At 39.7% G+C, this 144,179-nt stretch overlaps 2 protein-coding genes and 1 long non-coding RNA gene across 8 annotated transcripts in view; 2 read left to right on the top strand and 1 right to left on the bottom strand.

The window, feature by feature from the left end:
• LOC124269740 (glutamate--cysteine ligase regulatory subunit-like) overlaps nt 1-16,568 on the top strand; it is a 22,284-nt gene extending 5,716 nt beyond the window's left edge. For 2 of the 3 annotated variants that reach the window (XM_046704766.1, XM_046704769.1), the window contains 5 exons: nt 58-139; nt 3,721-3,780; nt 9,173-9,372; nt 13,418-13,532; nt 15,846-16,568. In XM_046704766.1, the coding sequence (XP_046560722.1) occupies nt 58-139; nt 3,721-3,780; nt 9,173-9,372; nt 13,418-13,532; nt 15,846-16,027 (639 nt within the window). In that variant the 3' untranslated portion in view covers nt 16,028-16,568. The remainder of the gene's footprint in view (nt 1-57; nt 140-3,720; nt 3,781-9,172; nt 9,373-13,417; nt 13,533-15,845) is intronic. The other variant, XM_046704767.1, reaches the window with a different exon arrangement.
• Nucleotides 16,569-40,596: 24,028 nt separating this feature from the next.
• Nucleotides 40,597-143,775, top strand: LOC124269736 (signal transducer and activator of transcription 5B-like). 4 transcript variants are annotated; one of them, XM_046704763.1, is made up of 21 exons: nt 40,597-40,727; nt 89,434-89,589; nt 95,435-95,579; nt 97,050-97,136; nt 101,454-101,546; nt 102,197-102,269; nt 105,483-105,631; nt 109,268-109,416; nt 110,166-110,366; nt 110,850-110,942; nt 112,103-112,403; nt 116,540-116,635; nt 118,813-118,951; nt 124,061-124,125; nt 131,799-131,908; nt 134,202-134,353; nt 134,607-134,777; nt 136,693-136,768; nt 137,774-138,095; nt 141,038-141,169; nt 141,715-143,775. In XM_046704763.1, the coding sequence occupies exons 1-21, from the start codon at nt 40,675-40,677 to the stop codon at nt 141,937-141,939; spliced, it is 2,988 nt and encodes a 995-aa protein (XP_046560719.1). In that variant the 5' UTR covers nt 40,597-40,674; the 3' UTR covers nt 141,940-143,775. The 4 variants fall into 4 exon arrangements, with proteins under 4 accessions (XP_046560719.1, XP_046560718.1, XP_046560721.1 ...); XM_046704762.1 differs by having other exon boundaries at nt 124,061-124,137; XM_046704765.1 differs by lacking the exon at nt 40,597-40,727 and adding an exon at nt 55,209-55,358 and having other exon boundaries at nt 124,061-124,137.
• Nucleotides 72,792-88,811, bottom strand: LOC124269739. Its single transcript, XR_006896596.1, has 3 exons — nt 88,699-88,811; nt 79,161-79,164; nt 72,792-72,802 (listed from the first exon to the last, which is right to left on the bottom strand). It is a non-coding gene; the product is annotated as an uncharacterized LOC124269739 (long non-coding RNA).
• Nucleotides 143,776-144,179: the final 404 nt, after the last annotated feature.

Genomic DNA, 144,179 nt, shown 5'->3' with positions numbered 1-144,179 from the left:
GTTAACTAGACTAAGGCTGAGATAACATTTGATTGAAATAACATTGTTCTCTTGCAGTACACTAATGACCTACTGTGTGTCAACTGCTCCCAGAAGGAGCAGACTGGTTCTGAAGAGAGACCAGACCTCAAGATCACTGGTATGTCATCCTTCTGTCTAGTTGACCCGTGAAGATCTGGGTTAGAATTGGTCTTCAGGAACCCATGCTTGTCGTAATAATCACTAACATATTCAGGAGCCTAGGGCAGTCCTTGTGATTTACATGCACATGTGTGTGTTTGTGTGTATCTGGGGCTTCTTATAGTAGTTCGGACGTTCGCCAGATTATTAGAGCTAGTTTGTCACAGTTTGACATGATTCTCATTGGGCTCAACTGAAGGATTATATATATTTCATAAAGATTTAAGTACAATTTGAAGTCTAGTTAAGAAGGGTCAATGCACTTTCCCAGTACATTGACCCTTCTTAACTGACTTCAAATTTTACTTAAATCTTTATGAAATATATATAATGTTTTCAATTTTTAAATATCCTGGTTATATAGAACTTGCACTGGAACTTGAAACTGTGAATGCTACTTTCATCCAGTGCATGTTATTATTTTGCTGATCAAAGAAATTGAAGACAGGATGATGAGGAGCTGGCTTGGAGCAGTGACTGATGACTACACGGACAGTGACTGTGACTGTTACTGATCATGAACTTTTATGAAGTAAGATAAAATTATCTTTTAGACCCAGAATAATGTAATGTTCTAAATCAGAGGCCCAGATAAGCTGAGTATCCGGGTAAAATACACATAGAAAATTCCCATTTACGCATTGAAAAATAATTGTTGCGTACCAATTACGCATTTAAAATGTTAGATACGCAAAAAGTTTAAAACAAATGCGTACGGAATATATTTATAAAAATCGCTTGCGTAATGAAAATGACATCGATTGCTATCAGTATAGGGCAAGTGTTGTACTGTCAGTATAGGATGAGTGATTTCCATTATATTTAAGTTGGTTTTGATTAGGTATGACATAAGGCAGAACATACCTGCTTAGTAAACTTACTCAATGACATAATACTTAAGTGAGTAAAATGACTGAAATACGCACATATTTGAAAGCAGTGGGTAACGGAAATTGAAATACCCACTCAACATTTATAATACCCACTCCATAAAAATACAGTGGGTACAGTACCCACATGAGCTAAATCTTATCTGGAGCTCTGCTAAATCATCAATGCTAAAAGAGAAGCATTAAGTATTATTTTACATTGAGCAGCAATTGTCTGTTTTTGTCTGTTGTAACAGGTGCAAATATGTTCATTTCCTTAAATTGAACCCTGTTGTGCAGTGTGCAAAATTTACGCTGGTCCTGTGGTCCCTGGCTAGTAAAAATTCACCAGGACCACTAAATGATAAGTTTGCAGTGGTCCTGGTGGCCAGTGAATGTTGTATTGATATTTAGTAAATCTACGAATGTTATTTTGGACCAGTGAAGTACAGACAGGACCACTAATTATTGTCCACTCACTGGTCCTGTGGTCTAGTGGGAAATTTTGAAAGGTTTCCTTCCCTGGTAGGGCTTCCACGGTACTCGAGTACTCGAGGACAAGTCGGGTTCAGCTGGACTCTAGTCCATTTTCAAGGACTCGAGGACTCGAAAAGGGGAGATAACTCGAATTATTTGACGTTGACAGATTGTCTGCCATGTGCTAAGCACGAGCGGCAGTAACGTCTAATATTAAGATAAGATATAACTTCATTATCCCGGAGGAAATTCTTATACATCCAAACTGTCTCAAAATGAATATATACACAGTTCACAAAAATATACACAATAATTGCATGCTCAAAACGAATGCTATTTACAAATAAATCTGACATGATGTAATTCAATTAACCTCATAGGTAAAGAGGCTGAATAATTCTAGTTCTAATCACATGATGGTGTGATTCAAAATAGTTGTTGCATTCACGAATACTTGATGGTATGAAAGACTGTCGAGCTCTGTTTGTTTTGAGGGAAGGTAATCGACAGCAGCGTCCAGAAGGAAGTAGTTCGAAATGGTGAGATCAAATATATCAACTATCAAATCGAATTTTAGCTGCCTTTTTGACAATCTCGCCCTCATAGATAAAGGGAATATACTGGAAAGACACTCCAGAAATTTTGCAAGCAGTATTAACAATTTTGAAAAGTTTGTTTTTGTTGCGATGAGACAGATCCCCATACCAACATAGAAAATTGTAGGTCAACACACTTTTTGAATAAAGGTTTGATAAAAAACTGTCATTACGGTTTTGTCAATGCCTTTACGATAATAATGTTCAGAATCAGAAATTAGGCCAGTAACAGTGGCGTCATCTGCAAATTTCACAGTAAGCAAGTCATATATTGACAAGTAACAGTCATTGGTATACAAAACGAAGAGTACGGATGAAGGAACACAGCTATGTGGATCTCCAGTAGAGGTTGAGAGAAAAGAAGATTGATAGCCATTGACACTGACATACTGAGTTCTATCCACCCTGAATTCTTTAACCCATCTGATAATGTTTTTATTAACACCTAGATTAAATAGTTTACTCCTCACACGGTGTGGCTGTATGGTATTAGTTGTTACAAGTCTGCAGATGAGAGTAAATATTATACATCGTTTGAGATTCACTTCTTAAAATGATTAGGTAACTATCTTGACAAGTGATAGACATGGAGAAAGATACAAAAATCGAATGTATGGGCGTATCTTGATCTGGATAGTGAAAAGAGCAAAATAACCAAATGCCACCTGTGCGGTATATCACTGCGTTTTGAAGTACAAGAAGTACGAAGAAAAAAACATTTGTCAAGTAAACATCCAAATACTGATTCTGACCAATAGGAAATGTTAGTCACATGACGATATGAAGTCGGAAAGAAGTAAGTGTTCACTTGTGTGATCGGAACACGTCATGCAATTTACGCTATCATTTGCTTGAAAGGTATGAATTTCAAGTACTCGGGTCCGAGTCGAGTCTCATCCCTCGAGTACTCGAGTCTAGAAAAATGGACTCGTTGAAGCCCTATTCCCTGGTTGTGCATTCAGGCACAGTACACTCACTTTAAACTGACAATCCCCTTGATACAAATCATCAGGCAGAGCAACAACAAGTTCAGTCTTTTAACATTATTTGATGTCCTGGGTCCTGGGGATGAAACTACCACCTCCTCACCGTGTAGCCACTCTATGAAATATTAATGTTCAAAATGTAACTAAATTTACGCAATAATGCTGCGAAAATAAGTATCTTGATACGTATCGAATCATGACATGGGTATCATGATACGTATCGATTCATGAAACTTATGTATCGTGACATACGTAGTTATTACACATTGTGTGATGCCTCTTTTTTGACACCATATCATTAACTTGTTTAATAAAAATGGTATTACACGGAAAGTCGTCTGTGTACATACCATTTCTGGTGTCCCCCGCCGTGATATTGCTGGAATATTGCTAAAAGTGGCGTAAAACTAAACTCGTTCAGTCAGTCACTCAGTGTACACTCATCAGTATAATGCAGGCATATTGGTTAAGTAAGTTGTTTTCTCACAAAGATGTTTAACCTGTATTTTTCCCACTGATCAACTAAACTTTCTGGACCATTTCAGGCACATTTTGACAGGAGCAGTCTGCTATAGTTATGCGTCTAATGGACTGACACATTTTATTTTTCAGGGAAGTTGTTTTTATCAACTCAACAGTCACCGGAAGTCATCAGAGAAACAGTTGAGAAGTGTGAGTACTCGTGTACTGAATAACACAGCTACTGATAACTTTTTGGGTCATTGAGTTATGTACTCACTTGTGTTCATCTCAATTGGGTACTAGTATCCCAATTTTTCTTTGAGTAACCAAATAAATTGTACTCACCTCACTCAAACTCAATTGGGTATTTTGCCATTTTCCATTAAATTTGAAAATATAGTGAAGTTTAAAAGTTAATGTTTGTTACATATATTTGATCTGTAATATGAGAAACGAAAAGAAAGACTGCAAGTTGTCAAGTTCATGTCCTGAAATAGCTCTCAGTATACTTCAGTAATTTTATGTATCCACCGGTACGCAAGCTAAGATTTGACATTTTTGTGTGTACGCATGTAAAATCGCATTTATTGAATATTTAAAAAAATTCAAGCCTTCTTGTACGCAATAGACTGAATAGAAATTGAGTTTTCACATAAATATTTGCGTAATTTACGCAGATACGCAGCTTAGCTGTACCTCTGGAATAACATGAATAAGCAACAGTCTGGTGAACAAGGATGCATCCTTAGTTTACTGTGTTCCATGTAGCTGCCTGTAGGGGTAAAACGGTACGCTGTTACCACGGTACAGTACGTATTGCGGCACAAGGCCTTCGGTTCGGTCCGTCTCGGTTCGGTATATGAGATATGATCATAATGCAGAAAATTGACAAGAGCCAAACCTTACATTGTTTAATAACTTGGGGGGAAAATAACCTTAATCTTTGTTATTTTTAATGAATAAAACTGTCATTTCATGACAAGATAGAAAGTATCACTGAAACCTTGGAGCTCACGGCTGTGTGACAAAATAGCAAGTAGCCAAATATGATTAAAAGTCACTAACATCACATCAGTATTTGCTGCAGTGAAATCACCACATCCCAGGAATGTTAATGGGTTTTTTAAAAAAAAACAATAGACAGATCAGATCTTGTCGAATGTGACTCTGTTGATGACATATCATAGATAAATAAATTAAACAAATTAACACAGCACAGTTGTCACAAGACAGTAACAGTCTGTGTGACAGATCATTGTCCTTCCTATAAATCATTGTCTATCTCTCGTTTCAGTCGGTTAAAAATTTAGAGACTTTCCACAGACCTTGGGAAGTACTGCTACACAATCTTGGTACATTCCAGAATTTTGTTTTATTCAGTTTTCAGATTCATTCAAAATATCTTTTAAAGTTCACTCAAAAATGTATTTCTCCTTTCTGATACAAATATGTTTAGCATGAGAATGCTGCTTTCTCTTTTCATTGGTCGTTAAATGTTCATTGTTCTGATATAGCTTGTAATGAGATGGTAGCAACAACAAACAAACATATTACTTAAGAACTGTGATAGGAAAGCCACCAGATCCATACCCATAAGTGGTTGCGCGTGGTCCTCAGGTCACAAATTGTTGAAGTTAAGCAGCGTCGAGCTCGGAGAGTCCTTGGATGGGTGACCGTGTTTGGCAGCTTGACTCCTGAGAGTTTCTAGGACTTGAGTCCTGCCCCATAACGAAGCACATCTGACACATGTGGTCTCACCTTAGGCAAGTGAGTTTGTTCAAAATTGTCTCTGTTCACCCAGCAGGAAACTGGGTACCCGGTGGAAAAAAGTCATATGACTATTACCTTCTAGCGCCTAACAGGCAGCTTGGGTTATCCGGGGTAATAATGTGCTGTGCCTTGATTGTTAGCGCTATGAGCATACCTAGTGTGGAGTTTGGCGCTATATAAATGGACACATTATTATTATTATTATTATTAATATAATAATTGCCGTCATCCCTCGCTATAACGCCGGTCTTGGGGTCCATGCATGACCCCCCATGTTATGAGACACCCACGTTATACATAACCTGGAATAAAGGCCAAGTAAAATTGTATTTTCCATGGACATAACAGAACTGCTATTTCGTGTATTGTGCCCAGTCAAAACTATATCATATTGTCGGAGGTGAAAAACTTTTAAAATTAAAATATATATGTGTCTAGGTAACCTGCAATCAAATTAAACATCACTAGACATGATAATTCAGTTTTCCTTCCTGTTATGCTACCTTATTCAACTAAGCCGGAAATAACAATCAGCTGTGTACAAAGATAATATACAAAGCTATGGTATTAGTATTATGCATGTTTTCTACTTACATATTTAACATTATTATTTACATAGGTTCAGCACTTTGGGTTACGTGGCTGGATACATTTTACGTAGAAGACAGTTTGACAAGTCAACGTTGACTTCCCGCGGTACCTGCCACTTTGATTGTAAAAACAAAATGTTGGCAATTAATTGTGAAATATGACTTCAATGAGTCAATAGCGCTGGCAGTAATCAGTTCGTGATTGCTGGGAATAATGGGAAATTGATGCTAAAGCGGTAGGCGTGAAAAGCGGAACCTTATGAACAAGGTAAGCGGAAGTGGTACGAGTATAGAATGAGGTGATGCATTTCACACACGTTTTCTCCTATGTAAATGTAAACAGTTTTAATCAATGAAAATGGGATTAAATTTAATCAAATATAATGAAATCATGGAAAATCGTTTTATAATGAGTTTCCCGACATCATACGTTTTCCGATGGTGCAGCGGTATTGACTCGCGGTGTGTTGCACCATAGCAAACATCGTAAGTACTCGGCTGATGGCGTGTCTTTATGGTAAAGTTGTCTTTTATGAGGTATTACTATGTTCCGCTGTTCATCTGATTTGAAATAACTGAAAAAGAAACAGAACCCGGCTACTGATCTGGTATCTGCAGTTGCTATCTTGCTGATTTTGTAAGTAGACGACTTGAGGTGATCTCGAACTTACTTCCAGGAAATAACAGCTGTCAAGCAAAGAAATGCATAGATTTTTACCAAATAATTCGATTTCTAGACGTTTTCGAAAAGTTTAAAATGATTAATAAAATGACGGTACGAAAACCGAATTGTTGCATTGCATTAAGGTATCGAACCGAACACAAAATACCGCGGTTCTACTAATACCGCGGAAAACCGTTTCACCCCTAGCTGCCTGTCCTCTCGCTGAATGCCAATGTCAATTAAATTGGGCTGGTAACCTCGATAATCTCCAGGGTATACGTTACGATAAATCTCCACTATACCCTGGATGCATCTGCGGCTCGGCCCCATGATTTATTACCTCCCTTGGCTGGCTCTGAATTCTCACTTAGCCAATCAGCTAAGCCGCCGTTACAACCGAGCTTGCCAGTGTCAAAAAAGATAGCGGTCGAAGACGCGAAGGTTTGTTTGCAGTGTGACTCAGATTTGGGGGGAAATCATACAGACAAATTGACAGGTCTGAAACTCTTTCAGAGTACCCCTGCATCAGGTGCGTTGCCAAGTTTAATCGGTTAGATAATTTAAGAAGCGAAAGCGAGTTGTGATTGGTACGCTCAACTTCCCAGAGTAGTTCAGTGGATAAAAAGCCAGCCAAGGGAGGTAATAAAATCATGGGGCCGTAGATGCATCCAGGGTATAGTGGAGATTTATTGCAAAGTGTAACCTGGAGATTATCGAGGTTGGTAACCATGGTAATATCTGTAAAGCTTGCTGCACTGTTAAGTAAAAGAATCTAGTCCACATGCACAAATTAGGGCTGGCTAGATAAATAGATAATCAGAAATATCATTGATAAGAAGAGTTCTCAATGATTATGGATATGAAAATGTCATCAATAATGTTTTACATAAATTCTTGAGAGCAATTGTTTTAATTTACATACATAGTAAGCTGTCATGTTTGTATTTATAGACCATTTCTAAATTATGTTCAGAATGCCGTTATTGATAGTTATTCATGCAAAAATGGGTCACCACTCACTAGTGACATGAAATATGCTGATGTTTTGGGGATTTATTTTACAGATTCTTGCTCAAAGTAGCTTTTCCAACATTTATTAATGATGATTGTTTTAGTTAATGATTATCAAGCTCTATGATTTTATCAACAGCAAGCGGTACTACCAGTATTTGTTTCAGTGAATCATTCAATCTGATAAGGACTGCCTCCGTGGTGTAGTGGTTAGAGCGTTCCGCGGGTTTGATCCCCGACCGCGTCATACCAAAAAGACGTTAAAATATGGTACTTGTTGGTCCCTGCCTGGCGCTCGGCATTAATGGGTACAACAAGGACTGGTCGGCTCGGAGTCAGTATAATGTGTCTGAGTGGGGTATTCATGCTTCACTGCGGCGTGGTATCTCAGTGGGCTAGCACTATAAAACCAGCTTAAGTCTGGGCCAGTACAAGCAGCCGCACCTACACATACACACGCATGCACGTCGTCATATGAGCGAAATATTCTCAAGCACGACGTAAAACCCAATTTCACCTCAACTCATTCTGATAAGGAATGATTAAAATGGTGCAGTCTGTTTTCATTTTGTAGCCCAGTAGTTGTAAACTGTTTTGCTGTTTACTGATGATGACTGAAATACTTGCACATGGATTATTTAGATAGGTGTGAAAGTAAGAACCCCTACAAACACTAGACAAATGTTTTATACAAAACAGCCAAGCAGTATTGGCTTCGTTTAGCATAATGAGCTTTGAACAAAATAGACCGCCTTTGTGGTGTAGTGGTTAGAGCGTCCATCTGGAGAGCGGAAGGTCGCGGGTTCGATCCCCGACCGCGTCATACCAAAAGACGTTAAAATATGGTACTTGTTGGTCCCTGCCTGGCCCTCGGCATTAATGGGTACAACAAGGACTGGTCAGCTCGGAGTCTGTAAAATGTGTCTGAGTGGGGTATTCATGCTTCACTGCGGCATGGTATCTCAGTGGGCTAGCACTATAAAACCAGCTTAAGTCTGGGCTAGTACAAGCAGCTGCACCTACATCTACACATTCACACGCATGCATGTCGTCATATGAGCAAAATATGAGCGACGTTAAACCCAATTTCACCTCACCTCACTTCACCTTTGAACAAAATACATTTATGTCAACATGAAATATTTTAGTCATGAAATATGATGAGATCTTGCAACTCTTTTTTGTTCACACGCCCTCTTGACCAGTTTATGCATGTATCCCTGTGTTTGATCAGTAAATAAATACCAGTTTCAAAACCTGGTAAAGCAATGGTGGGTAATTAGGCCAAGTCCTGCTATTTTTTGGTTGTTAAAAAATAATTCAAAAAGTCTTTGCAATCTAATTTAATTATACCGACCTCAAGATATGATGGGTGATTAGGATCTGATTTTTGTTTTTTAGATGTACAGCCTAACTCTATTTCTGTGTTTTTGCATGCTGGTTAAGTGGTACTGGTATGTATTGGAGTAACTGGTCTGTGATCACATTGATTGCTGTATGTATTACAAGAAGATCCTGCAGCTTGCTTTATAGAGCACTTTCACTTATGGACATTTCCATGCTGCAGTGTTCCGAGAACTACAGAATGTGACGTATATGGAGACGTTGATGCTGTCCCTGCCGGAGCTGGATGAGGAGATAACAGTGGAGCAGATCAAGCCCTACTGGGAGGTCATGGAGGAACTGGTGGAAGATGAGACAGTTCTCTCCCTTGGCATATGTGACCTTGACAAGGCACGGCTGGAAGAGTTGTTTATCTGGGCTAAGGTGGGTTGTCTCCCTTGGTGTATATGACCTTGATATGGGTGAATGAAAATGGTTATGAAAAGGGGCGAAGATAGTTTGTCGCCTTTATTATTTGGGACCTTGACTGTGAATGAAAGAAATATAACTGGGTGAAGATAAGTGGTCTTCCTTGGTATTGGGATGTTGCCATGGGTGAGTGAAGGAGTTCAAAAAGTGGTTATAAAACTAGTTGAGGGCAAGTTGTCTCCCTTGGCATTGAACCGCTTACATGGGTGTGTGAAGGAATTACGAAACAAGGTGAAAATAAGATGTCTCCCTTGGTTTCGGAAGTGGACATGGGTGATCGAAGGAGTTGTCACTGGGTGGAGTAGGTTGTCTCCCTTGGTATGGGACGTTAACATGGGTGAGGGAAGGTATTGTATAACTGGGTGAAGGTAGGTTGTCTCCCTTGGTATAGGACGTTGACATGGGTGTGTGAAGGAATTATGTAACTGGGTGAAGGTAGGTTGTCTCCCTTGGTATGGGACGTTCACATGGGTGTGTGAAGGAATTATGTAACTGGGTGAAGGTAGGTTGTCTCCCTTGGTATAGGATGTTGACATGGGTGTGTGAAGGAATTATGTAACTGGGTGAAGGTAGGTTGTCTCCCTTAGTTTTGGGATGTTGACATGGGTGAGGGAAGGTATTGTATAACTGGGTGAAGGTAGGTTGTCTCCCTTGGTATTGGGATGTTGACATGGGTGTGTGAAGGAATTATGTAACTGGGTGAAGGTAGGTTATCTCCCTTGGTATTGGGATGTTGACATGGGTGTGTGAAGGAATTATGTAACTGGGTGAAGGTAGGTTGTCTCCCTTGGTATGGGACGTTGACAGTGGTGTGTGAAGGACTTATGTAACTGTGTGAAGGTAGGTTATCTCCCTTGGTATAGGACGTTGACATGGGTGTGTGAAGGACTTATGTAACTGGGTGAAGGTAGGTTGTCTCCCTTGGTATTGGGATGTTGACATGGATGTGTGAAGGAATTATGTAACTGGGTGAAGGTAGGTTGTCTCCCTTGGTATTGGGAGGGGCGGTGGGGTAGCCTAATGGTTAAAGCGTTGGCTCGTCACGCCGAACACCCGAGTTCGAATCCCCACATGGGCACAATGTGTGAAGCCCATTTCTGGTGTCCCCCGCCGTGATGTTGCTGGAATATTGCTAAAAGCGGCGTAAAACCAAACTCAGTCAGTCAGTGGTATTGGGATGTTGACATGGGTGTGTGAAGGAATTATGTAACTGGGTGAAGGTAGATTGTCTCCCTTGGTATGGGATGCTGACGTGGGTGAGGGAAGGTATTGTATAACTGGGTGAGGGTAGGTTGTGTCCCTTGGTATTGGGATGTTTACATGGGTGTGTGAAGGAATTATGTAACTGGGTGAAGGTAGGTTGTCTCCCTTGGTATGGGATGCTGACGTGGGTGAGGGAAGGTATTGTATAACTGGGTGAGGGTAGGTTGTGTCCCTTGGTATTGGGATGTTTACATGGGTGTGTGAAGGAATTATGTAACTGGGTGAAGGTAGGTTGTCTCCCTTGGTATTGGGATGTTGACATGGGTGTGTGAAGGAATTATGTAACTGGGTGAAGGTAGATTGTCTCCCTTGGTATGGGATGCTGACGTGGGTGAGGGAAGGTATTGTATAACTGGGTGAGGGTAGGTTGTGTCCCTTGGTATTGGGATGTTTACATGGGTGTGTGAAGGAATTATGTAACTGGGTGAAGGTAGGTTGTCTCCCTTGGTATGGGATGCTGGCGATGTGGGTGAGGGAAGGTATTGTATAACTGGGTGAGGGTAGGTTGTGTCCCTTGGTATTGGGATGTTTACATGGGTGTGTGAAGGAATTATGTAACTGGGTGAAGGTAGGTTGTCTCCCTTGGTATGGGATGCTGACGTGGGTGAGGGAAGGTATTGTATAACTGGGTGAAGGTAGGTTGTCTCCCTTGGTATAGGATCTTTACATGGGTGTGTGAAGGACTTATGTAACTGTGTGAAGGTAGGTTGTCTCCCTTGGTATTGGGATGTTGACGTGGGTGAGGGAAGGTATTGTATAACTGGGTGAAGGTAGGTTGTCTCCCTTGGTATGGGATGCTGATGTGGGTGTGTGAAGGACTTATGTAACTGTGTGAAGGTAGGTTGTCTCCCTTGGTATTGGGATGTTGACATGGGTGAGGGAAGGTATTGTATAACTGGGTGAAGGTAGGTTGTCTCCCTTGGTATGGGATGCTGATGTGGGTGTGTGAAGGACTTATGTAACTGGGTGAAGGTAGGTTGTCTCCCTTGGTATTGGGATGTTGACGTGGGTGAGGGAAGGTATTGTATAACTGGGTGAAGGTAGGTTGTCTCCCTTGGTATAGACGTTGACATGGGTGTGTGAAGGACTTATGTAACTGGGTGAAGGTAGGTTGTCTCCCTTGGTATTGGGATGTTGACGTGGGTGAGGGAAGGTATTGTATAACTGGGTGAAGGTAGGTTGTCTCCCTTGGTATAGACGTTGACATGGGTGTGTGAAGGAATTATGTAACTGGGTGAAGGTAGGTTGTCTCCCTTGGTATTGGGATGTTGACACGGGTGAGGGAAGGTATTGTATAACTGGGTGAAGTTAGGTTGTCTCCCTTGGTATTGGGATGTTGACATGGGTGTGTGAAGGAATTATGTAACTGGGTGAAGGTAGGTTGTCTCCATTGGTATTGGGATGTTGACACGGGTGAGGGAAGGTATTGTATAACTGGGTGAAGGTAGGTTGTCTCCCTTGGTATGGGATGTTGACATGGGTGTGTGAAGGACTTATGTAACTGGGTGAAGGTAGGTTGTCTCCCTTGGTATTGGGATGTTGACATGGGTGTGTGAAGGAATTATGTAACTGGGTGAAGGTAGGTTGTCTCCCTTGGTATTGGGATGTTGACATGGGTGTGTGAAGGAATTATGTAACTGGGTGAAGGTAGGTTATCTCCCTTGGTATTGGGATGTTGACATGGGTGAGGGAAGGTATTGTATAACTGGGTGAAGGTAGGTTGTCTCCCTTGGTATGGGATGTTGACATGGGTGTGTGAAGGACTTATGTAACTGGGTGAAGGTAGGTTGTCTCCCTTGGTATTGGGATGTTGACATGGGTGTGTGAAGGAATTATGTAACTGGGTGAAGGTAGGTTGTCTCCCTTGGTATTGGGATGTTGACATGGGTGTGTGAAGGAATTATGTAACTGTGTGAAGGTAGGTTATCTCCCTTGGTATTGGGATGTTGACATGGGTGATGGGAGGTATTGTATAACTGGGTGAAGGTAGGTTGTCTCCCTTGGTATTTGGATGTTGACATGGGTGAGGGAAGGTATTGTATAACTGGGTGAAGGTAGGTTGTCTCCCTTGGTATGGGATGCTGACGTGGGTGTGTGAAGGTATTGTATAACTGGGTGAAGGTAGGTTGTCTCCCTTGGTATTGGGACGTCGACATGGGTGAGCGAGGGTGTTGTATAACTGGGTGAAGGTAGGATGTCTCCCTTTGTATTGGGACGTCGACATGGGTGTGAAAAAAATATATAACTGGGTGAAGGTAGGTGGTCGTCCTTGGTATCTGAAACATATATTTCTTTGAAATTACAACTGGTTGTCCACCATCAAGTCCACCTGAGAAGATATCTCCTTTTTTCAATCCTTGGTATTAGAAATGACATGAATAGCTTAAAAATGCAGACCCAGTTCATATATCATCAGAACCTGCAGTGAATTTGAAATTGCTCTTTGGACACAACTGCCATAAAAACAACACTAAATGATTTTATGGCATTAAATGATACTTTTAACCTTTCACCTATTTTAATAATGTCTACAAAATGTATCGAAAGATTTGTCAGAATTAAGTTGTCTCCCTTTAAGTAATACCAACTTCATTGAGAGTTATTTTCGCTTTTGACAAATTCTCTAGTCTGTGCTGCCATGACACTTATTCATACATAGGAAAAAACTGCTGCTTTAAACAGTTTAGATTTTTATCATTTAGAATGAAATGTGAGTTGCACATATTGGTGGTTGCAGGTGAAGCCATGTGTGAACCAGGTGAATCTGGCATCATGCTGCGTGATGCCTGCTGATCTGACAGAGTACGCAAAACAGAATGACATCCAACTCCTCACACACAGTGATGAAACAGGTGGATATATATAGAGGATACTAAACGTCCTTCCGTGTAATACCATTTTTAATAGACCCGTGAAGATCCGGGTTAGAATATTGATCTTCAGTAACCCATGCTTGTCTTAAGAGGCAAATATCGGGATCGGTGGTCAGGCTTGCTGACTTGGTTGACACATGTCATTGGTTCCCAATTCTGCAGATCGATGCTCATGCTGTTGATCATTGGATTGTCTGGTCCAGACTCGATTATTTACAGAGCGCCGCCTTATAGCTGGAATATTGTTGAGTGTTGCTTAAAACGAAACTCACTCATTCACACTCACCATTTTTATTAAATGAGTTAATGATTTGGTATAGAACGATCGAAAGCGAGTTTAATACTAAATCTTTCACGAGTTTAATAAAAATGGTAGTTAGCGGAAGAAAAATGTTGTATTCTGTTTATTACTCTCCAACATAAATTGATAGGAACTGCCTACATTGTAATGACTCTCAGCTTTCCCTGAGTCAAGTAGGTCTAATACCATTGTGACAGAGGTATTAGCATTGTTACATCATAACATTGTAGATTTATTAAACAGTGATATCTTCAACAAGTGAGTAATAAAGTTGTCTGTGTCAGGCCAGTGATATAGCCATGTGATCTCTTAGGTGTGGCACCTTCATTATCCTTTCGACATCATCACTGCCAACCCGTGAAGATTAGGGTTAGAATTGACCTTCAGTAACCCATGCTTGTCATAAGAGGCGACTGGCATGTCATCGTATCCCCATTGCGGAAATTGATGCTCATGATGCTGATCACTGGATTGTCTGGTCTAGATTCGATTATTTACGGACCGCCGCCTTATAGCAGGGATATTGCTGAGTGCAATGTTAAACAACAAACCAACCAACCAAATCATTACTGCCACCAGTGTGCAAGCTGTCTTTTCGGGAGTCTTGAAAATTTCCCCTGTAAAACTAAAAGTGATCTAGTATTGACAGGGACAAGTTCTTTCATGTGTTTGGGAATTCCCTTCGAAGATAATTTTACAAAAGTTTTAATTACATGACAAGCAATTATCCAAGAAACAGAGACAGCTATGGACAATGAAAGATAACTCACTAAACTGCATTACCTACAAGGGGTGGAAATAACTTTAAAAGACTACTGTACTCGTTTACAGTGGCATGTATATCACTTGCCCTGTACATTTTTGAATATATTTCATTTTTCTTGGGATTTGTCATAAACAACATAATTTTAAAATAACGGATAATGTAATCACAGAATTACTACCAACACATCTTGAATAGCTGGACTCTTTTCGGGGTCTTGGGTTATTTCCCCTGTAAAACTATAAAAGATCTAGTATTGACAGTCTGACTGTGTATGAGTTTGGGAATTCCATTCTAGGAATATTCCAGCTACAAAAGGAACACCAGACATGGACTTACACATTTACCCAGATGAATTTTATAGACTGGGGACAATGAACTTGAGCTTTCTCTTTAACCACTCAGGCTACCTACCGCCCCTCCTGGGTTAGAACTGGTCTTCAGCAACCTATGATTGTCATAAGAGGCAACTAACGGGATCGGATGGTCAGGATCGCTGACTTGGTTGACATGTGTTTGTCGTAAGGGGTGACCAACAGGAACGAGTGGTTAGGCTCACTGACTTATATAGATTGGGGACTTAGTCTTTTGGGTGTCATCATACCCAAACAGCTTTTGTCATTGTTCACTGGATTGTCTGGTCTGGACTCATTTAGCTGGAATATTACTGACTGCTGCATTAAAAGATGGATGTTAGGGTCTGGACTTATTGGATGTTTTGGTTGTGTTTGTTTGTTGCAGAACCTAGGAGGTTCAGTGTTGATTATCGTTTCAGAGGTACAGATAAGCCGCGTATCTGCGTAAATTACGTAATATATTTATGTGAAAACTCAATTCCTATGACGTCTATTGCGTAGATGTACGCTTGAATTTTTGTAAATACTCAATATGTTTGATCTTACATGCGTACACACAAAAATGTTAAGGTATATTGAGAGGTTCTATTTCAGCATATGAACTTGGAAACTTGCAGTCTTTCTTATCGTTTCTCATATGACAGATCAAATATAGATACTTGACTTTCGTAAAACCAACATTTAAACTTTATTATATTTTTACAATGAATGGAAAATAGCAAAATACCCAATTGAGTTTGTGTGAGGTGGGTACAATTTATTTGGTTACTCAAAAAATAATTAGGATACCCAATTGAGATGAACACAATAGAGTACATAACTCAATGACCCAAAAAGGTATCTGTAGCTCTGTCGTTTGTGTTTGTTTGCAGAGATCATGCCAGTGAAGACTCTTCAAGACTCCATCAAGGTCTGCGCGACGGAGAAAGACAGTGAACTCTGGGAGCCTGCATGGACCCTGCGATACTCTGTCATTGTCAAATGTCGAGGAATTGTCAAAACGAAAGGCTACATTTTCAAGGCAAACCGAGTCGCAAAAAAGAAGTTGACTTAAGATCTGTGTCACCTTTGGACATTATTTATGATTTTGCACTTAGTGATTTATGTGAGCTGACACAAAAATGAAAAGTATATAATACGCACACTTTTATTTTCATGTACAAAGACATGTCAGTATATATGTTCAGCATACAATCATGATAATCAGTATGGTTAGACAAGACCGCTAGTCTTTTTGTCTGAGACTAGTAAAATTCTAGAGGGACCAGTTGTTTTCTAACCAAATCTAATTATTTTACATCAACAACTGCAGATTACTGGTAGTTGAATGTGACTAATAGTGGACTCCAATAAAGTAGGCTTCATAGTTGAATAGGTGCTATTTCAGTGTTTACAAACGTGGCATTGTTTTTGTGTAATGGCAGTTGAGTCAGAAGCGACCACCAAGGTTCTAGACATATAACCATCGTGGTTAATATAGTAAGGGCAGCAGTTTTGTTTTCTGTTTCCCATCGACCGACTGACCCTTCTAATTTTATTGCCGACCCCCCACGCCCAAACTTTTTTTTTTCATACCAACACTGCCGATTGGAACCTAATACCTACCGCCTTGTCATATAAAATGTTTATCTTCTAATCAGTCGCTGCCACAAGTACAAAGAATGCGAGAATTGTAATAAGAATTACAATAAATAAGAATCAAGAACATTATTCAGATAATTTTGTCTTTATTAATTTTTTATTTTTTTCGACCCATGTTCCTAATTTGGTGGCTACATGAAACACATAAAAAATGATGCCGTAATAGTAACTTATTAAGGACACTCTCAGGATCGGTTTCATTACCTGTGCTTGTAAACGTCTGCTGGTTAGAGCCTCTCAAATTTGAAACAGTTGCATATCACAGGAATGTGCTTGAAATGTTACCTTGCTTTATTCTGTCGCTGTCTGGACTTCTGACTGCTTTTTTATGATGTTAGGTTAGGCCTGGTAGATGTGTGATGTCTGATCAACAAAATCTGTTCGCCTTTAATAAAGGTTGAGGGGTGGTGGGGTTGCCTAGTGGTTAAAGCGTTGACTCGTACAATGTGTGAAGCCCATTTCTGGCGTACCCGACTGTGATATTGCTGGAATATTGCTAAAGGTAGCGTAAAACTATACTAAATCACTCACTGATAAAGAGTGTTGAATCAAGCTGACAGACTTATCGATTACAAAAGATGATCACTGACAAAGTTGAAGAAATATTTGTAGGCAGCTGTCTCTTTCATCTAAATTCTAGTGAAGCCGAAACAAGTTTCAGTTTGGAGGGGCATGTTGTCTCTGTCTCACATACTCATCCCCCCACCTTGTCACGTAATATGTACATGATGATGATGATGGTGATGATGATGATGATAGTCTCATATATACATGTGTGAACATTCCAGAAACACTGGTAATGTTCAGGGGGGTTGTGAGAGAGTATTCGTAATACTAGATATTTACATCCCAACATTCTTGCATTATAACACCCATGTGCTGATTTATATTGAAGTGATTTTCATAATGGCACAGGGCTCCAGATAACTTTTGGGGGTGCGAGTGTACTTACACATCATATTGCAAGTGGAGGTGTACTGAGAATTTTGAAGGAGTACTGACATGTTTTGTGTGAGCGAGTTGGTGATGTGGTTTGTCTGGACCATTCATCGATCACTATTTCCAACCATGTATTTGTATTTGAAGACGCGTGAGAAATAACTGAGCGACCGTGTGATGCGCGAAATGTCAGGTCCGACTGGATATAAATAGGAAGTGTGGTTTTTAGCCAATCGATAAATAGTGACGCATATCATTGCATGGCAACGCATGTGATTCCTACTGTCGGGGTTTCCTCATGTGTCAAATCGTGTTTCGCAAAAGAAACTTGACAAGTATTTATCCGAAATAGATTTCCATTTGCACGATACGCACTGGAAATTAAATGTTAGACGTACAAGGTATTTATGTGCGTACACGATACGCTTGAAATCTTATATTATGTCGTACTTAATTGATTTTGAGGCGTACATTACGCCTGTACGCCCCTTATCTGGAGCCCTGATGGCAAATTATGGAATTTTCATCAGTGCTTGCAAAGTGGGGATTGCAATAGCAGTGTGCGAAATAGTTTCCAAATTTTGCTAGCCAGTCGGGCTAGCTATACCTGAAAGTTATTTTCCCACAAAATAGTTCACTTGTCTGAAATTTGAATATAGACACAGGTTTCATCATTAATCTGCTAATATGATGAACATTTTTATCAGGCCATCATCTTGCATGATTTTAAAGTGTGTTTTAACTTAACAAGTAGGAGAGAGTGATATATTTACAAGATGACCCCATGAAAATTCACTAGCCAGTCAGTGACTGGAGATTTACTGGACCGACTGGATTTTTACTAGCCACAGGCTAGCAGGCCAGTGGCTATTTCGCACACTGAATAGAAGTGATTTTGCATGCTTGGAAGGGTTTTAGCATTTCTGTATGTTTATATTACACTTAATCTCAATGATTGAAGGATCTCAAGGACAAAGCTTCTGCATGGCATCTGTCAGCTCTCTCTCAACATTTTTCAAACCAGCTGAAGCTCGTTGTTAGCTTTAAACATTAGTATGATATATGGGACAATTGTTGTAAATTTGTTGTAGAAAAACATTTTGCTAAATAAAAATATAATGTTTAAAAATTGACATACTATTCTACATTAGTGAAAAAAATTAAGATCATCTTTTCAGTAATTTGCCTTGGATAATCCAAACTAAGGGTTTCTGGAAGGCAGCCAGTAAAAAATGTTCCTTTGTTCAAATTTGGATTTAAAAAACCCATTTCCCTAAAGTCACAGGAATTTTAACATTGAATTTTAACATTGCAATCATGCCATGTCCATATGTGAGAATCATGTTCCTTGTGTTAGAGCGGTGGGGTAGCCTAGTGGTTAAAGTGTTGGCTCGTCATGCCGAAGACCCGGGTTCGATTCCCCAGATGGGCACAATGTGTGAAGCCCATTTCTGGTGTCCCCTGCCGTGATATTGCTGGAATATTGCTAAAAGCGGCGTAAAACTAAACTCCCCATCCTTATTTGTGAACTCCTATCCTTACATTCAAACCCGATCCTAACAGAACCTGTCACTATGCTTATGTGAGGACCATCCTTATGAAATGCCATTTTCTTATATGGGAATCCCTATCCTTCTGCGAGAATCCCAATTCTTATGTGAGAACCCATATCATTATGTTTGAACCACTGTGAACTTCACCGCTGTCTTGCCAAAATGGGACCAGGGAAGTCTTGAGTACAATGTTTCACATCATGCAATTCAAAATGATCCACCTGTGAGACTGCTTGTTGTTAATGAGATAACTGAATCTGACTTCCAATGCATGTGGACCCGTGAAGTAGGTCTTCAGCAACCCATGCTTGCCACAAAAGCGACTGTGCTTGTCGTAAGAGGCGACTAACGGGATCGGGTGGTCAGGCTCGCTGACTTTGTTGACACATGTAATCGGTTCCCCATTGCGCAGATCGATGCTCATGCTGTTGATCACTGGATTGTGTGGTCCAGTCTTGATTATTTACAGACCGCCGCCATATAGCTGGAATATTGCTGAGTGAGGCATAAAACTAAACTCACTCACTCACTCTAATGCATGTGAGTATCAATGAACTTCCTTGTTACCTGGGGTACGGTGGGGTGCCTAGTGGTTAAATCGTTCGCTTTTCATGCCAAAGACCTGGGTTCATTTCACCTTATGGGTACAATGTGTGAGACCCATTTCTGGTGTCTCCCGCTGTGATATTGTTGAAATATTGCGAAAAACGGCATAAAACTACACTCACTCCCACACCTCACCTCAATGCGTAGCCTTTTCAATGAGTACAAGTCTCAAAATCATGGGTAGTCTTAGCACGATTTATAAACCATCTCAGTCCAGCTGTTCTGTTGCATATCAACCCCATGTATTTTCTTGATTAATTAAATTTCCTTTGACTTTGTATAATATTAATTTGTGATGGTGTAAATATGATTTGGGAAACAAGATATCAAGAGTTCAGATTACATGAAAATCATGGAGGTTCTGTGGTGGTGCGTTGTCCGTCAGAGGTTTGCCTTTTCAACATCTCTGAAACTAAAAGGCTTTGATGCTGAATTTTCTCAGCTCTATTGTGTGTAAAACCTGTTAAAGTTTCAATTTTATTTTAAACATCCATTTAGAAATCCATCATTGCCTGTCAGACAGAATGATCAGCCGATCACACATCTGTTTTAAAGTATTGAAATTTTGCAGTGATGTAGTGGTGAAATGGTAAATAATCTTGTCTAGTGATGTTTAATTGCAAATTTGATGTCTTCACTGACAAAGTCATTTTCTCTTGTTTATTCACATGAAACGATACGATGTCATTTCCTTACTGGTCACCAGAAAAAAAAGTTGGACGAAAGTATTACCTGTAGATAAGCCGACCCCCTTCTACAGGCTGCTATTTTTTGTCATCAAAATTCGTCTTATCTATAGTAATATACGGCACCAGTTGGATCTAACATTTACTTTCCCTTCTCTTTGCATTAATACATTGAGCTTGCTGTGATGGACCATGAATATCAAAGTAGGTGCAAAACTGGAAAAACATGTCCGAGATCCATTGCAAAGTAGCTTGTGACCAACTTCCTCACATTATCTACATACATGGGAGCAATGGCACTGAAGTAGGTTCTTACAGATGGTTCAAGCAAAATTGGAAGATGTATCTTTACCTCATTATAGACGCTTTGCCAAAATGTCTGTGGAGGTGCTGTGAACTGGTAACCTTTTTAATCAGGTGAGCTACAGAGCCTTGTAACTGTTGTTTTTGTTGATTTTGTTCCCTTTAGTCATGACAACTTGACAGGGTAGAATATGTTTGTCTTGCTCAAACAAAAGGCAGCATGTGTGGCTATCGACATGTCACAATTGTCCCCACCCTCTAAGATTACTACAATGAAACTGTTTTCATGCCCTTAACATACTGCTTCTTTAGTATTATTTTATTATAGGATATTTATATAGCGCACATTTCCACGCACTAGTGCATGCTCAAGGCGCTTCTTTCCCTTTCATTGGTGGATGATGTAGATCTTTTATATTTTCTCTTATTCTTTAGAGTTTTATAGAAAACGAATATATACGCTACATGTAATCTGGTATTAATAGCAAGCTTTTGTCAAAACCAAAGCATTATCTTTCATGGAGTTCAGGCCCCGATTTCTCGAAACAAACTTAAGTTTTTACTCAAATTTCAAACTGAGTTTGACTATTTGAAACAGCTGAATTTTAACTCAGCTGCATTTTTAAAATACAAAAAGCACAAACAACTTCAGTATTCTATTTACCAAACTTAACTTATCTATTATGTTTCAATTAAATATCGATTTCAGCTCATTCTGGGAAATGCGATTTTCTCAAATTTGAGTAAAAACTCTAACTTAAGTCAAAACTCAGACTTAAGTTTGTTTCGAGAAATCGGGGCCAGATCTCTCAATGACAGGTAATCTGAGTATGATTACTCATTGGCTGTTTGTGATTATGTATACTGATTACTGATTTAATGTATAATGACAAACACGTATGTGCAACTAAATTGTCTCAGACTTGTGGATAAGCAGGTGGAAATAATATTAGATTTTTGTCGATTTTTAATTGATTATGTATTAATGGTAAGGTTTATATACATCGCTTCTTGCTGACCAGTTTGTGCATATATATATAGTAATTTTTTAAAAGTAGCTTTGATATAAAGCATGTACAGCTATTCATGTGTTTATAATGTGGAATAAAAATCCCTGGACCAGTATTTTTACTGTTTTGTATTGTATCATGTTTAAACCAGTGAGTGAGAGAGAGTGAGTGAGTGAGTATGGTCTTTAGCAATATTCCAGTAATATCAAGGCAGGGGACACCAGAAATGGGCTTCACACATTGTACCCATGTGAGGTGTTGAACCGGGGTCTTCAGCGTGATGAGCCAATAAACCTATGAAATGGAACGATTGAATATGCCATTTTGAACAGTATTCCTGGTATATCTGACAGGTGTCAGCTTACTGTGGGAGGAAAATGCAAAGTGATTCAGGTATTAACTGTGTACCACTTTGCTGATGAGTTAGGATTCAGTAGCCCATGCTTGTAAGAAGTGATTTACGGATCAGGTGGTCAGACCAGTGTGGGAAATAGCCACTGGCCCTCTTGATTTCTAGTAAAAATCCAATCCGGCCAGTAAATCTCCACAGTCACTGGCCCGACTGGCTAGTGAATTTTCATGGGGTCATTTTTGAAATATATCACTCTCTCTGACTTGTTAAGTCATATTTTTTAAATACACTTTTAAATCATAAATAAATTTTGGGCTCGTGAATTATTTTATGGGCTAGTAACTTTCAAGCATAGCTAGCCCGAATGGCAAGCAAAATTTGGAAACTAGTTTGGCACACTGGGTCAGGCTCGCTGACTTCATTGGCACATGTCATCGTATCCCAATTGCGTAGATAAATAAATACTCATGCTGTTGATCACTGGATTGTCCGGTCCAGACTCGATTATTTATAGACTGACGCTATTAACCTGGAATATTGCTGTATGAGTTAGACAACAAACTTTGCTGAAACCCACCAGGAGTGTAAGGTGCAGACAAACCCACAAGTACAATCTCGGTAAACCGGGATTCGAACCCACAGGTTTTGTGTCCTCAAGGGCTGTAGGTCACCGTCTACGAACCAGGCTAGCTATTCTCAAAACGTTCGTAGCCCTACGAACTTCTAAATCCCATTCTTAACACATTGGCTACGATTTAGCTGGGACAATGTGATTTTCTCAGATAAAAGTTCTGTGTGGCTGTTTCCTAATACACTGAAATTCTATACCAAACAAACTGAAAACCTTTGTATCAGCGCCCAAAGTACAGTCCGAAAGTTAACGTGTGGGATAGCCTATCTGTGTTAGGGGCAACGCCCCTCTGTGTATTTGAAGGGAATATGAACAGTGAGCGGTACACAGATATTTACTTCCATCTGCTCACGTGTTCTATGGAGATGTTTGGATTTTCCAGCAGGACAACGACCCAAAACATCGTTCAAAGCATTCACAGGCCTGGTTTCGGACCCAAAATATGACATTATTAGATTGGCCAAGCTATAGCCCTGACCTAAATCCAATAGAAAATGTTTGGGGACTTATGAAGGAAAGTGTCAATAAGAAAAATCTGACAAATATTGCTGAAATGAAAGAAGAGGTGGTCCGATATAGGGACAGCATGGACCACGACTTTCTAACTTCCTTGATCAGTAGTATGCCCCGCCGCATTGTTGCCTGCCCATGGTGACTTGACAAAATACTAACTGTTCACCTGTCCTTGAATCTGGAGTTATGTTCTGCTAATATTCACATTTAATACGTGAGTAATGAGTGAAAAAAAATAAAAAATTACAATCTTAAATTCTCAATAATTTCTGGTTGTACTGTAACTCGGTACTACAGATCAAGCTGTACCCTCTACTAATGTGTGTCAGTGTCATTCATTAGGCCGCTAGTGCTGAAAAAAACAATCTATTGTAACCACGAATAAAATTTCTCTAAAACCAGTAGAATCGGATGAATAATAGTTTATTACATGGTTTCTGCACTAATCAAAAATTAATTTGAATGCAAGCATTTTAAGAGCTGTATTGACAGCCCTGGAATAAAAATAATGCATTGATACTGAAAAGATTGATTTGATGGCAAATGGAAGGGCTTCCCTAGTCAATGACAAAACAATACTTTATTATGCAATTCGTCCTCATTTTCATCTGAATACGTGCAGTTTCAATATCGCACAGATTAACATCCGGGACAGTTAGCAGTACAGATCCGGGTTCAAGGAGTGCCGTGTGCAGCAAACTGAACACGTTTGGGTTTTTAAAAAAAACAAAAAAAACAAAGCAATAGTGCTTCATCATGTTGCACAGAAACATGACTGTCTGCAATAAGAATAAACAAAACCTAAATACAAACAAAACACATTTTTATAATTAGTTTGTTTTGAGGGGGTATTTTTTCGTGACAAAAAAAATAAATATAGAGTCTCGTAGCGAATGAGATATCTGTTTCTCGCCGATGTAGCTGACTCAATATCTAGTTTCCATACCACGTGCCCCGCTTCCACCCCAACCCGAAGAACACCAATGTGCCCAAGAGTGAGTGAGTTTACTTCTAGCATTATTCTAGCAACATCACGACGGGGAACACCAGAAATGGGCTTCACATGTTGTATCCATGTGGGGAATCAAACCCGGGTGTTCGTGACGAGCGAACGCTTTAACCACTAGGCTACTCCCACCGCCCCCTCCAGAAAGTGTTTGGTAAAACCACAGAGGGCTATTAAAGCCACTTGGTCAGAGTAAAATGTCAGTATCGGGTGTGACCACCATGAGCATCGATAACAGCTTGGCAGCGGTGACCCATAGAAGAAAGGAGATACCGAATGCTGTCTTGAGGAATGTTTGGATACACGTGCTGATGATGATGATTATAAGCTTTTCGTCGGCTTCTGGCTGTAGCCAATGTCGCCGACGGGGTAGGTGGGAGCTAGTATAATAAGGAATATGGTTTAATGAGGATAAACCACCATACCCCAAAAAATATAAATGATGTGGCGTTAACCTAGATGAAATTTGAAATAAGAAACATAAAAGGAAAATAAATGAAAAGCCGCTGTTATGAGGTGAGGTGAGGTGAAATTGGGTTTAACGTCGTGCTTGAGAATATTTCGCTCATATGACGACGTGCATGCGTGTGTATGTGTATGTGCGGCTGCTTGTACTAGCCCAGACTTAAGCTGGTTTTATAGTGCTAGCCCACTGAGATACCATGCCGCAGTGAAGCATGAATACTCCACTCAGACACATTATACTGACTCCGAGCAGACCAGTCCTTTTTGTACCCATTAATACTGAGCGCCAGGCAGGGACCAACAAGTACCATAGTTTAACGTCTTTTGGTATGACGTGGTCAGGGATCGAACCCGCGACCTTCCGCTCTCCGGGCGGACGCTCTAACCACTACACCACGGAGGCGGTCCGCCGATGTTATGAAGGGAAAGGAGAAATTGCTTAATTGCTGTGTGCAGTTCTTGTAGTGTCTGAGGTGACGGATGACGCTGGCCCAAGCGCCGATTAAGAGTATCCCATAGATGTTCAATGGGGGACAAATCCGATGATCGAGAAGGCCAAGGTAACAACTGAACATTGTTTTGCTGGAGGAAGACCTGTCAAACACGTGCAACGTGAGGTCGAGTATTGTCATGCTCCAAAGATCACGTTGATGTAGGGAACGACGTGACGTTGAACTGGTCTTCTGGCAAACAGTTTGGCTTTCCACAGCCAATTGCGCACTGTCTGGTCGGAGATTCGGAGCAGTCCAGGGATTTGGATTGTTGTAGATGATGCGGCCGTGGTATTTGAACGAAAATGTCTCAACCGGATGTAGCGATCCAGGGCGGCGGTGTTATCTCTAGGTCGACCTGACCTGGGTCTGTCATTAACACTCCCAGTATTTCTTGTATCGGGTCCATAGGCATGAGATGGTCTGTCTGGACACGCTGTAGTTGCCTTGCCACATCATGCTGCGATGTCAGTCCTTGTAAACGGCCGATGGCGTTGTGTCGTTGAGCTTCTGCCAGTCTTTCGTTTCTTGTCTATAGTGGCTTAAAGCAATGCATGTGGAGTACCAGTGACGTGGTTTTAAAGCCTACAGTCATAGACTTCAGCTCAGGGTGATACACAATTTCATGATGCTCGTGCATTTCATGCTGGGTGCGTTTTAGCGATTCACTACAGACGTGAGTGTAACGTCACGTTTTTGTTAAACGTTTCTTTTTGTCAAACGTTTTGTCGTCGGCAACCATTCCCCCACATGCTTGGATTCAGCATGAATTGTTTTATGTCAAATATTTTCCTAAAATTCAAATTCAGTCTATGTCAAGTTTCTTTTTTTCTAAGAGTATATTTACAAAATGGCTAGCTTGGCAGCCATATTGAAATTGTTATGTTTCTGTCATTACTCAGGCGTTTTGGTCTATATCTTGTGTTGCCTGGAATATTGCATAGCATTATTTGTGGGAATATCAGGGGATGAGCTGTAGCAGGGGCGGATCCAGAGGGGATGGGGTTGGATATATTCATCATATGTTTACGTTGTTTTGAGAATCGATTGTAAATATATACATATACAGTAGAATACTTTTATAACGAACACGGATATAACGAACTGACGGCTATAGCGAACTGTTTTAGATGTCCCGAATAAACCTTATATTATCATATAAAAAAGTCGTGAATAACGAATTCTCTATAACGAACTTAATGGCTATGGCGAACTGATTAGCAATCCCGGGAGTCCCAGTTAACACTAATTAACGGTGTGAATAACGAACTGAGCGAACTCAATCGGTGTCACTGCCAATTAGTGGTGCTCACTTTGAAATCAGTGTATAGCGAACTGATTAGCAGTCCCCAGACATCTGAGTTAACATTAATTAACGGTGTGAATAACGAACCAAGCAAACTCAATCAGTGTTAATTAGCGGTGCTCACTTTGAAATCTGGACCCGGTTGTATCAAACTTTAATAAAGCTTTAATCGTTAATTAAACTATGATTAGTTAATCATTGATTATCTTCAGTTGCATGAAACCCTTAATAAAGGAATCCCTTCATTAATCCATCATTAAGCTAATGAAGGTTTGGGGGTAGCATTAACTCGTCATTAGCTGTATCAACATGGCATGGATCTCTACACTTTGCGCTTCTGAAAATAGATAGGATTTTTGGTTGTTTTTTAAATTAGATTTAAAATATGCCACCCTTCCACAAAGTCATTGAAAATAAAATAAAAATGACAAATGCAAATACGGACCCGAGCCAAAAATATTTGCCACTTAACTTAATTTCAATAGACTTACATGTGAATTTAGTGTAGAAAACACAATTTTTATTTAATTAATTCTGGTGGAATCGGAAAATTCTGTCGAAATTATGTGGGTGTAGCTGAGATGATTACTGTGCTCACTTTAATTTAAATGTCAATGGTGGGATGCAACACTTGCCTTTTATGAAAATAATCCAGGCGAGTTGCGAGGTATCATTGCTAAATGATTACACGGTTAAAGTTCAGTGATTGGTTAACTTCTCAGCTGCCTGGTTACCTCGAAAACATGACATGACATGAACAGTGATGAATCAGACCAGGCCCGCGTTTCACAAAAGGCTCCTAAATTTAGGAGGTCGTAGACCCTACGACCTTGTTTACGACATTCTTCCGACCTCCTTTACGACCGTTTCACAAAGACGTCATATCCATGTCGTACGACGCGGTCCTAAATCCATGTCGTACATTGTATAAGAGGTACTTTGTTGCATAGCAACGCATAAAGCGAGACCGAACGGGCACCTGCTTATCTTGTTATTCCCAAAGTATTTCAAAATAGAAATACAGTTTGAATAACAATGCAAATGTTATGTTTTTAATTCAACGTACAGGTTATCGTATGGTAAAAAAATATCAATAAATGAATTATTTTGGATTCTCTCACTAAATTTCATTGAAAATTACAAGATAAAATGTATAAATCATTTCCATTAATATTATCAGTTTTACTTATAAGGTTTGAATTAAATCGCTGTCCATTAACTTGTTCATATGAAACTGCAATATTAGTCCCTATGTATTGAATATTGCACACTATAGGACCTAAAGTCAATGTTGCAGTTATGGCTACGCTAGATCTACTAACACTTGTGTAAAGGTTTAAAATGTGGTGTGATACTCTAAATGTGTCAATGACTTTTATTCAAACAATCAAAAACTTTCAAAGAATAAAAACGTATACCCTATATCCACGTATGATATGATATTGAACAAGGCTAAATGTAGGTAGAATCTACTGAAATCGGTTTCATGAAAAATAATATCTGAATGATACGCAAAATATACATCATAGTACTGACAGTGTAATCAGAAGGATAGGACGATTGTGTTTCCTTTTTTTTCATCCGACCTTCACCTTAAAGATATTGCCTAATATGTAGTACTACAACAATGTTGACGTGTGACATCACAACCGATGACCGATTTCTTACAAAATGGCGGCTTCGCTGACAAGGGTATACGGGATTTTGCGAGGACTCTTCCCTTGCTTAAGGGATCGTTTGTACATAAATATGAAATGTAAGTAATCAGAGTGACTCTGACTATCTGTGTATTGTTATATGTTTTCTTTGTAAGTAAGAGAAGAAGCCAGAAATGCTGATAATTACCGTTGTCGTTCTGCGTGATTTTGCGTCTGTTATGGCGTCACGCTGCACGGAAACTTTGACAATTTCTTATGAAGTATCAAATCTACGGAAGTGCTGAAGGGACCTCATGAAATAAAAATTATCTTGAGCGCAGAAGTTAATATCTAGAGCGCTCAAGTTACTTATCTTGAGCGCACAAGTTAATATCTTGAGCGCTCAAGTTAATATCTTGAGCACACAAGTTACTTATCTTGAGCGCTCAAGTTAATATCTTGAGCTCACAAGTTACTTATCTTGAGCGCACAAGTTAGTTATCTTGAGCGCACAAGTTAATATCAAGTTAGTTATCTTGAGCGCACAAGTTAGTATCTTGAGCGCTTAAGTTAACATCTTGAGCGCACAAGTTAATATCTTGAGCGCTCAACTTCGTGTTTAGCATCTAATGGCATTAATGGTACGCACATTTGCTTGACTGCTGGCTAAAATGTACAAACTTATATCCTTTTTGGAAGATTTCAAACGATGCAAAGTCGGAGTTAACTATAGGTGTTTATTATGAGACTATGTAAAAGTATGCAAATTTATCATGAACATGTAAACGTTCATCGTCTTTATGCTTGTCAATACTATTCTTTGTGTCTGATTTACCACTTTTTGCTTTATTACATAAAGCAGGCCTAGGTATGTGTAATGTCATGATAAGAATTAAAACATAAACATGAGTAGGAGTTTATTGCAGGGATGAATAGTGGTTTTACTTACTTCTTATATTGGTACATAGTATTATGAACACTAGCGTAAAGCTTGGATAACTTGTTTTGTGCTACGGCTTTATTATGTATATATAGTATTACATGACCATGAAATATGTAAACATTGAGTGTTATACTTAGTTATCTTAATTATAAAACTAATATCTGATGTATTGGAAGTATAGTCGACCGCTTTCAGGGAACTATAGTCTATAGTCTTGGTTTGCATGTATCAGTAATGTTTCCTAACGTGGGTACAATGGCAGTTTAACTATATGTACAGTTTGTACAATATCATATAAATATGACGTATAGCATATATACCGACTTTATTTCTTACTAAAATACCGTGTTCCCCGTTTCACTTCCACCGTTTCAATAATCCCTTATGTATACGTATGTGTGTTGTAGTTTATTTAACATGTTTTAACAACACAGGAAGTTGAAGAATAAACACGTCGATGAAGACAGTGTCCTGAGCGAAATTCAACACCATCCGGGTCCAACAACGACCGTACAGTATCCTGTTTCACGATTAAACCGCATTAGATACATTTTTGATGCATCAACGATAACCATGGCTTTGTTCAGATGGTCGAAGTTTTCCGCAATAAAGTATGTAACAGCGGGGCGGTGGGGTAGCCTCGTGGTTAAAGCGTCCGCTCGTCACGCCTGGGTTCGATTCACTACATGGGTACAATGTGTGCAGCCCATTTCTCGTGTTCCCCACCGTGATATTGTTGGAATATTGCTAAAAGTGGTGTAAACCGTACTCACTCACTTACTGTAACATCAGCAAATCTGGTATCATGTGCCAAAGAGGGACATACACCTAGAATACGCTTCGAGTGGCGTACTATACTATACGATGATTTTTGACAAGAAGATGTGTTATGTGTTTGTATTGGAACCTAAGACTGAAATAAGCATGAATCAGCTCGCGTTTCCACTCCTCCTTGCTTCCACATGCACTGCTTATGGAGCAGTGTATCTCAATATACTAAGTTGAGCGCTCAACATACTAACGTGTGCGCTCAACATACTAACGTGTGCGCTCAAGATACTAACTTGTGCGCTCAAGATACTAACTTGTGCGCTCAAGATATTAACGTGTGCGCTCAAGATATTAACTTGTGCGCTCAAGATACTAACTTGTGCGCTCAATATACTAACTTGTGCGCTCAAGATAAATTATATTTCATCAGGTCCCTTCAGCGCTTCCGTACTACAAATCAAATCATTGCATTGTATCTATTTTTAATTTCCTCTTTCTTGCTATGATACTCTTTCCATACATATTCTAAAGGTATTGAGCCATTGCAAGCAATGAATAGCCGGCTGCTACGCAGTATAAATCGAATCTTTTCTTTGTTTACATTTCAAACTACAGTAGCGCAGTCTTCCGAGCACAGCGTTTGTTTTCACACCCAATATCCAGTTGGTATTGGTAACAAATGATTTGATTTTAAAATGTATGGGGAATTCATTGATGCATTTGTCACAGCTGACTATGAAATATACGTGATGTTATAGGCGTCTCAATACCGGCCTTTGCGAGACGTGATTTTGTAAACACTATCAAAAAGGCGTAAGTATATTTTCGAAAACATCCAAACCGATTCTAGGTTCATCGGCAGCGTTTCAGATTATCATTAGTGACATCATGAAAAACTGATTTCAGTTATCATTAATATGTTATTTTTGAAATTCATTACTCCCAGTAATTATCCGATTTTCACATTTGAAAACATTCTGTCTACACTATACAGCAAATAATGCTGTGAATCGTGATTTCGTATTCAGTATAAAATGGCGACATTTACGATGAAGCCTATTTTGAAAGGTTATTAAGCACTTTAGCTTTGTCTTTTAGCTTTGTCAAAACTGTGAAGTATATTTGTGTGCGTGATATATTTAGAATTTTATTGGACTTCAAAGTGAGGGTTGAAGAGGAAGGACATATGTCCCTGTGGAACCCAGGGGTTTTAATCAAGTCCAGATACACGGCCAGAGCACTAGCGGTGTCGCGGAGTATTCTTAACACACTAGCTCGGGATACTCCATGGAGATCCCCGATTTCACTGAGGAAAATCCCTTTTGCCAAATACCTCTGTGTACACAACACTTGCAGGGAGGTCGGAAAAGCATGTGAACGCCTTGTTCAGTTGAGGCTCTAACTTTCTGCACAGTTAGAAAACAACATGAGTGTCGAGCACGTTCGACCTGTCTCAAAATTTCTCAGGTCTTCTTTGTTAGCGCGTTTTAATCACTTGCAGTGCCATAATCGTTGACGCCATCTTTGTAGTGTTTACGACCTCCTAAAGCATTTACGACAGGTCAATCGGGGTACTAAATTTTGGGCTGTTTACGACACAGTGTAAATATACGAGGTCTTTGTGAAACAGGGTAAAAAAGTAAGAGGTGGTCTACGACCTGCTTTACGAGGTCGTACCGGTAAGAGGACTTTGTGAAACGGGCCCCTGCCCCTCCTTCGTTTGCTGATGCCAATATGGCGCTTCAAACATTGAAGAACTTGCTAGTTTCGCAGAAGACAACTGATATGTCTTCATTTGATTCACTTGCCGATTTGAATGAGGCTGTAGCACGTATGCAGTCGGACAAGCGTGGACAAAGTAGGATCACAGACTTTGTGGTGAAACGAATGTAACTGTCCCATGAATGAATGAATAAACTGAGTAGGCATGTATCGTACTGTACAGTATGTCTTTATTGTTCTTTCAATGGAATTTCGTGAATAGCGAACTACGGATATAACGAACTAATTTCAGTGGTCCCTTGGAGTTCGTTATAAAGGTATTTTACTGTATACACTAAACGCCAAAAGAAACGTTACCCTCCTTCCCTAATGACTGAGGTATCTTCAGCTGGCGTTGTGATGCGTGGACGTCCACTTCTTGTTCTGTCTACGGTGACCCCAGTCTGTCTGTAGCCCTGATTAAGTCTTATAACCGTGATACGGTGGCATCCGAAGGCGTTGGCAACAGCATCGTATGTCGACCCTATCTGCGCCATTACAATGGCTCTTTCTCTCTCTTCAGCTGTTAAACGTGGCATATTTCTCGTACTTGTGTTTCATATCATGCATTCTAGGCTCTCTTTATACCCTATAGAATCATTCTACACGTGAAATGGATTCAAATACTTCTTGAATATTGCTGGGTTTTGGCGACTGATATTGCTATGTGTAAACAGAAAATGGAAAAATGTTACTTTGCAAGAAAAAATGTTAACAAAGATAATTTTAGATGTTCCTAAACACTTTTTCACAATATCAAAGACACGTTTTACTTGTTTTCACTAATGCAAATCAGCAGAAAATGTTTTCAAAGACTGAAATCATAGGAATGATTATTTTACAATTTTGCACACTCTACAACAGTTGTTTCTTGTTTTAATACTTGAAAATGGTGACTTTAAATGGTTTATCTTTGTCCCAAAGCAAATTTTATTTCAACCTTTCTTTTGGACATCTAAATCACGGTTATTGGTTTATTTCGGCATGGACGAAAATAGGACAATTTAACTCTTCTGAAGAAGATGCATTTCACCTAACTATGAATGCATTTGAGATTATTTTTCGTGATTTGCATAAAATGTATTGTTAAGCTTTCTTGTAAACTAATACCTTCTTACATATCTGTGATAGTTTTTAAGTAAATTATAAAGGGTAGGAGGGTAACGTTTCTTTTGGCTTTTAGTGTATATATGTATTTCTCATGAATGTTATGTTCATCATTTTAACATAATATGCTATTTGTGTGAAAATATTTTTCATGAAGAATATATTAGATTTTCTATTCTTCATGGAGGGTACATTCAACATATAATTACGTCATGATATTTATATGAAGATACGTTTCATGAGAATAGTTCAATAAATTTATTTTTCGTGAAGTTTATTCATCCTTTTATATGTTATGTAGGTTGGGTGGAGATTGTCAGTGATGAACTCTCAACCTCCATTCACCAAGAACACACCTTTGCCGCTTTTAGCAATATTCCAGCAATATCAGGGCGGGGGACACCAGCAATGGTTTCACACATCGTACTCATGTGGGGAATCGAACCCGGGCCTTTTTCGTGACGAGCGAACGCTTTAGCCACTAGGCTACTCCACCGTCCCTGTCCGTATTAGAGCGGTAATAGCTGACATACAACAGAAGCTGCACGTTAAGTCGCTGTTGCTTGACTAAAGGCATTATTTTCTTAATATGTTTCGCGTGGCCACCAAATTCCGAACATGGATCGGTCGTTTGGGAAAAAAACACCTCAAAAAAACCCAAAACACACACAAAAAACAAACCTTATCTGAATAATGTTCTTGATTCTCATTTATTTTAATTCTTATTACAATTTCTCGCGTTCTTTGGAATTCTGGCAGCGACTGATTAGATGATATACACTTTATATTATAAGACGAGGCGGTACGTTTTAGGTTCGAGTCGGCGGTGTTGGCAATAAAATTAGAAGGGTCGGTCGGGCGATGAGAAACACAGAAAATATAACAGCTGCCCTAATTGTCTTTCGAAGCAAGACGAACACCAAGTCAACATTTCGCAGGCAGCGACTGGTTGTGGCCTGATGTGCCGTATCGGCGTTGTGTTAAATTTGAATTGTGTATGTCATGTCGGCATTACGTGAATTTAGAACTTGCAGCATCAGGTGGATTATAATGGATCTATGGAGTACTGGATCCATCTTGCTGGGACACGGGAGAATATTTCAGAAAAGATGTAAGACTTTTTAATTATATTCGCTGCTATACTTGCTCATTATTGTTGTGGTTCATGGGATGCAAGGGGAATCTCAGAATCAAGTTGTTCTAAGATTGTTGCATGATCGCCGTGATGTATTGGAGACTCATGGTTCCACTCAAGACGCAATGTTAAATCTACCCCCCACCAACGCAAAAAATCTTCCTTTCCCCGAGGGGAAGAGGCTCAGTAAAGCTCGTCACCCTGAAGGCCCTGGTTCGATTCCTCACAAGGGCATAATGTATGAAGCCCATTTTTGGTATTGCTGGCAAATACCTAAGAGCGGTAAGACCATAATCTACGTCTTAAAGTCATTACATTGGCCCCGAATCCATCGAGAGAGTTGGTTTTAAGACCCAAACTATAGTACTATTGTCCACCAGTCTCTCCGTAATATTGGCCCTGTCTATGCCTCTATGGTCAAGTGATGAACAGCCCTACCAGAAATATTCAATTTAATTTGCATTTTTTACTGTCAAAATACAACCTGAACACCTTTGGTGCTGGCCAGCGCCTCACAGTTAGTCTTTCTCACAGCCCCTGTACCACATAATTTTCCCTTTTGCCCATTTTCTATCCACTGCTAAATTCCTAATGAAACAAATCTACATTTCCTCCTTTTCAATTGTAAGGAATTAATTTTTTCTATCACAATTACATATATTCGACACAACTACAAAATAACTAAATAAAGACTACTGCGAGACCAAACTTTCACTTCGAGATAGTGAAAGTTCGACACATCAATGTTCGGCAAAACGGTGAATATGAAACTTTAAATAGTGAGTGAGTGAGTTTAGTTTTACGCTGCTTTTAGCAATATTCCAGCAACATCATGGCGGGAGAAATGGGCTTCACACATTGTACCCATGTTGGGAATCGAACCCGGGTCTTCGCCGTGATGAGTGAACGCTTTAACCACTAGGCTACCCCACTGCCCCGCAACCAAAGTCAAAGCATTGATTACACAACAGTCTCGTTTCCTGTTGACTGAGTTCCGTCCTATTGCGCAACTTAGTACAATAACCAGTCCACAATTTTGAGACCACTTCATTCAACTGGATACATAAATATTAATCAGTATTATTTGATACATCTAAGCACTTGTATATTGCAACACTACGCTCCTTCTAATCCTTGCAAACACCTCGTGTAGCGTGATCAGTCGTACAGCGTGCTCTGACAAACGGAAATCTGGAAATCGTGGAAATCTCAAAACGAGGCTCTGCCGCTAGAAAGGTTTGGCGGTCTGGTACGGACTTGATAATATATCAATCATATTGTGCCTAACAGAACTATACTGAATAAGCGTGTAAAAACATATAACAGGTGTAACCAGTGAGCCAGATGCATTGTGAATCATTTTACGACCTCATCAAACTTGGGCAGTCTGTGACGTCTTAGTTAAGGTCATGCTGCCCACACCTCGCCATAAAATATAGAAATACGTTGTTATTAAAGTTTAAAATTAAAATTAACTTGTAAATACCATTTTCTGATGAAACAAGCAATTGAAATTCAGTGTAACCATAATTGTTCGTGGTGTTTCTTTTCACTTTCACACGAGAAAATTCGGATCGGCTGAAAGTAGGTCATTATCTGAATAGGTTAATGAGACTCATGTTTCGGTTTGTGGGTAATGAAGTTGGCATCTGGCCTATGTTACTAACAAAGGCGTTTGATAAGGCAATGCTGATAAGAGATATGACTATATTAGAAACATTAGTCACATTTCAAAATCCAAGTTACCTTCAACCTGACGCAGAAGGGTTTAACATAGAATATCTTTCCGAGAATCTTTCAATCTGAGAGACGGACGCTTCGTTCAGTCCCTAATCAGTTACCCGCCGCTGGCTATCCTGGAAAGTCTGTCTTGTCATCTAAGCCCAGTATACATTTCTCAGGTATCTGAAGAATAGATAGTTTGGTCAAGGTAAATGCCATTGTATTGATACGACCATCAATTTAGGGATCGACCTGTACATAAAAAAATAAATCTTTCAAACACTGTCCTGTCCAAATTCGTCGAATGGATGGAGTGGCTTTAGACTGCGCGCACACACGCGCACGCGCACGCATGGATCACCTCCGTCATGTGTCCCTTATGTAACATGTTATATTTGGGATTACCCTTTTTTAGAAAAGTTCAGGTTCTAGTACTGTTGTTGGGTTGAGTCCCATCCGAGATTCGAATCCACACCCTCAGAGTCAGGCACCTAATCGCCAGCACACAAAGTCAGCCGCCTACCCCACTCAGCCATCGCGGCTTCCACGAAATGGAAGTCGGACAACAATAATCTAGACTGTGGACTTTGTGTACCCCTCTGATAAGTGTATATTGGCACGGCTCCCACGGACGAAAGCTATGAATACACAATGCCATTTAGAAAGTGGTCAAATGTAACATGTGTTATATTTGACCACTCTCTTAATGGCATTGTGTATTCGTGTCCCGTACGGTACTGGTCATGCCACAGTATAGCACTGTTACTGACAGTATAGCAGTGTAACGAATAATACTGAGGATAAGTTTACTTAGACTGCTAACACGCCGTTCATAGCTGAAAAGAAAATGTGGTTTGTCTTCAAGCTTCTGTAAACCATAGTTTCGGCACCGTCACTGAGAGAAAGAAAGTTGCGAACCTTCTTTTCGAATTATTAGTTCCAACAGGTTAACTCTGTGGATCTGTTGGTTGGGTTTTTGTTTTCACCACACTCAGCAATATTCTTGCCATATGTCGGTGGTCTGTAAATAATCGAGTCTGGACCAAACAATCCTGTGATCAACATCATGAGCTACGCAATTGGGATACGATGACGATTGTCAACCAAGTCAGCGAGCCTGACCACCCGATCCCGTCAGTCGCCTCTTCCGACAAGAATGGGTTGCTAACACCAATTCTAACCCGGATCTTCACGGGTTTGTGGCTTTGTTAACACCGGTGGTGTCAGGTGACGTTTATCAGAGCAGCATATTGGATTTCTGCATCTCTGAAACGAACATTAACGACCATATTCGAATGGAAAATAATGAAAACGCGTCATACTCGTGCGGATATGTTATACACACCCTGTGGTTTTTACCTCAGAACTGCAAGGACTTCCGGGAGTATTTTTGTGTTCTGTGTATTCAGACATCAAACTTTCATCATCATTAACTGTATTCAAAAAGTCACGACGCACCTATTTTCAGGCTATTATTCATAGACTTTAATTAACAGACATTATCTCCTGCCATTATCTACTTCAGGCTATTATTCATAGGTTTTATTTCATACTATTATTTCATTACGTGTACTGGATACAACGGTTTATAAATGCTCATTACTATTATTTTGTCTTTTTAAGCAAGAACTTGTACCGATAAATTTTGTTGGAGGCATGTTGTTTTTTTCTTCGTTCAGGGCATACATGTTTTCTCCGTAATATCAACCAAACGAGTTTATTTTGTCCCGTAATATTATTTTTCAGCATATCTAACACTAACAATTCTTTGCAATAGTTTGTACAACACGAGAACAATGTTTTCGAGTATACTGAGGCACAGTTCATACTTTGGTTTCTAAAAAATCCACGCCTCTATGTTATTCTTAGATGTTACTGGGATTATGTTTAAACGTTATCAACGTACGCACAGCGTGAATGTTCATGAGACATAATTGAACCCATCAATAAGTAGTTTAGATTACATCACGCCGTAAACCAGGTCGGGTGCAGCGGCCTAGGTCACCGTGACCCGGGTGCAAACAATGAAGGACCCGCCCACCTGTCAATCAAAGCTCTCTCGGAGAAAGCCAGCCTTGGGTGTGCAGCTCGCGCTGCCGTGCCGACATTTCCGAGGAGAGATCGCTTGTTACCGTAGATATAGAGACAGACTACCGTAGATAATACCGAGTCATGTAATTGTTCTGTTCACAAGCTCAAACCGGAGTTTACCCTTCTCTGGGAAGTCGGTGTCATCCCTGGGATTTGTTGTGCAATACCGAGCAAGGAAGTTGTTGTCGTTTTGACCGAGAATTGTGTCAACGGTTCATGGCCCAACGCTGCATCCCGGCAGAGGACCCGTGTTCATTCAACGGTTTGATAGTGAATCATGAAAATTATTAATGGCCCTACACGCACGTAGCTCCTGATATTTCTACACCGGACAGAGGATTTGTGTGGATGTGAATCTTCATCCTCAGCTCTGTTGGGAGTATTGCACCTCATGGAATCATCTAAGGGGCGGGGTAGCCGAGTGGTTAAGGCGTTGGCTCGTCACACCGAAGACCCGGGTTCGATTCCCCACATGGGTTCTATGAGTGAAACCCATTTCTGGTGTCCCCCGCTGTGATATTGACACATTACTAACAAGGCATTTTTGAAAGAAAAGCTTGTGGCGTTGTGTAAAGCAAATCAGAAACCTTAAGGCGACAGCTGAACATTTTATTAATGTTATATTACAATTTTGTTGGTACAAATTGTTATAATTATTTACGTGTTTGTGTTGGATAACTATTATATAAATATATATACTCATGCCAATAATGGTTGTCACCCCCTTCAATTTTTTTAATTGGAGAGGGGGTGTGGGGTGGGAGGGGGTGACAACCATTATTGGCATGAGTATATTATATTTTGTTCACTTGTTTGTTCCACGCCTTATTCCGCAATTTTCCAAGGTTCAATCTAACCCGACCTTTACGGGTTTTACGTGACAGGGATGAACTAAGTGTATATATTCCCATACGTAATGGTGCTTAACATAATGTATACATTCCCATGCGTAATAGGGATGAACTAAGTGTATATATTCCCTTACATGACTGGGAATGAACCAAGTGTATATATTCCCATACGCAATGGTGCTTAACATAGTGTATATATTCCCATGCGTAAAAGTGATGAACTAAGTGTATATGTTCACAGGCGTAATAGGGATGAACTAAGTGTATATATTCCCATACGTAATGGTGCTGGACATAGTGTATATATTCCCATGCGTAATAGGGATAAACTAAGTATATATATTCCCATACGTAATGGTGGTGAACATAGTGTATATATTCCCATGCGTAATAGGGATGAACTAAGTGTATATATTCCCATATGTAACAGGGATGAACTAAGTGTATATATTCCCATACGTAATAGGGATGAACTAAGTGTATATATTCCCATACGTAATAGGGATGAATTAAATGTATATATCCCCATACGTAATAGGGATGAACTAAGTGTATATATTCCCATACGTAATGGTGCTGGACATAGTGTATATATTCCCATGCGTAATAGGGATAAACTAAGTATATATATTCCCATACGTAATGGTGGTGAACATAGTGTATATATTCCCATGCGTAATAGGGATGAACTAAGTGTATATATTCACATATGTAACAGGGATGAACTAAGTGTATATATTCCCATACGTAATAGGGATGAACTAAGTGTATATATTCCCATACGTAATAGGGATGAATTAAATGTATATATCCCCATACGTAATAGGGATGAACTAAGTGTATATATTCCCATACGATAATGGTGCTGGACATAGTGTATATATTCCCATGCGTAATAGGGATAAACTAAGTATATATATTCCCATACGTAATGGTGATGAACTAAGTGTATATATTCCCATGCGTAATAGGGATGAACTAAGTGTATATATTCCATATGTAACATACGTATATAATACGGGATGAACTAAGTGTATATATTCCCATACGTAATAGGGATGAACTAAATGTATATATCCCCATACGTAATAGGGATGAACTAAGTGTATATATTCCAATACGTAATAGGGATGAACTAAGTGTATATATTCCCATACGTAATAGGGATGAACTAAGTGTATATATTCCCATACGTAATAGGGATGAACTAAGAGTATATATTCCCATACTTAGAGTATAGACAGCCACATGGGACTGGGTATTAATGAAGTGTATACATTGCCACTCGCAGCTGATCCATAACGTACCATACAGTTTAAATAATACGAAGTTACAATATGTTTTCAATTGTTGTGTTTTCTCTGGTAGACAGTATGCGAGTCATCAGTTGCTACATGTGATACAGTACGTGTCTGTGTAAATGTACCGAAAGAGAAGCAAACTCAAGCAGCCATTCCGTTTAATGATCAAAATGTCCGTACAAGGAAGTAAGCTGATCTGAAGCATTTTTAATTGCATTTAAGTTATTTCAGCTGGATAGTTAACTATTTAAGTTACACACGATGTGACGCACACCGCAGCCGTTCTTCACGGACTACAACTGTGTGTAACTGAGATTCGAACCCATACTATCCGGATCCTGTCATACATATTCCCGAATCTTTTGTTGTTGTTGTTGTTGTTGTTGTTGTTGTTGTTGTTGAACGCCGCACTCAGCAATAGTCCAGCTATTTGGCGGCGGTTTGTAAATAATGAAATCTGGACCAGACAATCCAGTGATCAACAGTGAGCATCGATCTACGCAACTGGGATACGATGGCATGTGTCAATCAAGTCAGCGAGCCTGACCACCCGATCCCGTTAGTCGCCTCTTACGACAAGCATGGGTTACTGAAGACCAATACTAACCCGGATCTTCACGGGAACATATTCCCGAAATAATAACAACTCTATCCATATACTATCCAAATAATCTATAGAAATATATATGAATATTAACAAACGCATATTTACACATGTAAACGATACACGAGATCCGCGTGCATTTACAGTATCTAGCGCTATTTATAACATAACTACGGTAATACGCAGACAGTCATCGACTGGCCATCGCGCTGGAGACACCACCAGTTTGACAGGCACTTTGGCTTCCACTTAACATATCTCGATCGCCCTCTTGACATGGAGGCTGTGGACAGTAAACCAACGGTGATGCGATCTCCTAATGTCAACAGGTAACTTGTTTTGATAGTTTCATATCGTCGGATGCTGTGGTTTGAACGTTGCCCTTTACGCAAATGAATTCAGTGAACAACGCGCGTGTTCTTAAATACATGTATTTACTTACAGTACTACTTTCGAGGGCGTTAACAAGTATTTGTTTAACATTGTAATTTTAAATTTGCAAAATGAAAGTGTAGTTTAATTAAAATGCTTTACGTTCTCCACATACATATTTGGGAATACATGTAGAAGAAAACAATGCATTTTTGTACAACTTCATTTGTTGAATGTAACTTTCAAATCACAGTATCCCAGGATATGTATATTTCTATCAGAAGATTATGTGAGTTGTGAACTTTGTCTAAGTGAAACTTGTTCAGTATCTATTATAAAATACTTGGGTAAGGTCATTTTTAATCTGAGAATATTTTATGAGATTTATGTATTGATATAACTTTAAAATAAATGACAGGTTGACTGAAAAATAATTCTTACAGAGAAAGCTTGAATTAACTATATTATATTTTTAAATCCCCGTTAAGCGACACATCTTGATGTCGAGTTGAACCCCCTTTTCACGTTTAAGGTGAACTGCGTCCATTGGTTAAAAAATGTAGGTTGTAGCTTAAATCAGCTTAACATTTTAGTTATTATTTTTAGGTTTATCGATTGAAGTTTGAAATAAGGATGTAAGGAAATAAAAGTAAGATAAGAGTGAGTCGATATATGTAGTACATTGTGAATGTAGATTTATTGACTTTCGTAGTGACTGTGGTCAACCCGTGAGATCAGGGCCTAGATTTTCGAAGCTCTCTTAGCGCTACGATAGTCGTAAGTGCCATACATTAACATTAACTTACGACTATCTTAGCGCTAAGAGAGCTTCGAAAATCTAGGCCCTGCCATATAATATCCCTTGATAATATGTAGTATCTATAATATTCTATGTAGGAAGGCAGTTGATATTATCTAGTAATGTGGGAGTATGAGTCATTTTGATTCTTTCTTACAGTCTATTGATTGTAGTCATTGCTTTGGTAGCTGAGGATGACCTCAGTCTTTTTCCAGAATTTGTTGTGCTATATGGTTTTAACTTGAATGATTTAAATACAGCTTTTGTACATGGGTTTTATACAGCTCTTATACGTGGATTTTGAGCAAAATGCTATACTAAGGTTTCATGAACCCCCACCCAGAACCTCCGTCTATATCCCTCAGCCTATGAACGACAGGCAGAACCTCCGTCTATATCCCTCAGCCTATGAACGACAGACAGAACCTCCGTCTATATCCCTCAGCCTATGAACGACAGGCAGAACCTCCGTCTATATCCCTCAGCCTATGAACGACAGACAGAACCTCCGTCTATATCCCTCAGCCTATGAACGGCACAGAACCTCCGTCTATATCCCTCAGCCTATGAACGACAGGCAGAACCTCCGTCTATATCCCTCAGCCTATGAACGACAGACAGAACCTCCGTCTATATCCCTCAGCTTATGAACGACAGGCAGAACCTCCGTCTATATCCCTCAGCCTATGAACGACAGACAGAACCTCCGTCTATATCCCTCAGCCTACGAACGACAGGCAGAACCTCCGTCTATATCCCTCAGCCTATGAACGACAGGCAGAACCTCCGTCTATATCCCTCAGCCTATGAACGACAGGCAGAACCTCCGTCTATATCCCTCAGCCTATGAACGGCACAGAACCTCCGTCTATATCCCTCAGCCTATGAACGACAGGCAGAACCTCCCGTCTATATCCCTCAGCCTATGAACGACAGGCAGAACCTCCGTCTATATCCCTCAGCCTATGAACGACAGACAGAACCTCCGTCTATATCCCTCAGCCTATGAACGAGAGACAGAACCTCCGTCTATATCCCTCAGCCTATGAACGACAGGCAGAACCCCCGTCTATATCCCTCAGCCTACGAACGAGAGGCAGAACCTCCGTCTATATCCCTCAGCCTATGAACGAGAGACAGAACCTCCGTCTATATCCCTCAGCCTATGAACGAGAGACAGAACCTCCGTCTATATCCCTCAGCCTATGAACGAGAGACAGAACCTCCGTCTATATCCCTCAGACTATGAACGACAGGCAGAACCTCCTTCTATATCCCCGGACTATGAACCCCAGGCAGAACCTCCTTCTATATTCCCCGGACTATGAACCCCAGACAGAACCTCCGTCTATATCCCCTGACTATGAACCCCATGCACAACCTCCTTCTATATTCCCCTGACTATGAACCCCAGGCAGAACCTCCTTCTATATTCCCTGACTATGAACCCCAGACACTGGACTATGAACCTCCTTCTATATTCCCTGACTATGAACCCCAGGCAGAACCTCCTCCTATATATTCCCTGACTATGAACCCCATGCACAACCTCCTTCTATATTCCCCTGACTATGAACCCCAGGCAGAACCTCCTTCTATATTCCCCTGACTATGAACCCCATGCAGAACCTCCTTCTATATTCCCCTGACTATGAACCCCAGGCAGAACCTCCTTCTATAACCCCCCTGACTCCTGAACCCCAGGCCCAACAGAACCTCCTTCTATATTCCCCGGACTATGAACCCCAGACAGAACCTCCTTCTATATTCCCCGGACTATGAACCCCAGACAGAACCTCCTTCTATATTCCCCTGACTATGAACCCCAGGCAGAACCTCCTTCTATATTCCCCTGACTATGAACCCCAGACAGAACCTCCTTCTATATTCCCCGGACTATGAACCCCAGACAGAACCTCCTTCTATATTCCCCTGACTATGAACCCCAGACAGAACCTCCTTCTATATTCCCCTGACCATGTACCCCAGGCAGAACCTCCTTCTATATTCCTCTGACTATGAACCCAACCCAGTAACCAAATCCGGGGGTGGTGCCCTAGTGGGTAAAGCGTTTGCTTGTAAAGCTGAAAACCCGGGTTCGATTCTCCACATGGGTACAATATTTGAAGCCCATTTCTAGTGTGTTCCGCCGTGATATTGCTGGAATATTGCTTAAACCATGCCTGTACACTGTAATCAAACCGGTCTAGACCAGACAATCATGTGATGGACCAGCCAACCCGGTGATACGAGAGCGCGTTAACTGCATTTGTGGGAACTAAGAAGCGTCATCATGACAACCTGTTGCGCATCAAAGCGCTAGCAGGCATATTGATCAACACCTCTACCGTCCTACAATGTATATTTCATGCATGACGATGACAGCCAACACGTCCGGCAAGACCTATATTTAGATAATAAATTTTAATGTTAATATGGCTGTCGATATTGTTGTTGACGGGGCACTGTTCAAAAAAGTATTCATAGTTAAACTGGTCGATTATATGATATCGGCAAATGGACATATGCGCTACGTTGTATTTATAAACTAAAGGCAAACTGCTCTATCAATCTCAGTTGATTGTGTCAAATGTTTATTTTTCAACTGAAAATATCTTAAGTTAGCGATACTAGATAAAACTACACACATTGGTACTTAGTCAGCACTCAGCTAATAATTCAACCTTATTATATTATATTTTAAATTTGATTTACTAGTAATTCTTTTAAAAACTAAATTTTCTTTTGCATTATACACAACTGTTGCTCGATATCTTAACTTCTTATCTTGAAATCAATAAATTTGTTGTTTTTTTGTACAACATTTGAAACGTGGTAGCAGTTACATTGTGCTTGTGTGCGTGTTTGTGTATGTCTGCGCCTGAGTGTGTGTGTGTGTGTGTGTGTGAGTGTGTGTGAGAGTGTGTGTGTGTGTGTGTGTGTGAAATAAAGTCAAGATATTCGTGCTTATTTAAACTCCTTATGTACACGTTTTGACAAGTGTGTGAAGACACACAAATTTTTTAAATACATGTATTCCGAAAATAGTCATGATCCAGGTCTTTTTGTGTGTGTGTGTGTGAGAGAGAGAGAGAGTGTGTGTGTGTGTGTGTGTGTGTGTGAGTGTGTGTGTGTGTGTGTGTGTGTGTGTGTGTGTGTGATGAGAGAGAGAGAGAGAGAGAGAGAGAGAGAGAGAGAGTGTGTGTGAGAGAGAGAGTGAGAGTGTGTGTGTGTGTGTGTGTGTGTGTGTGTGTGTGTGTGTGCTTTTTGTAAAAATTAAACATATTACTTTGTTTGTCTGTCTTTGGCGTACAGTTTTTGTTGTAGTGTTATGACATGTATCTTTTTGAAACTATGAGACCAAAGCCTGATCAGTCAACTTTGGTTCAAGACAAAAGACTGTACCTCAAAACTTGTGAAATGAAAATAGGCTGTTGCAATATTTCTCTACACAGAAGGGAATTTATGACTGGAATTTGGATTAAAAAATGGCTCTTTCCAATACAATGGTTCTTAATGTGACTTGTAGGCAGTAAACTGTAAAGTGTACACCATGTTTAATGGTTGCTTGAAACAAGACAAAGAAGAAATGGTAATTCCATGGTGATTCAGTTGATCTGGTTATTATAGTTGTACAGTACAACCAGAAATTATTCAGAATTTAAAGATTGTAATTTTTTTTTTCACTCATTACTCACGTATTAATGTGAATATTAGCAGAACATAACTCCAGATTCAAAGACAGGTGAACAGTTAGTATCTTGTCAAGTCACCATGGGCAGCAATGCAGGCTTCAATGCGGCGGGGCATACTACTGATCAAAGAAGTTAGAAAGTCGTGGTCCATGCTGTCCCAATATCGGACCACCTCTTCTTTCATTTCAGCAATATTTGTCTGATTTTTCTTATTGACACTTTCCTTCATAAGTCCCCAAACATTTTCTATTGGATTTAGGTCAGGGCTATAGCTTGGCCAATCTAATAATGTCATATTTTGGGTCCGAAACCAGGCCTGTGAATGCTTTGAACGATGTTTTGGGTCGTTGTCCTGCTGGAAAATCCAAACATTTCATAGAACACGTGAGCAGATGGAAGTAAATGTCCCTCGAGAATATCTGTGTACCGCTCACTGTTCATATTCCCTTCAAATACACAGAGGGGCGTTGTCCCTAATACATATATGCCACCCCACACGTTAAATTTCGGACTGTACTTTGGGCGCTGATACAAAGGTTTTTCAATTTGTTTGGTCCAGAATTTCAGTGTATTAGGAAACAGCCACACAGAACTTTCATCTGCGAAAATCACATTGTCCCAGTTAAAATTTCTATGCTGTAAGCACCAGTTCAACCTTCGCTCCTTTTGTTCAGGTTTCATGATCGGTGATGGAATTCCTCGAATTCTTAGAAACAAGAATACCAAGCTGCCTCCTGTCACCGACAGTCAATTTTCTGGGCCTACCTGCGCCTCCCTGGTGCTCAATGCCATATCCGTTTGCAATATTTTTTAAAACACGATAAACAGTGGACAAAGGGATGCCTGTTCTACTTGAAATCACTTTAGCTAATCTGATGTCCTTGTTATAATACTCTAAAATCAACTTCCTCTTCTCTAAATCATCCATACTGAGGACCACTGAAAATGTCGTCTGCTAGCAAGTAAACAAAGGGGGATAACTCTTCACAAACTAATGAAAAAGGATTAACGGAGTTGTCTCTCTTGAATGAAACCAAGCACTTGATAGCTGATCAACGTTGTTTATACTAGAAATCCAATTAAACATATTCCTAAAATTATCAATAATTTCTGGTCATACTATTTTATAGACCTTACATTATTCAATGACTGTTTTTAGCCTAGTAACGTTTTGACAATGAGTGTAATATTTTGGCGAAATCCAGTATCCAAGTGTACTCTTACTTCGGCACGGCAGTTTTTACCATTTAAATATGACGAGTATATTGACCTAACGATACTATATCACATATGTAAACTTAAATCCGTGTTTGATATATTGCTTGATTTTTGTTTGTTTTTGTTGTTGTTGTTTTGTTGTTGTTTTTGTTGTTGGTTTTTTGGGGGATTTTTTTTGGGGGTGTGTGTTGGTTTTTGTTTTGTTTGTTGGTTTTTTGGGGGAGATGTATGTATGTGGATGGGTTGGTTAGGGGGGTTGTCTTGTGTGTGGTTTTTTTCAATCCGCTGTGCCTGCCTCACGTGGCAAAACGGTGTTTTTATGTTCATTGAACTGTTCATTGAGTTTCGCACTTTCTTCGTACGGGATTTGGAATAGCATTAGAATGTCTTTTGTGTATGGAGGCCGCGAGGGAACGTCATGTGATCGTCTTTAATTACAGCCGAAAGAAAGCCTGATTGAGACCGGGAGGGTAAACGCAATATCTTTTCCTCGTCTGCTGATATGGTATTCTCGTCTCCTGTTATCGTTTTACTCCCTTCTAAAAACCCACGTTTATTTGTTGTTTAACGCCGCACTCAGCAATATTCCAGCTATATGGCGGCGGTCTGTAAATAATCGAGTCTGGACCAGACAATCCAGTGATCAACAGCATGAGCATTGATTTACGCTATTGGGATACGATGACATGTGTCAACCAAGTCAGCGAGCCTGATCCCGTTAGTCGCCTTTCTCGACAAGCATGGGTTGCTGAAGATCATTTTTTCTAACCCGGATCTTCATGGGTGAGAGTGACGAGAATGGGATGGTATTAAACGTAAATATTTGTTGTCAATACCCTAATGTTCAACAATATCTGTCATTATTGTCTTACAAACCTGTACCTGTAAAACTATAACCGTTTATCAAATATGGATTACATATACGTCACTAATGTACACGTTCTACCTGGCTCTTGCGTCGCAGGGCCCAGTGGTTAAAACGTTCGTTCGCTCGTCACGCCGAAGACCTGGGTTCGATTCCCCACATGGGTACATTTGTGTGAAGCCCATTTCTGGTGTCCCCCGCCGTGATATTGCTGGAATATTGCAAAAAACTCACTCACTCACTTTATGTCAATCAGTCAATCTTATTTCAGTACTGAGGAGGCCACAGGCCTATAGTACATTTCATATATACAATTTTCTAATCAACATGGCTTGATAAATGAAAACAGCAACATTTTGAATTACAAATTCATTTGAACAATTCAATGGAGACGAAAATTTATCATTTGAAGGATGGACAAGAAAATAGAGTTCTTTAATATATTTTTTACGTATAGTATTATATACTCATGCCAATAATGGTTGCCACCCCCTCCCCACCCCAACCCCACCACACCTCACACCCCCACCCCACCCCTCCAACCCCTATATCAAAAAAATTGAAGGGGTGACAACCATTATTGGCATGAGTATATGCGGGGCATAGTAGAAGGAAATGATATTCGTCATTTATAACAGTATTATTAAAACATCTACATATTCTATCTTCTCTGTTGATATTCATAAACCTACCTTTTCAATGAATCATAAGATGACCAACGGAACGAGCTAAAGCTATTCTATATTTCTTAACATTAACACATGATAAATAGCGTTCAGTATAAATGTGTGTTTTACAGATTGAGTAATAATTACATTGTGTAGTTACTGAAATTGTTTCCAAACACTTTTGCTGGTAAATACCTTTTAATCTTTGCGTGATTGTAATTAGATTCAGTGATGAACATTCAACTTCTTGTTCATACCATAAATGATTAAATCCAGTTGAAAAAAGTAGGTTGTTTAACATCTGTTATCCAATTCTTTTTACCTTCTTTGTCATATCATAACATCATATCATAGTGTTTTGCGTTAAACGGTAAAAGGTAGGATGGCATACTTAATAACCTTATCCAATATTTAATCGCCCTGATTTGTGAAGATATACTCATGCCAATAATGGTTGTCAAAACCCCCACCCCACCCCTGTCCAATTAAAAAATTGAAGGGGTGACAACCATTATTGGCATGAGTATATGATGAGCGGGTATTTGCCACATTCCCCATATACCGTAACATTTGATGAGCTCATCTTTACCCCGAACAATGTCTTGTAGGCATGACACTCTGTCATATCATACATGTGATTCGCGTGAATAAACTTCTGAATCGAAACAGTGATGAGATGTTAATTTGCTAAAAGCGGCGTAAAACCAAACTCAGTCAGTCTGAATAAAATGATCAGTTGTTAATTTCTCACTGTAAAATACTCAGTTGTTATAAGCATATGTAGTTGAAGTAAACGTCCTCAACACTAATGTGATATGATGTGAATATCGTTGTGGTCGAAAAATGACAAATAACAGAATAAATAAATAACATACAAATAACAGAAATAAATTCTTTAAAAAACTGTCCTTTTCTCCTTCAACTACTTCAACAAGAAGAGTCCACTTTTAGATCACGGGGGTGCCACTAGTTTATCATTGCGTAATCAACAGTCAACAGACCATGAAATGTTGCTTTAAGACTGTAGGCGAATTGGGATGTTGGTGAACTGAGAACATGCCCATGTTTCACGGTCGTAATTGAAGGCGATAAGGCAATGTTCCCTCTGGGCCAAATTACTTTTGTATTGCGGAGGGGGCGCACGGGATTACCCAACTTCTAGCGCCAACAAGGAAGAAGCTAATTTCGCGAGATAGGAAATAAAGCATTAGCTATTTCTCGGGGAGCGTATGTTAAGTCGATTGTGGGTCAGAGGAGCTATTTATTGCATGGTGACGTGACCTTTCTTGTTTTCTGTCACTAGTTTAGCTGGTCCACACTTGGGGTACAAAGTATTTAGAAGCCGCCGTGAAATTACTTTGTGACTGCTGCATTAAAAATGACTCACTCACATCATTCATTTATATCATCGGGGCGGCGGGGTAGCCTAGTGGGCAAAGCGTTCGCTCGTCACGCCGAAGACCTGGGTTCGATTCCCCACACGGGTACAATGTGTGAAGCCCATTTCTGGTGTCCCCTACTGTGATATTGGTGGAATATTGCTAAAAGCGGTATAAAACTTCACTCACTCACTCACTCATCTTTGTTGTACAGCAAGTGCAAATGTTGCCCGAGACGATTGAAACTGGTAACTGCACGGGGATTCATCATGCCCCGACAGATTCTCATAATATCAACCACCGGTCTATTTTACATTTAGTCAAATCCATTCCCATTATTTTCTCCGTGACGCCCAGAGGATTTTTCTCGATGGATGACCGAGACTGACCGAGATGCAGGGAACGTCGCATCTGGAGGCATATGTGTGGCTTCAGGCAACACGTACCCAATGTTTTGTGACTTGTAAGTCACAATGAAAACACTGGAAAATAATCCCCAAAACACCAGATGTGTACTTTCTTTTATACGTCAGTATATTTTTAGTACGCCTTGATAAAGCCGGGGGCGTTGGGGTAGCCTAGTGACTAAAGCGTTCACTCGTCACGCAGAAGACCCGGGTTCGATTCCCCATATGGTAGCAATGTGTGAATCCTATTTCTGGTGTCCCTCGTCGTGATATTGCTATAATATTGCTAAAAGCGGCGTAAAACAATATTCACTCACTGATAAAGCAACATACATATATATATATATATATATATTGTCGTAAACTGTATTCTGAAACCGAGTTATAAAAATAGATAATACCGACAATAGCCCCTGTTGTTCAGAATGAAATGTTTCCGATTCAAAGTTCCGAAAATCAGGTGATACACATATTTCCGCATGACACTAATCCGGCCTATATATACTGAGAGAAACAAATAATGGAACACAGGAAAATTCAAACGTTCCTCAACAGTTTCCACTTTTCATCACCAGCTTTGAACAGCGCTGTTGGAGGAAATCTGAGAATAAATAAAGGAACACTGCCATGAAGTGGTGTTCCCTTATTTGTTTCCCTCAGTATATATACGGAACACTGACATAACAGAGCTGTCTCATTCTCAGCGATTTCATACGGTTTTGAGCATACCAATGTAGGTAAAAGCGACAAAATCCAAAATCCATTTCTCAAGTCATTGGAATTCATTTTCGTTCTCCATAGTACAATAGCGCCTATATCATAACTAAATTGATGTGTTTATTAGGGCTGGCTAAAAATGATCGATAATCGAAAATATCGTCGATATGAAAAAATATTAACGATTATAGATATGAAAATTGTGTTGTCGATAATATTGTACAGTAACTTTTCAGACTAAACTATAATCAGGGCGCTGTTTTGTTGGTAAACCATGCAAAAACATGTCACCAGTAACATTTTTGCTCAAAGTTACGTCTCCGATATTTACCGATAATCGGTCGATATTTAGTTAACTGTCGGTACACCCTTGTCACAAATCGTGATATAGCTAATGAAAACAATGATGGTTTGTTAAACAACTTTTGTAGACAAAAAGTATGACAAAATTCAGCAGAGGTGTGTTTTTCCTATTTAGTTTGGTGTTGGTCTGAGTCATTTATGATTATATGTTTTTGAGTTTGAGGGCAATTCATTGGGGGGAGATTTGACTCAAACGGACTAAACACACACGCACGATGAGCAGAGCCCTGCCAAATTGTTATTATCAGATGTTAACAGGTCAAGCCAGAGCGTGTCCAAAACTACGGAGCAGGGTCCCGATCCGTAAAGCGTTCGTAACGTTACGACCAGTCGTAACTCAATAGTTTATAATAGACATACGAAAGTCCTAGCGCTAAGAATGTTTTGTGGATCAGGGCCCCGTTCCACAAAGCGATAAGGTGACCGTAACTCCCACACCCTAACATAGACTTACGACAGTCGTAGCGCTACGATCGCTTTGTGAAACGGGGCCCAGATCCACAAAACGTTCTTAGCGCTACGACATTCATCATGCATGGCACTTACGACTATCTTAGCACTAAGAGAGCTTCGAAAATCTAGGCCCTAGGCTCAGATTTTCGAAGCTCTCTTAGCGCTAAGATAATCGTAAGTTAATGTCATTGTATGGCTCTGGTCCTAGATTTTCGAAACGTTCGTAGCCCTACGGACTTCTTAAGCCCATTCCTAACATATTGGCTACGATCAAAGTTAACAATTCTTAGGGCTACGAACGTTTCGAAACTCTAGGCCCTGGGTTACAATGATGCTATAGAGAATTGAAGTGCATCCTTTACATTGTGACGCTTTAGAGCTACACGTTTACTGCATGGTTGAAATGCTGACAAATTGCGTCTGAGTGTGCCGGGGGCGGTGGGGTAGCCTAGTGGTTAAAGCGTTCGCTCGTCACTCCGAAGACCCGGGTTCGATTTCCAACATGGGTGCAAGACAGACAGACAGACAGACAGACAAATGTTATATTTTAGTCTCACCTCAATACATAAATTACATTGCATTAAAAGCTATATATACAAAAATGCCTTAAGCCACTCCTTTTGGAGTTATGAGAGACTTATGTGAAACAAAGTTGGTAATTAAAATATATATAAATACAATTAAGAGCAATTTTTATATAAAATACTTTTACGTTTATCTAAATTAAGTGTGCCAGCTTTGGCACCAAAACAGCACAATCAGTGTTTGAAAGGATAAACCCCACTTATCACAGTCCGCTGTATTATTAAAGTCTTACCATAAAGAATTTATGCTGTAGCTCGTCTGTGAGATCTCGCCATGGGTCTACGGTTGAATTGTTCAGTCTCATATGACTCCTTGGAAGTACCATAAACTCGTAGTTTGTTCCCGCCATTCCTGGGGCGGTGGGGTAGCCTAGTGGTTAAAGCGTTCGCTCGTCACGCGTCACATCGAAGGCCCGGGTTCGATTCCCTACATGGGTACAATGTGAGAAGCCCATTTCTGGTGTCCCCGCCGTGATATTGCTGGTGCTAAAAGCGGCGTAAAACTAAATTCTCCTCCCGCCATTCCTCTCTTCCTGTTAGGGCGCTGCACAGCTGACGATGTCTGAAGCCCATTTCTGGTGTCCCCCGTCGTGATATTGCTGGAATATTGCTAAAAGCGACCTAAAACTTAAGTCACTTCCTGAGTATTCTATTTGTACTTGAAATGAGAAGTCCTCTCATGATGTGTGCTTGTCTCTCTTAACTGGCAATAATCTTTTACAATTTGACATTCAAAGATTATCAGCTCTTTCGTTTATTTTTATTTTCATTTGTTAAAAGTTTCCTTGTTACTTCATCTGTGTAAATTGTATTGTATGGAGTATGCGATACTGAAACCAGATCTTTTATCAACCGACATGTTTGTTTTGTAATAAGATGAAAGGGCAGCACGTGTAATAGATCTGTTCAATTAGGTTTTATTTGTGTTGAGGCTTAAGCCGTATCGCCGTCAGTTATACACAACAACCTTTCCTGTTGTGTTATAAAGACGTCCTACTCCTTAAATCAGAAACTGTGATATTTAATACAATATTTGAGAATTTTAGTTAAAAACTATACACTTGAAAAGTGGATTTGATCAAAACATTACTGACGGGATCGGGTGGTCAGGTGGTCTTGGTTGACACACATCGTGTCCCATTGCATAGATAGGTGATCACTAGATTGTCTGGTCCAGAGTTGATTATTTACAGACCGTTGCTATATAGCTGGAATATTGCTGAGTGCAGCGTTAAACGACAACCACTGACTGAGTTTGGTTTTACGCCGCTTTGAGCAATATTCCAGCAACATCACGGCGGGGGGACACCAGAAATGGGCTTCACACATTGTACCCATGTGGGGATTCGAACCCGGGTCTTCGGCGTGATAAACGACAACCAACCAACAAACGATATGAAAATGTTATTGAGCTGAAAACAGTCGTCGAACCACGGCAAACGTACCTTCACAAAACCCGACTGTGTTACCCGTATCAGACATATTGCCATCGAAAAGACCGCCTCCGTGGTATAGTGGTTAGAGCGGCCGCCCGGAGAGCGGAAGGTCGCGGGTTCGATCCCCGACCGCGTCATACCAAAAGACGTTAAAATATGGTACTTGTTGGTCCCTGCCTGGCGCTCGGCATTAATGGGTACAACAAGGACTGGTCGGCTCGGAGTCAGTATAATGTGTCAGAGTGGGGTATTCATGCTTCACTGCGGCGTGGTATCTCAGTGGGCAAGCACTATAAAACCAGCTTAAGTCTGGGCTAGTACAAGCAGCCGCACATACACATACACACGCATGCACGTCGTCATATGAGCGAGATATTCTCAAGAACGACGTTAAACCCAATTTCACCTCACCTCACTTTTACCACCATCAAACTTAGGTGCAGACATTATTAGGCTAAAATAGTCACCGAAACGAAGCAAACGTATGGTCTAAACCAGAACAACACGAATAATCATCACTTGTTCTTTATTTGTAGTCACCATCAAACATGGTTCTAGACCTTAGTAGACTGAAAGGTGTCGCCAAAACCCGTTTTATAGCTTATTCTACACGTCATTTGCTCGATCAGTCTGTCAATAGATAGATCTAATCGCCATTAGCTCGATTTACCTGTCAATAGCTCCATCTACCCGTCAATAGCTTTTTCTACCCGTCAATATAGTGAACTGCCCGTTACACCATCCTCGTGTCAATAGCTCGATCTACCCGTCAATAGCTCGATCTACTCGTCATTAGCCGTTTTTACCCGTCAATAAATCGCTCTACCCGTCAATAGCTCGATCTAGACGTCAATAGCTCAATCGAACCGGCAATAGCTCATTCTAACAATCAATAGCTCGATCTACCCGTCAATAGCTCGATCTACTTCTCAATAGCTCGATCTACTCGTCAATAGCTCAATCTACCCGTCAATAGCTCGATCTTCCTGTCAATAGCTCCATCTACCCGTCAATAGCTTTTTCTACCCGTCAATATAGTGAACTGCCCGTTACACCATCCTCGTGTCAATAGCTCGATCTACCCGTCAATAGCTCGATCTACTCGTCATTAGCCGTTTTTACCCGTCAATAAATCGCTCTACCCGTCAATAGCTCGATCTAGACGTCAATAGCTCAATCGAACCGGCAATAGCTCATTCTAACAATCAATAGCTCGATCTACCCGTCAATAGCTCGATCTACTTCTCAATAGCTCGATCTACTCGTCAATAGCTCAATCTACCCGTCAATAGCTCAATCTACCCGTCAATAGCTCGATCTACCTGTCAATAGCTCGATCTACCCGTCAATAGCTCGATCTACTCGTCAATAGCTCAATCTACCCGTCAATAGCTCGATCTACCTGTCAATAGCTCGATCTACCCGTCAATAGCTCGATCTACTCGTCAATAGCTCGATCTACGCCTAACTACACCTATATTTTTTTCAAAACACCGATTAAATCATCTAGCGTAACCATACCTAAATTCACACTCGTCTTTGATTACTGCACTGTCGTTTCTCAGCTAAACATTTCATACGTTTGAACACATGTCGCTGGAATTAAACCTTTGTTTTCCCCGTAATAAGATTCACACTGACAAAGAATAGAAGGAGAACGCAGTTCTTAGTTTACCACGAAATCTTGACGGTGAATGTATGGATAAAAATATCAGGTGGCTAGATTCTTTTCAATATTCATGAGCGACAGCTGTATAAAAACATTCAAAAACCGCTTTCAATACAAGCTGGCACAAACAGCTGTTAGGTTCGCATACCCAGCGTTTGTCCTTGGAGCCGTAGTCTCTCGTGGTTGCCCTCAGTTACTGAAACCGAAATACCCAACGTTAGCCAGGAAGTGAGAGCAAGGAAGTGGGACGTTGTAAACAATCCACATTTACAAACTAACATATCATCACCAAGAGGTGGATTTTGCCTTCAGGAAAGCGACCTCGAGAGCTTGGCGTGAGTTGTTTTTAATTTAATCCGCGAACACATGTGTTGTATTGCTGTGCTGTATAGGTGTGTTGTATTGCTGCGTTGTATTGTGTCAAAGGTTGTATAAAGCTTACACCGTAGAGGTTTGATTTGAAACACTCGGAGCTAACATACAAGCCAGCAGGCAGCCAGTCATCATAGTAGCCTGTCTCCCAGTCCCAGAACCACATTATTTTCCCTAAAACACACACACACACACACACACACACACACACTCTCTCTCTCTCTCTCTCTCTCTCTCTCTCTCTCTCTCTCTCTCTCTCTCTCTCTCTCACTCTCACTCACACACACACACTCACTCACACACACACACACACACACACACACACACACACACACACACACACACACACACCAATGCTAGAGCCCTAAATGAAGCAAGTCTAGATACCCACAGGTTCTGAATTTCCCATCTGACTGGGGCTCCTTTTCAATTTAAATGGGCTTGTTTGTTACTATCAAAATTATATATATTCAGAGGCTAAGTGTTAGTCTACAACTCACAGCTAAACACGGATATTTGTATAATGATAACAGCGTAAGTTTAAATAGGACCGTTTATGGTGGTATGTACATTATTGCCATTAATTGTTTCAGGATCATGCAAAATATTTTTATGGCATGTACTTGTGGGCAATTTGGTTTTGAATAGGACTACTGATTTAAACATATTTTATTCACAAATGTGAAAAGGATTGGGGACAAGTAATCCAACTTAAAATACCCTCTCCCTAATATTTACATGCATACCTTTTCAATTATATACATATTAGGAAAGAATAGAGAGAAGAGATAGGAAAGTTAAGTAGAGGAAGGGATACAACTCATGTGATCACACAAAACGTTTTGATTGATGAATAAAAGTTTGCACACCTTTAAAAACGTATTCATTCTGTTGAATTGTCATATCAGGACTTCCAAATAACATCAATGACAATGTGATTGGAGAGTCTCGATTTACAATACTTTTTAAATTTAACATTAATATTTCCCTTTGAATGTTGTACAGTTTACATTCTAATAGGAAGTGATGTACATTTTCACAAGTATTGCCACAGTAACAAGAAGCAGAATCTTTCATGTTGAAACGATACAGATCATAATTTAGCTGACTAGTCATATATCTCAACTTTGTGTGTATAATATTTAATTTTCTAATTCCAAACGAGTAATATGATGGAGCTACAGGTTGCTCGCACTTTAAGTACGACTTGAAACTTTGTAATGAAGGTCGATTTCTTTCGGTATCAGAAAATTTTATTTCACATTCTTACAGTTGATGGAAAAAAGGAATCATATGAAAGTCTTAACCTTGCAGAAGGTAGAATAATATTGTTAGCATTCCTAAGGTTATAATTAGATCTTGATCCAACACTATCTGGAGTAATATCTTTTAAGTATACAGGGGCTAAATCATTTTGAATTTTGTAGAATAGACCAAGTTTTCTTCTTTTTCTTCGTTCATCCAGCCTTTCCCAGCCTGTCTCATAATATAGAATTTGACGTGAAGTATATCTAGGTAGACCCGTAACTATTCTGGCAGCTTCTAACTGAAGTTTCTCTAAGTTTTCTTTCTGTTGTACAGTACAGCCATCCCATAATTCACAAGCATATTCAAAGTGTGGTCTGATAAATATCTTATAAATAGTATTGATTGTATTTCTGTTTAGTAAGTATTTCAATTTCCGCATTGATGATATCATTTTGGAGCACGACTTGATAATTTGATTAGTATGACAAGACCATTTGCATTTTGCTTCAAATGTTATTCCGAGATGTTTATGATTGTTTACCAAATTGATTTGCTTTCCGTCAAAAAATAATTTCAATTCTTCAGTTTCATCAATCATGGAAAACAACACTGCTTCTGTTTTCTCAGGATTATATGAGACCAGCCAGTTTTTGCTCCAGCTATATAATATGTCTAAATTGGTATTAAGAGAAGTTTCGATTTCTTTAGTATTTTTCGATGATTTTCCAAGCGAGGTATCATCAGCAAAAAATCGTGTTACACAATCTAATTTATCAGCAATATCGTTAACATAGACCACGAACATAATGGGTCCCAATACTGATCCCTGGGGGACGCCAGCTGTTAAGTACCTGGGCTTGGATATAGCTCCGTTTACAAAGACGTGTTGACTGCGATCACTTATGTAACTCGATATCAATTGCAAAAGCTGGCCTCTAATACCATACATCCCCAATTTAAGTACAAGCCCTTTGTGCCACACACGATCAAAGCTTTGGATACATCGCAAAATATCATACAATATTTTTCTTTGTTGTCGAGAGATGTACAAATATGATTGTAAAGTTCAATTAATTGATGGACAGTTGAATGACCTGCTTGAAAGCCTGATTGGTACTTATATAAATGTATGTTAACAAGGAAATAGTTATACAAGTGTTTGTATACCACTCTTTCAAACAGTTTTCCTATGCAACTTATAAGAGAAATAGGTCTATAATTGGAAACAATAGAGTGATCACCTTTCTTAAACAGAGGCATGACATATGCACTTTTCCACATATTTGGATACACACTATATTGCAATGATAAGTTGAACAGTAAACACAGGGGCTTGGATATGGAATAAACGGTATTCTTTAATAATTTATGACCTTATTCTATCCGGCCCTGAAGCTTTGTTTAGCTGTAAACATTTTATAACATCAGATACTTCCTTCTCAGAAATTACTATTTTATCTAACTGCATATAGGACTATTCCAACCTATGCTCGCTAAATACGTCATCCCAAAGGAACCTATGCTGGCACTCAGAGGTGACTCAAATGGACTTTGTGGATCCCAATAACCTCAGTGACTCAGTGAATGTTGTTGTCCCCATAAACCTATGCTGGCTGTAAGAGGTGACTCAGTGAATGTTGTTGTCCCCAGAAACCTATGCTGGCTGTAAGAGGTGACTCAGTGAATGTTGTTGTCAACAGAAACCTATGCTGGCTGTAAGACGTGTCTCAGTGAATGTTGTGTTCCCAGAAACCTATGCTGGCTGTAAGAGGTGTCTCAGTGAATGTTGATGTCCCAGAAACCTATGCTGGCTGTAAGAGGTGACTCAGTGAATGTTGTGTTTCCAGAAACCTATGCTGGCTGTAAGAGGTGTCTCAGTGAATGTTGTTGTCCCAGAAACCTATGCTGGCTGTAAGAGGTGTCTCAGTGAATGTTGTTGTCCCCAGAAACCTATGCTGGCTGTAAGAGGTGACTCAGTGAATGTTGTTGTCAACAGAAACCTATGCTGGCTGTAAGAGGTGACTCAGTGAATGTTGTTGTCCCAGAAACCTATGCTGGCTGTAAGAGGTGTCTCAGTGAATGATGTTGTCAACAGAAACCTATGCTGGCTGTAAGAGGTGTCTCAGTGAATGTTGTTGTCCCAGAAACCTATGCTGGCTGTAAGAGGTGTCTCAGTGAATGTTGTGTCCCCAGAAACCTATGCTGGCTGTAAGAGGTGACTCAGTGTGTGTTGTTGTCCCAGAAACCTATGCTGGCTGTAAGAGGTGTCTCAGTGTGTGTTGTTGTCCCCAGAAACCTATGCTGGCTGTAAGAGGTGTCTCAGTGAATGTTGTGTTCCCAGAAACCTATGCTGGCTGTAAGAGGTGACTCAGTGAATGTTGTTGTCCCTAGAAACCAATGCTGGCTGTAAGGGGTGACTCAGTGAATGATGTTGTCCCCAGAAACCTATGCTGGCTGTAAGAGGTGACTCAGTGAATGTTGTTGTCCCCAGAAACCTATGCTGGCTGTAAGGGGTGACTCAGTGAATGATGTTGTCCCCAGAAACCTATGCTGGCTGTAAGAGGTGACTCAGTGAATGTTGTGTTCCCAGAAACCTATGCTGGCTGTAAGAGAGGTGTCTCAGTGAATGTTGTTGTCCCAGAAACCTGTGCTGGCTGGCTGTAGAGAGGTGTCTCAGTGAATGTTGTTGTCCCCAGAAACCAATGCTGGCTGTAAGAGGTGACTCAGTGAATGTTGTTGTCAACAGAAACCTATGCTGGCTGTAAGAGGTGACTCAGTGAATGTTGTTGTCCCCAGAAACCTATGCTGGCTGTAAGAGGTGACTCAGTGAATGTTGTTGTCCCCAGAAACCTATGCTGGCTGTAAGAGGTGACTCAGTGAATGTTGTTGTCCCCAGAAACCTATGCTGGCTGTAAGAGGTGACTCAGTGAATGTTGTTGTCCCCAGAAACCTATGCTGGCTGTAAGAGGTGTCTCAGTGAATGTTGTTGTCAACAGAAACCTATGCTGGCTGTAAGAGGTGTCTCAGTGAATGTTGTTGTCCCAGAAACCTGTGCTGGCTGTAAGAGGTGTCTCAGTGAATGTTGTTGTCCCCAGAAACCAATGCTGGCTGTAAGAGGTGACTCAGTGAATGTTGTTGTCCCAGAAACCTATGCTGGCTGTAAGAGGTGACTCAGTGTGTGTTGTTGTCCCCAGAAACCTATGCTGGCTGTAAGAGGTGACTCAGTGAATGTTGTTGTCCCCAGAAACCTATGCTGGCTGTAAGAGGTGACTCAGTGAATGATGTTGTCCCCAGAAACCTATGCTGGCTGTAAGAGGTGACTCAGTGAATGTTGTGTTCCCAGAAACCTATGCTGGCTGTAAGAGGTGTCTCAGTGAATGTTGTTGTCCCAGAAACCTGTGCTGGCTGTAAGAGGTGACTCAGTGAATGTTGTGTTCCCAGAAACCTATGCTGGCTGTAAGAGGTGTCTCAGTGAATGTTGTTGTCCCAGAAACCTGTGCTGGCTGTAAGAGGTGTCTCAGTGAATGTTGTTGTCCCCAGAAACCAATGCTGGCTGTAAGAGGTGACTCAGTGAATGTTGTTGTCAACAGAAACCTATGCTGGCTGTAAGAGGTGACTCAGTGTGTGTTGTTGTCCCCAGAAACCTATGCTGGCTGTAAGAGGTGTCTCAGTGAATGTTGTTGTCCCCAGAAACCTATGCTGGCTGTAAGAGGTGACTCAGTGAATGTTGTTGTCCCCAGAAACCTATGCTGGCTGTAAGGGGTGACTCAGTGAATGATGTTGTCCCCAGAAACCTATGCTGGCTGTAAGAGGTGACTCAGTGAATGTTGTGTTCCCAGAAACCTATGCTGGCTGTAAGAGGTGTCTCAGTGAATGTTGTTGTCCCCAGAAACCTATGCTGGCTGTAAGAGGTGTCTCAGTGAATGTTGTTGTCCCCAGAAACCTATGCTGGCTGTAAGAGGTGACTCAGTGAATGTTGTTGTCAACAGAAACCTATGCTGGCTGTAAGAGGTGACTCAGTGAATGTTGTTGTCCCCAGAAACCTATGCTGGCTGTAAGAGGTGACTCAGTGAATGTTGTTGTCCCCAGAAACCTATGCTGGCTGTAAGAGGTGACTCAGTGAATGTTGTTGTCCCCAGAAGTGAGGTGACTCAGTGAATGTTGTGTTCCCAGAAACCTATGCTGGCTGTAAGAGGTGTCTCAGTGAATGTTGTTGTCCCAGAAACCTATGCTGGCTGTAAGAGGTGACTCAGTGAATGTTGTTGTCCCAGAAACCTATGCTGGCTGTAAGAGGTGTCTCAGTGAATGTTGTTGTCCCAGAAACCTATGCTGGCTGTAAGAGGTGTCTCAGTGAATGTTGTTGTCAACAGAAACCTATGCTGGCTGTAAGAGGTGACTCAGTGTGTGTTGTTGTCCCCAGAAACCAATGCTGGCTGTAAGAGGTGTCTCAGTGAATGTTGTTGTCAACAGAAACCTATGCTGGCTGTAAGAGGTGTCTCAGTGAATGATGTTGTCCCCAGAAACCTATGCTGGCTGTAAGAGGTGACTCAGTGAATGTTGTTGTCCCCAGAAACCTATGCTGGCTGTAAGGGTGACTCAGTGAATGTTGTTGTCCCTAGAAACCTATGCTGGCTGTAAGGGGTGACTCAGTGAATGATGTTGTCCCCAGAAACCTATGCTGGCTGTAAGAGGTGACTCAGTGAATGTTGTTGTCCCCAGAAACCTATGCTGGCTGTAAGAGGTGTCTCAGTGAATGTTGTTGTCCCAGAAACCTATGCTGGCTGTAAGAGGTGACTCAGTGAATGTTGTTGTCCCAGAAACCTATGCTGGCTGTAAGAGGTGACTCAGTGAATGTTGTTGTCCCCAGAAACCTATGCTGGCTGTAAGAGGTGACTCAGTGAATGTTGTTGTCCCCAGAAACCTATGCTGGCTGTAAGAGGTGTCTCAGTGAATGTTGTTGTCTACAGAAACCTATGCTGGCTGTAAGAGGTGACTCAGTGAATGTTGTTGTCCCAGAAACCTGTGCTGGCTGTAAGAGGTGTCTCAGTGAATGTTGTTGTCCCCAGAAACTTATGCTGGCTGTAAGAGGTGTCTCAGTGAATGTTGTTGTCAACAGAAACCTATGCTGGCTGTAAGAGGTGTCTCAGTGAATGTTGTTGTCCCCAGAAACCTATGCTGGCTGTAAGAGGTGTCTCAGTGAATGTTGTTGTCAACAGAAACCTATGCTGGCTGTAAGAGGTGTCTCAGTGAATGTTGTGTCCCCAGAAACCTATGCTGGCTGTAAGAGGTGTCTCAGTGAATGTTGCTGTCCCAGAAACCTATGCTGGCTGTAAGAGGTGTCTCAGTGAATGTTGTTGTCAACAGAAACCTATGCTGGCTGTAAGAGGTGACTCAGTGAATGTTGTTGTCCCCAGAAACCTATGCTGGCTGTAAGAGGTGACTCAGTGAATGTTGTTGTCCCAGAAACCTATGCTGGCTGTAAGAGGTGTCTCCGTGAATGTTGTTGTCCCCAGAAACCTATGCTGGCTGTAAGAGGTGTCTCAGTGAATGATGTTGTCCCCAGAAACCTATGCTGGCTGTAAGAGGTGACTCAGTGAATGTTGTTGTCCCCAGAAACCTATGCTGGCTGTAAGAGGTGACTCAGTGAATGATGTTGTCCCCAGAAACCTATGCTGGCTGTAAGAGGTGACTCAGTGAATGTTGTGTTCCCAGAAACCTATGCTGGCTGTAAGAGGTGACTCAGTGAATGTTGTTGTCCCAGAAACCCCATGCTGGCTGTAAGAGGTGTCTCAGTGAATGTTGTTGTCCCCAGAAACCTATGCTGGCTGTAAGAGGTGACTCAGTGAATGTTGTTGTCAACAGAAACCTATGCTGGCTGTAAGAGGTGACTCAGTGTGAATGTTGTTGTCCCCAGAAACCTATGCTGGCTGTAAGAGGTGACTCAGTGAATGTTGTTGTCCCCAGAAACCTATGCTGGCTGTAAGAGGTGACTCAGTGAATGTTGTTGTCCCCAGAAACCTATGCTGGCTGTAAGAGGTGACAGTGTGAATGTTGTTGTTCCCAGAAACCTATGCTGGCTGTAAGAGGTGTCTCAGTGAATGTTGTTGTCCCAGAAACCCATGCTGGCTGTAAGAGGTGACTCAGTGAATGTTGTGTTCCCAGAAACCTATGCTGGCTGTAAGAGGTGTCTCAGTGAATGTTGTTGTCCCAGAAACCTATGCTGGCTGTAAGAGGTGTCTCAGTGAATGTTGTTGTCCCCAGAAACCAATGCTGGCTGTAAGAGGTGACTCAGTGAATGTTGTTGTCAACAGAAACCTATGCTGGCTGTAAGAGGTGACTCAGTGTGTGTTGTTGTCCCCAGAAACCTATGCTGGCTGTAAGAGGTGTCTCCAGTGAATGTTGTTGTCCCCAGAAACCTATGCTGGCTGTAAGAGGTGACTCAGTGAATGTTGTTGTCCCAGAAACCTATGCTGGCTGTAAGAGGTGACTCAGTGAATGTTGTTGTCCCAGAAACCTATGCTGGCTGAGGTGACTCAGTGAATGTTTTGTCCCCTGTAAGAGGTGTCTCAGTGAATGTTGTTGTCCCAGAAACCTATGCTGGCTGTAAGAGGTGACTCAGTGAATGTTGTTGTCCCAGAAACCCTATGCTGGCTGTAAGAGGTGTCTCAGTGAATGTTGTTGTCCCCAGAAACCTATGCTGGCTGTAAGAGGTGTCTCAGTGAATGTTGTTGTCAACAGAAACCTATGCTGGCTGTAAGAGGTGTCTCAGTGAATGTTGTTGTCCCCAGAAACCTATGCTGGCTGTAAGAGGTGTCTCAGTGAATGTTGTTGTCAACAGAAACCTATGCTGGCTGTAAGAGGTGTCTCAGTGAATGTTGTGTTCCCAGAAACCTATGCTGGCTGTAAGAGGTGTCTCAGTGAATGTTGCTGTCCCAGAAACCTATGCTGGCTGTAAGAGGTGACTCAGTGAATGATGTTGTCAACAGAAACCTATGCTGGCTGTAAGAGGTGACTCAGTGAATGTTGTTGTCCCAGAAACCTATGCTGGCTGTAAGAGGTGTCTCAGTGAATGTTGTTGTCCCAGAAACCTATGCTGGCTGTAAGAGGTGTCTCCGTGAATGTTGTTGTCCCCAGAAACCTATGCTGGCTGTAAGAGGTGTCTCAGTGAATGATGTTGTCCCCAGAAACCTGTGCTGGCTGTAAGAGGTGACTCAGTGTGTGTTGTTGTCCCCAGAAACCTATGCTGGCTGTAAGAGGTGACTCAGTGAATGATGTTGTCCCCAGAAACCTATGCTGGCTGTAAGAGGTGACTCAGTGAATGTTGTTGTCCCAGAAACCTATGCTGGCTGTAAGAGGTGACTCAGTGAATGTTGTTGTCCCAGAAACCTATGCTGGCTGTAAGAGGTGTCTCAGTGAATGTTGTTGTCCCCAGAAACCTATGCTGGCTGTAAGAGGTGACTCAGTGAATGTTGTTGTCCCCAGAAACCTATGCTGGCTGTAAGAGGTGACTCAGTGAATGTTGTTGTCCCCAGAAACCTATGCTGGCTGTAAGAGGTGACTCAGTGAATGTTGTTGTCCCCAGAAACCTATGCTGGCTGTAAGAGGTGACTCAGTGAATGTTGTTGTCCCAGAAACCTATGCTGGCTGTAAGAGGTGACTCAGTGAATGTTGTTGTCCCAGAAACCTATGCTGGCTGTAAGAGGTGTCTCAGTGAATGTTGTTGTCCCCAGAAACCTATGCTGGCTGTAAGAGGTGACTCAGTGAATGTTGTGTTCCCAGAAACCTATGCTGGCTGTAAGAGGTGTCTCAGTGAATGTTGTTGTCCCCAGAAACCTATGCTGGCTGTAAGAGGTGTCTCAGTGAATGTTGTTGTCCCAGAAACCTATGCTGGCTGTAAGAGGTGACTCAGTGAATGTTGTTGTCCCCAGAAACCTATGCTGGCTGTAAGAGGTGACTCAGTGAATGTTGTTGTCCCCAGAAACCTATGCTGGCTGTAAGAGGTGACTCAGTGAATGTTGTTGTTCCCAGAAACCTATGCTGGCTGTAAGAGGTGTCTCAGTGAATGTTGTTGTCCCAGAAACCTATGCTGGCTGTAAGAGGTGTCTCAGTGAATGTTGTTGTCCCCAGAAACCAATGCTGGCTGTAAGAGGTGACTCAGTGAATGTTGTTGTCCCAGAAACCTATGCTGGCTGTAAGAGGTGACTCAGTGAATGTTGTTGTCCCCAGAAACCTATGCTGGCTGTAAGAGGTGACTCAGTGAATGTTGTTGTCCCCAGAAACCTATGCTGGCTGTAAGAGGTGACTCAGTGAATGTTGTTGTCCCCAGAAACCTATGCTGGCTGTAAGAGGTGACTCAGTGAATGTTGTTGTCCCCAGAAACCTATGCTGGCTGTAAGAGGTGACTCAGTGAATGTTGTTGTCCCCAGAAACCTATGCTGGCTGTAAGAGGTGACTCAGTGAATGTTGTTGTCCCCAGAAACCTATGCTGGCTGTAAGAGGTGTCTCAGTGAATGTTGTTGTCCCCAGAAACCTATGCTGGCTGTAAGAGGTGTCTCAGTGAATGTTGTTGTCCCCAGAAACCTATGCTGGCTGTAAGAGGTGACTCAGTGAATGTTGTTGTCCCCAGAAACCTATGCTGGCTGTAAGAGGTGACTCAGTGAATGTTGTTGTCCCCAGAAACCTATGCTGGCTGTAAGAGGTGTCTCAGTGAATGTTGTTGTCCAGAGAAACCTATGCTGGCTGTAAGAGGTGACTCAGTGAATGTTGTTGTCCCAGAAACCTATGCTGGCTGTAAGAGGTGACTCAGTGAATGTTGTTGTCCCCAGAAACCTATGCTGGCTGTAAGCAGGTGACTCAGTGAATGTTGTTGTCCCAGAAACCTATGCTGGCTGTGACTCAGGGTGACTCAGTGAATGTTGTTGTCCCCAGAAACCTATGCTGGCTGTAAGAGGTGACTCAGTGAATGTTGTTGTCCCCAGAAACCTATGCTGGCTGTAAGAGGTGACTCAGTGAATGTTGTTGTCCCCAGAAACCTATGCTGGCTGTAAGAGGTGACTCAGTGAATGTTATGTTCCCAGAAACCTATGCTGGCTGTAAGAAGTGACTCAGTGAATGTTGTTGTCCCCAGAAACCTATGCTGGCTGTAAGAGGTGACTCAGTGAATGTTTTTGTCCCCAGAAACCTATGCTGGCTGTAAGAGGTGTCTCAGTGAATGTTGTTGTCTACAGAAACCTATGCTGGCTGTAAGAGGTGTCTCAGTGAATGTTGTTGTCCCAGAAACCTGTGCTGGCTGTAAGAGGTGTCTCAGTGAATGTTGTTGTCCCCAGAAACTTATGCTGGCTGTAAGAGGTGTCTCAGTGTGTCTTGTTGTCAACAGAAATCTGTGCTGGCTGTAAGAGGTGTCTCAGTGAATGTTGTTGTCCCCAGAAACCTATGCTGGCTGTAAGAGGTGTCTCAGTGAATGTTGTTGTCCCAGAAACCTATGCTGGCTGTAAGAGGTGTCTCAGTGAATGTTGTGTTCCCAGAAACCTATGCTGGCTGTAAGAGGTGTCTCAGTGAATGTTGCTGTCCCAGAAACCTATGCTGGCTGTAAGAGGTGACTCAGTGAATGTTGTGTTTCCAGAAACCTGTGCTTGCTGTAAGAGGTGTCTCAGTGAATGATGTTGTCAACAGAAACCTATGCTGGCTGTAAGAGGTGACTCAGTGAATGTTGTTGTCCCAGAAACCTATGCTGGCTGTAAGAGGTGACTCAGTGAATGTTGTTGTCCCAGAAACCTATGCTGGCTGTAAGAGGTGTCTCAGTGAATGTTGTTGTCCCAGAAACCTATGCTGGCTGTAAGAGGTGTCTCAGTGAATGTTGTTGTCCCCAGAAACCTATGCTGGCTGTAAGAGGTGACTCAGTGAATGTTGTTGTCCCCAGAAACCTGTGCTGGCTGTAAGAGGTGACTCAGTGAATGTTGTTGTCCCCAGAAACCTATGCTGGCTGTAAGAGGTGACTCAGTGAATGTTGTTGTCCTTTAAATCTGTGCTGACTGTAAGAGGCGAATAGATAAACGATATGTAGTATACACATGCAGCCGGTTTATTGAATGCTTCGCTAAACAAGGACACTAACTATCAAACAACTCAAATGGTCATTTTCTCATAATATTTTGTTTTTTTGTCTTTTAACGAGTAAATGCAATTTTATACGTCTGATGTGTTTATCTAATCTATTATACCTTTAGATTGCCATTGTTAAAGCTTGTTTTCAACCCGGGTTATCTCACGCATACATGTTAGTCACACTTTTCCGGTGACCTAATTCCCGCACTGCCGTAATCTCAGATACACTTCGGATTCAGGTGTTTCACTGTTGACGGTGATTGCTTGGCCAATCAAGCACATACCCCTATATATAATCAACCTTCCACAGCTTCACCTGCTGACTGAACAAATCTTTATGTGCATTCAGAACAGTTTTTGTGTTCTTCGTGTCCTGAAAATCTAGTTTCATTTCCCTAAGAAAACATATTCCAAGGCAACAGTAAGTATGAACAACACAACAGTTTAACACTGTTGAGTCGAATGCTTATGTGTTAATTCTTTGGTTGTGTCGAACCCTTTGTTCGATCGGTTAATCTTAGCAGTTGATTATATCTATTGATTTTCATGGCAACAGTATCGTCCGGGTTAACAGGGTATGAAGGGGGTATGGCTGTAAAAAAAGGAAATTTTACTACTTTTTCAAAATGAAATTACTCATTATTAAAAAAACCAATTCATTGTTTTCGAAAATTCGAGGGTTTTATTTCTCTTTACCTTTCGTACTTTCTCGTTTTAAGTTAAGTTTAAAGACTCGAAATTTCAAATGTTTTCTTGAATTACGTTTTTTTTCAGGCACCCTGAATTTCGCATCTTTTCTCGTTTGTTCCATTCTTTTCTCGTTAAATCGAGTATTTTCTCGTCACTTCGTATATTACACACATTAATCCCTTCTCTATATCTCCCAAACTCGAAATTTTCGAATATCTTGTCGTTACTTGAAATACTTTTAGTTTTAAGTAACGGTATAAATTAGGTGTTTTTCTCGTTAGTTCAAATATTTTCTCCTTAGTTCGATTATTTTCTAGCTATTTCAAGTTATTTAAAAAATCGAAATTGCGAATTTTCTTTCGGTGCTTCGATTTATTTTGTCACTTTTTCAGATCTTTTCCCAAATTTTCGTTGATTCGTTTCGAAATTCATAGGACAGTGTCGTGACCAAGGACCCTGATTTCGGTCAAGTTTCTTTTCTTATGCTCCTGGCACACGAAATCATCACAATTGTTATTTCAGAAGGCTGTCGTTAGCCTGTGTTAGTCTTCGGATGTGAATCATGTCGTATTTGTCGTCGGATCACATATGCTGAAGAATATTAAGTGTAAATTTGTATCAGGGATACATACGGCCACCCGTTTTCATCTTCATCCTTAATCAGCAAAATCGCGTGCAGTGGAAATAAATACATATTTATCTTAATTTAGAACGCTTGAAAATTATCTTTACATTAATCTGTGGTCAACTTTGCTTCTTAAATATATGTTTAAAAGAAATATCAATATTAACCTATTTGGTTAAGGACAGAGTGAGTTGAGTTTTACGCCGCACTCAGCAATATTCCAGCTATATGGCGGCGGTCTGTAAATAATCGAGCAAGGACAGAGACAAAAAATTTAATTAAGCGGCGGGGAACACCGAAATAAAAAGGCGGCCCTGTACAACCCCAATATGTAAAATCAAGACAATATGTAAAAACTAACGCAATATGTAAAAACTTACCGCAAAACGTAAAAAATAACGCAATATGTAAAATATTAACGCAATATGTAAAAGATGTCTTTAACGCAAAAAGTACAACACCTAACGCAAAATGTAAAAACACTTTTTAACTTAATATGTAAAAAATTAACGCAAAATGTAAAATCCAGTTTTAGGTGTGAATATTAGGGGTGGCAATCGAAATCCATTTTAGTCACAAATTTGGCAAAAATTGACTTTATTTACAAAAACTAAGATATCGCAATGTTTCTTACAAAATAAACTTCATATTACATTTTTATGCAAAATTTTACCTCGTTCAGTATACATGTAAGCAGAGTCGATAAACATATAATTTCCTTGTATATAGATATATTTTAATCGATCTTATAGTCTATTTTCGAAAGTTTTAAAGGAATAATTATATTCTTCAAACTTGTTTTCATAAATTGTATTTTTGATTATATTAATTATGTCTTATTCAAGAAGGATGGACCTTTCCTTGAAACTGTCCATTCCGTTGTTGATAATCTGTGATTACCGAATTTGGGTTTTAAAGAAAACCACTTATTGATCCTTCTTAATTTGGTTTGAAATAACATGCATGTTGTAGTAATGTTTCCAATTTTAATTCATTGTGTATGGGGGTTGGAATTAATTGCAATTGGTACTTGGCATCGAGATGGTAGCTCTGACCATTGGACTTCGGACCTAGCAACTGATCTAGGAGAGAGCGCCAAAAGTTATGATTTGACTATGTACATGAAACAACGATGGGCGGTTAAAGGGAATACTAGAATAGTACCTAGATGTCATAGCTTCATTTGCGGGTTGGAAACAACTTCAAGTAAACCAATGTGTACATTTATTAAATGACTCTCTCTCTCTTTGCCCATTGTACCTGTTACACTCTTAATTTGATCAGGTGGATTTAGGGTCATGTAGTGTTTCCCTTCATTTTCATGAAAGTAGCCAAGATATATAACTGGACTCTGTCCGGGTAGAATCTCTTTTGGATGAACTTGTGTCACTGTTCCGTTTACATCAAAGATTCTGACCTCTATCATAAGATTCCTGATACAACCGTGAGAACCAGGTGATCACCATATGTCCCGTGAGTGAGTGAGTGAGTAAATATGGTTAAACACCCCTTCAGCAATTTTTCAGATATTGAAGACGTTAATTACACAGAGATGTCTCCATTTAGTAAGCAATAGAATAACTGGTTCCATTTATACTAATGTTTGGTACTACGTCAAATAATCACATGAATGTCACAGAATACACAGCGAATGGCAATCTATGTGATTAAATGGTGAATTACGATTATAATTTCTTAGGCGTGGTTTGTGATTTTGCAATTCTATTCAGGTATCATTGATCTTGGCATTGGCATGTTTGATGGATTGAACAAGTCATGTTACCCGTTTACATCAATATTACATATTACTTAAATTGCATCAAATACAATAACTTTATTTCATTAAATTTGAGCGATCAACATCGGGATCCAATCTCAAATGTCTCTGGTATTACTCGATTTCATTGGCAGCAATATTACCTGTGACTTGATTGAAGGAAATCAGATGTGATTGGAATGCAAATACCCGAATCACTGCGATGCATCTTGCATGTCCATTATACCTAAAACTGCAAGATGGATTTACCATTTCCAAATCAAAGATATTTGTGTACAGCGACACATTTATACTTAAACAGAAATTTTCACGTTTTGGAGTAATATACTACATGTAAATACATCATGATAAATATGACATTTTCTCTAAAATCAGGGGATAGCCTAATGGTTAAAGCGTTGGCTCGTCACGCCGAAGACCCGGGTTCGAATCCCCACATTGGTACAATGTGTGAAGCCCATTTCTGGTGTCCCCCGCCGTGATGTTGCTGGAATATTGCTAAAAGCGGCGTAAAACCAAAACTCAGTCAGTCAGTCTCTAAAATCAAGTAATCCCTATGGGATGTCTCAAACATTTTATCATGATTTGTTGCATTTAATCAATACAATTTGAGGCGAGATTAAAAAACACACTATTTGTCTGCCTACCACAAAAGTAACAGACAGACAGACAGATTTATTTGTATAAGTGTAAAATAATATGTGTAAAATAAAAACAGTGCATTTATGCGCAACATGTAAATACGCGATTTATAGGAACATCAATAAATCCATAAACACCCATTCACAATTTACATTTTCTCTCTCAATATAAGTATGTGGTACAACACAATGGCTACCTTAAACAACAAGTCAATATTTTCTGTGGGAAGTAGCATACAGAATTTATCGTGCCGCTTGGACTTTGAAGTTGTGAGCGTTACATCTAAATTTAGTAAGCGTACGCTTAAGTTGTGGTGCAAAAAGTAACTGATACATAAATTCCAAAAAAGGTGAGGTGAGGTGAAATTGGGTTTTACGTCGTGCTTGAGAATAGTTCGCTCATATGACGACGTGCATGCGTGTATATGTGTATGTGCGGCTGCTTGTACTAGCTCAGATTTAAGCTGGTTTTATAGTGCTAGCCCACTGAGATACCATGCCGCAGTGAAGCATGAATACCCCACTCAGACACATTATACTGACTCCGAGCCGACCAGTCCTTGTTGTACCCATTAATGCCGAGCGCCAGGCAGGGACCAACAAGTACCATATTTTAAAGTCTTTTGGCATGACGCGGTCGGTGATCGAACCCGCGACCTTCCGCTCTCCGGGCGGACGCTCTAACCAATACACCACGGAGGCGGTCTCCAAAAAAGGAAAATAATTTGCTATTAATTCCCCACTAAAAAAGACAAGCCTGAACAAACTGGTCTCTCAACAAAAACAACGAAAAGAAAAAGAATACAAAAAACTGATGTATGCAGAATTTCAAGTGGAACCTTTGTTACAGTGCCAAATATCATTAAACATTGATTAACCACTTCTTGAGATATCGCCCAAACCAGTTCTTTGAACGGACAGACTGACTGATGGAAGGTATTTTTTTATCCCCAACTTAAAGCTAAATGCGAGTTGTGGGATAACAAAAGGCCAAAAGGTAAAACCTTGAATGGGACATGATGAATAATACAACCCATCTGACCATTTATATAAAAAATAACTATGAAGAATACTATGATTTCTTTTGATACTGTCGAATATAGAATATGATATAAAGTATCTCTATATCATACAATTATCGGCTTTACCTGACCATATAGATCAGATTTCAGTTAAATTAGAAATGAGGTTAATTTTGACAGAAATATTGCAATATCTTAGCTATTTTGAAAGACAATAAAGTGAAGTTACGAAAAAAGTTTCAGTCACCAAGACATAAAAACAACAAAAAAGCTGTATTTTACAGATTCCGTTAATCTTTTACAAATTGCGTTAAAAATTGGTTTTACATTTTGCGTTAGGTGTTTACGTATTGCGTTAAAGACATTTTTTACATTTGGCGTTAATTTTTTACCTATTGCGTTAGTTTTTACGTTTTGCGTTAAGCTTTTACATATTGCGGTAGTTTTTACATATTGTCTTGATTTTACATATTGGGGAAACATGGGGAAAATTTGGGGAAAGCCTTACGATAGCTCTGATCACCCGATCCCGTCTTAACAAAAATGATCGTATCTTATGTCAAACATAGGATGCTGCAAATTAACTCTAACCCGGACGTAACCTTATGTTCACGGAGGCTGTTCGATGTTAATCCATGGGTACATACTAAAATATATAATTGTTCGTCAAACAATGTAGCATTTAAAACGAATTATGAAATAAATATAATCAGCATTTATATTCCAATTTAATATGTCAGTTGGGACAATATATAACGTTGTGTCGTGTCCATGTAAACTGTTGCTGTTAGTCAAGTATCCATGTCCTGCATTTCGAGTCATCGATTTTTGCATGCATCGATAGTTCGATGAGTCCATTCCATCCCCCATGAAATACGTCTATGCACATGTGTTTTGGTGATATACAACAGAAAATCTGAAGACAGATTCCAGATTAATGCCATCTATCAGTTCCAAAATCGGGGCGGTGGGGGCTAATGGTTAAAGCGTTCGCTCGTCACGCCAAAGACCCGGGTTCGATTCCCCACATGGGTACAATGTGTGAAGCCCATTTCTGGTGTCCCCCACCGTGATATTGCTGGAATGTTGCCAAAGCGGCATAAAACTAAACTCACTCACTTACTCAGTCCCCAAATCAAAACCACGACAGGGTGATGAAGTTTTTGTCAATGCTCCTAAGTTGTGTACACTGTGGAATGCTGTTTTGATCAAACTTAGTACGCCAAAGGTCAACAACTTTCTGAAGACAGTTGAAAACATACCTCTTCTTAGAAGCAATCCCCGTGTATATTCAACAATGCTCAGCTTTAAGTAAATTAAATCTCAATGCTTACAAAATGCAAGTGCTGAACAGCTAATAGTTAAATATGATTAAAATTATTATCATTCGTCAGAAGATTAATTATAGGTGTCATTACCTTCAGATTCACCAACATCATCATCATCAACATCATCATGTTTATCTCATGGCCTGAACCCGTGAAGGTCCTGGTTAGAATTAACCTTCAGTAACCCATATATGCTTGTCGTATAAGAGGCGACTAACGGGATCGGGTGGTCAGGCTCGCTGACTTGGTTGGCACATGTCATCGGTTCCCAATAGATCGATGCTCACTCACTCACTCACTGTGTAACGTGTTAAAGTCTTCTGTAAAAAGTCGATACAAGAGTGCCACATTGATCGAAAGTAGACATGAATGGAGAGCAGTAATAGTGAGTAAAACATAGTTCCGTCAGCGTGGATTATATTTCTGACAATGTATTTCATGAATAATGTATTTATGCAGAGTAAGCAATATTTCCGACAGCGAGTGCGTTATTCATCTATTCATTTAGGAAATATCCCGAGAACTCGTTAATAAATTAACCCCCAGTATCTGAATGGAAATATCTTTCAACAATGACTGAGTAAGTGAGTTCAGTTTTATGCCGCTTTTAGCAATATTTCAATATCACGGCGGGGGACAACAGATATGGGCTTCACACATTGTAACCATGTGGGGAATCGAACCCGTGTCTTCGACGTGACGAGCGAACGCTTTAACTACTAGGCTACCCTACCGCCTTTTTCAACAATGAGCAAAGGAGCATAGCAGATTATATACTATATAGTGTGTAACTGTGTAACTGGGGGTTACTGGTAAGAGACAAACGAGACAGTTTATCAGGATCCTTGACTTTTTATGCATATAAAAGTATCGCGGAGACGATCGATGCTCTTGATGCCGATCACTGAATTGTCTGGAACATATTAGGCCACATAAAAAAATATTCTTGTTTCTCATCTCTTTTTAAAAAAAAGTATGGCTCGGGCGGGCGAATTATATTTTTACTTTTTATTTTATGTCCACTAAACCCTGGATTTCTGTGTAAATTTACAGCTTTTCTCCTATAGAAAATCAAAACTTAGAAGTGTGAAAATTTCATGCACATTTTGAGAGTCAAAGTTTCTCCAGTGTAAAATTTATTTTTAAATCAGAGGGTCGGGTCGAATTTTGGGTCGGGCGGTAATGAGAAACAAGAATATTGTTATATATGGCCTTAATCAAATATCGCGGCGTTTTACAAACACACAATAACCAAAAACGTTTCCTTTACTCATTAATCAATTAACTCACAGTATCTTAATCGAAAAGTAATTCACTATGAAATAACGATATGCACTGTATCGAAATGTGTATACTAAATATTGTGTAACTGTGACCTTTGTTAAGACAAAGGGTGTGTATGTGTGTGAGTGAGTTTAGTTTTACGCCGCACTCAACAATATTCCAGCTATATGGCGGTGGTCTGTAAATAATCAAATCTGGACCAGACAATCCAGTGGTCAACAGCATGAGCATCAATCTGCGCAATTGGGAACCGATGACATGTGTCAACCAAGACAGCGAGCGTGACCACCCGATCCCGTTAGTCGCCTCTTACGACAAGCATGGGTTACTGAAGGTTCATTCTAACCCGTACCTTCACGGGTCAAGACAAAGGGATTGAATGAACAATGAACTTAAGCCATAGCGTCCCTGCTGACGCATTACCGCGTCACACCGACGGATATATAATATAAGTCATCCTTCCTATCGCATCTTCAAGTGATTTCCCGCTACAGCACGTTCCCGTTGCAGGCAGTACGCAGTTTTTGAGAAAACAAGGCGAGTTTGGGAGTATTCCCTAGAGAGGAGGGCTACAGTGGTCCCCCATGAAGATCCGAATCAAATTAGGTGTTCATGATCTGTGCGTATCAAGAGGCTACTAAGTGGCTCGGATGGTCAAGCTTCCTGACTTCGTTGTCATGACATCCTATCCTAGTCGCGATGGTCACTATATCAATCACTGGATTGTCTGGTCTTTTTAAATAGAATTTTTCCACTGCTTCGTTAAACAACAAACAAACAAAACAGTACAGGAAAACGTTTTAGGTCAGATCCCGTTAATTCGGAAATCCCCTTCCGACACGTTATTGATGTTAAAGTATATACGGAATGGACGCCAAATGTATAGGTCAGACATAATAATAATAATACTGAAAATTTATATAGCGCTAAATCCAACCACTACGTGGGTGCTTATAGCGCTACAAAATAATAATAATACAGACCTGATAATATTGTCAATGAGTGAGTGAGTTTAGTTTTACGCCGCACTCAGCAATATTCAAGCTATATGGGGGCAGTCTGTGAGTGTGAGTGAGTGAGTTTAGTTTTACGCCACACTCAGCAATATTCCAGCTATATAGCGGCGGTTTGTAAATAATCAAATCTGGACCAGACAACCCATTGATCAACAGCATGAGCATCGATCTACGCAATTGGGAATGACATGTGTCAACCAAGTCAGCGAGCCTGACCACCCGATCTCGTTAGTCGCCTCTTATACGACAAGCATGGGTTACTGAAGGCCAATTCTAAAACGGATCTTCGCGGGTTACTTTGTCAGTGGCACGTCATAGGATCCCGACGGCGTTGCTCGTTCCTCAAATATCAGTCAATTAGTTGAGAGACTATTCATACATGTGTTTGGCTGGAAATTGAGTGCTGCGTAAAACAAATTACACTCTGCTTTATCCGGACGTTTCTTCAATCCAACGATTTCGCTTTAAAGCGACTAACGGATTAAAGGGATATTCAAGTACTGTGTATTTACAACAACAAAATTGAAAAAACAAAACAACTAATCTATTTTGTTCACTGGGCAGTGTGCGAAATAGCCACTGACCCGCTAGCCCGTGGCTAGTAAAAAATCCAGTCGGGCCAGTAAATCTCCAGTCACTGGCTAGTGAATTCTCAGGGGTCATTTTATAAATACATCACTCTCTCCGACTTGTTAAGTTATAATACACTTTTAAATCATGCAAGATTATGGTCTGATAAAAATGTTCATCATATTAGCAGCTTAATGACGAAACCCGTGTCTACATTCAAATTTCGGACTAGTGAATTATTTTGTTGGCTAGTAACTTTCAGGCATAGCTAAGCCGACTTGCACACTCTCACTGGGTGTGTCTTTCACTTAGTTTCCCTCTTATGAGTATGGATGATACAAGATATATTTTTCTCACAGGTTTTTTTAAATAGAATTTTATTTTGGCGAACGTGTCTGAATTTTATGTCTCGATAGAGATCACAATACAATTGGTTAAAACAGTGACCATATAATAGAAATATTGAATTTCCTTTCGGGATCGTTACAAGGGATCTGTTTTTTTAATCATGAGGGACGGTGGGGTAGCCTAGTGGTTAAGCGTTCGCCCATCACGCTGAAGACCCGGGTTCGATTCCCCACATGGGTACAATGTGTGAAGCCAATTTCTGGTGTCCCCCGCCGCGATATTTCTAAAGCGGCGTAAAACCATACTCGTTCACACACTTTAAAATCATGATTCAAGACGTTTTTGAAATCCCTTCGCGTCCTGCATTTGAAACAGTCATATTGTGTTACACATCGACGATGTTGCCAGATTCGTTTTACTTTTTCATTGAAAGATTTAACAGAGGCAACCTGATGTGTCTTTTGATATCTTGAAGATGAGTTTAAGACGAGTATTGACTAGTTTTGATGTATTTCATGTCAAACGACATGAAGGTAAGATTATATTCATCATTCAAAATCAAAATCAATTTTGAAACTGTTGCAGTATGTAAACAGTATTCGGCAATAAACAGTATATATTTAGTGTCAAAAGAAAACCAGATTTCAGTGGTTGCGAAATTAGTGACGTCATTGTATTATGACGCCATACTAGCCGATGACGTCACAATGTTCTGCGACGCATTATAATTGCAATTTTATAAGGACTGTTATATCCCGTGGAAGCCCGTTTGGGGAAATGATATAAGGGTAATGCTATTTTTGAGGGCATTATCATTTGCAGAAGCCCGCGGTCTTCCATTAACTGCCCGACGAAGGAGGGCAGTTGAAAAAGACCGAGGGCTTCTGCAAATGATAATGCCATCAAAAATAGCAGTACCGTTATTATTGCTAAAATACATGGAATTGGTGTTGAAAAGAAAAAGGAAACAATGAAGGAATTTGACTGTAAGTTTACTCAAAACCAACTTCTGACGGGGTTGACTGCCCGAATGCAATTACGTCATCGAACAATTCAAGTGACGATATTCGACCTTGGCCTTTGACAAGACCATAGTCTGCAACATGTCAAACTATGTCAGTGTTCGGTTTTGGTCCAACAACAACGTTAATAGTGCAATTGTTAAGGTTAGCACCAGCAAGAAAGCCAATATTTAAGCTATTTAAAGCGGGAATTCGGGTTGCTTTGACTTGTTGACCCAGTATATCTGCCACTCCAAAGCCAATGTCGAAAGAACCGACGCACCCACTATGACGTCACTTGACAACAGAACTGATAGTGGCCCGTCGTTAAGGTTGAGCGGTCCAATACCTTTTTCAGCGGCCCTCAAATTTCTGATAAAAGGAGGGCGGTTTCATGATAAGTCCATGTGTTTTAGCTATAATTATTGTTATTGAGTCTAGTTATTGAATCAGCATGAGGTCTCATGCTGATTTTACCAAACGGGTATTAGAACTCTTGCTTTCGTTAGTCTGATCAGGGAGACTAAATAAGGTCTGAACCCAGGGCAAACTGTAGCGCAAATAGGGTTGCGCAGCAGACAGAAATGTGCTACAGTTTGCCTGTGGTCTGATACAGTTGTTCATTCGTTTCATAATATTGGTATTAGTACTCTTTTACAATTCTGTATTTATTGGTGCCTTAAAGATTCCAAGGAACTGTCATGATTGTTCGTATTTCGCATGGAAAATATGTGATTGAACCCTGGTACTGTAATCAGTATAATGCGAAAATCATAATCATGTGATGTGAAATTGGGTTTAACGTCGTGCTTGAGAATATTTCGCTCATATGACGACGTGCATGCGTGTATGTGCGGCTGCTTGTACTAGCCCAGACTTAAGCTGGTTTTATAGTGCTAGCCCACTGAGATACCACGTCGCAGTGAAGCATGAATACCCCACTCAGACACATTATACTGACTCCGAGCAGACCAGTCCTTGTTGTACCCAATAATGCCGAGCGCCAGGCAGGGACCAACAAGTACCATATTTTAACGTCTTTTGGTATGACGCGGTCGGGGATCGAACCCGCGACCTTCCGCTCTCCGGGCGGATGCTCTAACCACTACACCACGGACGCGGTCCATAATCATGTGAGTGATTCATAATTAATAATAATAAGAAGCATTTCTTCATTAGACAGAACTCGCAAAATAAAGCGGAAGGCACAAAATCTCCATAAAATCATTATTACAAATGTGCCTTAGAATGTTTGTGGTTTTTTTGTGTGACTCTTTCATATTGAGCCACAAAACAAAAACACGATCACGACTCGATATTTCGGATGGAAATAACATTATGAGAAGAGTAAAACACGCCATATAAACGTGTATTTATTTATTTATTTTTTATTTTATTGTTTAGATAAAAAAAAACTACAACAATAATTTCCTAATTTGCCCCATCCAAAGTAATTCATCTAAACTTGTGCAAAATTTAAACCCCGCAGTCCCGCATTAATATAGCCTTGACATTTAACCTTTCCCATGGGGCAATTCTCTTTGGTATGGGTTTTTCTAATCCCGACTCTGCGCTGTCATCTTTCAAATGTATATACATAGACGGTATCCCAGTATTCCCCAGGAATCGAAAGTCGGGGAATCCCCCGGTTCTTGTAACTCGGTCCCAGATACCAGGAAACCGTTAATGGTTTGTTTCGGAGAACCTCAAATCGACATTTCGGTGTAGGAGGCAGAAATATTCAGACATAGTGTGACTCGAACGGCGATATCTCTAAGATATACTTGAGTTGGTTCAACAAAACAAATACAGTGAGCTGCTGGTGAACTGGGAGTCTATGCTGCGTTCGTGTTGGCTGTAACAGCAGCGTCCTCGCCAGGTAATAGTGAACAGTTATTGACTTGTGACGCAATTACCAGGATACAGGAATACATTCATGGTATAAGCACTGTCACGTGTTCTTTCAAGTAGTATGAAGCGTTTTTTGTCGTTAATTGATTGGTTTTGATGTGTGTCATTGTGATATGTGTGATTTATTGAATGTTGTTAAATACCGATATTCAGTCAAAATATGGTCAGTTTTACAATAGGAACTGATTTTGAAATGCTACGATACTGTAGCGGGTAGGTTTCTCAGACCGATAGAGCTATCAGATACATAACGTATCGATTGAGATCATTTACGAATAAATATGCAAATATGAGAGGTCACGTAGGCGCATTGTTTACCAACAAATATACCATGCTTGCCTGCCATTGGTTGTATTGATAATTTGGGGCCTGGACAATTTGCTTGGATAATTGTTATTGATTATTAGATACCAAAGTTAGTGAGTTTTGTAATGTGAATAAATAAAGGAAATTGTGTTATTGTACAATATTAGCCATGACATTTTTAAATTTTTATACAGTTGGTATTTTGAATAATGAAAAAGGGAACATTTGTTGTCTTTAGTAGGACTGGCTAAAAGATTGATAATTGGAAATATCATCACTGAAATCATTATTAATGATTATTGATATGAAAATTGTGTAGTCTATGATATCATACATGAATTGTTGTGATGAAATACACACACAATACATTGGTCTTATTCATTGGCTGCTCCTACAGTATGTTTTGTTGGTACATATGTTGCCACTCACTACTGATGTGACCGCCTTCGTGGTGTAGTGGTTAGAGGTCCGCCCGGAGTGCGGAAGGTCGCGGGTTTGATCCCCGACTGCGTCATACCAAAAGACGTTAAAATGTGGTACTTGTTGGTCCCTGCCTCGCGCTCGGCATTAATGGGTACATCAAGGACTGGTCTGCTCGGGAGTCAGTATAATGTGTCTGAGTGGGGTATTCATGCTTCACTGTGGCATGGTATCTCAGTGGGCTAGCACTATAAAACCAGCTTAAGTCTGGGCTAGTACAAGCAGCCGCACATACACATACACACGCATGCACTTTGTCATATGAGCGAAATATTCTCAAGCACGACGTAAAACCCAATTTCACCACCACTACCACCACTACTGATGTGAAATATGTTGATTTCTTTCAGATTATATAGTCAGTTTTGCTTAAAGTTACTTCTCTGATATATGATCGATAATCAATCGATATTCATTTAACGATAATCGTTCTCTATGATCTTTATCGATAGCTAGCCCTAGTCACTAGCATCATCTGGGTTCAAATGTCAGCTTCTCAGCAGGTCAACCTAAATTCCTGTTGCTATACTGATAGAAAGAAAATGAAAATAGGTACAGGTTTTGCAGTAATCTGGACTTGCTATATATGATTGCTTGTATGGACTGTACATAGAACCTGTATATATGTTATGCGCAGAGCATGTCCCTGAGTGATGTAGATGAGGCACTATAAAAGTACTCTTATTATTTATTATTATTATTGGGGGCGGTGGGGTAGCCTAATGGTTAAAGCGTTGGCTCGTCACGCCGAGGACCCGGGTTCGATTCCCCACATGGTGGTGTCCCCAGCCGTGATGTTGCTGGAATATTGCTAAAAGCGGCGTAAAACCAAACTCAGTCAGTCAGTGTTATTATTATTGGATGTATTTGTTTCAGTGTCTGCAGGACTAAGTCCCCAAAATAACATGATTGTCCATGTTTCTTTGAGCATATTTCACATTTCTTAATTTATACAAAGGGGAATACATGATACGTTTTATGTATAACAACTTCTTTTGTATTCTTTACACAATGTTTCCATCCAGGATTTGAACCCACACTGTCAGAATCAGGCACCTAATTTCCAGCACACAAAGTCAGACCCCTTGAGGAAGCTGTGGTAGCTTTGTGGGTTAGGCATCTGACTTTCTGTGCTTCATATGATGCCTGACTCTGAGGGTGTGGGTTTGAATCCCAACAAAAGTACTAGAATCTGTACTTTACTGAGCAAGTGAATCCCAAATATATCGTATGTTACAACAGTTTTTACCCAGTGTTTCCATTACAGCTTGCATACCTCAATGTCTGTAAAAAACAATCACGATGATGATGATGATGATGATGATGATGCCAACAGAAACAATTATGGCAATAATAATGACAATAATAAAATGGCATATATGGCTCCAGCTTCCAATCACCAGGTATATATGCATGGTCAATGGAGCAGTATGCTCTCAGTTTTCATTCTAAGAGACCCAGGGAGTATACAACTGAAATAGCCTTGTCTGGTGCTAGAAGGTTCAGAGTATATCAGGGCTCCAGATAAGGGCCGTATCGGCGTATGTACGGATAAAAATATGCACGATACGGTAGGAAATAATTTAGAAAACGTAGCAGATACCACAGCAATGGTGTACGGTCTTAGAATCATTTACAGACGTATTTATCTGAAACATTATTGATTAATTGTTTATTGACCTGTTTACACAAGAGTAGTAATGTTGTGGTGCATATATGAAACGAAACACACGATTACTGATACTCCATTAAATTCCATTCAGTAATCTAAATGTACTCTTAAGGTTTTCCAATACTGATTGAAAAAATAAGGAGTACGTACTCCTGATGTTGAAAAATTATCTGGAGCCCTGTATATCAAATAAAGTGAAATTAAGATTGCGAATCCTCACAATTTTACCTTGCCAATTGAACATTTAAATCTCAGAATTTTATTCAACTTAGGATAACATTGTTTAACAAACAATCATAGATTTAAATCGCTATTATTGGTTTGTATTACAAGAGGATAAGCGCAGTAGTTGGAACAGTGAAACAAATGCACATGCAGTACGTGATGAGCGTTAACTTAGACCAACCTGACTTGTCCTCGGTGTTTCATTTAATGCTGCAAAACTATCAACACCAAAATCGTCCACAAGGACAAAACTTTGGACACCAAAAACAACAGCGAGGACAAAACTCTCAGCACCAAACTTGACCACTAGGACAAAACTGTGGACACCCAAAACAACCACAAGGGCAAAATGATCAACACCAAATCGATCAGTAGGACAAAACTCGCAGCACCCAAATCGATCAGTAGGACAAAACTTTGGACACCAAATCCAACAGCAACGACAAAACTCGCATCACCCAAATCGATCAGTAGGACAAAACTTTGGACACCAAAACTGACCACTGACGAAACTGTGGACACCAAAACTGACCACTGACAAAACTGTGGACACCAAAACTGACCACTGACAAAACTGTGGACACCAAAACTGACCACTGACAAAACTGTGGACACCAAAACTGACCACTGACAAAACTGTGGACACCAAAACTGACCACTGACGAAACTGTGGACACCAAAACTGACCACTGACAAAACTGTGGACACCAAAACTGACCACTGACGAAACTGTGGACACCAAAACTGACCACTGACTAAACTGAACTGACCACTGACAAAACTGTGGACACCAAAACTGACCACTGATCTAAACTGTGGACACCAAACTGACCACTGATCTAAACTGTGGACACCAAAACTGACCACTGATCTAAACTGTGGACACCAAAACTGACCACTGACAAACTGTGGACACCAAACTGACCACTGACAAAACTGTGGACACCAAAACTGACCACTGACAAAACTGTGGACACCAAACTGACCACTGACAAAACTGTGGACACCAAAACTGACCCACTGATCTAAACTGTGGACACCAAAATGACCACTGACTGAAACTGTGGACACCAAAAACTGACCACTGATCAAACAGTAGACACCAAAACTGACCACTGATCTAAACTGTGGACACCAAAACTGACACCAAAACTGTGGACCAAAACTGACCACTAACGAAACTGTGGACACCAAAACTGACCACTGACGAAACTGTGGACACCAAAACTGACCACTGACGAAACTGTGGACACCAAAACTGACCACTGACAAAACTGTGGACACCAAAACTGACCACTGACGAAACTGTGGACACCCTAAATGATAACATATGAGGAATACTCAGTGACTGAATAATATCTGAAGCATTGTTGATAGCAGCATATAAAATGCCAAGATATTGTTAAACCAGCTGTGGAAAACATTATGTTGTAACTCAAGCTTCTTGCTATGGAAACCCTTTGTGCATCTCCAGCTGACTGTGAGCTGGATTCATTGGGACCCTAAATTGATAGTGCTGTTAAACTATATGTCATGAATGGATTAATGTTGCATTGATATTCGTGGAACAATAACTCCATTCTATGACGAGGAAATAAAAGTCTTCAATTTTACATAAAATATCTTGCAATATTTTAATTTGCAAATTATTAGCCTTTCAGAAGTTAATGGTGTAATGGTTTTTATCTGGTTTTTATGGTAAGGCAAAATTATACAGTTGTTGGTGGTGATGGTGAATTCCTGGGAAATCATGCAGGAGACAGGTGTATTTTAAGTCACTGTGGGTCGGTAGTCTGTGAAGCTTTAATACCACAAAGCCAAACTGGGCTTTTCACATCACTGTTTGCTTGCTAGTTTGTTTGTTTGACACCGCACTCAGCTATATTCCAGCTGTATGATGTTGATCACTGGATTGTCTGGTCCAGACTCGATTATTTACATTTACAGACCGCCGCCATGTAGCTGGAATATTGCTGAATGCGGCGTAAAACTAAACTCACTCACTCACTCTTACGACAAACATGGGCTCCTGAAGACTAATTGTAACACAGATTCACAGATCACATCACTGTCAGCAGTGTTGTAAACTCCCCAAAATTTCAGCCAGACAACTGTGCCCGGGATCATGAAAAAATCTTAAGTCTAAAATTAGCTTAGCACAAAAAAATCTTAAGTCTAATTTTTTTTGCTTAGCTAAGATTTTAGATAAGACTGGATCATGAAACTGTCTCAGCCAAATCTTAGCTAAGACTAAGACTAAGACAGTTACCATGGCAATTTTAGAATGATGTAATCATGTCCGGTCACTCTTAAATAATTGAGGAGAATAGTTTAGTAGCAGGCACCTGCTGAAATGTTCCAAACAAGTCAACTGGACGCTTTTATCCCTGCCAGCGGTGACTTTTAGTGTCTTTAAGGTTGGGATATTTTCTAAATACACCAACACTTAAGCCTAACTTAAATGCTTTTCTGCCATATTGCATTGATAGTGTTTTCAAAATCACGTTTAGCGAAGGCCGGTATTGAGACGCTATTACATCAATGATATTTCCTATTCAGCTGTGACAAATACATCACTGAATTCCTCATACATTTTAGTATCAAATAAGAAATGGTCCTTGTCACTAAAACCAAGTGTCTAGGTGATATGAAACGAACGCTGTGTGCGAAAGACAGCACTTGTTGAAATGTAAACAAAGAAACATTGAGACTTTACACTGTGTACTGCATTTTCTCAAATTTCAGACACCCATTCGTCTATTCGTAGCATGCATAGGCTCAATACTTTTAGAACATACATGGAAATAGTATCGTAGCAAAAAATAATAGATACAATACAGTAATGTGATATGTTTATACGAAATTGTCAAAGTTTCTGTGCAGCGTAACGCCATGACTGACGGAAAATCTCGCAGAACAACAACGGTAATGATCGGCATATCTGGCTTCTTCTCTTACTTACAATGAAAACGATAAAACATACACAGATAGTCAGAATCATTCTGATTACTCACATCACACATTTATGTGCAAACGATCCCCGAATCAAAGGAAAGGTCCTCGCCAAATCCTGTATACCCATGTCACCCGGTTTCATTTTGTAAGAAATCGGTCAACGGTTGTGATGTCATATACGCCAACATTGTTGTTACATATTTGGCAATTTCTTTGAGGTGAAGGTCGGTCGAATAAGAGTAAACACAATCGCCATGTTCCACCGATTACACTTTCAGTGTATATTTTGAGTATCTTTCAGATATTTTTTCATGAAACTATTCATTATCTACATTTAGCCTTGTTCTATATCATATCCTTGGATATAGGGTATACGGTTTTCATTCTTTCAAGGGTTTTGTTTCTTTGAATAATATTTACATAAGAAATTGATATACTGAGTGTAGTACACCATATTTTAAACCCTTAAGCACGTGTTAAAAGAACAAACGAAGGCGTAACTGCAACATGTACTTAAATAGTTCATGTATCATGTGCAATATTCGCCATTCGGACCAATATGACAGTTGCAAATGAACAGGTTATGAATAGCGATTTAACTTTCATGACCCCGGGGCCAGGGGTTGTGAAATATTCTTTTTAATTTACGTCAAATTGATGCCAAACAGGTGCGTGTGTTGTTCATATTAAGAAACAAAGTCAAACCGTCTAATTATGGATCTACTCAGGACATTATTTACATGGTAAAATCAGTCATTTTAAATTCTGTCACAAGAGTGTTAAATTCAGACATAGAAACCGAAACCTTTTACACAATTCATGGAAATTATGTGAGATATATACTGATCAGCTGACCAGTGTCATTTTTTTCCGACGTCGCAAAATACATAAAACAAGCAATGACTTCAACTACAATTTTGTAATCTTTTCAGTAATTTCATTATATTTGAAGTTATGGCTAGTACTCAGTAAGTAATGATGCAAAATCAGTCAAAATACATCTACACAAACAGGAGAATATGTGAATTTAAGAACTACTTTACATATCGGATAGGGCCATCCAAATCGCTTTTACGTGCTTTCTCATGTAGTACATTGCCATCTTTTCTTATAACTTGTGAAACTACTAAAACGTCTCCGCCACATTGGGGAACTTTGTATTGAATACATGTAGTTTGGTTCACGGTGAACAAAACATAAGGAAAATATAGCGTCCCGTGTATCCACAATCGAATTCTCTCCAAGTGATATGAGTTACATTGACCTAGTGTTAAGCATAGCGGCGTTATGCCCCCTTATCTTTATACGCTTATGACCTCTGTCGTCCTTTGACGTCATAGAAGAAAATCCATGTTTGACATTTATTGCGAGTCATTTTTAATGGTGAGCGTATAACGTTATGCATAAGCAAATAAACCCATTTCATATATACTTATGTCGTTCAGATATCAGGCTGTAATTTATTCGCCACACTTTCTGTAAAGATGCCAAATTAAAAAATCGTGGCTCAGTGCTTTTACCGGTGCACGATCAAAAGTGGAGAAATTTACTGTTTTTGAATGCATAGCAAAATTTTGGACATCATTTAGCAGTGTTAATTTCTCAAACCGCCGAGGTATTTGCATTTATACTTATACCAACGGATAGGAAATTTAATATTCCACAGTTCTGTGTAATTTTATAGCTGTACGCAGATCCAGGACCACGAGAGCGCAAATCACGCACAACGTTCACTTTTCAAACATTATGAAATTGTGCGCCTAAAAAAAGAAATCGGCATCAAAAAGGACTTAAGACTGCTAGGTAGCAGTCTCAGGATTTAAGACAAAAAATGATCTCAGTCTTAACTTTTAAGACTAAAAAATGTACGTGATCCCCGATTTAAGACAATTTTTTGGACTTAAGATCAAAATGACAGACTTAAGCAAATTTTAGACTTAAGTCACTTTCATGACCCCGGGGCCTGGCCCCGATTTCTCGAAACAAACTTAAGTCTGAGTTTTGACTTAAGTCTGAGTTTTTACTCAAATTTGAGAAAACGCAGGAACATGCATTTCCCAGAATAAACTGAAATCAATATTAAACTGAAACTTAGTAGACTTAGTAGTTTGGTGGATAGATTACTTAAGTTGTTTGGGCTTTTTTTATTTAAAAAATGCACTTGAGTTAAAAATTCAGCTGTTTCAAATTGTCAAACTCAGTTTGAAATTTGAGTAAAAACTTAAGTTTGTTTCGAGAAATCGGGGCCAGGTCTGGTAACTCTCGAAAGTTACCAGACCGGGTGGAAAGTTGCCAGTCCCGAATTTTCTGGATTAAGAAAAATAAAAAAGAAGGTTACGTTAATAAGAGGAGGGAACTGTTTAATGTCAGGTTATTGTCACAATAACACATGTTTTCAAATGTTTTTCAGTCAAGGCTTTATTCATTATATACATTACAAAATTACACTGATTTAACAGCCAGACCATCGGGCTTGCAACTGTTTAAACTGACCGTCCGGTCGCAAAACAGTCCGTCCCGGGCGGTCGGTCAGGCGGGAGTTTGTAACACTGCTGTCAGTGAATCTTAGTGTTATGGACCAACATTTTCTCTGATTGCTGGACCACGCAGATTGGTCTTGTTACCAAAGACATAGATAAGTTAAAGAACCATCTATAGCCAGTATAGATAGTAATTGAAGCTATGTAATGATCAAATATTGATGCAGGATAACAAGATATGGATGAACAACTTCTTTATTACTGAGAGACACATTTTCATATCAGATATTGGTTCAACTGTGGCTAGTATTTTATGTGAAAAAAGCGGGATATTGAGTGTCCATAATTTCTGTCTCTTGTATGTATATGCCTTCAACAACCAGTTGGCATTGCAGTATCTCTGAAATGATACTGACCTGTGAACGTCCGGGTTAGAATATTGGCCTTCAGTAACCCATGCTTGTCGTAAGAGGCGACTAATGGGATCAGGTGGTCAGGCTCGCTGACTTGGTTGACACACGTCATCGGTTCCCAATTGCACAGATCGATGCTCATGCTGTTGATCACTGGATTGTCTGGTCCAGACTCGATTATTTACAGACCGCCGCCATACAGCTGGAATATTGCTGAGTGCGGGTGTAAAACTAATCTCACTCACTCACTGAAATGCTCCTGATACAATCCCTCATACTCTCAATGACACACACTTGATCGTTGCACATTTCACAATTACTTTCAGTTGTACTTTCTGGAATAATTTCCTGGTCTGGATTTTGTTTTGGTTGTTTAACACCACATTCAACAATATTCTAGCTGTATGATGGCTTTCTGTAAATAATCAAATTTGGACCAGACAATCCAGTGATCAATATCACGAGCCTCGATCTAGGTGATTGGGATACAATGATGTGTCAACCAAGTCAGCGAGTCTGACCACCCGATACCGTTAGTCGCCTCTCTTGACAAGCATAGGTTGTGGAAATTCTAACCCGGGTCTTCATCAGTTTCCTGGTTAGGAAGTTGTGTATATAATGAGAGTGGTTTGTTTACAAATATTATCAAGGTTGCATCATTGCTCACATACCAGTGTTCAAAATAAGGAGCAGGTGGGGTAGCCTAGTGGTTAAAGTGTTCCTTCGTCATGCCGAAGACCAGAGTTCAATTCCCCACATGGTTACAATGTGTGAAGCCCATTTCTGGTGTCTCCGTGAAATTGCTGGAATATTGCTAAAAGTGGCGTAAAACCAAGCTCTGTCACTCAGAACAAGCACCTGCAATAGGCTCATTGCAGGAACATTTGCATATTTATCAGTGACTTACTGTAGGGCTGGCTAAAATCATCAATAATTGAAAATATTGTTGACAGAAATTGTTAGTGATCATCGATATGAAAATTATGTTAGCAATAATATCGTTCAGTGACTATTGGGTTAGGAAAAAGTTACAATTTTCTCACCCAATATACAAAGTTAGGACTTCAGTCACAGTCTGCTTCTAAATTATGTTCAGGAAGCTATTTTGTTAATAATCCATGCAAAAACATGTCACCACAATCGAGTGCCAGTCAATCAGCTGAGCCAGTAGACAGAGTAGAGGTCCAGTCATTGGGGGATCATGAACTGCAGTCAAATCCCAATGTCTCGAATCGCTGGGGACCAAGTAATAAATTCGACTTATCGCTGTATTCGAGACATAGGTATGTCTATGAGGGTAGAAAAAATGATGATCCAGTCCTAATTCCTCCGCCTAAGCATTTGTTTATCTAATGATTTCCATATCACTAGTAGGGACAACTTTTCAGTTCCAGTCTGATTAGCACAGACAGTGATTTCCGTAAAATCACTAATCTGCCTTTTGAACTCACCCATCAATGGCGGAAAGGTGTGAGCCGCGCTGGTTTGTTAATTGGATCAGTTTGCTACACCGATCAACTTCTCATTGACTTCGGCTTATGTATACAAGATTGCTGTTGTTTGAATCTCATGGGACCAAATTTACTTCTCGAGTCATCGTGTGTATTTATGAGACGAATTCGTATAACCGGTATTCAAATGATGACAATTATAACAGGGAATGGTCGGGACCGACAGGTACTTCGAGTTATGCATAATATTCGAGACACCGGCATTCGACTCATCGGGATTTGACTGTACCTATTTCTCAGTGTCACCTGCTTGCAGGGTGGTGGGGTAGCCTTGTGGTTAAAGCGCTTGCTCATCACACTGCAGACCAAGTTCTATTCCCCACATGGGTACTATGTTTGAAACCCACTTCTGGTGTCCCCTGCCGTGATATTGCATGAATATTGCTTTGCTACAAGTGACATAAAACTATACTCACTCACTCACCTTGCAGACACATTGTGGCAATGTCGTGGCAAGAGATCAGAGAACAGCTTCAGCAGAACTTGGACCAACCTCTTAGCAACCAACTATGTCAGCTGTACAACCAACTACACATACCGATGATTATACGCCGCAAGTATGCTCGCTGGTTCGAGGACAATATCTGGTGAGTGGTGTCATCGCTTTTGAGGACTTTTTGCTGCTTCTTATTCACTTTTCTGTTGTCACCTCGACTTGCAGCTGTTTTAATACACTTCCCATGAGAGTACCTTCGAAAACTTTGCTGATGGCTTTCAAAGGGTACAGTGTCACTAAATATGTTTTTATTGTGTCACAACATCCATGATACTGTTTTTATAGTGCTACAATGTCGCTAAATATTTTAAAGTGCTGCAGTGTCCATAAATTTTATTCGTTTTCCTTGTTCCCGGTCTCAACACTTGATGCAGGAGGCATAGAATATATAGCACTCAGACATCAGCAGATATTTAGATCACTTTGTGTTCTTCTAAAAAGGAACTTGATTCCTTTGTGATTCACTTGAAACTTTAAAACACATTTCAAAATGCATGTTAGAAGATTTGCATGAAACCCCTACCAAATCACAATAGCAAGATAATATTTCATAAACATGCTTAACTATATGGCAAAATGTGTGTAGCTACTGCATGTTGAAATCTATTTTCTATCAATAATGCAGCTCCAGAATAGCTAGCCGGTATATTTCGACAGATATTTAGAAAAGGAAAAAAATATTTATATGTATTTATTATCATTATGAGGTGATTATCAGTTCACTTACAGAATTGATGATGATGCTGATGAGGATGATGATATGATGTGAGGTGGTGGTGGTTGTGTGTATGTTGAACATTTATTGATGTTGTGATGGTGTGACTGTAGTGGATGGTATGATGATGATGATGATGATGATGATGATGATGATGATGATGATGTATTGATGAGGTGATGGTGTGGTTGTGTTGGACGATAATGGTGGTGATGGCAGAGTCCATGTATACCGGTATATGATGATGATGCTGATGATGATGTATTGATGAGGTGATGGTGTGGTTGTGTTGGACGATAATGGTGGTGATGGCAGAGTCCATGTATACCGGTATATGATGATGATGATGATGATGTATTGATGAGGTGATGGTGTGGTTGTGTTGGACGATAATGGTGGTGATGGCAGAGTCCATGTATACCCGGTATATGATGATGATGATGATGATGATGTATTGATGAGGTGATGGTGTGGTTGTGTTGGACGATAATGGTGGTGATGGCAGAGTCCATGTATACCGGTATATGATGATGATGATGATGATGTATTGATGAGGTGATGGTGTGGTTGTGTTGGACGATAATGGTGGTGATGGCAGAGTCCATGTATACCGGTATATGATGATGATGATGATGATGATGTATTGATGAGGTGATGGTGTGGTTGTGTTGGACGATAATGGTGGTGATGGCAGAGTCCATGTATACCGGTATATGATGATGATGATGATGATGTATTGATGAGGTGATGGTGTGGTTGTGTTGGACGATAATGGTGGTGATGGCAGAGTCCATGTATACCGGTATATGATGATGATGATGATGATGATGTATTGATGAGGTGATGGTGTGGTTGTGTTGGACGATAATGGTGGTGATGGCAGAGTCCATGTATACCGGTATATGATGATGATGATGATGATGTATTGATGAGGTGATGGTGTGGTTGTGTTGGACGATAATGGTGGTGATGGCAGAGTCCATGTATACCGGTATATGATGATAATGATGATGATGTATTGATGAGGTGATGGTGTGGTTGTGTTGGACGATAATGGTGGTGATGGCAGAGTCCATGTATACCGGTATATGATGATGATGATGATGATGTATTTATGAGGTGATGGTGTGGTTGTGTTGGACGATAATGGTGGTGATGGCAGAGTCCATGTATACGGTATATGATGATAATGATGATGATGTATTGATGAGGTGATGGTGTGGTTGTGTTGGACGATAATGGTGGTGATGGCAGAGTCCATGTATACCGGTATATGATGATAATGATGATGATGTATTGATGAGGTGATGGTGTGGTTGTGTTGGACAATAATGGTGGTGATGGCAGAGTCCATGTATACGGTATATGATGATAATGATGATGATGTATTGATGAGGTGATGGTGTGGTTGTGTTGGACGATAATGGTGGTGATGGCAGAGTCCATGTATACGGTATATGATGATGATGATGATGATGATGTATTTATGAGGTGATGGTGTGGTTGTGTTGGGCGATAATGGTGGTGATGGCAGAGTCCATGTATACGGTATATGATGATAATGATGATGATGTATTGATGAGGTGATGGTGTGGTTGTGTTGGACGATAATGGTGGTGATGGCAGAGTCCATGTATACCGGTATATGATGATAATGATGATGATGTATTGATGAGGTGATGGTGTGGTTGTGTTGGACAATAATGGTGGTGATGGCAGAGTCCATGTATACGGTATATGATGATGATGATGATGATGTATTGATGAGGTGATGGTGTGGTTGTGTTGGGCCGATAATGGTGGTGATGGCAGAGTCCATGTATACCGGTATATGATGATGATGATGATGATGATGTATTGATGAGGTGATGGTGTGGTTGTGTTGGACGATAATGGTGGTGATGGCAGAGTCCATGTATACCGTATATGATGATGATGATGATGATGATGTATTGATGAGGGTGATGGTGTGGTTGTGTTGGGCGATAATGGTGGTGATGGCAGAGTCCATGTATACCGGTATATGATGATGATGCTGATGATGATGTATTGATGAGGTGATGGTGTGGTTGTGTTGGAATGATAATGGTGGTGATGGCAGAGTCCATGTATACCGGTATATGATGATGATGATGATGATGATGTATTGATGAGGTGATGGTGTGGTTGTGTTGGACGATAATGGTGGTGATGGCAGAGTCCATGTATACGACGGTATATGATGATGATGATGATGATGTATTGATGAGGTGATGGTGTGGTTGTGTTGGACGATAATGGTGGTGATGGCAGAGTCCATGTATACGGTATATGATGATGATGATGATGATGATGTATTGATGAGGTGATGGTGTGGTTGTGTTGGGACGATAATGGTGGTGATGGCAGAGTCCATGTATACGGTATATGATGATGATGATGATGATGTATTGATGAGGTGATGGTGTGGTTGTGTTGGACAATAATGGTGGTGATAGCAGAGTCCATGTATACGGTATATGATGATGATGATGATGATGTATTGATGAGGTGATGGTGTGGTTGTGTTGGACGATAATGGTGGTGATGGCAGAGTCCATGTATACCGGGTATATGATGATGATGCTGATGATGATGTATTGATGAGGTGATGGTGTGGCATTTGTGTTGGGCGATAATGGTGGTGATGGCAGAGTCCATGTATACCGGTATATGATGATGATGATGATGATGATGTATTGATGAGGTGATGGTGTGGTTGTGTTGGACGATAATGGTGGTGATGGCAGAGTCCATGTATACGGTATATGATGATGATGCTGATGATGATGTATTGATGAGGTGATGGTGTGGTTGTGTTGGACAATAATGGTGGTGATGGCAGAGTCCATGTATACCGTATATGATGATGATGATGATGATGTATTGATGAGGTGATGGTGTGGTTGTGTTGGACGATAATGGTGGTGATGGCAGAGTCCATGTATACGGGTATATGATGATAATGATGATGATGTATTGATGAGGTGATGGTGTGGTTGTGTTGGACGATAATGGTGGTGATGGCAGAGTCCATGTATACCGTATATGATGATAATGATGATGATGTATTGATGAGGTGATGGTGTGGTTGTGTTGGACAATAATGGTGGTGATGGCAGAGTCCATGTATACGGTATATGATGATGATGATGATGATGTATTGATGAGGTGATGGTGTGGTTGTGTTGGACGATAATGGTGGTGATGGCAGAGTCCATGTATACGGTATATGATGATGATGCTGATGATGATGTATTGATGAGGTGATGGTGTGGTTGTGTTGGACGATAATGGTGGTGATGGCAGAGTCCATGTATAACCGGGTATATGATGATAATGATGATGATGTATTGATGAGGTGATGGTGTGGTTGTGTTGGACGATAATGGTGGTGATGGCAGAGTCCATGTATACGGTATATGATGATGATGATGATGATGTATTGATGAGGATGGTGTGGTTGTGTTGGACAATAATGGTGGTGATGGCAGAGTCCATGTATACCGGTATACGATGCTGCTGATGATGATGATGTATTGATGAGGTGATGGTGTGGTTGTGTTGGACGATAATGGTGGTGATGGCAGAGTCCATGTATACCGGTATACGATGCTGATGATGATGATGATGTATTGATGAGGTGATGGTGTGGTTGTGTTGGACGATAATGGTGGTGATGGCAGAGTCCATGTATACCGGTATATGATGATGATGATGATGATGATGTATTTATGAGGTGATGGTGTGGTTGTGTTGGACGATAATGGTGGTGATGGCAGAGTCCATGTATACCGGTATATGATGCTGATGATGATGATGATGTATTGATGAGGTGATGGTGTGGTTGTGTTGGACGATAATGGTGGTGATGGCAGAGTCCATGCATACCGTACATATATGATGATGATGATGATGATGTATTTATGAGGTGATGGTGTGGTTGTGTTGGACGATAATGGTGGTGATGGCAGAGTCCATGTATACCGGTATATGATGATGATGATGATGATGATGTATTGATGAGGTGATGGTGTGGTTGTGTTGGACGATAATGGTGGTGATGGCAGAGTCCATGTATACCGGTATATGATGATGATGATGATGATGTATTGATGAGGTGATGGTGTGGTTGTGTTGGACGATAATGGTGGTGATGGCAGAGTCCATGTATACCGGTATATGATGATGATGCTGATGATGATGTATTGATGAGGTGATGGTGTGGTTGTGTTGGACGATAATGGTGGTGATGGCAGAGTCCATGTATACCGGTATATGATGATGATGCTGATGATGATGCATTGATGAGGTGATGGTGTGGTTGTGTTGGACGATAATGGTGGTGATGGCAGAGTCCATGTATACGGTATATGATGATGATGCTGATGATGATGTATTGATGAGGTGATGGTGTGGTTGTGTTGGACGATAATGGTGGTGATGGCAGAGTCCATGTATACCGGTATATGATGATGATGATGATGATGATGTATTGATGAGGTGATGGTGTGTGGTTGTGTTGGACGATAATGGTGGTGATGGCAGAGTCCATGTATACCGGTATATGATGATGATGATGATGATGTATTGATGAGGTGATGGTGTGGTTGTGTTGGGACCGATAATGGTGGTGATGGCAGAGTCCATGTATACGGTATATGATGATGATGATGATGATGATGTATTGATGAGGTGATGGTGTGGTTGTGTTGGACGATAATGGTGGTGATGGCAGAGTCCATGTATACCGGTATATGATGATGATGCTGATGATGATGTATTGATGAGGTGATGGTGTGGTTGTGTTGGACGATAATGGTGGTGATGGCAGAGTCCATGTATACCGGTATATGATGATGATGCTGATGATGATGTATTGATGAGGTGATGGTGTGGTTGTGTTGGACGATAATGGTGGTGATGGCAGAGTCCATGTATACCGGTATATGATGATGATGATGATGATGATGTATTGATGAGGTGATGGTGTGGTTGTGTTGGACGATAATGGTGGTGATGGCAGAGTCCATGTATACCGGTATATGATGATGATGATGATGATGTATTGATGAGGTGATGGTGTGGTTGTGTTGGACGATAATGGTGGTGATGGCAGAGTCCATGTATACCGGTATATGATGATGATGATGATGATGATGATGATGATGATGATGATGATGATGATGATCTCCTGCTCCAGGCCGGACGTGATGGAGGAGCAGAAGGCGTGCCGGCTGTACAAGGAGCTGATGAACTTCATGTCAGATGACATCGAGACACTGAAAGAGGACCAGGATCATGTTCTGGAGGCCGTGGAGATCGCCCACGCCAAGATGAAGATCAAGGTCAGAATACAGAGATGTTTCACAGGTGTTGTGCCCCTTGACCATGACAGAGTACAATGACTATGGCTTCAAGCTCTTGATCCTGGTTTGTTTCCAGCACCATACATGTTCTTGTTGATTTAAAAAACGTGGACTCCAGCCTCAATGAAAAAAACAGAACTGGCTGGCTTGGCGTCAGTAGTAACCAATCAGACAACGACTACTTGTTAGGGTTCGACGGGACTTACAAAATGGTTTTCGGATTTTTTCTTCTCTGGTCGCTGACACTGATCTATCAACCAACGAAAATCTGCATAAAACACAAATATTTGACCTGCAGTATATAGGCTTATGGGTTTATAATGACATGGTTACTATTTGCTTATATTTTCGCAAGATGACATCCTTGAATATTGACAAAAACGCTATTTTCAGCGACTGTTTACTCCACAGGGGTATTCGACTGTACATGAAAACAGGTTGTTGCACCTCGGCAACAACCCATTTTCCACTGTATAGTTTTACAGGGACCAACCAGGCTTCGCGTTCTCGGTAATTACAGACAAAATTTTGAACAGAATGGGCTGAAAGTTTGTGTGTCGACAGATGAAGCTTTCTTGTACCCTTAACCACTATATTTATGATGTGACATTCATTCATCCTCTTTATCGGGATGATGTACTGTTGCCTTTCAGGTCGCGTGATCGTGTCTTTTTCTTGACCAGAAAATGCTTTAACCATGAAGCTACTCCATCGCCCAAGTAACCACATTGCTATTTACATAAGTTATCTTAAACCCTCTCATGTAATGTATGAGGGGAGTGATAGAGAGAGTGAGTTTAGTTTTACACCACTTTTAGCAATATTCCAGCAATATTACGGTGGGGAACACCAGAAATGGGCTTCACACGCTGTACCATTGTAGGAATTCGAACCAGGTCTTCAAACTGATGACGAAGGCTTTAACCACTAGACTACCCACTAATGGTGGTCCGATTAATTGAAATAATCGAAGATTGGTCGCAGTGACCAAACGACCAAGCAATCGATCACATTTTCTCATAATCGAACATAAACGATTTTTGAACTACTTTTTTAGTCTTTGAAATACTTGACAATGGAACCTATCGTTGAAGTTGTCAGGGCCTGAAAACATGTTTAATTCATAGAAAACTCACTTCACTAACTGAAAAGCCATGACTGAATATTTCTTGAAGACTCCAGGAAGTTTATGTTCATGATATATAAGTCATCACTTTAAAGTAGCAAGTTGCATCATGTTATACATATCTGCAATAACAACCTGGATAGGAAAATCTGAAAAATGATGCTAACCAATATTTTTCGATGATTGTTCGTTGGTAATGAAGCAATCATCAATTGTGAGATTTCAACCAATTCCCAACACTACTTCCCACCGCCCAAATATACAAGGGGAGCTTGTTCCAAGATAAAGAGGTTGACTCAGATTTGATTATTTTCCAATTGCAGGAGTCCTTTGGCCAACACCCGACAGAATTTTTAAAAGCTGTCATTCATGCTTTGGATGACGAAAAGAAGATCATCTCAGGCTATAAGGTAAGAGCCGGGGATGGTAATATTTAGATTTTAGAAATCTAATCAACCATGCCTCACTACTGAAGTCAGTAAGAGAACTTGATATGAAATCTAACAAACAACGAAGAGATGGGATGTATAAAGTCATTTCATGATTGTAGCAATAAATACAATTGTGGTAATATTCACAGTGTGCGAAATAGCCGCTGGCTCGCTAGTCGGTAAAAATCCTGTCGGGCGAGTAAATCCCCACAGTCAATGGCCTCACTGGCTAGTGAATTTCCATGGGGTCATTTTGTAAACATATCACTCTCTCTTGTTAAGTTATAATACACTTTTAAATCATGCAGGATTATGGTCTGATAGAAATGTTCATCATATTAGCAGTTTTATGATGAAACCTGTGTCTACATTCAAATTTAGGACTAGTGAATTATTTTGTTGGCTAGTAACTGTCAGGCATAGCTAGCCCAACTGGCTAGCAAAATTTGGAAACTATTTCATACACTGAATATTCACGTCACTGCAACAACAGCCTACGCTGAATATCAGATTATAAGAATGACCTCCATACAATTTCTTGTCTTCTTCCCAGATAGCAAAGGTGTGTTGGGCCAATGTTGGTATATGGTTGGTTGGTTGGCCAACAGTTTGACAACATTGGCCCAACGTTATCTTAATGACTTAAAAGTAACGGTGGCTTTTGACATGTTGGTTCAACAGTGGGCCAACATTTGAAAAACTCTGCCTATTTTTCCTGATCTTACATCTATTTCAAAAAGTTGGGCCACCGTTGGCCCAACATTGTGAATAAAAGAGTGAGCACACGGCCATTTTTAGCAATGTTTTCTTATAAAGATTTTGATGAAAGTTGAAATAATTACACAGACAAAAGAAAGAATCCATTTCCTGTCTTTCAACTATGATGCAGTGAATTTTACAGTTGTTTTCTCCAAATTGAATACCAAACTTGTCATCATTGATAGCTTTACCTGATATTCAAAGAGCAGACGACACTACATTTCTGGAGGCCTTCAACTGGTAAATATGCATTGTTATTTCTGTGATACTGAATTGCGAATATATTGTGAAATAATTGGTTTAAATCATCATTTAGGCAAAAGAAACTGACACATACTGTATTGAAAGGCAATTGCTTATACAATTACACAATTGCTTATACATATACAACTCTCTCTATTATTCATCTTTACAACCAATAATTGCTAAACATCATCATATCAGATATATGTGTCACAGTTATAGTAGTTACACGTCATATCCAAATAACACATTATTTGAACAGCATTCTAGAAGTTGGTGAGTCCAAAATGAAACATACAACTCTATGGATGACAACTTCTTGTTTATTGTATAGAGCGATGTTTCGATGTAGATTCTTACACAGTTATCAAGCTAAAAGTGACTACAAGCAAATGATAAGAAGTATATATACATGTACAGAGTATGTTTTGTCAAATAAACATAATTTGGAGGCGCCAGTTGGGGACTAAGAACAACAAATGGATCTAGTGATGAAACCAATGGAACCACCTACAACATGTCTTCACGGGCCTCAACCAGTAACCCACCAACTCATAGTTTGTTTGATTTCATTTGAGACCAATGAATTGCTCACTAACACAAAATCTAAAAATTGCAAGAAAACCAAATTTTGCAGTCACATGAAACGACAGACCAATGAAGAACTAATCAAACTATAGACACTATCAAAGCACCCTATCAGCTTGTTGTTACAACTGAATCCCCCCCCTGTTTATTGGCTTCATCGCCATTCCATTTATTGTTCTTAGTCCCCATCTGGCCTCTCCCAATAATGTACCAGTTGTTATTCAATTACATGTTGTTGTTAATGTCAAACTGCTGATTGTCAAAACATACTACGCATATATACTTCTCATCATTTGGTTTTAGCTTGATAACAGTGTAAGAATCTACATCCGAACGTCACTCTGTGCAATAAACAAGAAGTTTTCAATCATTAAGTTGTATGTTTCAAATAAAACATAAGGTCAAATACTATGTCCTTTTACGATAGTTCTCATGTTTAAAATTATGATATCTGACAGTTTCATGAAATTTTTGGGTTGTTTTTTCAGCAGCAGTTCGAAAAACCTGTCAGCTTACAGCCAAAAGACCTAAGACAAGAAATACAATAATGTTCAAATAACAATGAAAAAAAAAAAAGAATTAAATAGTTCACTTGATTAACTTGTTGTGTTGTTTATATATGTTTCTGATTGCAGAGGTCAGGAAAGAGCTAAATGTTGAAATACAGTTGTGCCAACATAAGGCCAACTAAATCACATCGTTGGGCCAAGTATGGGCCATGGTTTAGTACAAAGGTCAAGAAAGAGCTAAATGTTGAAACACGGTGGTGCCAACATAAGGCCAACAAAATCACTACGTTGGGCCAACTATGGGCCATGGTTTTGTGTGAATTTTCATTCGTTGGCCCAACAATCAGCCAACATGATGGGCCAACGTGGACCCTATGAGCATATCCAAGTGGGCCCATCGTCAGTTTGCCAACAATGGGCCAACCAAACTGGTGATTATGGGCCAACTATGGGCCAACATACCAATGCTATCTGGGTTGTAACTGGAGATGTCATGTTAGATGAGATGCAAGAGTTAACTCCCCTTACATACCTAAGACACACCAGATGATTCCCAAACTCTTTGGGTCTGAACAGCCGATGAGCGTAAGAGTTTATTTATAACATACTGACACTAGTGTTGGGAATTGGTTAAAATCTCATAATTGATGATTGGTTCGTTACAACCCAGCGATTATTGAAAATAATTGGTTTGCATCATTTATCAAATTTTCCCGTTATGTTTATTAATGCACAATCTTTTTTTAAGAAAACATGTTGTTCTTTGGTGTTTGTTTTCAAATTGCTCAAAATGCATTTGCAAATTTCACATCTTTAAAGGATGACTAGTATGTTAGGAACATTAATTTCCTAGAGTCTTTAAGATAAATTCAATCATGACTTCTAACAAGATTGCTGTGCTTATGAAATGTAACAGACAAAACCAACCTTGTGAAAAATATTGTTAACGCAAACAAGTGTTCCAAAATTGTTTGTGTTTGATTATGAGAAAACATGATCCATTTGCTTGGTCACTGCGACCAATCTTCGATTATTCTTACTAATTGGACCACCACTAACTGACACACAAAACAAACTACATCTAGTCTAATCCATCTGTAATATGAAAGTGGGTTTTTTTATAATAAAAATAATAATAGAGCTCGACACTATTTCTGTATGTATATATTGCTGGTTACCACTAGTGGTGTTCCGATTAATTCGAAATAATCGAAGATCGGTCGCAGTGACCACACAACCAAGCAATCGATCACATTTCCTCAGAATCGAAACAAACGATTTTGTCACTACTGTTTTAGTGTTTGAAACACTTGACGATGGAACATATCGTTGAAGTTGTCAGGGCCTGAAAACGTGTTCAATTCTTAGAAAGCTCACTTCACTTACTGAAAAGTCATGACTGAATATTTCTGGGCTGTTTGTGTTCATGATATATTAGTCATCACTTTAAAGTAGAAACTTTCATCATTTTACAATGGAGTTTCAAAATAAACAAACCCCAGAAAATCACATGCTTTTTCTTTATATTTATCTGCAATTACAACCTGAACATGGAAATCTGAAAAATGACGCCAATTAATCTTCTTCCATGATAGCTCATTGGTAATGAACCAATCATCAATTGTGAGATTTCAACCAATTCCCAACACTAGTTACCACTAGCAGTCTGGGTACCAGTCAGTTTGGTTATTGTTTATTCACAGACAAACCTTAATCAATAGCAGTGTTTAAAACTCCCAAACTCCCAAGCCAGACAGCCGGACTGGTAACTTTAAAAAATTACCAGTCCGGATACAAACTTGCCTGTCTGGTTTTCAACAGTGAAAACAAAAGTCAGGTTTCTGAATACTTTACTGTTTGTAGACATCACAATGAACAACATAGCACTAACAGGCAATGCACCAAGTTTAGGTAAACTGAAAGTACATGTGTTGTGATTGGTTATTGTAAAATCAACTGTCCAATCGTAAATAGTTTAACATAATTATCATAATACCTTAAACACAAACTGACGACAAGAGAACCTGTCTGATGTTATGAAATATTTACTGTTAGGGGTAAAACATTCTAGAGACCACCGGTCAGGCTACTTTTGAAATTTGACCGTCCGAGATGAAAATAGACCGTTCCGGACGGTCGGGCAGGCGGGAATTTTAAACGCTGTCAATAGTAATTATGTTTTGTTGTGTGGTTGTAGGTGCAGGTGAAGATGGAGGAAGAAGTAGAGGAGGAGGTTGCCATCCATGACATCTTCAGCCCTCAACTTGAAGATATGCGGAGAGAAATTGAGGTATGCCAAGAGCCCTAACTCTTGCCAGAGGCAACAAACTCCCAAAAGGCGAGTTTAGGTGGTATAGTCTTGTGGTTAAAGCGTTTACATGCCTGAAACACGGTTCTGGTGTCCCTGCCATGATTTAGCAGGATTATGGGTAAGTGCTGCATAAAATATTACAACCCACCCTGCACCTCATTACCACCATGTTCATATGATAGCTGACTAACCTCAGCAGCTAAACAATGGCCAGCCATGAGGACTGACCACTCCCAAACAGGCACGTTAAAATCCAGGTTAGAACTGGTCTTCAGCAACCCATGCTTGTCCTAAGAGGCATCTAACGGGATCGGGTGGTCAGGCTCGCTGACTCGGTTGACACATGTCATCGGTTCCGAATTGCGTAGATCAATGCTCACGTCGTTGATCACAGGATTGTCTGGTTACTTAAGACTGCCGTCATATAGCTGGAATATTGCTGATGTTAACCGTATGGGTGGTGTTAAACAACACTCACTGCACTCACTCACTCACTCACTCACTCACTCACTCACTCACTCACTCACTCACCCACTCACTCACTCACTCACTCACTCACTCACTCACTCACTCACTCACTCACCCACCCACCCACTCGGTGATCGTCATGACATCCATCCTCTTTTCAGAACCTGGAACAGCTGGCTGCAACAGCCAACAACCATCTCTCAGTGGCGAAACAAAAGAAGGAAGATATGTTAGGTGGGTGCTTCGATAGTCATAAATATTAGGCCATTACTCATACCAATGGAAAAACTGAAAGCATTGACTAAAAGGTATTTGTGCATTAAGTGGATCATGTCCCTCTAAACAAGTTTCATACTGACTTGTCGCTATACAGAGTTACGAGGTGTTGCTTAGTGCTTTCCAATTCTATATCTTAGTCAAAATGTGTCTAATGAACGGTCCCCATCTAAACAAGTTTCATACTGACTTGTCGCTATACAGAGTTACGAGGTGTTGCTTAGTGCTTTCCAATTCTATATCTTAGTCAAAATGTGTCTAATGAACGGTCCCCATCTAAACAAGTTTCATACTTGACTTGTCGCTATACAGAGTTATTACGAGGTGTTGCTTAGTGCTTTCCAATTCTATATCTTAGTCAAAATGTGTCTAATGAACGGTCCCCATCTAAACAAGTTTCATACTGACTTGTCGCTATACAGAGTTACGAGGTGTTGCTTAGTGCTTTCCAATTCTATATCTTAGTCAAAATGTGTCTAATGAACGGTCCCCATCTAAACAAGTTTCATACTGACTTGTCGCTATACAGAGTTACGAGGTGTTGCTTAGTGCTTTCCAATTCTATATCTTAGTCAAAATGTGTCTAATGAAGCGGTCCCCATCTAAACAAGTTTCATACTGACTTGTCGCTATACAGAGTTACGAGGTGTTGCTTAGTGCTTTCCAATTCTATATCTTAGTCAAAATGTGTCTAATGAACGGTCCCCATCTAAACAAGTTTCATACTGACTTGTCGCTATACAGAGTTACGAGGTGTTGCTTAGTGCTTTCCAATTCTATATCTTAGTCAAAATGTGTCTAATGAGCGGTCCCCATCTAAACAAGTTTCATACTGACTTGTAAGCTATACAGAGTTACGAGGTGTTGCTTAGTGCTTTCCAATTCTATATCTTAGTCAAAATGTGTCTAATGAACGGTCCCCATCTAAACAAGTTTCATACTGACTTGTCGCTATACAGAGTTACGAGGTGTTGCTTAGTGCTTTCCAATTCTATATCTTAGTCAAAATGTGTCTAATGAACGGTCCCCATCTAAACAAGTTTCATACTGACTTGTCGCTATACAGAGTTCTGAGGTGTTGCTTAGTGCTTTTCAATTCTATATCTTAGTCAAAATGTGTCTAATGAACGGTCCCCATCTAAACAAGTTTCATACTGACTTGTCGCTATACAGAGTTCACGAGGTGTTGCTTAGTGCTTTCCAATTCTATATCTTAGTCAAAATGTGTCTAATGAACGGTCCCCATCTAAACAAGTTTCATACTGACTTGTCGCTATACAGAGTTATGAGGTGTTGCTTAGTGCTTTCCAATTCTATATCTTAGTCAAAATGTGTCTAATGAGCGGTCCCCATCTAAACAAGTTTCATACTGACTTGTCGCTATACAGAGGTATGAGGTGTTGCTTAGTGCTTTCCAATTCTATATCTTAGTCAAAATGTGTCTAATGAACGGTCCCCATCTAAACAAGTTTCATACTGACTTGTCGCTATACAGAGTTACGAGGTGTTGCTTAGTGCTTTCCAATTCTATATCTTAGTCAAAATGTGTCTAATGAACAGTCCCCATCTAAACAAGTTTCATACTGACTTGTCGCTATACAGAGTTACTGAGGTGTTGCTTAGTGCTTTCCAATTCTATATCTTAGTCAAAATGTGTCTAATGAGCGGTCCCCATCTAAACAAGTTTCATACTGACTTGTCGCTATACAGAGGATTCACGAGGTGTTGCTTAGTGCTTTCCAATTCTATATCTTAGTCAAAATGTGTCTAATGAACGGTCCCCATCTAAACAAGTTTCATACTGACTTGTGGCTATACAGAGTTACGAGGTGTTGCTTAGTGCTTTGCTTTCCAATTCTATATCTTAGTCAAAATGTGTCTAATGAACAGTCCCCATCTAAACAAGTTTCATACTGACTTGTCGCTATACAGAGTTACGAGGTGTTGCTTAGTGCTTTCCAATTCTATATCTTAGTCAAAATGTGTCTAATGAACGGTCCCCATCTAAACAAGTTTCATACTGACTTGTCGCTATACAGAGGTATGAGGTGTTGCTTAGTGCTTTCCAATTCTATATCTTAGTCAAAATGTGTCTAATGAACAGTCCCCATCTAAACAAGTTTCATACTGACTTGTCGCTATACAGAGTTCTGAGGTGTTGCTTAGTGCTTTCCAATTCTATATCTTAGTCAAAATGTGTCTAATGAACAGTCCCCATCTAAACAAGTTTCATACTGACTTGTCGCTATACAGAGTTACGAGGTGTTGCTTAGTGCTTTCAATTCTATATCTTAGTCAAAATGTGTCTAATGAACGGTCCCCATCTAAACAAGTTTCATACTGACTTGTCGCTATACAGAGTTGAGGTGTTGCTTAGTGCTTTCCAATTCTATATCTTAGTCAAAATGTGTCTAATGAACAGTCCCCATCTAAACAAGTTTCATACTGACTTGTCGCTATACAGAGTTACGAGGTGTTGCTTAGTGCTTTCCAATTCTATATCTTAGTCAAAATGTGTCTAATGAACGGTCCCCATCTAAACAAGTTTCATACTGACTTGTCGCTATACAGAGTTACGAGGTGTTGCTTAGTGCTTTCCAATTCTATATCTTAGTCAAAATGTGTCTAATGAACAGTCCCCATCTAAACAAGTTTCATACTGACTTGTCGCTATACAGAGTTATGAGGTGTTGCTTAGTGCTTTCCAATTCTATATCTTAGTCAAAATGTGTCTAATGAACTACGGTTATGACAAACTAATATTAGGGGTCCCTCTCAGTTCCCCCGTTCTGACAATGTGGGTTTGAATCCCACGTAATACTCAATCCCCCAAAGTGTGGAATTTGTGTTGAAATAAGAAAGAGTTATCCCAAATATAGCATAGTACAAAAGATGGCTTTCTGCAAGGCATGGTGTATAAAATCAATGCCCATGATGTTGATCACTGGATTTTCTGGTCCAGAGACAATTATTTACAGGCTGCGCCATATAGCTGGCATATTGCTGTGTGTGTCATTAAACATCAAACAAACAAAGGTAATTCTTCTTTGGAGAAAAGTATGGTTTTAGCAATCTGAAATATAGCGGCAGAATTCTAACTCGTACTTACATGTTGCATGCTTGTGTCTGTTGAATGTTTATGTGTTAACATTTCTTTTTGTCATTTTGCAGAAGATAAAGACTTTGACTATTCTGTTGTCCTCAGCCAAATGGGAGGAACTATCAACCAGGAACAGTTGTATAACATGTTTACTGAGAAACAGAATGAGACAAAGCGAATAATTGAAGAGAACATTGTTTCTTTCAATGGAAACAGACAGGTCAGCAAACTTTTTGCAATCGACCAAAACATAGTTTCTGGTTACAATAAGTGCCCAGAAGTAAAAGCCAAGTGAATGATGATGATGATGATGATGATGATTGTGTTGGATGATGATGATGACGACAACTACGATGTTGATGATGACGACAACTATGATGATGATGATGATTGTGTTGGATGATGATGATAATTATGTTGAATGATGATGGAGATGATGGCAACTATGATGATGATGATTGTGTTCAATGATGATGGTGATGATGATTATGTTGAAAGATGATGGAGATGATGACAACTATGATGATGATGATTATGTTGAATGATGATGGTGATGATGACGACAACTATGATGATGATGATGATTGTGTTGGGTGATGATGATGATTATGTTGAATGATGATGGTGATGATGACGACAACTATGATGATGATGATGATTATGTTGAATGATGATGGTGATCATGACGGCAACTATGATGATGATGATGATTGTGTTGATGATGATGATGATGATTATGTTGAATGATGATGGTGATGATGACGACAACTATGATGATGATGATGATGATGTATGTTGAATGATGATGGTGATGAATGATGATGGTGATGATGATGATGATTATGTTGAATGATGATGGTGATGATGATGACAACTATGATGATGATGATTATGTTGAATGATGAATGGTGATGTTGATGACAACTATGATGATGATGATTATGTTGAATGATGATGGTGATGATGATGATGACAATGATGATGATGATGATGATTATGTTGATGATGATGTTGACATGATGATGATGATGATGACAAATGATGATGATGATGATGATGATGATGATTGAATTGATGATGGTGGATGATGATGACAGTGATATGATGATGATGATTATGATGATGATGATGATGATGATGATGATGATGACAACTATGATGATGATGATGATGATGATGATGATGATGATGATGAATGATGATGGTGATGATGATGACAATTGAATGATGATGATGATTGATGATGAATGATGATGATGATGATGATAATGATGATGATGATGGTGAATGATGATGATGATGACAATGATGATGATGATGATGATGATGATGATGATGATGATGATGATGATGATGATGATTATGTTGAATGATGATGGTGATGATGATGATGATGATGATGATGATTATGATGAATGATGATGGTGATGATGATGACAACGATGATGATGATGATTATGTTGAATGATGATGGTGATGATGATGACAACTATGATGATGATGATGATGATTATGTTGAATGATGATGGATGATGATGATGACTATGATGATGATGATGATGATGATTATGTTGAATGATGATGGTGATGATGACAACAACTATGATGATGATGATTATGTTGAATGATGATGATGATATGTGATGATGATGATGACGATGATGATGACTGATGATGATGATGATGATGATGTTGAATGATGATGGTGATGATGACAACTACAATGATGATGATGATTATGTTGAATGATGATGGTGGTGATGATGATGACAACTATGATGATGATGATTATGTTGAATGATGATGGTGGTGATGATGATGACGACAATGATGATGATGATGATGATGTTGAATGATGATGATGACAATGATGATGATGACTATGATGATGACAACAATGATGATGATGATTATGTTGAATGATGATGGTGGTGATGATGATGACAACTATGATGATGATGATTATGTTGAATGATGATGGTGGTGATGATGACGACAACTATGATGATGATGATTATGTTGAATGATGATGGTGATGATGATGACAATGATGGTGATGATGATGATGATGATGATTATGTTGAATGATGATGGTGATGATGATGATGACACTGATGACTATGATGATGATGATTATGTTGAATGATGATGGTGATGATGATGACAACAATGATGATGATGATTGTTGAATGATGGTGATGATGATGACGACAATGATGATGATGATTGTGTTGAATGATGATGATGATGATGACAACTACGATGATGATGATGTTGAATGATGATGGTGATGATGACGACAACTATGATGATGATGATGATGTTGAATGATGGTGATGATGATGACAACAACTATGATGATGATTGTGTTGAATGATGATGGTGATGATGACAACTATGATGATGATGATTGTGTTGAATGATGATGGTGATGATGATGATGATTATGTTGAATGATGATGATGATGATGATGATGAGCGACTGATGATGATGATATGATGATGTTGAATGATGATGGTGATGATGACAATAATGATGATGATGATGATGATGATTGTGTTGAATGATGATGATGATGATGATGACAACTATGATGATGATGTTGTTGAATGATGGTGATGATGACGACAACTATGATGATGATTGTGTTGAATGATGATGGTGATGATGACAACTATAATGATGATTGTGTTGAATGATGGTGATGATGACGACAACTATAATGATGATTGTGTTGAATGATGATGGTGATGATGACGACAACTATGATGATGATGATGATTGTGTTGAATGATGATGGTGATGATGACGACAACTATGATGATGATGTTGTTGAATGATGATGATGATGATGATGATGAATTGTGTTGATGATGATGATGTGATTGAATGATGGTGATGATGACGACAACTATGATGATGTTGATTGTGTTGAATGATGATGGTGATGATGACAACTACGATGATGATGATGATGATGATGATGATGATGATGATGATTATGGTGATGACAACGACTAAATACATAAACCCAGCTCACACATTCACATGGATACAATGTGTCAAGATTATTTATGGTGCCATATTGCTGGAATATTGCTAAATGTTGCATAATACAATGTTCAGTCAAATCACTGAAGTTAGTCTCCACAAATAAATATGATTTTGCTTGAAACTTATCTATTTAAATTGACAAGGGACCCAATGAGATGGGAATTTTCAAGACCGGAGGAAACTCTAGACTTGCTTCATTTAGGGCTTTACAGAAGGTGCTGAGCAGAAGGGGAATAAGGTTTAGGGACTGGGAGAGAGACGATGAAATCACTCATTTCAGAAACTGATGAGTCTACTGTTTGACTTTGGGTGATGTGGTAGCCTGTTAAAGTGTTGGCTCGTCACGCTGAAGACCCGGGTTCAATTCCCCACATGGGTACAATGTGTGAAGCCCATTTCTGATGTCCCCTGCAGTGATACTATTTGAATATTGCTAAAAGCGGGGCAGTGGGGTAGCCTAGTGGTTAAAGCGTCCGCTTGTCACGCTGAAGACACGGGTTCAATTACCCACATGGGTACAATGTGTGAAGCCAATTTCTGATGTCCCCTGCAGTGATACTACTTGAATATTGCTAAAAGCGGGGCAGTGAGGTAGCCTAGTGGTTAAAGCGTCCGCTTGTCACGCTGAAGACACGGGTTCAATTACCCACATGGGTACAAAGTGTGAAGCATATTTCTGGTGTCTCCCTGCCATGATATTGTTGGAATATTGCTAAAAGCAGCATAAAACCATACTTGCTTGCTCACTAAAAGCAGCGTAAAACTAGACTCACTCACTGACTGTTTGACTTGGTGTTTCAGATGGTACAGGTGACGCTCCGGAAAAAGCTTGAGGACCTACAGCTCCTTCATACACAGATTCTAGAGAAGGTCTCAGAGTTCAAGCACCAACAGAAGTTGGCGTTTGTCCGGGCAGCGGTCAAACCTCGGATTGAAGAAGTTGAAAAATGGTCAGACATCAAACACACTTCTCAATTATTTGTTCTGTTTCTTTTTGGGGGGAATGAATATTATGCTATTCTCAGGTTAATATTTTAGTGATAAACTGTATTTGAGTTCGAATAGGTGTCTAGCGAGGCGACAGATAGACAAGATTGGTGACCTCGTTATCGTGGCATTTATTCTTGGCCATGTATTGGTCTCAGTTAAATTACAGGCTGATAGACCTTGGTTGGTTTGCTCAGATGGTTGGTTGGTTAACACCGCTCTCAGCAATATTCCAGCTATATGGCAGTGGTCTGTAAATAATCGAGTTTGGACCAGACAATCCAGTGATCAACATCATGAGCATCGATCTAGGCAACTAGGAATCAATGACATGTCAACCAAGTCAGCAAGCCTGACCATCCGTCCCGTTAGTTGCCTCTTACGACAAGCATGGGTTACTGAAGACCGCTTCTCACCCGGATCTTCACGGGTCTGATAGACCTTGAATATTGCTGATAGCTGTAATTTGCTGATTACTGTGTTAAACTACAGACCAAACAAAAGTACTACAGTTTGAAATTGCAAGTGTCAAATTGTATTTGAAACAATATGTTGAAATGATTGCACTTTATTGTCTTTTTCTTTAACTTTATTTTTCAAAAAGGTTAATATGTTTGGTTTCCAGTTTAGATGTTTCTTGATGGCTTTTGGTTTTGTTGTGTCAAAAATATTGCTGACTTGTAAAACAAAATTCACTGACTCATCACTTCAGGTGCGGAAACCTTGGTAACGTGTGCTGGAAGCTGTTCCAGCTGACCAACAGTCCTGAGTTCCGTGAGGTCATCTCAACATCACTGCATTCTGTGGAAGAAATGGAACAAAAGGTGGCGCCCTCTATCGCAGCGGAGGACAACGCAGAAGTGGAGGCAATGATCAGGAAATTGCGTGGCATGTTCAAAAAGCTGCTGGAGGAGTGAGTAAATTCGTTGTAGTCACTTGAGTGAGTGAGTAAGTTGAGCTTTATTCCACATTTAGCAGTGTCAGGCGCGTAGCAAGCCAGTTTTTTTTTCCATGTAAGCTCGATAGGTTGCAAAGCTTTATCTTTATACAGTATTGAAGGCTTGCCCAACTTTTTTAACAACAATCTTGTGTAAGCCCAGGCTTTTTTTAATAATGTAAGCTACGCCCCTGAGTGTTATTGCTATATCATGGTGGAGGACACCAAGGCCTAGATTTTCGAAGCCCTCTTAGCGCTAAGATAGTCGTAAGTGCCAAACATTAATATTAACTTACGACTATCTTTGCTCTAAGAGAGCTTTGAAAATCTAGGCCCAGATATTTTTTTAAATATTTAAAATAAAGAACAGATATTTATTATTTTCAGAAAATGGTTTTGATTTTTACATCAGGACCTAAAGGTAGTACTATGGTTTTACATTATTCGTTTATGAACCAGAACCTTCATCGTGACGACGCAGCCCCCAGAAGTGCTGAAGATGGTTGGTGCCAGAAACAAGGGAACTAGTCGGGAGTTCCATACTTCGGTCAGGTAACTCAAATAGGACATATAAAACTCACTTAATCTTGTCTCTCAAGTTGCAGTGATGTATTTTGATAATTTCATTGATGAACAGTTTAACATTTGAAAATAATGAGTGAGTGAGTGAGTTTAGTTTTACGCCACACTCAGCAATATTCCAGCTATATGGCAGCGGTCTGTAAATAATCTGGACCAGACAATCCAGTGATCAACATCATGAGCATCGATCTACGCGTTTGGGAAACGATGACATGTGTCAGCCAAGTTAGCAAGTCTGACCACCAATCCTGTTAGTTGCCTCTTGCAACAAGCATGGGTTACTGAAGATCAATATTCTAACCCCGACCTTCACGGGTATGAAACTAATGACCTTCATCCTCAGTTCATGATCATCAAATGCTCATTACACACAATAATGTTAATACAGATAATGGTGCTCTCTCAATGAGGTTACAAGTTATTTTTGTAGGGCTTATCTGCAACACTGATGAAATAAAAACTGTTGGACCCACTAAGCACAGTCTATACCTTCCATTTAATAAAGAATATATTCTTTTCACAGTAAATAAGGACCCCTTTGCTTATAAATTGACCAAAGGGACTTTTCAAAAGCATACAAAGTGATTTATACAAGAGTATAAACATGGTTAAAATGTCAATGAAACTTTCGGTTATTTTATAACGTTTACTAGGCAGTTATCTCCCCTTTCTACACGGATGTATTGCTGTAAAAATAAGAAATATACTCAGAGACAGCTTAGTGAATGTACTCGGAACTTAAGTCTGTCCTACAGATCCTGAAACAAATATATCCAATTCAAATTTTAATAAAACTTTAAAAAATATTAAATATAGTTACTCTGAAGTTTAATCCCCTTTCTACATTGCTCACTGCTCATATCTGTCTCATTCAACAAAAGCATAGAAATTGCCTGTCTTTATGGAGGTGGGGTAATGCCGAAGACATGGGTTTGATTCCCCACATGGGTACAATGTGTGAAGCCCATTTCTGGTGTCCCCCGCCATGATATTGCTGCAATATTACTAAAAGCAGTGTTAAACTTACTTACTCGCCTGGTATCGTCACATCCACAGACATTTTCTTTGGTCAACAAGTTCTACGACACCAAGTGTCTTCTCAACACTGACCACAGTTTCGTGTTTTGCAGCATCCTGGCTCTCAGCTACCTTCAGATAGAGCAGATTTCCTCAAACGTTGTCGCATCCTTCTTTGCGGAGACAGACATTGGCACTTATAAGCGCAAGAAGCAAGTCAGTTGTTCCCTCCAAAACAATGAAGCCCAGTTTAAAGCCACAGGATCCAGACCCGAGGCTTGTTTCAATGAACTCAAGGTGAAGGACTTCAGTCGCATGAAGGAGAACGATGACAGCCGGGTCTCAAAACAGTTTTATCGTGTGACCTTCAGCACCAAGGTCACTCTGCAGAGTGAATGGATCTTCGACCTTGAGGTAAGATCTTTGTTGTAAATGTAGTTATCTTGTTTCCTGACGTAACAGATGGGCCAGGGGGTGTGGGTGTACTTACACCTAATATTGCAAGTGGAGGTGTACTGAGAATTTTGAAGGAGTACTGACATATTTTTGTGTGAGCGAGTTGGTGATGTGGTTTGTTATTTATAATATTAAAGAACTTTTCAGCTATTAAACTTCATATATGTTAGACAGACAAAGGTATTTATGTGTGTACGTGATACCCTTGAAATCTTATATTATGTCGTACTTCAATGATTTTTAGGAGTACATTACGCCTGTACGCCCCTTATCTGTAGCCATGTGGGCTGCTTGTGTCCCTGTGGGCTGCTTGTGTCCCTGTGGGCTGCCTGTGTCCCTGTGGGCTGCCTGTGTCCCTGTGGGCTGCCTGTGTCCCTGTGGGCTGCCTGTGTCCCTGTGGGCTGCCTGTGTCCCTGTGGGCTGCCTGTGTCCCTGTGGGCTGCTTGTGTCCCTGTGGGCTGCTTGTGTCCCTGTGGGCTGCTTGTGTCCCTGTGGGCTGCCTGTGTCCCTGTGGGCTGCCTGTGTCCCTGTGGGCTGCTTGTGTCCCTGTGGGCTGCTTGTGTCCCTGTGGGCTGCTTGTGTCCCTGTGGGCTGCCTGTGTCCCTGTGGGCTGCCTGTGTCCCTGTGGGCTGCTTGTGTCCCTGTGGGCTACTTGTGTCCCTGCGGTCTAAGGAGCTGCTATGATTATTGGTTAGGTTTGAATCCTGATTGTCCCGATAATGTGTCTAAGTTTGGCAGCTTGGGATGTGGGATTTCCTCCACCATTAAGTGTACATTATCATTAAGTGATATAACTGAAACACTGATAGAGTGAGTGAGGGAGTGAGTGAGTACATGTTGCTCTAAGACACATCTACAATATTGCAGCTATTAGCAACTGGGATTCTGATGAAAACAGCATTTATCATTATAGAATAGAGACACAATGCACTGTATTATCAAAGATTTATGGGTTGATCTTCAGCATGGTGATTCCAGGTTAGAACTCGTCCCATTATTAGATGTTCACATTGAGGGTGACTTAAAATATAAGGGTCCAATGTTCACAAAGTGACCTTAGCACTAAGGCAATCATAACTCTTCTATTTTATCATAGACTTAAGTTAAAGGTCACATAAACCCTAGGGGGTACAAATACATAAATCACTAACTGGCATCGTTATAAATGAAACCCCGTCATTAAAACTACTCATTTCGACCTTTAATTGACTTAAATCGACCTTTTTGACAACAGTGCACAATTCTCACCCGCGAACGAAATTTCAACCAATCAGAGCGGCGCGCCTCTGTGACGTCATATGAGGAATAGCTTTGAGGGCCGATGCAGAATTCATCTACATTTTAGGGGTTAAATTATCTTGTTTACAGGCTTGTATAAACCTGAAATCGTGACAATTGTTGTGGAAAATGAAAGCTATATGTTCTCACAATCTACTGTCATTTAATTTTGTCTCCTGCTTTGCCTAGTTTCTGAGTTAAAACTTGTTTTCATAGACGATTCTGTCAAACTCGATTGGTGTCGTTAGGCCCTATTTGTATAATGACTGATCCAAATTGATCCCATTTCTGTGTTTTTTTACCTCGATATTTAACATGTCATGTAAAAATCTGTTTGTATTCTCAAAACAGTGTCGGCCCATAAGTTTTCACATGCAATACAGCAATTAATACTCCCTTGTTGTAACCCGTGTTAGGTGGTATAAACCTACACATGTTATTTGTCATCGTTCGCTTGATGGTCAGTTAATGAATTTATAACAGGTATAATTAGTGATAACACACTTAGATTACCCGACAAAGGTTCCCTTTTGGCATTTCTTGTGTCTGGAGTAAATATTCAACATTATAAAGATCGATCAAAGGATTAACCGATAACACGCTGATTGATTAATTACTTTTATCTTACACAGCGGAATTGTCAAAGGTAGTGTTTATGTATGTATATTTACTAATCTATACTGAATACACTCTGTCGTGGTCGGTGTCTAGCGTAAAAACAACGCCCTTCTTTCAAAGGATTAACCGGCAATACATTGATTGATTGCCCATTATTGGCTAACTAAATTACTATTTTTAAAGAAAGGCGGACATTATGCAATTAGTTGCCAGGTGTGCTATCTTGGGTGACCAATGAGACTATACACCAATACCTGAAAAGATTTATCACTTTTTTCAGATATTAAACTGTTAAAAGACACATCATTTGGAACAGTGTTGTGGATATTGATGGATACATTCCTCGAACAAGGTAATGGCCTGATATTGTTCCTATAACTTTAATCTGTTTTAATTTTAATATTTGCATTTTGTTTTTATTCATTTGTCGTAGCATTCAACAGAATAATTGTTTTCACGTGAAGTGTAATGAGACAGACAACATGCACTAGGGTGTGTGCTAATTATGATTCACATTGGCAAACTATAAAATGTCTAGATATTACAGTTCTGTTATAAATTTACTATAAGTATCAGCAGATCGCCTGCTTTTATTTAGTTTCAAAATGCATACAAGTGTGATAATAAACTAATTAGGATTATAAGACCAAATATAAAGACGACATTGATTGACTAGTATCTACATACTGGTGAGTGGACATTAACGATGTGAATGTAGCAAGAAATTTATCACGCAGTATTGTGACTTCGACCCCACCTCGCCTTCCGTGGAAGAAATCGTTATGTTATAAGTTGTGTCATGCAAAATCCGTTTGGTTATGATTCCAATACATATTTAACTACTTAGTAGAAAGTAGTCTTGATTTTCTAACTTGATGAAAACAAACTATAATCTCATTAATTCTAACAGATTTTTTATTTTTAAAATGGCGGCGCCTCTGTCGGGAACATCCGCCAGTCTGAGGATAAATGGTATTTAGGTTTGTTTTCACCGAAGTTACAAAATCAAAACTACTTTCTACTGGTAGTAAAATATGTATTTTATTGATGGCCAATAGGATTTTGCATGACATAGCTTATAACATAACAATTTCTCTCGTGGCAGCGAGGTGGGTGTCAATATAATACTACTTACAATATTATTGTTACTTCGACCACAACCTCACTTCCGAGGAAGAATCGTTATGTTACAAGTTGTGTCATAGAAAATCTTTATGGTCATCAATCATATGCATATTTTACTACAACTAGTAAGTAGTTTTGATTCTTTAACTTGCGCGGAAGCTTATCTGAACACAAGTAAGATATCGCTTCAGGCTTCCACAACGCCGCGCCAAGACTCACAAACATAACCCATTTAGCACCTAACTGCGGGTCCTGTGGAAATCTGTGCATGGGGACACCATCGCCCGACCCCTAGGAGCAATTGACGACAAAGCAACGATTCGCATGTCGCCGCTTATGTCAAGAAATCATCAAAATGACGAGCGCATACACATTTTCTATACAACTAACTGAAAATCGCTCCTCATATGACGCCACTGCAGTGCTCTGGCGACAGAGTTACGTGAACCTGTCTGTGGTTTCAAGCATGGCTTAGAGGAAGCAGGCTTAATTTTTGGCCACTTTTAATCGCTCGGTATTAATTAACCACAAGTTTTTAAAGAATAAATTTGGTGTTCCGCATAAGACTAACCACAAATCTTTCATATGTAATGGTTAAAAGAGTAACAAAAAACAAAGTTTAGTGGTTCTTTAAGATTGCTTTGTGGAATACGGCCAAGGGTGCCAGTGTACAAAGCAACCTTAGCACCATGACAGTTGTAGGTCTATGTTAAGGTATGGGAGCCGTGATCACCTTAGCGCTAGGATCATTTTGTACCCTGGGTGTCATTGTACAAAGAGACCTTAGCGCTAAGGTGACAGTAACTCCCATACCTTAACTTAGATTCAGGTTGTTTTGTACAACGGCACCCTGGTCATTAGACTTGAAAACGGTCTTCCCCCAACATCTTGGATCATCAGTCACTGGATTGTCTGGTCCCGACTTGTTTTCACGCAGCCATCATATAGCTGTAATATTGTTGATTGAGGAAAAGCAAGAAAGGAACAAAAAAAACAATTCTGGTCTCTATCATGCTAATATATTCTGAGGTAAGCACGCTGTAAGTATTCTGATGTTGTTATTTTGTTTTCAGACAATGTCCCTGCCCATCATCATCAACACAGGCAGCAACCAGGCGTGTGAGGCCCTGGGGTCCCTCCTGTGGTACTGCTACAACACAGACGATGTGGTGGGTCATACAACCAGACATCTTTTGTACTCCTTGCATTTAAGCAGTGTAGGAAAGATAGCCCGTTCCAACATCCGAGACGGGTGAATTTTGTGGAGGACGGGTTAAAAAAATATCTAGTCCGTCCTCGTGTCGGGTCAATTTTAGCAAACCAATGACATATATATAATGATTATAACCTTTTTGAATATTTACTGCCGAAGGTGTTTTATTTATATTTGGAGGACAGGCTAGATTTTGGCAGGACTGGTAAAACATTTGACCTGCCAGTCCTGTGGACAGGCTAGATTTTTGACATCTTTCCTACACTGATTTAAGGCTGGCTCAAATGATCGATAATCGGAATTATCGTTGATAGGAAAAATTGTTAATTATTATTGATATGAAAAGTGTGTTATTGATAATATCAACCCGTGAAGATCCGGGGTAGAATAGGGCTTCAGCAACCCATGCTTGCCACAAAAGGCGACTATGCTTGCCGTAAGAAGGCAACTAACGGGATCGGGTGATCAGGCTCGCTGACTTGGTTGACACATGTCATCGGTTCCCAATTGCACAGATCGATGTTCATGCTGTTGATCACTGGATTGTCTGGTCCAGACTCGATTATTTACAGACCACTGCCATATAGCTGGAATATTGCTGAGTGTGTAAAAAAACTAAACTCACTCACTCATTCTGGATAATATCATACCTGAACTTTGGTGACAGAAACAAATTTTGATTTTCTCTCTCAGCGTACAAATTTAGGACTTTATTCATGGTCTTCTTCGAAATTATGTTCAGGACAGTGTTTTGTTAGTAGTCCCTGCATTACACCTCTCACTAGTGATGCTAAATATAATATTCATTCCTTTCAAATTTTGTAGGCATTTTTGCTCAAAGTTGTCTCAGATATTTATTGATAATCGATCAATATTTATTTAACAATTATTGTTCCTTATGATTTATATTGATAGCCAGTCCTACTTGTATTCCTCCTTGAACAGAACAGATTCCAGTACTTTGTGTATATCTCTCTTGATTCAAACCCACACTCTCAGTTTAAGGCACCTACTCGCCAGCAATCTAACCCACTCAGTAATTGTATGTAGTCTAGATTACATACTTTGTGTACCCCTCTGACAAGTGTAAATTGGCATGGCTCCCATGGCTAAAGCTTTGAATACACAATGACATTTTTTGAAAAGTGGTCAAATGTAACTTGTGTGTTTGGAGTTACATTTTAGCAGTAATGTACAATAAATTATCTCCTTTCTTTAAAAAATGAGTCCTTATTCAATAATATTCCATATATACCCCGGATACCCGGACCCCAAATATCCGGAAACCTCGCCTTCTGGTCAATTTTCTTTAAAAAACCCAATATCTTACGTTATAAAAGTGACTGTCTATAATGGATATGCGGTTTCCGTTCCTGGGCCCCGTTTCACAAAACTCTCGTAAGCCTAAGATCTTGTAACTTTTCTCGTAGCATTCGTACTCCCTATGTTACAGTACAGGAGGTACGAATGCTCCGAGAAAATTTATGAGATCTTAGGCTTACAAGAGTTTTGTGAAACAGGGCCCTGGACGGTAAGTTTTACAAACCAACCGTCTAAATCGACCCAAAATTGACTCACTTATCCTCACAAAGCTTTGATCTACGGCTGACCTTGTCAAGTGCATATCTGGGTTAATGACCGATCAGCAGGGTATTCGTGGTGATTAGTAGGCCTGTCTGGCACAGAGTGAATTGTAATTGACAAATCAAAACGACCACGCTGTTTTGGAAGTGATTTTAAACCAGAAGTGTATGCTCGCTACCATTTCAACACCTAAGCCTGGATGACAGAAATTCAGATATCCAGATATTCAGTTATCCGGACAATTTACGCAAACACGAATGTGTCCGGATATCCGGGATCTCACTGTATGTCTCCTTTGAATTGCAGAATCCCTAAATGTATGTCTCTTGATACTCATTTCTTACTCTCAGCATTTCACTGGACTTTAAGGATTCTCATGGCGCCAGTGAGCACCTGTCAATAGATACCAAGTGCTTAAACAATCAGTTATTACTGTTAATATTATTAATTGAATCACAGAACAGGCCCCTTGTACCTCATTCTCCATATTTATACACTTACACGTATTCTATGTATCTCCCCCTAACTCTTTGCCCCTCCCTGTTTCAGTACCACAACTTCCAGCAACCGTTTCCAAATGATCTACCCCTAGACAAGGTGCTGGACATGTTGAGTTGCTGCCTCCGGACCATCAGCCCCCGGGACCTGCAGGAGGACGAGCGACGGTTCCTCGGGGAGAAACTCACAGGTACATCCCTACCAGCAGGTTTTTCTTATCAGTATATGTTTTATATAGGCAAACATATCAGTTTGGTGCTTTCAAATTACAAAAAAATGTGCATTATTATATTATTTTTTGCAACAAGTACACTATGAGTAAGTGAGTGAGTGAGTGTGGTTTTATGTCGCTTTTAGCAATATTCCAGCAATATCATGGCGGGGGACACCAGGATGGCAGGTTATGAAATAATGAGTGAGTGAGTGAGTTTAGTTTTACGCCGCACTCAGTAATATTCCAGCTATATGGTGGCGGTGCTTATGAAATAAGCCAAAACCCAGCCAGACATCATGGCTGGTAACTTCAAAATGTTACCAGCCGAAACTGGATTTAACCAGACCAGACATCAAGATATGGTGAATTTACTCAGATTTTACCAGACCATCGGGCTGGCTAGCTGTAAATTTAGACTGTCCGTCAGAAATCTAACCCGTCTGGGGTGGTCGGACGGGCCTTATGTCATACACTGAGAATGGGCTTCACAAATTGTACCCATGTGGGGAATCGAACCTGGGTCTTCGGCGTGACGAGCGAACACTTTAACCATTAGGCCTCCTCATCACCTAGATACACTATGAGGCAAATATGGTACATATTATGAATTTGGGTAGCAAATACAATTATTGGACAGCTAACATAAGCAGTTGCTGTATTATTTATTAGATTCAGTGAAACGATGCTTAGATAATCATCATGATGGCCAGTGACCACCTTAATGTCAAATTTTATATACAGTAGAACACGGATATAACGAACTCCAAGGGACCAAGAAATTTAGTTCACTATATCCGTTGTTCGTTAGTCACATTTGACCGCCATCTTGGATTGTAGAGATGTAGAGACATGTATATGCTGAGGCTACAAATCTTTATTCTTGTACATGTACATTGACATAACATTAAAATTCTGAATTTATCATTCAAAGACATTAGCTAGAACAAGTTTAACAATCACAACAATCTCAACAATACATGTATATAACTTAATTACGTTTAACAAAGTCCACCAGTATACCAGTCAAGCTTTTAAACACGACATGTTTGTTTTGTTAATTAATTAATGACCATCAAACAATGTTGATTCGCCGCCAACAAGGTTGATGTATACCGCTAAGTGGCTGAGCTGACACTGAGTGAGTTCGCTAATCACGTCGTTAATTGGGTCTTGGGGGTAGTAAATCAGTTCGCTATAGCCGTAATTCGCTACTCACGAGTTCGTTATTTGCGTATAATTTTAATGATATTATAAAGGACTACTGACGGGACTTTTAAATTTGTTCGCTATATCCGTTTGTTCGCTATATCCATGTTCTACTGTATAGAACTGTTGACTATTATCTTGAATGGCTTGGATATATTCTATTTTGCATATAAATAACACCTAAATTCAAGTGAAAACACTCCTTTAAAACTATTTTCTAGTGATCACAAATAGCGAATTGAATTCATGAAGGGATACAGTTTGGTTCACCAAATACGTGAGTGAGTGGTAACAGCCCCAGTCTAAATTCCTTGGAACAGTTGAGTTAATGATGAAAAAGGGAAATCTTTCTAATCCTAAGGAGTTTTAAATGATAATGTCATAAATGAACTATTGTGATGAAATCATTTTAAAATTTACTCGGAAAATGCACAAAATTTAGTCTTTATTCCTGGGCTGCTCCTAAATGGTGGCCTAGTGTAAACGGCGTCTTGTTGGTAATCCAAGCCTACATATGTCACTACTCGCCACTGATGTGACACGTGTTGATTTCTTTCATATTATTAGTCATTTTTGCTCAAAGTTACTTCTCCGATATTTATCGATAATTGATCGATATTCATTTCACGACGATCGATGATCTATATCAATAGCCAGACATGTTTTAAGTGGCTGTGTTGACACGCCCAGGTGAGCGCCATTTTACATACTTTCTTTTACAGTATTAAGTGCATGTATCCATGTCTGTCTGGGACAGATTTGTATAAATTATCATGTGGGCTGGCTAAAATGATCGATTATCAGATATATCATTCTTGAAAGGCATTTAGAAGTTGGATGAACATGAATACATGACACGATTTGATGGACTTCTTTTCATTCTTTACACAATGTAACAGAAATATCATCAATTATAAGAATCATTTGCGATCTTCGGAAATATTCGTCACATCTTGCACAGTTCATTCAATGTATTGTATATATTTCGTAAGACTTGTATTTCTTAGGAGAAATATCATCAATTATAAGAATCATATGCGATTTTCGGAAATATTCGTCACATCTTGCACAGTTCATTCAATGTATTGTATATATTTCGTAACACTTTTATTTTTTAGGAGAAATATCATCAATTATAAGAATCATTTGCGCTTATCGGAAATATTCGTCACATCTTGCATAGTTCATTCAATGTATTGTATATATTTCGTAAGACTTGTATTTCTTAGGAGAAATATCATCAGTTATAAGAATCATTTGCGATTTTCGGAAATATTCGTCACATCTTGCACAGTTCATTCAATGTATTGTATATATTTCATAAGACTTGTATTTCTTAGGAGAAATATCATCAGTTATAAGAATCATTTGCGATTTTCGGAAATATTCGTCACATCTTGCACAGTTCATTCAGTGTATTGTATATATTTCGTAACACTTGTATTTCTTAGGAGAAATATCATCAGTTATAAGAATCATTTGCGATTTTCGGAAATATTCGTCACATCTTGCACAGTTCATTCAATGTATTGTATATATTTCGTAACACTTTTATTTCTTAGGAGAAATATCATCAGTTATAAGAATCATTTGCGATTTTCGGAAATATTCGTCACATCTTGCACAGTTCATTCAATGTATTGTATATATTTTCGTAACACTTTTATTTCTTAGGAAAAATATCATCAGTTATAAGAATCATTTATGCTTATTGAAATATTGTATAGTTCATTCAATGTATTGTTCAGTAAGACTTTTATTTCTTAGGAGAAATATCATCAGTTATAAGAATCATTTGCGATTTTGGGAAATATTCGTCACATCTTGCACAGTTCATTCAATGTATTGTATATATTTCGTAACACTTTTATTTCTTAGGAGAAATATCATCAGTTATAAGAATCATTTGCGATTTTCGGAAATATTACAGTCACATCTTACACAGTTTATTCAATGTATTGTATATATTTCGTCACTTGTATCTTAGGAGAAATATCATCAGTTATATGAATATTGTATATACAGTTTTCAGTGTAATAAGACTTGTCACATCTTAGCACAATATCATCTTGCAAGTTATTAATGTATTGTATATATTTTAAGACTTTTATTTCTTAGGAGAAATATCATCAGTTATAAGAATCATTTGCGATTTTTATTGTCACATCTTGCACAGTTCATTCAATGTATTGTATATATTTCGTAAGACTTTTATTTCTTAGAGAAATATCATCAGTTATAAGAATCATTTGCTAAGACTTGTATTTCTTAGGAGAAATATCATCAGTTATAAGAATCATTTGCGATTTTCGGAAATATTCGTCACATCTTGCACAGTTCATTCAATGTATTGTATATATTTCGTAAGACTTGTATTTCTTAGGAGAAATATCATCAGTTATAAGAATCATTTGCGATTTTCGGAAATATTCGTCACATCTTGCACAGTTCATTCAATGTATTGTATATATTTCATAAGACTTGTATTTCTTAGGAGAAATATCATCAGTTATAAGAATCATTTCAAGCGGATTTTTGAGAAATCGTCACATCTTGCACAGTTCATTCAATGTATTGTATATATTTTGTAAGACTTTTATTTCTTAGGAGAAATATCATCAGTTATAAGAATCATTTGCGATTTTCGGAAATATTCGTCACATCTTGCACAGTTGATTCAGTGTATTGTATATATTTAAGTAACACTTTTTTATTTCCATCTTGCACAGTTCATTCAATGTATTGTATATATTTCAGTAACACTTTTATTTCTTAGGAGAAATATCATCAGTTATAAGAATCATTTGCGATTTTCGAAATATTAGGTCACATCTTGCACAGTTCATTCAATGTATTGTATATATTTAAGTAACACTTTTATTTCTTAGGAGAAATATCATCAGTTATAAGAATCATTTCGCGATTTTCGGAAATATTCGTCACATCTTGCACAGTTTATTCAATGTATTGTATATATTTCAGTAACACTTGTATTTCTTAGGAGAAATATCATCAGTTATAAGAATCATTTGCGATTTTTAGAAATATTAAGTCACATCTTGCACAGTTCATTCAATGTATTGTATATATTTAAGTAACACTTTTATTTCTTAGGAAAAATATCATCAGTTATAAGAATCATTTGCGCTTATTGGAAATATTCGTCACATCTTGCACAGTTCATTCAATGTATTGTATATATTTCGTAACACTTTTATTTCTTAGGAGAAATATCATCAGTTATAAGAATCATTTGCGATTTTCGGAAATATTCGTCACATCTTGCACAGTTCATTCAATGTATTGTATATATTTCGTAACACTTTTATTTCTTAGGAGAAATATCATCAGTTATAAGAATCATTTGCGATTTTCGGAAATATTCGTCACATCTTGCACAGTTTATTCAATGTATTGTATATATTTGTAACACTTGTATATTTTAGGAGAATACTCATCTAAACTTCTTTGAAGGAATGGTTTACTTTCACTAAGAAAATATCTAAAACGTGTAACATTCTTTCAATTTGCATAGTGATCCTTTGTTTACATAGGTTGTGCAGTTCCACGTGCTGTCATCGAAGCCCGACGGAGAGCTAGCAATGCAGTCACTTTGATGCATAAATATGTATTGTCATAAACTTTACTGTTGCTGTTGTAGAAGAATCTCTATATAACAATGTAAAACAACACTAAGAGCGCACTGAAAAGCTAACATTAAGTCAGTCTTTTCTGATTTATAAATATATGTGTTTGTTTACAAATAAGAGAAAAGTTTGGTCACATGACATGGAAATTAGCCTGTGGCAGTGATGTTATGCCAGGTCATCACTGTGCCGGAGTATGACTAACACCACATGTACTGTTCGTGTGTTGCAGGGAAGTCCATCAAGAAGACCAGTCCGGGTGAGGGACTCACCGTCAAGTTCTCTCAGTTCTGCGTGGTGAGTCTATCTGTAAGTCACCTTTTGGCGAGTATCTTTGTCATAGTAACAAATCTGATGCTACAGTTCGCGTTACCAAAGCAAGTGGAACAGTTGACCCATAAATAAACAAGTTATATGTTTCAGATTTCAGAGTTTAAAGGCACAATGTCACACATTTCGACAATATGTTGGATTATATTTTATATATTGGGGTCATATGCACTCACTTTAGCTTCCTATTGATGCAATAAAAGACTTATTGTCAATTACGACTTGCCTGAAATCGATAATTGAAACAGCTTCCAAACAGAGAACACTTGCCATATATGGAATGTAAAGAATTGCTCCGTACATCAAAAACTGTCGCAGGTGGTGGTGTTGGTGTTTGTCGAACTGGTTTCGTCACAAGTTTCGTTATAAGATACGGTATTCGTAAAGAGCTCCCCAGGGGACATAACTTAATGGGGTTCACTTGAAATAATGGTTGGCCGGTACAGGGCGCGAGAGTCGATTAATTCATTTGAACTTTTTAATTTAATATTATAACCTCAATACATAATTTCTTTTTTAAATGTATTCATGTATTCCACTTTGTATAACTTAAAAGATATGACACATGAAGAATAGGGCTCGAACTGATCTTCAGTGGCCCATAGTTGTCGTTAGAGGCCACTGACGGGATCGGGTGGTCAGGCTCACTGATTTGGTTGACACATGTCATCGTATCCCACTTTACGTAGATCGATGCTCATGATGTCAATCACTGGCTTGTCTGATCCAGACTTGATTATTTACAGACTTCAGCCATTTAGCTGGAATATTGCTGAGTGTGGCGTAAAATTAAACTCACTCAATCACTCACCTAAAAAATATGAAACGTGCTCAAAGAAGCATGGAAAATCATGTTAATTTTGGGACATAGTCTGTCCTGCAGAGCTGAGTGTGGCAAAAAAACTAAACTCTCTCACTCACTCACTCACTGTCCTGCAGACCCTAAAACAGATACATCCAATACAGCCCATACAGGTAACCATATATAACAAGTCTAGAATACTGCAATTTCTGAAAATGTAGAAAGTTGCATGGCTCTGTTTTAATATTTTCTAATGTTTATAAGACTTATAAAAACCTTTAATATGTTCATGTCAGAGAATAGATGTTAGTCTTGATCTGGGTGCCCTATTTAGACCAGGACGCTTAATATCCCGAATATGTTTTCATTGTAAATGATCACATGAAATTATTAACACAAAGCTGTGTAACACATGATACATAAATACCAGCAGTGGCTGAGTGGGTTAGACGGCTGATTTTGTGTGCTTGCAATTTGGAGCCTGACTGAGGGTGTGGGTTTGAATTCCAGATGGGACTCAACCCAACAAAAGTACTAGAATCAGTACTTAACTGAGAAAGTGTAATCCCAAATATAACATGTGTTTCATTTGGATTCACTATTTCACAACACTTCTCTAAAAATACATAATACATACCATCTAATATATTTATTTATTTAATTATTATTTTTTTCCCTCCCTAAAACAATTACAAATCCGTATTTAGATTGCAATATTCAATTGGAAAGTTCGAGCTAACCCCATAGACTTATGTCCCTTGGAGCACTCATTACGAATATCCTTCACACAACTTGTGATTGAAACCAGATCGGCAAACACTGACAACACCACGTGCAACAGATTTTGATAAAACAGAGCAATTATTTATATTCCATATATGGCATGTGTTCTCTGTTTGGAAGCTGTTCACCTCATAGTTTCAATTATCGATTTGAGGCAAGTCGTAATTGATAATAAGTCTTTTATTCCATCTAACGGAAGCTAAAGTGCATGTGTATGCCCCAATATGTATAATATAGGCCAAAATATTGTAATAAATATGTCAAATTGTGCCTTCAGCCACTTTCTAAATGGTATTGTGTATTCCTATGAAACTGTGTTCCAGATCTATTGACAAACTTCGCTCTGCTTTACTGAACTGTGGCATCAGATTGTTTTACCTTTCTTGCTTTTCGCTGTGCATAGTTTGTAAAGTAAATATTTCTATTGTAAAGTCACTAAAGGCTATTGTGGAGTATTGATCCATGTGGTACTTTATATTGGCTAATTATATGTTTTAATTTCTCTTTTGAATGGCATTTAGAAGTTATTATTAATCACTTACTTGATAACGGTTTTCCACCAAAATTTCACTCATATTAATAATGAAGGAGTTGTATGTCCGTTGAACTCTCCCAGTTACTGATATTCAACTTTTTTTATTATTAATGTAAGCAACATTTTGTTCCAGCTACAAACACCCTTATCAAGAAAGTGATTACAGGAATGATGATGATGAATTAATAAGGTTGATTTACAAAGTTGGTTACACAAAAAAGGCAGATCGATGCTCATGCTGTTGATCACTGGATTGTCTGGTCAGACTCGATTATTTACAGACTGCTGCCATATAGCTGGAATTTTGCTGAGTGCGGCGTAAAACTAAACTCACTCACTCACAAAAAAGACAATTGTTACACAAGCGGAACTAACTAGGGAGGGTTAATGGAGGGAAGCCACTGATATGATAGACACAAGAATAATAGGATTAAGATTGCTTCGTAGTTATATTGTAAATGGTAGTTAATGTGGAATTGCAAAATCAGAATCTCCTGCAACTCGTAATGCTCCAGTTGCAGATAGGCCTGAATTATATTTGTTCCATGCTTTCTCAGTGAGGTTTAAATGATGGCCCTTGACAAATATTTTACAATTATATGACTTACATGTCTGTTTCTGTAAACACAGAACATTTGCTGCTAAGAATGTGAACAAAATCCGAAAAACACAAATATGTCAAAAAAAGTCATACCCTGTACATAGGTACGTGTTATTTATTTTTAGTTGTCTGTGTAAGAATATCCTTTGAAGCATCAGCAATTTCAACAGACCATTTCATTTGGTCTGATTCAGATTCATATCGGTCAGTTGGTGAATAATGACCCATGCAAGGGAACCAAAGAGTTTCAGTTTATCACATGGCGTTAATAATATTGTGACTCGGATATAGGTTTCAGAAAAGAGAATAGTCCTCTTTAATAATGTTGTTTTCCTGTGTAGTTTTCAGTCTCTTTAAGTACTAATTTTAGAGTCAAATCTTTAGTTTTTTACAAGTTTTATATTTTGCCCTACTAACAAGTCTGGCTTGATGTGTTGTCTTACTTTGTGTGAGAGAGGGTGTTCATGTAAAAATGTGGTATGATGTGGTGTGTCAATGGACTAGCACTATAAATCTGCCTTTGACCAGGAATAGTACAAGCATATAAGTACAATGACCTTGACACAATGTTGACCCTTACGTCACCGCACCACACACCTCACCACACACCTCACCACACACCTCACCACACCCCCTGGCTCAACCAACCGCACCTCACCTCACCTCACCTCACCTCAATCTGCACACTGCACCACACCCCCTCACCACACACCTCACCTCACCTCACCACACCCCCTCGCTCACCCAACCCCACCTCACCTCACCTCACCTCACCACACCCCTCGGCCACCCAACCGCACCTCACCTCACCTCAATCACCCACCACCACACCCCTCGCCTCACCCAACCGCACCTCACCTCACCTCACCTCATCTGCACACCACACCCCCTCGCTCACCCAACCGCACCTCACCTCACCTCAATCTGCACACCGCACCACACCCCTCGTCTCACCCAACAGCACCTCACCTCACCTCGATCTGAACACTGCACCACACCCCTCGCCTCACCCAACCGCACCTCACCTCACCTCAATCTGCACACCGCACCACACCCCCTCACCTCACCCAACCGCACCTCACCCCACCTCGATCTGCACACCGCACCACACCCCTCGCCTCACCCAACCGCACCTCACCTCACCTCGATCTGCACACTGCACCACATCCCTCGCCACCCAACCAACCTCACCTCACCTCAATCTGCACACCGCACCACACCTCGCCTCACCCAGCCGCACCTCACCCCACCTCGATCTGCACACCGCACCACATCCCCTCGCCTCACCCAACCGCACCTCACCTCACCTCGATCTGCACACTGCACCATACCACACCCCCTCGCCTCACCCAACCTCACCTCACCTCACTTCATTCCACACTGCATGCCGCAACACCACACCCACCATCCCCCACCCCCACCACCCCTGCCTCACCCTCCAACCACACACCACGCCCCCTTGCCTCACCCAACCTAACCCCACCTCACCTCGATCCACACCACACACCGCACCAAACGCCCTTGCCTCACCCAAGCTCACATCACCTAGTTATGACTCAATTCACTCACTCAATACTTTGTTTCAGTAGCAAGTCTGGTTCCTACAAAGTCCAATTCATGGACTCGCACTCATATGACTTTATATAAAAGAATCCTTATGTCAACCGTTAACTAGAATACATACACGTCTCTACTACCACAGTGCCATCCGTTAACTAGAATACATACACGTCCTTACTACCACACTGTGTCATCCGTTAACTAGAATACATACACGTCTCTACTACCACAGTGTCATCCGTTAACTAGAATACATACACGTCTCTACTACCACACTGTGTCATCCGTTAACTAGAATACATACACGTCTCTACTACCACACTGTGCCATCCGTTAACTAGAATACATACACGTCTCTACTACCACACTGTGTCATCCGTTAACTAGAATACATACACGTCTCTACTACCACACTGTGCCATCCGTTAACTAGAATACATACGTCTCTACTACCACACGTCATCCGTTTCTAGAATACATACACGTCTCACTACCACACTGTGTCATCCGTCCTAACTAGAACTAGATACACGTCTCTACTACCACACTGTGTCATCCTAACTAGAATACATGTGTCTCTACTACCACACTGTGTCATAACTAGAATACATACATCGTCTCTACTACCACACTGTGTCATCCGTTAACTAGAATACATACATACCACGCCTCTCTACTACCACACTGTGTCATCCGTGTAGAATCCGTTAACTAGAATACATACCGTCTCTACTACCACACTGTGTCATCCGTTAACTAGAATACATACCGCTCTACTACCACACTGTGCCATCCGTTAACTAGAATACATACCGTCTCTACTACCACACTGTGTCATCCGTTAACTAGAATACATGCGTCTCTACTACCACACTGTGTCATCCGTTAACTAGAATACATACACGCGTCTCTACTACCACACTGTGTCATCCGTTAACTAGAATACATACACGTCTCTACTACCACACTGTGTCATCCGTTAACTAGAATACATACACGTCTCTACTACCACACTGTGCCATCCGTTAACTAGAATACATACACGTCTCTACTACCACACTGTGTCATCCGTTAACTAGAATACATACACGTCTCTACTACCACACTGTGTCATCCGTTAACTAGAATACATACACGTCTCTACTACCACACTGTGTCATCCCTTAACTAGAATACATACACATCTCTACTACCACACTGTGTCATCCGTTAACTAGAATACATACACGTCTCTACTACCACACTGTGCCGACGGTCCGTGTCTGACTCCACATAATTATAATGTGTCAAGCCAATTTCTGGTCTCCTCTGCTGTGTTTTTTTGCTGGAATATTGCTCAAAGCCACATAAAGCCACTCACTAACTCACTCACTCACCCACTCACTCGCTCCCTCCCTCCCTCCCTCACTCACAAAATTGTTATGTATTCACAGATGACGGAGAGATATTGTGTTTTGAAAACTTTGAAAAATACTCACCATGTAAAAAATCTGTTAATGCTTGTGAATGATGTCATACTCTTTTTATTCTCTCGATCTGAATTCTTTGCTACATGAGCTGTTTGTTTTTTTGTGATTTGCTGCTGTATCACTGTGTTGCTGTAGGTTCTTTTTGCTACGAGCACAGATGCTTTGTAATAGAAGAATACAATCATGACTGAACTCAGTCTAAGTAAACTAAAGCTCACTACTATTCGTTACACTGCTATACTGAGTCTATGAAACCCTTGTAGAAGGTCGCGTCAGCTAACCTTTGAACGACCTATGACCGTCCAATAAAACTTGAGGTGGCTGAACGGATTTAACCAATCAGACAATGGCTACTATTTAGGGTTCAGTGGGACATACAAAATTTTCTCTTCCCCTGTCGCTGACACTGATCTCTCAACAAACTAAAATCCACTTAAAACACAGATATTTGACCTGCAGTATATACGCATAGGGCTTTCTGATAACATGGTTTACTATTAGCTTATATTTCTGCAAGATGACATCCTGGAATATTGACAAAATGTTATTTTCAGCGACTGTTTACTCATTGTCGTGAATAATGATATCCTCCATTTGTACCAGTCGAGGTAAAAGTTCAGACAGTATGTACAAATGCTAACTTTGGCAATTTGGTAAGCTGTGTCCTGATTTTGTCAATTCCAAAGGTTAGCTGACGCGATCTTCAACTTGGGTTTGTTAGACTCAGTATAGCAGTGTAACGAAGTTTACTTAGACTGGACTGACCTGTTATCTTTTCAAATTGTTTGTAATCTACGTATTTTCATATTCATTCAGTGTCTTTTCAAAGTTTTCTTATACTAATCGCTGAAGATGCCGGTTCGATTCCCCAATGGGTACATTGTGTGAAGCCCATTTCTGGTGTTTCCCAGCTTGATATTGCTGGAATATTGCTAAAAGTGGCATAAAACCATACTCACTTACTCACTGGGTATCGTCACATCCTAATAACTAATCACTCACTCACTAATCAGGGAGACTTTAGAGCCAATGAATTTCCTAATTCATGTCACATGGGCACAATGTGTGAAGCCCATTTCTGGTGTCCCCCGCCGTGATGTTGCTGGAATAATGCTAAAAGCGGCGTAAAACCAAACTCAGTCAGTCAGTCAGTCCTAATTCATGTAATGATGTATGACAAATTCTAATGTAGCAGTAGCCTGTATGTCACTGATAACAAGAAAAAAAAAAAAGAAGAGGTTTCAATACTCATTTTGGCGCGATGGGTAGTCTAATGGTGAAAGCATTCACACACCACGACGAAGACCTAGGTTCGATTCCCCACATGGGTACAATGTGTGAAGCCAATTTCTGGTGTCCTCTGCAGTGATATTGCTGGAATATTTCTACAAGCGATGTAAAACCGAACACACTCACTCACCAATACTCAGTTTCATAATATTGAAATCAGTGCAATCTAAAAATACAGTTTGAAATATCTCTGAATTTATGAAAAGAAGAACTCTAAAAGTAATCCCAGATTTGAACAAAATAAACATGTTTTATCCCAATTGTATGCCCAGAGCAATTAGCAAAGAATCACAGAAAAATCCATGACCTCAGTTTCTGTATAGAAATGTTTTATTTGGGATTACAATTTCTTTGTAAAGTATTAAATCAAGAAGTTTTTGGGTAGAGTCTAGATTCTTAGATTTTCTAGGCTGCCTTAATCTGATAGTGTGGTTTCAGTTGGAATTCAACCTCTAAAAGTACTATAATTTCTATTTTACTTAGAATTTAATCGTATTGATTACTTTTGATCATTCCCTAGTAGGCAAAGTGTATTCATGTTCAGTTCCTGGTTAGTTGCCATGGAAACTTGATGCCTGATATGGCGACCTTGTATTTCAGAGCAAGATGAACATCAACAAAGACAAGAACGTGGAGTTTTCTTTCTGGAAGTGGTTCCAGGCTGTCATGAACCTCATTGAGAAGTACCTCCTTGAACCGTGGAAGGATGGGTAAGACCTGGACATACTTAGGACGTTATACGCTTTAGATTTGGGGGTTTATTGGGTGTTCAATATAATGGTAATGCTATTTTTGAGGGCATTATCATTTGCAGAAGCCCTAGGTCTTCCATTAACTGAAAAAGACCGAGGGCTTCTGCAAATGATAATGCCCTCAAAAATAGCATTACCATTATTATTGCTAAAATACATGGAATTTGTGTTGAAAAGAAAAAGGAAACAACGAAAGAATTTGACTGCAAGTTGACTCAAAACCAACTTCTGACGGGGTTGACTGACCGAAGGCAATTACGTCATCGAACAATTCAAGTGACGTCACAACCTTGGCCTTTGACAAGACCATGGCCTGCAACATGTCAAACTATGTCAGACACAACGTCAGTTTTCAGTGTTCGGTTTTGGTCCAACAACAACGTTAATAGTGCAATTATTAAGGTTACCACCAGCAAGAAAGCCAATATTACCGCTATATAAAGGGGGAATTCGGGTTGCTTTGACTTGTTTCCCCTAGAATATCTGCCAGTCCAAAGCCAATGTCGAATGAACCGTAAGACCACGCACACCACTATGACATCACTTGACAACAGAACTGATAGTGACCCGTCATTAAGGTTGAGCGGTCCAATATCATTTGCATCGGCCTGCAAATTTCTGATAATAGGAGGGTGGTTTCATGATAATTCCATGTGTTTTAGCTATTATGCTGAGATATTATCTTTGTTACCAACACTTTTAGTGTTAGAATTAGCCTTCAGTTACCTATGCTTGTTGTTAGTGGCAACCGATGATTGTACAGAGATGCCAACCTCTACGATTTTATCGTAGTCGCTACGAATTTTAGCCTTAAACTACGCCAATGTGATTGCACTAGAAATTCTATGAAATTTGAAGAAAATTCATTAAAATTCGGATATATAGGCAAAACATGTATTTCTTCGATTAAATACATTTTTGCCAAAAAGGCGACAAGAAATGTAATGGGATACAGTCAGCTCTCGTTAATCCGACACTCATTAATCCGACAATCACGTTAATCCGACAAAAAAATAGGGAACCATTTAAAACAGTGATAATTACTCTCGTTAATCCGACATTCTCGCATTCCGACTCCGACACACCAATCTAGCAACTGATTATTGTAAATACATTGTAAAAACATTCGTTAATCCGACAATCAACACAGCCGGTCGGATGATCCGACCGTATACAAACAATCACACGTGAGTGGTAATTAGCGTGTGCCTTACTGGCTGCTTGACACCGGCGTCAGTGAACATCACACTTGTTAATTAGGAACACAGGATAATTAATTGAGACGATTTAATCAAGAAATAACAGTAGAGCGAGCTGTATAAAATGTTTACAACCGACATGAGTTTTCATTACAAGATGTTTGTCACGAGTACACCAGCTGCTAAGTATGACAATCATGACATTTAGTAAACATTGATATTTTCACACAAATACATTAATCCGACATTTTCATTAATCCGACATTTTCGTTAATCCGACATATTTCTCTGCAACCACAAGTGTCGGATTAACGAGAGTTGACTGTACTTTGGAAATCTGCTGTTGGAAGTATGTGAAATTAAAGCTTCACTCTTGATTAGTGTCATATTATCTTTCTCAGAATCCATCATGATTTTAAGTATTTAGTTGACTACTAATTTTATGGTCAAACTACTAATTTTGATCATTGAAACTACTATTTGCAACACTTTGGGGTTGGCATCTCTGATTGTATCCCAGTTGTAAATATTTACAGACTGCTGCCATATAGCTTGACTATTGCAGAGTATGTTGTTAAACAACCACCAAATCAAAATATGTCCCTTTCATAAGTAAATTCTTTTTTTTTTCTAATTTGAAATTTTTTTCTATTTTTAGGCCAGACCAATTTTGTTTGGACCCGCCAGTCGTAATTTTTCAAGAATATGAAAAAAAAATAATTTAATTTTCCCTGCTCAATAAATAAAATCTTAATGTTTTTATTGGCCAAAAATGTAAACTTACACGAAAAAGTTTTTTTATTGTTATATGCCCCATATACACTTCATAAATTGCCAAAAGTAAAACACTTTAAATATTCAGAAGGAATATTACTTTGACTGATGATTTTATTTGTATTTATTTTTCCCTCCTGCCTTTAGGTTTTCTGAGGACAAAAATCTGTAAAACAATAAATAAAATTGGTCTGGCCTTACCTAAGAAGTTTTAAGACTTTTAAGATGGCGGACATGTAAAATCAGAATGTAAAGCACAGTTTTCCAATATGTTGCAGTAAAATCAAAGGCTTTGTGAGCAAAACCAGTGTGCGGAAGAAGCTGATGACCCAGAGACATGGAACCTTCCTGATCCGATTCTCTGAGTCCTGTGTGAACGGCGACCATCAAGACGTCACAGGGGGCATTGTTGTGGCTCTCAAATATGAAGGTTAGCATTAACTCTGCTAGCACACTTAAAGGGCAGTGGGGTAGTCTAGTGGTTAAAGCATTCGCTCATCATGCCTAAGACCCAGGTTCGAATTGTCGTAGCTCTCAAATATGAAGGTTAGCATTAACTCTATTAACACACTGAAGGGCCAAATACTTCTAGCAGTTGGTGACAAGAGCACCTAGCTGTACATGCCACTAAATTATTCAGTTCTTGTATCTGTTGGTTATGTATCTTTAAATGTTGTTTTCAGACACTGTGACCTTTTCACCACCTCGAACGGAGGTACATCTCTCCAAGAACAGCCTGGCAGACATCTTGAGGTCATTCATCAACCAGAAGAACGGAGAGGCCTTGCTACAAACTCTCTTCCCCCACAACAAAGATCGTGAGGCATCATTTAAGAAGTACAGCACGATTCCAGGTGTGTAGAGCCAATAGGACTCCAGTTCTTGTACAGTCTCTAGGTCTTGACTTTGTACAGCTCTTTGGTATTGCTGTACAGCCTTAAATAAGCCTCATGGTACACCCTTAAATAGGCCTCATTGTGCTGGCCTCATTGTACAGCCTTAAATAGGCCCTGGGTACAGCCTTAAATGGTACAGCCTTAAATAGGCCTCATGTACAGCCTTAAATAGGCCTCATAAATAAATGGGCCTCTTAAATAGGCCTCATGGTACAGCCTTGTAATGGTACAGCCTTAAATAGGTCTCATGGTACAGCCTTAAATAGGCCTCATGGTACAGCCTTAAATAGGTCTCATGGTACAGCCTTAAATAGGCCTCATGGTACAGCCTTAAATAGGCCTCATGGTACAGCCTTAAATAGGTCTCATTGTACACTGGTACAGCCTTAAATAGGCCTCATGGTACAGCCTTAAATAGGCCTCATTGTACAGCCTTAAATAGGCCTCATGGTACAGCCTTAAATAGGCCTCATGGTACAGCCTTAAATAGGCCTCATGGTACAGCCTTAAATAGGTCTCATGGTACAGCCTTAAATAGGCCTCATGGTACAGCCTTAAATAGGCCTCCTCATTGTGCCTTAATAAGCCTCATGGTTAAATAGGCCTCATGGTACAGCCTTAAATAGGCCTCATTGTACAGCCTTAAATAGGCCTCATGGTACAGCCTTAAATAGGCCTCATGGTACAGCCTTAAATAGGCCTCATGGTACAGCCTTAAATAGGCCTCATGGTACAGCCTTAAATAGGCCTCATGGTACAGCTTTAAATAGGCCTCATGGTACAGCCTTAAATAGGCCTCATGGTACAGCCTTAAATAGGCCTCATGGTACAGCCTTAAATAGGCCTCATGGTACAGCCTTAAATAGGCCTCATGGTACAGCCTTAAATAGGCCTCATGGTACAGCCAGCCTGGGTAAATAGGTCTCATGGTACAGCCTTAAATAGGCCTCATGGTACAGCCTTAAATAGGCCTCATGGTACAGCCTTAAATAGGTCTCATGGTACAGCCTTAAATAGGTCTCATGGTACAGCCTTAAATAGGTCTCATGGTACAGCCTTAAATAGGTCTCATGGTACAGCCTTAAATAGGTCTCATGGTACAGCCTTAAATAGGCCTCATGGTACAGCCTTAAATAGGTCTACAGCCTTAAATAGGCCTCATGGTACAGCCTTAAATAGGCCTCTCATGGTACAGCCTTAAATAGGGCCTCATGGTACAGCCTTAAATAGGTCTCATGGTACAGCCTTAAATAGGCCTCATGTACAGCCTCATTACAGCCTTAAATAGGCCTCATGGTACAGCCTTAAATAGGTCTCATGGTACAGCCCGGGTCTCATGGTACAGCCTTAAATAGGTCTCATGGTACAGCCTTAAATAGGTCTCATGGTACAGCCTTAAATAGGTCTCATGGTACAGCCTTAAATAGGTCTCATTGTACAGCCTTAAATAGGTCTCATGGTACTGCCTCCGGGCCTTGTGGTACAGCCTTAAATAGGCCTCATGGTACAGCCTTAAATAGGTCTCATGGTACAGCCTTAAATAGGTCTCATGGTACAGCCTTAAATAGGCCTCATTGTACAGTACAGCTCCCGGGCCTTGTGGTACAGCCTTAAATAGGTCTCACGGTACTGCCTCCGGGCCTTGTGGTACAGCTTCTAGGTCCTGTTGTTTTACAGCTGCTATGTCTTTAGACTGAGAATCTAGGTCTTGTTGGTACACAGCATCTATGTAAATAATATATTATTGTCCCCAACCCCAACCCAACATGCATCCATCCCTATCCCGATCCCCATAACTCATTGGCTAAACAAGTAGTTGCTTGAATCGATAGCTACAAAAACTGAAGTGAGACCTTTCATTGTTGTTTGCCAGTGGAGAAGAAGAACCAGCAGTACAACTCGGGCTATCCGGGGTGGATCACACTCATGGGACTTGATCTCAGCTTCAGGTGAGCTAGTGACAGCATACTCATATCTCAGCTTCAGGTGAGCTACTGACATCATACTCATATCTCAGCTTCAGGTGAGCTACTGACAGGTGATCATGACATCACTCATATCTCAGCTTCAGGTGAGCTACTGACATCATACTCATATCTCAGCTTCAGGTGAGCTACTGACATCATACTCATATCTCAGCTTCAGGTGAGCTACTGACAGCATACTCATATCTCAGCTTCAGGTGAGCTACTGACATCATACTCATATCTCAGCTCAGGTGAGCTCTCAGCTTCAGGTGAGCTACTGACATCATACTCATATCTCAGCTTCAGGTGAGCTACTGACATCATACTCATATCTCAGCTTCAGGTGAGCTACTGACATCATACTCATAGAGCTTGGGGGTAGAGTATCGACATGGCTGGGTGCAAGGTTTACACTGACGTGGAAACATCTTAAACTGGTCATCTTTAAGAACTGTCCAGTCTTGAAAGGGCTGGAGATGAAGAGCTTACAGTGTGATAAAATGTCTTGACATGTAAGGGTGGTGGGGTAGCCTCGTGGTTAAAGCGTTCGCTCGTCACTCTGAAGACCCAGGTTTGATTCCCCACATGGGTAGAATATGTGAGTGAGTATGATTACATGCCGCTTTTAGCAATATTCCAGCAATATCACGGCTGGGGACACCAGAAATGGGCTTCACACATTGTACCCATGTGGGGAATCGAATCCGGGTCTTTGGCGTGATGAATGTGTGAAGCCCACTCAATAACTCACTCAATAACTCACTCACCCAATCACTCACTTTCACAATTGGCCAGATTTGTTATGTAGTCGCATATGATTGTGTATTGAAAACTTTGGAGATACTGAAAAATCTGTGAATGTTTGCAAATGATGTCAAACTCAATCACTCACTTATCAAAGTGGTGAAAATTTGCTGTTTATGTAATCTTCAGCTGAGAAACTGTTGTTTAGAGCAGCTGTTCACACATTCCTCGTTTCAATTACAGTAAAATGAACATGACCGAGCATCAGAACGCGTATGGCGGTGACGGTGGCGACATGGACATCTGGACCGTGTCGTCAACATGTCAGAGCCCAGGGCGACACACATCTCGGGGCGGACCAGTGAGGGTCAAGAAGCGGCGATGTGATGATTCTCCGGGGAGTTCCACATCCATGCAGGATGGAGGGAACCAGATGTCCACAGCCTACTATCAGAATGGATTCTCCAACAGCGAGAACTCCAACAGCAGTGGCGGCAACATCCCTCGCTTTCTGTCTACGACAACTAGCCAGTCTACAGCATATAACCAACCCTCTCATCTTGTGGTAAGTTTGATGTAAAGGATCAAAACTGACAGGCCCAACCAAATTTCCCGAGGCCTAGATCTTACTTTTTCAAACAAAACTGAGGAGGAGGTTTTGATCCAACTTATGAACTGACCAAAGATATACTTTAGATATAATTGTAATATTTGTTATTGAAATCAAGTGGGATGCGACTGGAGGCCTACACCTTGCCTTGCACTGGCAATGCACGTGCTCTGCACACGCTACCCATGTCCTGCACGTGTGCTGTCCACACTACCCATCTTGTGAGGAAAACATGGTTCATACTGACAAACAATCTCATTCTTCACAGTGATCCTTTGTAGCCAAGTGGATAAAACCGCCAAGCTAGTAAACAAAGGGTTGAGGGTTCAAAACCTGGTATCGGCACTATATTTTGGAAGTTTTCAATAATGTGATATTTTACGCTCGTTAGCAAGACAAAGTTACAGTACAACCAGAAATTATTGAGAATTTAAAGATTGTAATTTTTTATTTTTTTCACTCATTACTCACATCTTAAATGTGAATATTAGCAGAACATAACTCCAGATTCAAAGACAGGTGAAACCAGGCCTGTGAATGCTTTGAACGATGTTTTGGGTTGTTGTCCTGCTGGAAAATCCAAACATTTCCATAGAACACGTGAGCAGATGGAAGTAAATGTCCCTCAAGAATATCTGTGTACCGCTCACTGTTCATATTCCCTTCAAACACACAGAGGGGCATTACCCCTAACACAGGTATGCCACCCCACACATTAAATTTCGGACTGTACTTTGGGCGCTGATACAAAGGTTTTTTCAGTTTGTTTGGTCCAGAATTTCAGTGTATTAGGAAACAGCCGCACAGATCTTTCATCTGAGAAAATCATATTGTCCCAGTTAAAATATCTATGCTGTAAGCACCAGTTCAACCTTCGCTGCTTTTGTTCAGGTTTTATGATCGGTGATGGAATCCTCGACTTTTCTGCCAACCCATTGCATGCAGTTCAGTTCTAATTGTCTCCTTACAGACAGCCACAGTTCCTCTATCAATCATATCCAGCCTTAAGTTTTCTAAACTCCTTAGTTTGTTTTTAGAAACAAGAATACCAAGCCGCCTCTTGTCACCGACAGTCAATTTTCTGGGCCTACCTGTGCCTCCCTGCTCAGTGCTATATCCATTTGCAATATTTTTCAAAACACGATAAACACTGGACGAAGGGATGCCTGTTCTACTTGAAATCACTTTAGCTGATCTGATGTCCTTGTTATAATACTCTAAAATCAAATTCCTCTTCTCTGAATCATCCATACTGAGGATCACTGAAAATGTCGTCTGCTAGCAAGTAAACAAAGGGGGATAACTCTTCACAAACTAATGAAAAGGATTAACAGAGTTGTCTCTCTTGAATGAAACCAAGCACTTGATAGCTGGTCAAGGTTGTTTATACTAGAAATCCAATTAAACATATTCCTAAAATTCTCAATAATTTCTGGGCACACTATATATCTATCTTCAAAACAAGTAATAATTCAAAGACAGTGCTATTCCTCAGAAAATCCCTGCAATGCGGCCAATTCTGTAGAAAATCCACGGGATTTCATGGAGAATAAACGCGAAACTACCTGTAGAGATTTACTCTGTAAAAGGAGAATCGGCGAGACAATAGAGTGACGTCACTGGAGGTTTATAAAGTCCTCTAAAGTGTTTTATGTACCTCCAGTGATGTCATTATATCGTTTCAGGAATGACTGAAATTTAGTCATTGAACTAGAGTTATCTTATTTAAACATATAAAAAATATATTTATCCTCAAAACAAATCCAAATTGATCCTAGAGCATCCATTAATTTCCTTGAGGCAGTCATATCTAAACTTGCCAAATCATTCTCAACTTGAGTAGGACTCTGTAGTTTCTTGGAGACATACAACAGCAGGACCTTTATTTCATAGTTTAAGGGACGGCCATTTGTTATTGGGTGTGTGTAAGGGTTATGTAATATGGACATTTTTACATCATTCATAAAGCATTTAATTTTTTCAGGGAGAGTGGGGGCGGTGGGGTAGCCTAGTGGTTAAAGCGTTGGCTCGTCACGCCGAGGACCCGGGTTCGAATCCCCACATGGGTACATTGTGTGAAGCCCATTTCTAGTGTCCCTGCCGTGATGTTGCTGGAATATTGCTAAAAGTGGCGTAAAACCAAACTCACTCACTCACTCAGGGAGAGTAATAAAAATGTACAATAACAAAGTCTTATGCTAAGACATTTGTTTGCAAAAGTAGATTTTTGGTCCGATCTTCAACCACAATTTTAGCAAAACATCCATTATGTGCAGCAAACAATTCTATATTTTATAATTGAGAATATGGCATTTTTTCCACCATTTAAAATTTGGAAGAAACTTTTTTCACTCCTACCAGAAAAAACAATTGTTTGGCCCTAAACCAAAGTGGTAATGATGTGGAATTCAAATGATACAAACTCTGTTTACTTTTTTTTTATTTTTTTATTCATCTTTTTTTTAGGTACGAAAACATAACATCAAATCACAACCAAATATAAACCATGCGTTTGTATACAGAGTTTGGCGGGATCTCACATTGACAAGCATATCATAACAAATGACACTGTAGGGAAAAGGATCAGTTGTACATTAGAATAAATCAAACAGTTGATGGCAATCAGACCAGAATCCAACAAATTTGGTAAAGTTACAAGAAGAGATGGCATGTGTTCTCTCGATATTGTAAACTTTACTTATTTCATTCCTGATCGTATCGAAACTTGGTACACAAGCATATATTCGTATTTTAAAAAGTAAATTTGACAACTGTTATCAGGAGATTAAGGACATCGTTCCTTTTTTCAGAGAATCCATATATGATTTTCTTCTTATCGATATTCAATGATACAAATGCTGTAAGCAACTATATTCAAGCTTCATTTTCAATTACAGCAAGATGTTGAGCAATTCTGTAACAACTTTGGAATGCCGCTTGCGAGCACAACTCAGACTATCAATAGCACCAGCATGAACTGGTCGTCGGTCCCTATCCAAATGCAGAATGGAAGTCCGGAGTTTAGTGAGGTATGTACAAGATGGAGCAATTTCAGAGCTGTACTCTGTTGTAAAAATTCTCTCATTTACATAAAGGCTGTCTTCATATAATTTGAATATGCAAAATAAAAATCAATAAAAATTGACATGTTACAAGTCTTTTCCAACCATAACTTGCAATATAAATCATATCTGATAGCCAAGTCATTAGTGACAAACGGCTGGTGGAACAGCGCCAGCTAATTCCTGACAATTAGGGGTCATCTCACCTGGCTGTGCTGAGTTGCACCTGAAGTGCGTGGCAGCGCTGTTCCCCCAGTCGTTTGTCATCCCTCTGTGTGAAGCATGAAGAAAGCACAATATTACATGATGGTTCCTGAAACAACTTTTTCCGTTATCGACCAAAAATGTCAGACTTCAGATCCTGCTGGGGACAGAGGTTTCAGGACCATGTGTCGTATTTATGTTTTGTGCACTTATCCCTATATCAAGTTATTTAATCATTCATCATTTTCATTTGAACCCAAGCGGACTGTATGGTTTTGGATAATAAATTTCCATTTTTCATTTTCCAGGGCACTCCGAGTCAGAGTCCTTCTTCAACTGTGTCAGATTACGATCAAAACAATCTTTCTCCTGATCTCCGCGACATTCAGCCTTCGCTCCCAATGAGCGCCTTCAACCATACTCAAGGTCGAGGTCAACCCGATCCTGTAAACACCCAAGGTTTCATGGACCTTCTCCAGAACGGCCCCATAGAAGAACAACCATGGCAGGTGCCGATGGGTCTTGTTGATTGAGGGAATGCATTGTTCTATTGTTTCTATCATGCTTGTTTCAGAGATATTGTACAGTGTCAATAAATGAACTACGACAAAGTGAAGAAAAATTGTCCCTTGTTAATTTCCACCATTTGTGTTTTGGCCGGTGATTGGTCTTGTTGACTACAGGAATGCATTGTTGTGGCGTTAATCATGTTTATTTCAGAGATGTTGCACAGTGTCAATAAATGAACTACGACAAGATTAAGAAAAATTGTCCCTTTGTCAAATTCCACCACTTGTGTTTTGGCCGGTGATTGGTCTTGACTGAAGGAAATCATTGTTGTGGCGTTTCTATCATGTTTGTTGTACAGTGCTCACCAATGAATTACGAAAAGATTAAGAAAAACGGTCTTCTTTTTCAATTTCCAGAAGTTGTCTTATGTGTGTGTGTGCAGTCTTTCAACAGTGTTGATTCTGATTTGCTAACCTTATAATACATAATAATAATGAGAAATCTTATAATGCGCTAATCTCCACGCAACAAAGCATGCTCGAAGCGCTAACACCCTGATTATTATTACCCCGGATAAACCAAGCTGCCTGTTAGGCGCTAGAAGGTTATAGTCACATGACTTTATCCAACCGGTACCCATGTTCAAGTTTTGAGAATCAGAAATACACTAAAAGATGAAGCAATACATCATTGTACATAATTCATAGAACCTATTTGGATCATCACGTCATGCATTTCACTTGATGTCATGTAGTGTTACGCATAGGTTTTGGTTGGAATCTTGTAGATATCTTTGACTTCCACAGTATTCTTCTATCAGGTGTGTTTTGAGAGGTTTTTTAAATTGTTTCATTGATTATGCCATGAAATCTTACTGTTGAATTTGTAATTGTTGTTGATAATATTTGTTTGTTATATCTCAACCTGTCATGATATTCCGGGACAATTACTTAAATCGGCATAAAACCATACTCACTCACTCAAAACATCAGTACCAGTATTCTACCCCCAGGAAATTAGTTAAGGTTATAGAAGAGAAAATTACTTATTGCCCAGCAATATAAAAAGAAAAAAAATTATTTGAATATACTGTTTTTGATTGAAGTGGGGTTTTTTAACAAGGAATTGAAGAAAACCATCTGGTTTAAATAAGAAAATGAAATAAGTTACAAATTTGTTTTATGTATATTATTATGTAAAATTGTCAATATAATTGGCCTCTTATAGCATATGATGTTTTAAAAACAAATATATGCTATAATTTGTGTTTTTGTGGAGGTGTGCTGCATATATCTGATCTTGATTTTTGTATAATTTTTAAATGTAGTTAATATTACAAATGTTTTCCATCATTGTATGTATATTTGACTGAGCATCACCTCAAATTCAGTGCTTGTTGAGTTTTTGCTGTCATATCAAGATGTCTATCAAACTACAGGACACTTTCTAAGGGTTCTACCATTTGATTTTTAGAAAACAGCAGGCAAAGGTTTTGTAATTAAAACATCAAACAATAGATTTTGTGATTAAAACACTGAACAATGTATTTTGGGGGTGTGGGTATTTTCGTGTCCAAAACTTATTTTTTATAAATACCTCCCGTCCTTGGTCAGTATGAATCCAATATCAAATGGTCAGTCCCAGATTAAAAGGAAAAAAATCATCACCTGGATTGAAAAATATTGAATGTTTGTACAGTCATTCCATGTTTTTGACATTGCTGTATCACTTCATTTTGATAGCTGACTTTTAGAGTATGTAATAATTTGCTGATTCCACCAAGTACATTATTTAAATTATTTTGTACACATATCAAATATGAATTTTGACAATTAAAGGCTTTGGCCAAAGGAAAGTGACAACTTGTGTGTTATTTTTACCCCGCAAATTGTCCGTGCGGCTCTCTTAAGTTCTGAGAGACACCTGAAATACATCATGGGTGAAGATCCAAGTAAAAATCCAGGTTAGAATTGATCTTCAGCAACCCATGCTTGTTGTAAATGGCGACTAACAGGATCGGATGGTCAGGTTTGCTGACTTGGTTGACACATGTCATTGTACCCCTATTGCGTAGACCGATGCTCATACTGTTGATCATGGGATTGTCTGGTCCAGACTTGATTATTTACAGAACATGGCCATATAGGGGCTCTTGGACCCAGGGCTCACTCAGATACAGAACTCTCCCAGTCATTGGACTCTCTCAGCTTGGGGCTCTTGGACAAAGGACTGTCTTGGACACAGGTCTTGCTCAGATACAGAA

The sequence above is a fragment of the Haliotis rubra genome, unplaced genomic scaffold, assembly GCF_003918875.1.
Source record: "Haliotis rubra isolate DU_JTF1 unplaced genomic scaffold, ASM391887v1 Scf147, whole genome shotgun sequence".
NCBI lineage: Eukaryota > Metazoa > Mollusca > Gastropoda > Lepetellida > Haliotidae > Haliotis > Haliotis rubra.
Note: the sequence above shows the minus strand (reverse complement) of the source record. Positions and strands in the feature narration are given on the sequence as shown.

Excerpts from the sequence above, each read along its gene's own strand:
- LOC124269736 (XM_046704762.1), top strand. The coding sequence starts at position 40,675 with ATGGAGGCTGTGGACAGTAAACCAACGGTGATGCGATCTCCTAATGTC. Across the intron at positions 105,632-109,267 it reads CTTTCAATGGAAACAGACAG|ATGGTACAGGTGACGCTCCG; the intron begins GTCAGCAAACTT and ends TTGGTGTTTCAG. Across the intron at positions 136,769-137,773 it reads GGACTTGATCTCAGCTTCAG|TAAAATGAACATGACCGAGC; the intron begins GTGAGCTAGTGA and ends TTTCAATTACAG.